Raw genomic sequence first — 105783 nt, 5'->3', positions numbered from 1 at the left:
TGATTATACCTGAAAAGAGTGTAATTCATGACCGTAAAATCTATCAGTTCTACCTGTCCCCGTGACTTTTGTAACGGGTACCAATATGTAAAAAATTAACAAAAAACGAAAGAAAAAACAACCAGGTTATCAACTTATGTAGGGTACTAAAGGACTATTCACAAACTCTCATTAACAACTGTCATGATTCTTCTTTCATTCAGTTTTACATGGTTCAGTGTGATCGAACATGAAAATGGAAAATTAAAAATGGACACTGAACCTCAACCCTGTAGCCGATAAGTAAAACACGCACATGACTAACATCAGTGACGATAAAACTCTATAATTTTTGATAACAATGCACCCAAGGACCATTGTATGGCAATTATTAATTTTATTTGTGGTGTTTTATATATCTTACACGAACAGACATTCATCACAGTCAGGTTTCTTCACAGCTGTGGTTACCGGGGTGAAATCACGTTATTGGGCCAAGAATAAAGAATGCTAATTTACTATGCACTGATGTACCTTCACATAGCTTGGTACAGTGCACTATGGATACAACGTTTCGAAAATTTCATAGTAGTCTTTACTAGTTAGTAATACCAAATTAGTATCAGTTCATATCTCACCGTTAAATTTATTAAATAGACCTAAGTTTATCACCAACATTCATAAATATGGTTAGAGTACGATAATTATCCGTGGTCATATTTGGAACACCTTGAAATAGACCATTCAACACGTACTATGATAGTTGTTTGCTTGTTCAGCAATGAAAATGTAAATATATTCAGTAGAGAGCAAAACAAATGACAAGCCTGAATCAAAAACATATCACCTCTACCATTTAAAAACAAGAGAATCGGCCCAGCAAGGCTGGTGGCGTTTCATACATCACCCTGCACCCCATTGGTTTCGCAGACCTAACACTTCTATGCCAGAGTAGAGTCATTACGACCCAAGCAGTATGATGGCCTTTTCTCCAGAATATGATTGTTTTCAAGTCTTAATATCAATGGCATATTTGATCAATCTGCTGGTTGCGACGGACTTTCAGTAGGTTTTTAAGTGTAACAGTTTTTATTTGACGGACGTCAAACAGTTTTTTTTAGAGAATGAACAATGGGTTTCAGGTGAGCTACAAGTCATACAGGTAAGACGTATTATTTGACTATATCAAAACGCAATAATACAGATAAATTCACACCAATGAGTTGCCTGTATTATAGAATAATACACGTGAATTCACATGAATCCACATGAATACAGGCTTGCTGAATACAAGCAATTGATTATTAACTGTATTCATCTGTATATGCACTCTTCAGCTAAAATACAGGCAATAATCCATGCAAATACAGTAAGTATTATCGGGTTTTCATGCAGTGTTTGTTCTATATCGTTCTATTGGTCAGAAAGACACAGAGAATGATTTAACAACCCGACTACTGTATAACATTGAACAACGATTATGATTGCAGCCATTGCTCCATTAAATCGATCACACGCAGAGATCAGACTGGCTGTACGGAAGGTTTTTTTTAAGTGAAAATATACCTCTTATAGCAAAATGATGTTTTAAGTCAAAGGGAAAGGTAAGACCTTGAAGGTTCAATTGTATTTGTAGATTGCGGCAAATTCTTTGATATTGTCGGTTAAAGTTTCATGGTAGAAACACTCAAACAATTTAACTTTGGTGCAAGCTTTAGACAATGGGTAAAAGTGTTTACAACAATAATTCAAGCTGTATTTCCTATAAATGATGGTGCTGCAACTTTTTGCATTACATATTGGGCTTTGAAAGCGTATAACATAGGGCAGTATCTTCACTAAATTAAATCTGAATATTCGTAGCATCACATCATGTAACATTCATAATAAAAGTAAAAATAGTGGTCGCATCAAATGTTTTAATATCATTTGAACATACATCCAAACAAGTTTTATGATGGTCATTTCTGTCGAAAATGTCAGACCGAAAGCGGCTAAATTTGTTGCAGTCGTCCATGGCGACCTGCATGATAGAATCAAGATACTTTTAGTGTTTAACTTTTACAACCCCTTTACCAGAATAAAAATATTTTTCCGTAATTTCCGAGGTATGCACCATTTAGAAAGACCACTATTTCTGATTAAGAAAGTATACACTGCAAGATCCGAGGTGCAAACTTTTTATAGACTACCCCCTCGCTACGTATTTAAGTGTTGCGAGTGTAGCGAAGGCTAGGAAAAGAAGTCTAATTACAGTGAAATATATCAATGCGCAGCCTGTTTAAGATGGGACTATTTTCACATAGAGTGTCTGGTATGGAACAGTTCGATCTTCCCATCGATTTACATATCGTGAATAATTATTCCTTTCATAAGAGAAAGAAAGTTTAGAGTAGTAAAAGAGAGAGGTCACCGGAACTTTGTTTAAAGGACCAGGGACCCCTACGAATAATATAAAAATATACTAGGGTATGTTGGCGATGGATGAAAGCTAAAACATGATAATTTTCAAGATATGTTTAGGTGATGCATGTAGATATTCAGTATGGAATACAGTTTAGATGTAAGAAAGATCCAACTCCTTTGCAGATAATTCATTAATAACCGAAGAAAGTGAAATAGAGACATGCAGGCTTATACCTAAGCTTATCATACATTGAAACATAATAGACTACTTGTATATACTATGCAAGCTGCGAGGTACATGAACATTCCGCATTAATAAGGAACCATTGCCATACAAATTCAATACTTAAACAATGCTAATAAATACAATTTGCATAAATAAATACCAACCCACCTCGCATTTGCACGAAGTGCACTTTTACACTTATCACACTATTCAACCTGTAAATACATGATCTAAAACTCTGAAAGTTCCCCGATGTATTCTATTTGAAATTACGTGTAATGTATGCTATAAATAGTCACTGATATTTAACTGTATCAAAAGTTATTGGAGAGTCTATGTTACATATAAACGTCCACTGTAATCTGAAAGATAACGCCTGTGGTAAAATGCACATTTATAAAACGATGAGAAGTAACAAAATTCCACAGAAGATTTCTCCACATGAAATAGATTGAGTTTAGCTTTATACGTAATAGAGAAATAATTCCCCTACACTTATTTTCCGATGATACCATCAGAACACAAAAATATTATTGCAAAATCGGCACAATTATCGCTACCTTAAGTAGCTTTTATCTTATGCAAAGTTTTAAGGCTTCACGATATTGTAAAGCATTCTCAAGAGTTTGAGGTGGTGATCAAATACATACTCTCAACGCATGTGTCTTAATTGAAAACATGCGACCATATTAGACTTTTATGACTCACTTGGGTGACCAATTGTATTTAAGATACCGAGCATTGCGATGCGATAATATCAGCAGATTATCTAAAGCAGTATGCACCTCTAAAGTGAAAGACTTAAACTGTTGCTAAAAGTTCCCTCGGTGGAACTTTCAATCACTCTCTTACCAAATCATGAATAAATATTAGAGGTGACCGTGCTAAGTTTCCTGAAGCGAGATTTCAGATTCAAAATGACCGTCATCCGTATGTTAAGTCTTTTAAGAAAAACTCTATTTTCGTTATAAAAAAGTGAGAAGGTGAATATTTTCACTCCAAGCGCTTCAAAAAGCAGCAGCTCACACAAGTGATTGACAAGAAACGTATCAGACAAATTTAAGTCTGAATATCTGTCCCCAAGGCGTATTCCGCATTAAACAATACAGTTAGAAATTTGTATTGATCACGAGCTTTATTGTAACGAATACTCTTGATTGCTTCCTGCAGCACAGATTTGTTTTGCAATTTACAATAATGGCCGATTTTCGTTATAGGAAACATAATCCAGATTATAGTGATTTAATTCTTCTTTCAAACTCCCGCATCCCCCTTCGAAGTATCTTGATTATATAAAACCTTACGCGTCGTTACAAACTCGCAAAATTTTTCGTATTTTACATGCTTGATACTAATTAAATCGTTTCCCCGAAAAGAATATTAAATTAATTTCCCATTCTCTGATAATTATCCATATCGCATCACTATTTGAATAACAAAATTTTTTTTTTTTAGTAAAGTAAATCAAATTCGCCATTTCTCATTATATTTACTCTGACTTCTATTTCCATCACTTTAAGTAACGACGATAATTTTCTTCCTACAACAACGTACCGATTCTTGAGAAAATTCCTTCGACATACGGAGTGCATCTTCATCCAGTTCCTGTAACTTTCTTAGAAAGAAGTTCAAATGCAAATCCCGTACTAATATATAGCCGGATAATACGATAATGTCGTCGACTATCACTGAGAGAAGTGTCATTAAACTCTTAATTATTGCTGCAATGAAGAAAATAGAAATAGCGACAGAACAAAGTATAAAAAAGCTGCAATGCAAACAAGGAATTTGTGATATTTGACTAGTGGAGTGATAGGCTGCCTCAAAACAGAAGCCAAGGTAACACTATCCATAGAAACCACGTCTCAAAAGCGTACGAATGTAAAGAAAAGACGATCAATGGGGCTTAAATTTTTAAACAAAGCTTTTACAATAACAAGCTCTTCATATATTTCTCAGACTAGAGGCGAATCTTTCAAAATTCTTATAATGTCGTGTCTAGTTTCTAGTCATATCCAGGTAGATCTGTGGGTATGAATATCCAAAGAGTATAAATTCCCTGTACTACATTTTCATGATTTTGTACAGTCCCAGTATCTGTTCCTTACTCAGAAGACTGTAAAAACTGCTAGTTCGATTGGTACTGCCTGTAGCATGTCCTGCGGTTTTAGCAAAGTCAAGGGTCATATTAAGTGTATCTGAAATATACCGAATGTCAGACTGTAGTGTGTCAAATTTCCCGATAAAATCATATTGTATTCGACAAGGATCGCACGAATCGGAATACATCATCCAGTGACGGTTCCGTTGTCTTGTCTTCAGCAGGAAAGAAACAAATTTATCGAAGGTTAAGCTGCCATCAAGTGAACCATTTGAATTTGCTGTCTTTCGTATGGCCTTTCCGTATTGCTTTAAGAAGGAATAGTCGGGATTTTCTATAAATTTGTCAAGATATGCCGACAACAGCCTTTCAAAGGGATGCCTTACGAACATAACTTTGGTGTAAGTTTTTAACATGCTCATTTGAGCTGCTGGTTTGAAGCCGGTGATCGACTTGATTGGCTGTTGATATATGCCCACGTTTTCTTTGTAGGTACCGGCAAGTTTCAAAAACGCTTGTCTCCAGTTGGTCGCTCCAACCTTAGCAATGACGCAGAAAAGTATTTTGTGCTTTTCGTTAACAGCGATAACTTTCCCTTTGAGGCTGGGAGTCTGATCTGTATCATTCTGACTGACATGAAACTCGTTCTCCCTCAATATTTCGCAGGTCAGGTTCACTCTTAGTATCCTTTCTCGGTGAACATCCTTCAAGGGCATATTTCTAATAGCCAAAGATTCTTCCCTCATAAGGTCTTCCTGTGAGAACAGATAATTTAGAAGGGTAATTGGTTATACTACCACTATATAATAGGACAACATTTGATAAGGAGGCGAACCATACTATAAAAAGTAATAGTAAAAACCTTCAAAAGTGTGAACCTGCAACATAACCTTAAGGTAGTATGCCCCTCGAAAGTGAAAGACTCAAACTTTTGCTCAAACTTTCCTTAAGAAATCTTTCAACCATTCTCTTTCAAAATCGAGAATAAAATCGGGGGTCACCGTGCAAATTTTGCTACAAGAGAAACAAATAACATAAGATTTACGGATAGTTAAAATTAAAAATGGCCGCCATCCCATGTGTCAACTCTCTATGGAGAAAAATAAATTTTCGAATTTCGAAAAACTATATAAGACGATGAAAAGTTTTCTAACACTGAGAGCGAACCCCCACAAGTGGTATATCAGAATACTTGTACAACAGTTTGAGAGTCCGAATATCTGTCCCCGAGGCGCATTCTTCCTTAACAGAGAAGATTTTTATTCATGGTGTGCCCTTGCAAAATAAAATGAAGATGGAGACTTTGCAGACTGTAAACTAGCAACAAGTTTTGAACTCTGCTTGTCTACGCTCTCTCAATCTTTGTGCACATGTCCACCAGCTCAACCAAACTCTCGTACCAGCCACACGTTTATTCAATGACGGTGAAAGTTGGTGGTAAGTGCGAATTTATTTGCTTTACGTACTGAAAACTACCTAGTAATTGGCCGATCTTGGTCGGTCTAGTCGATTTCGGTCAAGTTAGACTTTGGTCGAAGTGTCGCGCTCCACCCCATTCTATCCCGCCCTCTATGGATGAAATGTAATCTATAGGTTGAAAATACCCCACAACAATCATTCTTCTTAAAATTATCCGAGACGAGACGAAAAAGTCTTTTAAAAGTTGTGTTTATTTTTATCCAATAATTTGACAGCTTTACCAAAGAGCAATGAGATTTTCACCTCTAATAAACCATGTCTGATCAAACTTACTCTCCGAATGTTGATTTGGGATTTGCATATTTGTTTTGAAAATACGCATTTATACATTATAGATCTTATGTGTTTGACACACTTCTAGCTATTTAGATCGAGGGATCGCAGTCCAAATTTCCGGTAAAACCCTGCTTGTAATTTTGCGCATTACGTTGAATTACTTGTTAGAGTTGGTGACTGAATATATCGTTACTAGGGCAAAAACTGTAAAGTGACAGTTGTCATATGGTACAAAAACTTGTATTTTAAACAGAAGCTAATTTCAAGCATGTCTCTACACTTCCACGCATCAGTTCCAAATCAGACAACCGAATGCAGAATCGCGCGTCCACCATCGAAAGTATACTGTAAGAGCCGTTGTACGAGGGCGCTCTCACCATCGACTCTTCTTTTACGAAGCATGGTTCGGAGAGCCCTCGCTCTTTGGGACTATAACTTTCCAGTGCACTTCGACAGTTACCTACGCACTTCAAAAGGACTTCCAGGGCTACACTTTGAAAGAAATGTCGCTGTCAAAATCACAATGGCTTGCAAGTATGACCTACAACCATTTTGATATTTTGTGGTATCACTTTATAGCAAATGTTTTTATTATAGATTAATGACTCGGACTGCTCACGATGTTCAAGCAATCTTTTCAAGTTCGCGCCTTTTCGCGAACGCTCTGTTGCAACCTTTTTATTATCAGCTCATTAGAGCTAAGAAATGCTCTGTGTTTTTGGAACTGGCTGTTCAATCTGGTATCATATTGAATATACACATTAAGCACCATTTTTATACAATTGGAATAGATTATGGGTCTGAATCTGGGTCAAATGCTTGCTGCCTTTCATCGCATCATGTTTTGTTATTCTTTGCGAATCGGGTTCCCATTGAAAAAATCTGCCTTTTCAAATACTAAATATCTTTCACGTCGAAAGTTGTTTTAATTTTATCAAGCTCAGATCGAAAATCTTTTTGCAACACTTTTCTGCTCGTGAACCACAATGACGGTACTATTCGTTGACGATAATTTTACCTCATTCTAAGTATTCGTATTCCGCCATGAAGAAACCACCATGTCGTCATGTTTATGATTCAGGGCACGTGCCTTTAATTCGGATTTTAAAAAAGTCTGACTCTGACAAATACAGTTCCCAAAGCAAGATAAATGTCACCACGACTGAAATATAAAGTGTATCAATCGTATTTGATAGAATGTGAATTAATGTTAGTGGTACGTATACTTCGTTTATAGACTGCAAATGAATGCTTTTGCTTGGATTGCTGATTAGCTGCATGCATGGTATACCCTTTTCGAATGTTTTCATGCTTTTGAAACTACCGAGGTGCTTGCAGAACAAAAAGGGAGAGGTTTAAGGAAACCTATGTGCCAAATTAAAGAGAAACCGTCGTCGGAACTGCGCCTGTGCGAGTTTCTTGTTTACAAACAATGTATTTCGTGCACGATATCTAGATGCACCTCATCATTATAGCTGCAACATTTAAATTATACGATGTAGGTTATGGCAAACATGTTTTCACTTTCATCAACCGGCGTACCTTGAATACAGTGTTTACACCGGTAGTATGGATCCCATAGGATCTTTGAGCGAAGTTCCGACGACTGTATCCCTTTAATCTGTTGCAAATGATACTTGATTTGTGAAAATTAAAGGGGCCAGTAGCTGTAACTTTTGATGGCTTTTAATTTCCCCCACTATTTTCGTTTCTAATGTCAACTACAGTTTCTTGTTCTACTCCCAAAGGCAAGTTGTGATACACAGTATTGAGCTTGTCAACGCACCCTGTAAATAGGTCAGCTGCTTTGTTATTGTTGACAAGTGAATTTTGGTCCGGACTAGAACTCAAATGTAAACAACAATGCATTTGACACTTCTATACGTTAAATAGCTAGGGATTCTACTTCCTCTGGGGAGTGGAACAAGAACCTGCAATCGGCATAATGACAAAAATGATAAAAAGTAAATCACCATGAAGTTACTGGAACTGGATTTGTAAGGAAATAATTCGACAAGTTGAAGTCTTGTTATATCAGCTACTAAGGTTACTCGGTCATTGCGAATTCGATTAAATACATATTGAAGATAAGCGAGGCCTGTTGGCCATGTTTATTTAAGGTAGTAGGGGCCTCGAAAATGAAAGACTACAAAGTTTGTTTAAACTTGCCGCAAGGAAACTTCAAATCATTCCCTTTCAAATTAAGAATAAAAAAATCTGGGGTCACCGCGCATAATTTGGCACTACAGAAACAAATTATCCAATATTACCGACATCTGAAATTCAAAATGGCCGCCTATAAGGAAAAATATAAAAAATATAATCATTCACGAAAATAAGCGGGTCGGTTAAAACTTTATTTACTCCAAGAGCTGCAAAATGAGCCCTAACAATATAAATGGTAAACCAAACATCACGCATTATTAAAGTTTTATAGTCGGAATTGTGTCCCCGAGGCGCATCCAACCTCAAAGAACGTCAGTAGGGTTACATAGTTCCGCATCACGCTTTCACTTTGCACCAAGCAAAAGTCATGGATTGGTGACTATAATTAAAGTTGACTTCATTTCTTCAATGAATGTTCCGAGAGGGCAACCTGATTCAGATTTACAGATAAAGTGACTACGGGTTGACGAAATCAGAACAGAATGACCATGGAAAGGGTGCGTTGTAAAGCGGAGTGGGTTTAGAAACGAGGCAAATTCCAATTCGTGAGCAGCGCTGCCAGCGATAGAAATGGGACAGGGGACTTTACTAACACTGATGTCGTTGTGCCAACTCGAGGCGCAATTCATCCCCCAGCATTTCCGAGTGGTATCTCTAGATACAACGGCTCCTCTGCAGCCATCTTCGGTACATTGGAAGGCCACATTGCAACGCATCTCAAACATAAATATAAAATAAAACAAACAATTTTGTATATTGTGGGTCATTTTCCCGTCGATGATTATAAATATAGTCATCAAAAATGTTAAATATCTGATTCTTTCATCCGCTGTTTCAATATATAAGTTTAAGGATGGCGATTTGGAAGCAATGTGAGCCAAATTCCGTGAAATTTTGGTAAAGACAATGTGTCCATTGCCAGCTTACTTTCAATTTGGTCTATAACCTATAACGCAGAGGTAGATAATTTGTGATTTGACAATCTCAGCGGTTCCGGCATATTAATACTGTGAGTTTGGTACACTTTGAGATAACATGGTATCCTGTACAGGTTCTGAGTCGTTGTGTTTACATTGAAAGTCACTGAAATGATGGGGACAAGCCGACCACTTCCGATCACTTCCGATTACTTACTCGATACTGTTAGCCATCATGCATGGTTGTGTACAACACACTTTCCACGAATGTTAATATATAGTGTATACCTTCCCTTGGATCGGAGGTTCAGACGTCAACTGAGTGTGACAGTTGACAAGGATTAGTCTGCGACGATAAATATCGTATAACCCTTTCCAAAACGTGTGTACAGATGGCCCTCTAAACGAGTAAAAGATGATAATTTTCTAACCATTAACCCACACTTGATGTTCACAAGAGTTTTCACAAGAGCTGACCGTTTAAACGACCATCCGTCAGTCTAGGCAGATTTTAAAAATTTATCTTAATCAACATTTTGATATCCATCCATCTGGTTAAGTGTTCATACTCCCCTGAGTTATGTACAGAGCCAATCAGCTCTTTAACTTGGCAAGGACTAGACAAGTTAGTCCACCATAGTCTATTAGGGACGCGGCGCTGCGTCCACGGCTCCCTACGTCACATCCTGAATCGTCCACAGGGCTGTTGGAGTTGGGGACAACTCGGTACCTTTGCTACACTGCCGACTCGTGAAACTGGAAGTCAGACTCACAGTCGTTGCCGTCCGTCTCATACGAGTGCAAGAGTAAATTCCTCGCCAAGGAAGAATTGGAATTCGTTTCATCCCCATAGGATTTTCTGTGGCGATTTTTGATAACTCCGTTGTTTTTCCTGTGGAAAAAAAAACTAAGTGTAAGATTCTGAAGGAGATTGCGTTGCAATTATGAAACAATTTATGGACATGTCCACAGTTTTCCTCGTCAAAGTGTTTTTGCGTGGATGTCGTAAAAGAATCGGTTTGCTTGTAACAAGCACAGTACATGTACAAGGTTGTCTACTTTGCATCTTTGCGAACAAGTCACATATTTAAAGGAAACAGGCAATGTGTTGATAATTTAAAAAAAATAAAGAGAAATGCAAAACTATGGTGAAAAGAAACTCGCTTTATTTAAGAGTGTAACCGTTGAACACCTTAGGCCTCACTTCGATGTTCATCTTGCCCTTCAGCAGCACAGAAACAAAATTTTTGAAAAAATCTCGTGCACCAAGGGCTTGTGACGCCGCTTTTGACTTTAATGTGCATACGTGCGTGCGCGCACACACAGGTAAAGTATGTATGTATGTATGTATGTATGTATGTATGTATGTATGTATGTATGTATGTATGTATGTATGTATGTATGTATGTATGTATGTATGTATGTATGTATGTATGTATGTATGTATGTATGTATGTATGTATGTGCATGCATGCATGCATGCATGCATGCATGCATGTATGTATGTATGTACGTACGTACGTACGTATGTATGTATGCATGCACACATTGTTTTCTCCTGTCTAGAAAGGTATATCGATAACGAGCCATTGACTCGACACGGATGCGGATCCAGAAAAGTCTATATTGTCACCTTTGACCTTATGGCCCAGTATTCAGTCCATACTTTTCACAGCAGGATATAAGCTTAAACTTCAAAACCCCTGAACATTTCAACCAAGTTAACATCGAAGAATTCAGATATACTTGATTGTGGCAGCGAATGTTTTAAAGAATATCAAAATCTACCCGGCCGTTTACCTCTGTCGCAGATGATTTTCCATATCTCGAATCATCGTCTCTGTGTCGTGTAGTTTCTCTCTCAAGTCTGCGCAATTTTTGTTTTTGCACCTCCTTTGCTGGAGTTTTCGTCTCTCCTCTTCGTCGTGGACTCTGAGTAGACTTGTTGTTTGCTGTTGATAAGAAATAAAAGAATTTTTCTTTTTGAAGCGAGGAATCTTTCGCTTGTCCACGAGAAACAAAGAAACGAAATAAGTAATAATGCGAAAACATAACTGCGTTACAAAGAGAAGACACGTAGCACTTTAGACTGCCATGAAGTTGAGAAGTAGAAATCTTGGTACCAAAGTCGGCCATATTGAGTCTCTCCTAATATACTTATACTTGTTTGAATATGTAAATGGGTTCGGTGTCAAAGGTCGTTGCCCCAGAAGCATGTGTGTTGGTATTCAATGTTGTAAGGCTTTTGTCAGTATTTTTGTTTATTTCAGACAAGCGACTGTTACTGGAAATAAGACCAAATCATAAAGACGCGTTCGAAACTGCAAGGTTGATGGATATGCAAGACTATTGTGTTTCAACGGAAATTTTGTACAAATGTTGTTCGTTATGTGGACGGATTTACGCTAAATGCATCTCGGGGATATATGTTCGGACTCTCAAAGTTTTGCCAACACTCTTCTGGACTACCGCTTCGGTGCTCATTTTAAAGCTCTTGGATTAGGATCGTCTCAGTTTTTTGAAAATCTAAAATTGTATTTATCCCCATATACAGGGATGGCGGCCATTTTAATTTCAAATATCGGTAAATGTAAGGTAATTTATTTCACTAGTTCTAAACTTTGAACCATGATGACCCTTGAATTTTATTCTCGATTTGGTGAGATAGGTTGAAAGATTCATTTAGGAAAGTTTGTGCAAAAGTTTCAGTCTTTCACTTTCGAGGCGCATACTACCTTGAAATGAATGTCGTATTATAAGCTGGAGGACCAATAAAAATCAACGCAACCCTGCGGTGGCACTTTGTTAAAACCGCGAAAACTGTCAGAAGTGAAAACCACTTAAACGTCTTCACGATAAAAGCTTCCGGAAAGCGTCTTTCCCTGAACGCGCAAACTGTCTCTTTCGAACCAATCTGTCAAATTGTCAAATCAAACTGCCCGTGGACATGCGTTCTTACCTCGCTAATCAACGTCAGAAAACCCATTTTCCTGGTCCTTTTCGTGCAGCATCTCGGAAGGCGTCTGTTGCAGAGACACTCGCAGGTAAAGATGAGTACACTGATGACCACAGTGGCAATCAGGAGGTAAAATGCTCCCGCGAAGTTTTCTACGTTCAGACGACTGCTCTCTTTGCGGTTATTCTTTTTGTTACAGACGCCCTCTATCCACTTGTGACGCAGTTTGTCAAGGACTCCTGTTCGTGAAAATCGAAAAAGAAAAACCCGAATAATTCCCGAGGAAGGTGGAATCTTATCATTGCAATCGACTGATCATCAGTTTCTCGTCCTACTCTTATTTACATGTCGTCGATAGGGACCGGCTAACATTGTTTTCTCGGAAGGAAAATCTTTAGAATTGATCTAACTGTAAAGACACGTAACTTAAGTTATTGAAGTAGCAGAGTTCAACGTTTTTAACTTTTTCTCATATTTTCTCTAGAGAAAGTAGATAAAAACCTCTCGTATAGATTTCATAAATTACTTTCATAGGAATAACAGGAATTTCTAAGGAATAAGGTGTTGAGGTGCAAATTTTTAATCATTGAAGCACATTGTCTCGGTTTTACGAAAATGGCCACCATTTTCGATGTTACGTTAAGTGAAGAACAACATATTCCCGACTTTCATATTAAACGCAAATAGGAGAAGGTAATGTCCTCCACAGGTCTAAAAATCAGTTAAAACACTGTAGGCCAACAATGCTTGTTCGAAATAAAATGTTTCCAACGAGCATCGCAAAGGGGATTTTCCCTTTTCGGATTTATCTTCGTTCGCTTTGGTTTCAAGACCACACTAAACTGTTGACGCAAAGAAGATTAGACAGAGCATCTTCTTCATCATTGTCTGAGACGTTGAATTGCACGTCTAAATATCAAGAAACGCGGTTGCCAAAACACAACGTCTTCATTAACATGTATCAATGACAGAGAATAAAGGTTCAAACTATAATGGCAAGTCGTCTCAAGGAGACGGATTTTACATAATCATTTTCCTCACCTAAGTCGTCGTATAACAAAAGCTGTCTGTCGAATTCGGCTTTCCAGGGCGATCCCCTTGTGAATGCGATGGCGAAGCCAGTCGTCCCGTAGACTTTGCCGACCATGATCAGGTTGCATTTGGGGTCCTTGTCCTGCATATTTTCCAGTACTGCCGAATCATAGACAAATGCGTCTATTTCCCTGAAAGGAAATAATGACACAAAGACACGGGTGATTGTTATTGTTTACGCCATTGTTACTCAGTCAAAACCGATTATTAATAAAGGAATTAGGTAATTGGTAAGGTATTAAGTAAATCTTTATTGAAACTAACTCTTCCAAGTCTCAAAACAGAGTCAAAACAAAATTCGCGTACGATTAAGAGATACTTATATTTTAAAGGGTTATTACCACAAAAGGGCCTCATTTTTATTGATTCATGAAGATGAAACATTTTTCTCGAGTATGCAAAGAAGGATGTAAGCTTAGTAGTTCATTATCAATACACATTTTCCGAGTTTTCGATGGACGAATTGCAGCTGCATAGAAGAAGTATCGATTTAGATTAGAAGTCTAGGAAAGTTTAAGCAATACAAAAGAACAGTTCTATGGGTAAAGCCCCTGTCTGAACAGCTTTGTGCAACTCTTATTGAAACAATAGTGCTTTTGGCACATTGCCGTTGAGGTCGCTCTTGTCTGTCGAAGACATCGACTATAAGTTATGCACACCGCGTCGTTAGAATTTATTTAAATAGGTCAAATTTACCATCGTTTACACAGCGACTGTTTTACAAATTAAGTCTACATCGGCGTCTATCAGGGAAATGCATAATTTTGCGAGCTTTAGACTCATCTCTTGCATATCACATGGGATAAATAGCTCAGAGCAGTTCCAAAAAACAATTCTAAGCTTAACCCTAGTAAATGGGTGTTATCGTGACCACTCCTCTCTGAAATAATCTCATGTAATGATCTCATCACTTCGAATTCCTGCAGAATGAGAGAGAGACAGAGACAGACAGAGACAGACAGACAGACAGACAGACAGATAGACAGATGTGGTGGCGAAGAGAAATAAGACATGTATGACTTCAACGTCATTTTACGAAAACGAGAGACGCGATCTAATCCGATGTCGTCTTTCCAGCTATCGCCCTGCGGATGACCAGACCTGTTATACAAGTTTGGTGTTTGGTACAAAACGCTACAATGCTGTTAAGCCTCAATTTACAATCGATACTTCGTTCAATTGCCATGTGGTGTTAACAGCCTATTTCCCCGAGATTGCTCGTTTAAATGAGTTTGCCAACATGTTCAGATCACATTCTCATACTTAATGCACTTTCGTTGTACCGTACGCCGTTATCGACATCACCGCCAGTACCATGGCTATATCTTTCTTTCCCTATGTTGACAGCGTCCTCATGGGGATCGGCATCTCTGGGAAAAGTACAACTTACACGAAGATTACAGAGATTAGACCTAGCTTACACTTAGAAGAAGAATCAATAACCGGCCAGCTAATGGATCAAGCGTCTCTGAGATAGGGAAACCAATCTGTTTTGCATACCAATATCGCGCAGGATAAGCCAGACTCTGGTACAACAGGACAGTTCTGGCAATGGAAGTCTTTTCTGTATCTTCTCAAATCACGCTCGGAATTCAACACTGTACAGGACAACATAATCCATAGATATCTTAATGTTCTCTTGTGATAATTTAACTGTTTCTTTTTAGAAACTAAGTCTTCAGGCACGCCCTCACATTGTTTCGAAGTTTTCTTTGTCTTTTGCAACTGTTTCATATATATATATATATATATATATATATATATATATATATATATTATATATATATATATTGATGATGATGATAATGATGATGATTTTAATTTTTGTTGTGTTTTTGTTTCAGACTTAAATACGCCAATAACAAAGTAAGTAGTTATGGCAGCTCTAAAATGTTGTATACACTGTGTATAATGTATGTATACATATTATGCAAACTGTAATTAAATGATGGATCGCATACCCAGTTTTGAGAGCTTTTGCTGCATGCTCAGACGATGGTTGTACAAATGTCTTCATGTAGTCAAACATTTCTGGATTTGTCCTCATGATAAGCTGTTCAACACTTGTCTGAGCGACGGTCCCGAACTTGAACGGCGGTTCCACCGAGTGCGGATCTTGTATCTGTCGAATTTGGCAAATAAAAATACAATGACTTCACGAGGACAGTTCACCAAATTCAATGGTTTTCCTGGTAGTTGTCTCACAAAGGGAGGGGTATATGGTTTGGTAGGGTAGAGGATGCTAGCTTAATAGAGGTAGCGCTTTGTTGGGGTGCTTTGTTTAGAAGAAGTCACACAGAGAGTATGAAATGTTACAATCAGCCGGGGAGGGGGTTATGGTGCTCGCGAATGACTGGAATGATTGTCGCCGATTGAACTGGTCACTTGTGCACAAGAGACAAAAGAAAACTGAAATACAGTTCGACAGATAGACGACAGACCGAGCTAGCGACGGACAAGCCTGAACAACCTATTAAACCACTTTAGTGCGATAAAGTTTCCCTTTTAGTCAAATCTCATTCACTACAATATTGCTTTGACAGCTTTTTAGTGAAGTATAAGCCGGCGGTGTTAGACAACAGATACAGAACGATGAGGACAATCACAGCTCAGTAATTTCTGTTTCAAACTAGTAAATTAACATTACTTCTTCACAGATGGAGCGTATGCGAAGTACATTAGGGCGAGTTTGCTTCCGGGCTGAGAAGCTCAAGCTATATAGTATCGTATGAAAACTTTTTATCTTTGCAATTAGCGTGCGAAGCACGGGAAACAGAAGGCACTTTTCCGAAGGTATCTCTGACATTTTCTCGCTTCCTTTCAAAGTAAGCGGATACTGACTGCCGCCATGTTTCTGATCCTTGGTTAGAACACGAGATATTTCAATATCTGTACACAAACCTGTCATAACTCATTTCGTCAAAAAAACCTATACAAAGCAAAGTGAAAACCCCATTAATGTTGATGTATTTTTGTCCTGCCAGCAAAATACATTTTCTTGCTCTACCCCGAAATCATGTCAAAACCTATACATACAATGTATGTTTGTAATGTCAAACGTTAATGTCGACACCAGGCTTTTGGCTGCTACAAGAAATCATTACTCAACAATAACGTTGCAATATTGCAGAAATGGCAGTTCTTTGGTTTTGCTAGGCCAATAGAATATTTTGTATATTATCATTCCGAAGTTGAAAGAATTTGAAAATGGTACCTATCATATCGGACAAAAATGATAAAAATAATATTAAAAGTTACCACAATTATACTTGCAAAGTTTAAGGAGATTCGTGGCAACCAATCAGCGATTAGATACAAAGATATTTTTACCTTATCGTCTGTTATGCCCGATATCTTTTCGTGTGTTTCCTCGTGGATCATGTGAGCGGCTAAGTTACCGGTGTACATTGCCACGAAGACCAAGGCAAAGCAGGCCCACATGTTAGTCATAAATTTACCGGTGTAGCTCCGAGGGACTTTGGATGGAACGGAGTTGTTGAACAGAATCCCCCAAGTCATCCAGACAGCCCTGCCCAACGTGAATTTCGATCCTAGATAAACGAGAAAGCGAGGGCGTAAGATAAAGAGCGTTCTGATGGTACATTTGCCTCCTATGGTTCTGGCAATTGACAAAAAGTATTATATTTCAGGACTGCAGTGAAATTAAAAACTTTACTTCGATTGGTTTGCCTAAGTTTGTTTTGTACAGAAATTCTATCAGATCAGGTTGCTGACAGCTGCAGACAGATAAGATAGACAAGAAACATTTGAGGGCGTAAGTCATTACTTGAACAACAGTAAAATGTGAATCCAGTACAGGTACGGAGTCGTTGCTAGCAACCCTCTTATTTTTTTACAAAAGTTGATTGGTGAAATTTCTCGAAAGGTGTTTTCTTACACGCTATTTATGCAAATGAGTTTCTGTACCGTTCGATCCAATCATCCACTATAAAAAGCGCTACCTTGTATGACAATAACTGATACAGTAACAGGGAATAGCTGGAACGCGCCTCGAATTTGAAAGACAAGTTTGCTCAAACTTTCCACAAGGAAACTTATAATTGTTCCCTTCCGATATAAGGGACAAAACTCAATGGATTCTACAGAACGAAGTTCCAATATCTGCTGACACTTGAAATTCAAAATGGCCGCTATCCCTGTGTAAACTCTATGGAGAAAATTAATATTTTCAATCATCAGAAACATAGGTAGGTGTAAACCATAGTTACTCCATGAGCTTCAAAATGAGCACCAACAAATGGTAGATAAAATGTTTGAGAGTCTGCATATCTGTCCTTGAGTGGCATTCTATCTCAAGGTCAAAATGTTTCAACAATGTCACGAGTAGAAACCGTTAATGGCATTCGGATACAGTAATCTTTTGATGACAAATAAATATGGACATGTGCCCCATTGACGAACAGTTACTGCGCCCTTTAACGTCTTGTTTATTTTTTACAGTGGTATTGAGGGTTTTCAGCTTTATGCAGATAGTTGGATGGCTCGATTGTGTCATATCTTAGACCGTATTCACCGTGCATGTTTACTTGATCGTAATTAACGTTAGGGGCGATGTTCATCTCACCTACAATTCCAGCATATCCCTCAATTTTGCGGTTGTGGCCGTACGGGCTGCAAAACTCGAAGAAAAACACAGACACTGCAGCTAAGTTCAGTGTAACCACGAGGACAATAACCCAGATGGCTATGTCGAAGGGTGCTGAAAAAAATAAGACACAAAATTCCTGAAAAGCACGAAGTTTATGTGATTACACTCTAAATATTACAACACACAGGCAGCTACAGTTCCACATTGTAACATAATTTTGTAAAAGCTGACATGAACAAATTATGAAACTTGAATAACACATTAGGAAATGCACATGTAACATACAGATTTCAATATTTCTTATGATTCGGTCAAGTAACAATGGGCCTAGCAAAGAAACTGACATCATTTACGTTGAACAGATACTGTCGTATTGTCGACGTGTCCTATTTAAAAATGTGTTAATTCTTAATATTTAATGGATTAGAAAGACGTCTTCATAAAATATGCAACTGAAAAGTTGCTATGATTACTGCGTTTTGAAAATCAAGAATCTCAATGTCGATAAACCCGCTTTCGAGTGAAGAGTTTGTAGTATTCACATTACGCTCCTTCCGACACAATTAAAACAGATATCCAAGAAAAAAAGGTCATCTTCTGAATTTAGGACAAAAGGTTTTGCCTCAGGAAGTTGGAAAATTGACATAAAATGAGACTAGCAACATGAATAACATTCCACCATACATTCCGATTCCTCCGTAATTATATTAGTTTTGATGAATACCATTCATCTATTTTTCTAACATCGTGCTGTGAAAATTACCCGAAGCTGTATTTCTTTACTGGAAAAGCACCACACTTCTGGTTTCATTGCCATTTGTTCAAAATTTCCCTTATTCCCTCCGGATGCATTTTTACATACATTTCAAACATCAAAGGCGCAGGAATCCATTCTCAGCCCATCCATTTGATTAAACGATAAAATACTGTCCAAAAGCATAATATTTGCGACCATTATGAAATGAAAAGCCGGAATAGTAGAATCTAAAAATATAGTGCTGCTGAATTTACTTTTTCCCTTAAGCTATGTATGTTAGTAAGGGATAGGCCAATGTGATTTTTGGGTGGTCTTAATATGATCAATAAGTTCAATACGTTATTATTTTTCCTGCTCTCGTCTTCCGTTTATTTGTTCTATAAAAGACACAATTTTGTAAATGTCCGATTCTTTTTTTCTGCGGTCCACTGTGCTTAAATCTTCGCCAAGTATACTCTCGCCCTTTCAGGTCAGCCAACCCTAAAGCATCTAAGGGCCAATTACTAAAATACGGTCATATCTGCGCGAGTATGGATCTTAAGGGATGAGAACCATAGCATGCGAGTCGGCGATTCTTACCGAGAAAAGCGTGGGGCAAGACAACCCCTGACGACTTGGGCACCAGAACAGCTACTCCGACCTCCATGAAAGGGACTGAAAAATCCACCACCTTAAACCTGTCGCTGGACATCTTGACGGCGGCGACAGCGGCGTCGGCCTTGCCCTCCATGAGGTCCCTTATGATGCCGTTCCAAGTGCCGTTGTCGTGCTGCACGCCGTAGAGGTCGTCATCAACCAGGTAGATGTCGTAAGTGAAGCTCATATCACGGCTTAGCATCTGCAGGAGTTCTATACAGTATCCCGAACAACACATCGTGTATATATGTCTGTCAATAACAAATTTTGCAAGGAAAAGGAAAACAATATTGTTAAAGTGTAGACAAAATTGACAAAGTTTAAAAGAAAAAAAAGTCGCCAATGCGATTTTACCACATCATTCAAAACCGAACCTTTTAAAATGAACGGAGAAATACGGAAACGTACCGGAGTCATAATTGTTGAACGCAACTTTTATACCTTACGTATGTTATCGTTGCACAAATGGTCTTAAATAGCATCCGCTCCTTTTATACTTTTTCAATAATATGTGCATCAGTTCCTTTGCTTCCCAGTACAACTTTTTAAAAGAAATGTTGAATGCCCGAGAATGTAATTTGTTGACAGAACATACCCATCACAGAACATGCCCATCAGTGCAATATCGTGCTATGTAAATGTTCAAAGCCAGTGAGAAGTCGTGATTCTGTGTGTCAGTCTGGACGCACAGATATGCGTGCATTGTCAAACAGCAACATACGATACTAGGTCGTTACTCATAACGACAGAACCTGTCAAAACATCAAAATTGCGGCATACTACGGCCACAACTATCGATTATCTTATGTCGTTGATTTGGCAATGGAGTGCTCGAAGAAAAAAATGGTGATCCGCCACTTGACTTTCCGATCATTACACAATATTGTTTGAATACTATCAGATGGCGTAATACACCGACTTCTGCAGCGTGATGGGTGGCAGCGATGCAAGAAACGATGTGCATTACGTTCCTTAATGCACCAAGGGTTAGCTTTCATCTAATAGCCACCTCTGCAACATGACGGAAATGTGGCCCGAGGAAAATAAAACGATACCATCGGGACTAGATTCCCTCCCAAGATTACCGAGGATTCGTCAGAACGAAAACAGCAACTGAGTCCGCCTTTTTTCTCCTTTCTGTGTTCTTATCAAGATTTGGTCCCCAGAAACAAAATCCGATATCTATGGATAAACATCTATTTCAAATCTCATATTTCAAAAGAAGGTAAACCGTCGGGAACAGGGTCCCTCGATAGTAACAGTAAGTGCCCAGCAACAATGAGACAAAAAAGGGTATTTCGCTACTTCGTAAGGTTCTCAGTCATTTTATCCTGAGAAAAGAATTTTCTGACCAAGACTTGGACACAAAGTTGGCACCATCTCAGACTAAATAACTCCAAATTTATGAAGAATGAGGTGTGTAAATATGTATAGATTGTGGCGCAATTTAGGCGTGAAAACATTTTCATGATGATGGCAAAGAAAATGTTTTTATGAGTACACCAGAAGTTTTTAGTTTCTGACTTGGCTGCATCGACTCCATTTACCAAGCTGTATTCATTGGATGTCAGAAGCACAAACATTGGAAGCCAGTTCCCTTAATTGACGCGTTCCGCGATGATAAAAGTGTTTATTGGCTTCAAAAATCCACGTTAATCTGTCTAGCTTTTTCTATGTCTCAGTACGCGTTTTGCATAATTATTACTCCGCTGACCCCCGGCCGAAGCGCTTCATCAAAAGTTGATTCGCGAGCACAAAACAGCGATCACCAATACACCATTCAAAAATAAACACGTTCCCAAAGAAACTATAAGCATTGGATATTGTTACCGGTTAGGAATATCTTTCTCATTATCAGATCCGTTTGGGGACGGTCACAGCGCTAGACAGACTCGTCCACTTATGCCCAGACAAGATGATTGGTCATCGCGCTTTTGTTGCAGACTCGAGTGAAACAAAACAGTATTTCTGTCACGTGACTTCTTATGTAATTGGCGCGTACGGTGTCTTGAATTCTCATCTAAGTCATTCAATCAACAGTCTGAGAATAAATTTGCTAGGGGGAAATATGCGAGTTTGTTCAATACATGTTATTTGTATGATTAGTATTTTATTTGTGTGAATTCATTATATATATATATATATATATATATATATATATATATATATATATATATATATATATATATATATATATATATATATATATATATCTCGAAGTGTACAGATTTCCCCGTTTGAAATTACAGTGCCCGATGCTAAAGCAGAGCGTTATAAACAGATACCATTACTTTGCATTTGAAGTAATTTTGTGATATATATATATATATATATATATATATATATATATATATATATATATATATATATATATATATATATATAGATAGATAGATAGATAGATAGATAGATAGATAGATAGATAGATAGATAGATAGATAGTAAGTAGAAAACAGGACTTGGGCGTTACTGAGAGTCTGATGATCGCTGACACTCTGGTTATTTCGTCTAGACTTAGATGTATCCCTTGCGTACGACGTTGTACTCTATAGCTAGAGCTTCTTCAAGTACATCGTCAAAGTCTTCTACACAAACTATGTACTTTTAAAGGTTTCAGAAACATTCATCTAACTTCTGTGTACGCTGAATCGAACAAATTTCACTGTTATCTTGCAATTTATAAGCATACTGAGATATGTACATTTCATCACTCTCTTTAGATGTACCTGAAGAAGCTCTAGCTATAGAGCGAAACGTCGTACGCAAGAAATACATCTAAGTCTAGACGAAATGACTAGAGTTTCAGCGTGCTTCCTTTCAACTTTTTTTTCCATTTATTAATCGGTCTTCACAATCCACTGGGGATCTCCTGTACTAAAACTCCAACATAACCAACTGTGAATGAATGTGAATGTGAATGTAAGTGTGGAGCATCGGACAACAAGGCAGAATAATACATCATAATGGGAGGAACAATCATCACAATAGTATAAAGGATAAAAAGAACAGCACGACATTCTGCAAGAAGGATATACAACTTGAAAGACAAGCGGTTCATCAGTTGTTTACGAGAGGATGTCTATTTTGGGTATTTTAGGTTTAGATTTAAAATCAATATAGTCAGATTTTCCTGGCTTCCCAGCGGTGTTGATCGGATACTACCAACGCCTTACCTAGAGCAAGCACAGAATTTTTAGTGATATCAATAATTTCTTGAGATGAATTTGGCAAATCGTGAAAGGTGAAAGGATGTCTTGCGAGACTTTTACAAAACTGTCTAAAATCTTTTCTTAATCACTTCCCGCAATTCTAAGAGCATAGTACCACAGAAAATGTATTTTATATATGTGTATGTTTACACACACACACACACCACACACACACACACACACAACACACACATATATATATATTATATATATATATATATATATATATATATATTAATACACACACATACACACATATAAATATATACATGAAAAACGTTGAAAAGAAACACGCTGACACTCTGAACATATTACAAATTACTTCAAGTACATGTATAAAGTAAATATCTGTTAATGAAACTTTTGTGACAGATATTATTACTTTGTACTTGAAGTAATACGTTATATATTATATATATATATATATATATATATATATATATATATATATATATATATATATATATATATATATATATATATATATATATGTCGGATGAATAAAATTGCACACGTCTACTGATCTGCTTGTATATTTTCTGTTTATTCTGTGGGTAATTTTGATACAACGTTTCGTCCTAAAAGTAGGACTTCTTCAGGTTGAAGATGTCTACAAGGGAGAATACAGACAAATACAGAACAGTGTAAGGATAGTGTTGATCCTAATTAAATGCTAACGGACTTTATAGGCTGAGTAAATTAGAAAGTTACAAAGGATATAGAATATGACAATTCTTACCGTTTATGTGTGGCGCAGTTGGAAGTGGCAATTCAAAATTGGCGGTAATGGTTATTTATAGTGCCTGTCCGAGGACGCTGTGAGCAATTGTTATGTATTGTGTATTGTATTGTATATATTGTCTGTATTCTCCCTTGTAGACATCTTCAACCTGATGAAGTCCTACTTTTAGGACGAAACGTTGTATCAAAATTACCAACAGAATAAACAGAAAATATACAAGCAGATCAGTAGACGTGTGCAATTTTATTCATCCGCTATTACCAAACCACGCTACGAACAACACTGGGAGCTATCTGTACATCTCAAGTATATATATATATATATATATATATATATATATATATATATATATATATATATATATATATATATATATATATATATATATATATATATATATACAATCTGGTAAACCAATCCATAAATGTATGTGATCAGGTTTCAAATATGTACGCTATGTAGAGCTTGCAGCGGCTGTGCATAAGCTTAAACAATCTTACTCAGCTCTTATTTTCTGTTATCTCCTGACTGTCTCCGAAGCAAAGACGATGCCTGTGCGTAAAAATGTTATCTCTTGGAGAAGTGTTTCTTTATTAAGGTTATTTATAAGAGGGGTTTACTTTTGCCAATGAAGATTGATATTATCGCAAAAATTTAGGCGCTCGATATCGGGTATTTGGACAAATAGGCTGCAAATAATGTAAACTGTGTCATATAACTTGGTGCTTGGAGTTGTAACCTCCATAAAAGTAATAATCTCCATAAAGTAATATTAACCACAATTGTTAAAAATTCAACCAAAAACATAAAAAACCCAGTCAACCATTAATGTAACAACCCAGAATCACAAATGCCATAAACAAATTAATCATAAATGTAATAAAACTCAACTATTAATGTAATAAACTTGAACTTGTATGTTTGAGATTATTATTCATTTATCGATGCCCTGAATAGAAAATAAACTTTAATAACACTAGTGTAATGTTATGCCATGCTTTCCTGAAACTAGGTTTCTTTTCCGAAACACAGAATAGAATGCATTGAGAACACTATCAGGAAGGGCAAGATACCAATCAAACCGTTAGAGAAAGGGAACGGAAAAGCAGTCCAAGACACTAATGACATAAGAAGGAAGCATCAACCGGTGATACCACACAAAGTTTATAACAGAAACAAACAATAGAGAAATATACAACCTTATAACAGAAACTTATGACACAAACAAGTCGAAAACATTATCTATATTTCAATCTAGTAAACACAATACGAACACTACCTTGAACACAGTAGAACGAAATTAGCATCCCCAGTGAAGGAACAAACTTCAAGTGGGACACCATAGTTATAGATAGACAATCTATCAATTATTCCACGCAATTTATCCACTGAAGATGAATTTGAGGCGACTGATGAAGAAAGTATGGCAAATTTTCGAAAACACGCGTTAAGGATCGTTCTGTAATACAGTCACTTCAATCTAGAATAGAGACTGCACTGACACGTAGATTGCAGCTGTGTCTCGGCGTGCCAATCGGTTCTATACACAAAAAGCGAAACGTGAAAATATACTTTCAAAATACTTGTACACAAAACACACTAAACGCAAACAATTAATATATGAATAATAGATTTATTACATTTATGGTTGACAAGTATTACATTTATGGGTGACTTGTTTATTAAATTTATGATTACCATTTATTACAATTATGGTTGGTGTTTTTAACACTTTTATGGTTGATTTTTGTTACGTTTATAGGCGATATTACATTTATGGACCCATTTTATTACAATTATGGTTGATGTTGCATTTATGGAAATTATTACATTTATGGAGGTTACACGGGCAAACATATTACTTAGGATTGCTTTTTGCTGACGCTAGAAATGATTTTTTTGCAAAGCATCTGTATTATGTTTGTCCCGAGTTGATTCAGCTTGGAAATATAGCCCGTCGCTGCAAAGCGAATGTTCGAGTCAAGGGTCATTTCACCGTGTTTGGCTTGACTTTTGCCGCAGCTTATTTCTGAGTTACGGCGATAGTTTAAAATGACCACTGCACTTCTGGGTTTTTTTTTGTCAACGAATGAAAGCCTCCAGCCCATGAGTCAGGCCAAATCTCAGATGGAATGTGCACCTCAGCATATTGCGAATTTTAAAATTCTTTCCAAAAGTATTCAACAGTCGGCCTTCGCACATCACAGGGATGGGCGTATGGGAGACAAAACGATCTTCTACTGTCACATCCGAGCATGCCACTAACAATATCGCCTGACATTTTGAAACGCAGCGGTGGCGTAGTCGTATGAATACTTTGACAATGCCCCCCTCTGACTATTGCCGATTTTGTGACAATTACACACTGCAAATGCCACAATTAGTGGCTAGTGAATGTTTTTACAACGTTCGTGGCGTTTGTCCGTTGCGTCTAAAAACGGCCTGTAACCGTCATTTAAATGTCTGATTGACAGGCATAATTGGTCGATCGCAAAGTGGGGAAAAACAGCAAAGGTACTTTGCAGACTCAATAGACACTGTAAAAAAGGAATTACGCGGTGTTGTCCGCAGGGTATAATTTCTAGAAATCTTTTAAAAGTATTTTGGGTTCGAGCCGACATCATGAGGGCCTGGTTTGTTCACAGTATGATACGACCTACAGTGATGCGTCAACATACAATGTAGAAATGACTACGGCTCGAAAAGGTGTCGCAAGACACTGTCCCTCCACGTGCACCAGACATTGCGATATATTGACTGTTGAAAGTTAGGTATTATGAACTTAACTAACCTTACAGAAAGTGATATATAATGCCATAAATTTGACTTTCGTTGCGATAAAAATGCAAACATTCTCAAGACAATGAGTTGCGGTGGCAAAAGTGCAAAGTAAACGACTGTTCGTGGCTATCTGTAGTGTATTAATATCAAGAAAGCATCAGTATGTAAGGTACTGTCGATGTCATGAAAATGGCCAATAAAAATTAGTATCGTGGAAAACAGTGTCGTATCATATGATCACGTGACATCATGAAGTACAGGCGCACGTATCAGTTACTGTGTGTGCAGTTTTGTATCCTTCCTGGCCACAATGTATTGAAAATTACTTTCTAAAATATCTATTTAACCATTAGAACAAACGAAGTATTCCTAAAGTTTAATATTGAACTTTAATCACGAAAAATAAATAAATAAATAAATAAATAAGTAAATAAATAAATCACGAAAAATAAATAAATAAATAAATAAATAAGTAAATAAATAATTTAACGAACGAAAAACAAACAAACAAGCACACTGAACATCAAACAATCAATACATAAATAAATCAATAAAGAGATTAGTAAATAAGGAAATGAATAAACCGAAGGTTTTTCTTGTACTTAGAATTACGAATCTCTGTACTGTGATTAACATAACAAATTATGGTCTGAATCTAATGTCGTTTGATCAAGAATGTTTTTGATGAAATATGGCATCTAATAGTATGATATGAAACTGCTTGTACTAGCCATGTTTTTTTTCAGACAAGGTGCAATTAATATCAGTAATAGCATGGAGTAGCCATAAAAATACGACAAGGCGAGAGATAAGAGAAAAGAAACGTCTGGCGGTATCAATTGTTGCCTTGATTGAAAATACGGTGAGCAGATCGTTGCATTGCCCATCAACCAATCAGCTTTCGCGCTCTTCAACGCGATGCATGCCAATCTGTTCGTCAGAATTAAATTCACATTCTGCTGCGCGTGACTCGGCATGTGCGTGCAACACAAATGGATTATTTTTCGCGTTAAATGTATTTTTTTAGCTCACACAAATGTTTTATTCTTTCCTGGTTACGCTTTCAATAACGTGGCGTGTCTAGGAATATCTCGTATAACAGACGTTTTCGAAAACTGATTAATACTCAGCTCTCCGCATTTTGTCATTCTCTAAGCAAACATTCACCATGGGAACGACTCTCTATTGAGCAACTAGGGTTTGAACATCTTTCCTCGATTTATCGAATATATGAAGACAATATATTAAAAAGTGAAAACATACTACGCGCCATTGGGCAGGCATGTCTGATGAGACGTTTACCGAATACTTGTCTCCCGACACATGGAACAGTCACTATTTCGAATAAAAAGGCCCGGTTTTTGAATCACAAATGGAAGACAGTCTTTTCAATTTACGATCAATTAATTATTAATACATGTACACGTGATGAATGTAAAACAATTGTCCGGACATGACAGGAAATTAAACAACACGTAAAGATCAATAAAGAATCAACGAAACGAGATCACTGCAGAGATGCCCAAGGCTAATTAGGTCACGAACAACAATAGTGACGGCAAAAGCAAAACTTCACTACATTAGATGATATACAACTGAACAAAAAGGGCCTAGTCGCGTAACAGTTTCCGTTTGAAAGTGAAAAACTGTCCAAAAACTGTTTTCACACTGACAAAAAAAAATGATACGAAAATCAAATCACGTCCTTTAGAGAAACATAACAGACAATGACTGCCTAGGAATGATAAAAATAACTGACAAATGACTCCCAGGAGAATCTGTCGCTCGATTTATCTCGCGTTTTTATCTCTCGCGCGTGTGCCTTGTTTTCTTCGGCTCTGACACGCTCCAAGGCGAGGATCCCCTCGTTATCCGATAAATCACTAGCTGATTACGATAAGCTGCGCGTGTTTACCCGAGCGATGAGAGCTGGTCAGAAGGACGTTAGACTTACGCCGCCAAATAGATTCGCCATTACCACTGCCTGGCGAAGACCCGAAAGTTCCGTGTTTCGAATTTAAAAACACTATTGTATATGCCATGTATTTTCCAAATCATGATAGCCTACTAAAGCATTAAACTAAATCAAAGCGCCACATGATGTTTTTGACAGTATAGGATATGTAATATGTATGTATGTATGTATGTATGTATGTATGTATGTATATGTATGCATTATTTCCGTATGTCTCTCCTTATATCTACCAATCTATCTAGCGGTTCAGACATTTTCTGTATGACCGGCTGACCTATTTATTCAATCGCCAGTCTGTCTGTCTAATTCTAACTTCTTAATCCGTTCACCTATCAATAAATCAATAAACAGAGCAATCTCAGACTAGGGATTAAGGGACATGCTGACTGGATGAGACGAATGGTTTACTTCAGCTAACAAGCTCTACAAAGGCTTATTATAAATAGATATTCCTTCGCTAATAGAGCTGAGTCTTTGTAACGATGATCGTAACAAGGTTTGATGGCCATGTTCTGAAGCAGTGAGCTGGGAAGTTCATCATTTATTTGCATCTCAGGCTTTCAGTATTAGACGCCGCGACATCATGAAAGTTGTCGTCTGTTGTAAATGAATGATGGCCATGTTTATTGTGTCCTTGGGACAAACTCCTAAAAGTTTAAAAAGCCGTCGCAATCGATCATCCGGCCTTGTTCTGTCCTAGTTTTTGAATAGTAAATTTCAGAAAGTGAATTTTGGCAAAATTACATATGCATCACTCAAACCCTCTCCTTATACATCCACTCTGAAAATCAAATAAAACGTAACCTTTTGAAAATGAAGACCATCGTGTATTTTAAATGTTAGCTAAAAATAAACAATTTGCGACAATCTTATCACACACAGCATTGGTCAGCAAGAAACTTTTTATCGCCTCGTTTTGACGAACACAGCCAACCAAAAACGGGACTGATTAGATGCTAATTACGATAGAACGCGCCTCGGGGAGAGATATTCGAACTCTTAAGTTTTTTACAATATTTTTCTGCCACTTGTGTGTGCTTATTTTGAAGCTCTTGGAGCAAATTGAATTTTAGCCTTCTTATGTTGAAAATAGAAAACGTTTTCCTATAGAGTCAACACTGGTGGTCATTTTGAATGTCAAATATAGTTTAAGGTAGTTTGCTTCTCTGATAACAAGGTATGCACGGCATCTCTTTAATTTTATTCTCCATTTTGAAGGGAATGAATGTAAATTTCCGTAAGGAAAGTTTGAACATCAGTTTAAGGCTTTCAATTTCGAGGCTCATGCATAAATTTGCATTCTCGTCTCTAATTCGGGTCTTGTACTTGCAGTGGAGCAATAATTGGATGGAGAAAGAGGAAACGGGGCAAGGAGAGTGTTTTATAAGATGATTCTTTTGTTTAGACCAGGTAATCGCGGCTGTTTGTTTCCAAGTCACTGTCCAAAATAAGGGCAAATATTCCGTAAAATATTCGACAGCTGATCACATTTCGTCCAAATGTAAACGGCTTCATTTGATTAAAAATTCGGATAAAGGGAAACCTGCACGTTTCTGTCACCTTTTAAGGCGATGCAATTGTTTCAGTTCAGTTCAAAACACGTTCTTTCAAAATGTGTCAGTTGCACATGAGCATGCGCTAATTCTCCTTGGTTTTCTAATGTTTGCATGTCTGAAATTCAAATTATAATTTGATTTGTCTCATGGAAAACATGTTACTTTTTCATTCCATGCCAGGCATACACTGCAACGTTCAAATTGTCTTTGGTTTCATCATTGTCAAACAGCAAATGGCTTGACCTTACTGCTGTTAAGAAGTACACGTACAGTACACAATAACCACGGAAATCGCCATCGCATTCTCCCAAAGCCCGATTTTCTTTTCACAAGTACATTGACCATGTAAAGTTAAGGTAGCTACTGTACGTACCGTCTAGTCACTTTCAGTTTTTTATTTTTTCTCAGTTATAGAAGTCCCAAACCCAAATAAAGTATTGTTTTCTGAAAGTCCTGAAATTTGGGAAATCCGACAGTGCACAGTACACAGTCATTATTTGCATAATAGTCACGTGACAAGCTTTTTGCTGAACCTTCCAAAAATCGGGTTTTCCTCCCATAAGAGCCCACGCTGCAAGATTTCCGATTGAAATTTGTGCATTTACAATCCTTGGTAATATCTTTGTCTGGGATTTCCTTTATATGCCTTCGTTTTTTGCTATGCACTATTAAAGGTGTTAGACTAAGGTGCTTTTCAAAGAATTGTAATTGCCGCCCCATATAATTTATATGAAGACTCGGAGGAAAAATCGTAAACACAAATTCGAAGAATATTGCCAAGGCTTGTCAATGCATTAATTTCAACCGGAAATATTGCAGCGTGTTCGCTTAAGGGAGGAAAACCCGATTTTTGGAAGGTTCAGCAACACGCTTGACACGTGAATATTATGCAAATAATGACTGTGTACTGTGCATTGTTGGATTTTCCAATATCAGGGCTTCCAGAAAATATATACTTTATTGGGGTCTAGGACTTCTATAACTGAGAAAAGATAAAAATCTGAAAGTGTCTTTAAGGTACGTAGCTACCTTAAATTCTCAATTCGTTTACTTTCTATTTCATGTACTCTTTGGTACATCTACCACATATATTCTTCAACTTTGTATTGCAAGCTGCAAATCAGTACAATTTTTGAAATTACAGAGATACATGATGTCAATAACTGTAACTTTAATCATTATGCGCCTCGAAAGTGAAAGACTTAAACTTTGCTAAAACTTTCCTACTAAATTATGAAGAAGAATCAGAAGACTGTGCGCAAAGTTTAGTACTAAAGAAAAAAATTACCTAACATTTACGGATTTCTGAAAGTCAAAATGGCCGCCACTTCTGTGTAACTCAATGGAACAAAATAAAATTTGGAATTTTTCGAAAAACTTAAACGGTACAAATGTTTTTTACTACGAGAGCTTTAAAATGAGCCCCCATCAAGTAGTAGATAAGAAAAAAATTGTAAAATTTGAGAGTCCAAATATCTGTCCCCGAGGTGGATTATACCTTAATTCTACAAACAACGTAAACGATACATGGTGGAAAGTTAAGCGATGAACCACTAAAAGCCTGCATAGAGTTACACGATGAAAAAATGTTCGAAATATGGAATATTTACCAACCCCGTTGTTTTATTGCGTTTTCTACATTCCACACCGGCGTGGCAAGTCCTGTTCACGTTTTCGTAAGGCACTACAGCGACGAAAGGCACCTCTACGATCGCCACCACGCGTACATGACGCCGTTTGGAGTAACCGGTAGGTGTCAAATCTGGTTTCCCTATCCACGTGATCTTGTCCAACGTTATGCTGCCATTTCGCCATATTCCAACCTGGTAAGTTGAAGGTCAAAGGTCAGATTTTTAAAACGGTTGCTCCTGAAATCAATTTATTCCGAATAATTGGGGCCTGAAATTTTACTTTTGCCAAGGTGTTTTCAAAACTTCATTAGGCAGGTAGGACATTTTTTACGTTAATACATTCACCTTCTATCGTAACGACTTGCAAAAGATCAGTAATTTTGAACATTTTCTGGTCTGGAGGGATTTGCCTGCAAGTAGTAAAACGCGTAGGGTCTACAAATTGAAACCAGGGTAGGCTACACATTTTGGTCTTGTGAACTTTTCGGTCTAAATCATATTCGACCTTTGGTAGCGTCCATTGCAAAGTTAGTAATGAACCCGAATCTTAATATCAGATTCAGACGACATAATATGAATGTTCAGCATATCGTAAATGCAACGGAAATTTTGCCTCAAAGAATCAGCGTTATAAACAAAAAATATCAAAAACCGAAAAACTTACAGAAAATTAAGCAATGGCATTGCGGAAGGAGAAAATATTTCCATGATCATATTGTTCCTGTGTCATGCCTATAATTTATCGTGCACGCTCAGGCTAGAGGTAATTTAATCAACAAGGGACAATCTTTTATTAAAATTTGGCGTGTGCATCTGAGCAAGTCAAGATAGAGATACTTTACGTGCTAATGTGCAGGTTGATGAGGAAAGATGAGACTCTTTCATTTCCACTTCGCTATAGAGCCACGCGATACAATACACGAGCGCAATTAATTTATGGCAGCCATGCGCGATGCAATGGTTTAGTGCAATTTGTATGCATAGCAAATCACTCCGTAGATAGCAATGTCACAATGGTGGTTATGAGGGCAACATGTCTTGATATTTTATACTAAAGGTTAATAAAATCATTGAAAGCCAATTTAGGAGAATGAAAAAAATCGTTCCCATCTGTTGATAACGTTACAATTTCAGAATAGCCTACGACAGCATGAGATCTTGAGTATTTTAACAACTCTCTTGCGCATAGCAAAGGGATGTTGCCATGGTTACAGTGAATGCAGGCAGCCTTCTTACAATCTGCAACCTTGGAACAAGAACATGTAAAATTGAAGTTCTCGTTTGAAAAATAGAAATGCAGTTCCTTTATTTCTGAGCAACTGGTTTTAGAGCATTACAGTATAAGCTAATGTTTTATTCCCACAGACTTCAGGGCAGGGCAGGCGTACATTTAGTCTTTTAATTTTAGTTATACGGTATCAAAAAACGTTTATTTGTTCGCTGTTTCTTTTGGTCAGTATTGCAAGGGGATGTTAAATTTCGATAGAGGAAAAGGGCCACGACACGCGGTTTTTGAAGTGATTCGTGCGCTGGCCAGAGGGATATTTTTCCAAAATACAATAGAAAGAAAACAAAGAAGTGATGTCTACCTTCTTCCATATCGAGTTCTCGTTCAAAGAGGCAAATACAATCCGAGGATTTTCAACGAATCCTTGGTCTGAAAATGTAAAAGTGCTTCTTTCTGGTACCGAAGTATCCTTTAAAGTTTCAAACAGTTCCGTATTCTTCGACTGTCTCAAATGACAACTCCGAATTGAAATTTTGTGGTCAAGTTGGCTCTGTTGTGAATATGTTAAAAAGGATTTCCTGTACAACAACAATGCATCTGCTACACGCTCTTCAAAATTGTAAGCAAGTGAGTGAAATTTCACCGTCACTAATCCCTGTGGAAACTCAGGGGGCGCTCTCCTTACATCTTCCAGACTCCCCGTCGTCATCTCTGCTGCAATCCACACATACCCTTGCTGGAGGAATCCGAAAAGTTTTGCAAATCTGAATATAGTCCTGGCCTCTGTCCTCGTGGAGTACAGAACAGTCACTGAAATATTGCTGTAGGATAACGTCTGCATGGGAATTTGCATATTTTTAGACATGTCTATTATGATTTCTTTTTGAATAGCCCACTCCGGAAAGACTTTGTTCAGTTGTTCTACCTGATATTGCAGCTGTTGTGAAAATTCTACGTGTCCCGGAGCCATGCTGGTGACAACATTAAAACGATACCACTCATGATGTGCGAGAAAATCCAATATGGCGGCGGATTGATGAGTTACTGAAGCAGCAAACTGTAAGACAGTCGGCGATGTCGTCTGTGAGGATAAAAATCAAAACACATACAAGTCAGAACAGTAGCCGCCTAAAACAACATTCTGAACGTCTAAAAAAACTTTTAATGGTGGAGTAATGCTCACAAGAAGTAGTCAGGTCTTGAAATCGAAATTTGCCCCTTTTCTTTGCCGCTTACTTCAAGATAAGGATCTAGCATCTCTGTGCTGAGACCTAATCGATCAACAGTAACGATGGAAAAAAATGACAATCTGTCTCTTCGGCAAATGCACTACTGGTAGTATCAATCATTATGCCAATGGTATTTCTGCAAAACAATTCTTTTATATATATATATATATATATATATATATATATATATATATATATATATATATATATATATATATATATATATATATATATATATATATATTGCTTTTTATGCAACAATTATAGGCTTTACAGTGCAAAACCCATTAAGTGTAAGATAAAACACAAAAATATTGGTTTGAAAACCATAAATGTCACATTGTGATTTTTTCGTTGTGAATTTTTCTGTCATTGAGTACAGATATCAACATTTCTTTGAAATTTTTGAAATTTAATTTTAAACAAATTAGTGATCAGTTTTACATTTGTAATTTGTAAAAATGTTTACACCATTGATCAGTGTTGATTTTTTTCACCATACTTGAAAGTATGGGATTTCTTGCCAAATGCTTTAAATATCAGCAATGGAATATGCAAAGGCAACTAAAGCAAAAATTACCTCTCAAAATCTGAACATCTTCATAATTTAACTGATATTTTTACTTTTTAAAATGAAAATTCATGAAATTTTAGGTTTTCGGCTAAAGGGAAATCGTTTTCGTGCTGTTATATATATATATATATTATATATTATTATATATATAATTATACAGATGTCTTCATGGGAAATTACAGTGCTCGATAATAAAATCAGAGTGTTATAATACAGTTTTATTAAAGTACAAGTAAAAATATCTGTTACTTAAGTTTCATGTATCCTGCAATCTTCAGACAAAGTTACACTGTCAGTTACACTTGATATTCCACAAGTGTATATTGTAAAGATTAATGTGCTGTTCTTAATGTCTCATCTATTTTTCATTCCCTCCAGTCCGATAGTATTCGGATGTGAAACTTTTGCCTACTTCACCATCTTTGATGTTAGTCTTATCGAGTCAGAATTTTGGTAGAAAGCTCTTACAAAAGGTATCATCTTAACAAGACTGAATATTGTTCATAGCAACGACTACTTGCATTCGAAGAGTTTATTTTGATCTAATTTTGTTGCTTTACATGAAGGTCATCAGGTACTTTTTGCTGTTGTCCGTTTCATTTGCGCCATTTTGAGAAGAATTTCACTTTAAATTGATATACAAGTTTGAGAGTTAAGATTGTGCATGTCATCTGTGCATGAAGCATTTAGGACTCAAACGTTGTTTGGAAAGGCCACCGACCTATGGTTTACGTTCAGAATACACCTACAGTAGGTGGGCGATGCCTTTATTTGAGTCTCTGATGACATTCTAAACAAACCCCTTGGTTCCTAAAACCAAAGGAATATATATAAGTTTGAACCAGTATCAGTTCTACTTGTCTCCTTTGACAAAAACTATGTCAAGGACGAGCATCTAGAACTGATGTGCAGCTAATAGGCCCTGTGCTAGTTTTGAAACCGTAAAGCTAAAGCGGAGCTTGATGAATTAGGTAGAAGATATCAAATGTTGTACTTCAGTTTAGAACTGGAATTTCAAGATCGTTCCAGGGCATTACGGCAAATCGCGCCTGTTCCTTGTGAACGCGTGTTTTAATGTCGCCTTCGAATTAACTAAAAAATCGAGACTAACATGTAGTCTATTGTGTGAAAGTTTGCAGTCGTAGATTTTCAGCGTTTTCACCATCGCTTAAAACATGTACCGCAAATGAATTTGGTCCTAATGAAATGGCAGTTTTTCCTGAAGGGTTTCCATACATCGAACATACTGTTGCTGTGGCTTCATGATAATGGTTCTTCTTCTCAACTGTGATGGGCTATACTTAGTTCTGATCGCGCCGAGCTGATGAATAAATGACAGGGTACTGAAATGTGTATACATATAATTTGTCAGCCTTGTCGAAAAATCTGCAAAGTCCGCTTGCACGGTGCTAAATCCCTCCGCAACTTTTGAATTAAACAAGAGAACGTAATCCTTGCAACAAATGGCCTTCCCTCCTGAGAATAATTTCAAATGTCCTTGTTTGGGCATAAAGGTTTTAATAAATTGTGTATGCGATAACAGTGGCTTACAGAACATTTTCAACACCGACAAAAACGGCGGCATGACAGAGAATAGTAACGTAGTTAGCCCAAGTCAATATTATTTCAGGAGCGCGGCATATATATATATATATATATATATATATATATATATATATATATATATATATATATATATATATATATATATATATATATATATATATATATATATATATATATATTGTGATGGCACGGGCAGAAGACGCGCATGTCATGCACATTTTGTATCTTCATCCGATAAACGTCAGGAAGGAATAGATATCACCAGCGACTGCCCGATAGCATCTGGATATTTATCAGCAAACACAATCGGCAACCCTCACATGTACATGTATCAGTAAACACGCACACAGTTCGACAACCTGGTATAGGCTGTCCAAGAATAATGGCTGCAATCTCGAGATAACGTTGCTAAACGAGAACTTTTTCCTGTGTACTCCCTCGTTCCCTGACACGAGTATTACACTCAGCCACTGCAACCCCGGGAAAAGCATAAGAGCTATGGAATTCGTGAATGCATTCAAACATTTGGGTAAACTCCTCTTATTGCTCTGGATTAAAGCTGCCTAGCCGACTTGCATAGGTTTTAAGACAAAGTCTGAAAAAGACAGTTTGTCTACTAACACAATTTTCTGGCATAAACACAAGAAAAAATGTTATTTCCACCATTACATTGAAATAATATCACGGTGCATTTTTTTGATAAATTGCAAACTAAGCCAGTGTTGTGGTCATGTAGTCAAGGTTTGTCAACTATAACATGTAAGAACATACTGTATTGTGTATAAGCTTATCCCAAACTTTCCCATTTCAATCTAATTCCTTTTGTACAGAAGTCAGGCAACTTCATGAAAAAAGGTTAGAACATTTTGTAATGCTGAAAGACTACAGAACCTAAGCTGTTTTTTGCATCTTGAATCTTATTGCTGCAAATAATGTAGTCGCATGTGACAAATCGTTAGTTTCAATGATAAATCACACGATTAAAGACTGACAAAACGGTACTCAAAACACAGGAATCAATTAAAGCACTCTAATATGACTATGTATTGCCTCCAAAGGCATGTAAGAAAGGAGTGATGCAATATATTAAGAAAAGTGTGAGCCAAATGTGATATATCATTGCATCTATCCTTGTGATGATCATTTGATTTAGTTATGACTGAAAGTATATACTTCAACGTTTTATCATCTGACGTTTACACGTAATTAGACCCACGGTTAGTTTGGTTCACTTTTTGCGAACCATTTTCATTCTTGCGAATCTTATGTCTTTCAAGAAGCCACACGACTGGCTAGTTTACAGTACTTATGATTCTTATGCTTCCATACGGAAAGTAAAAAGCCTGTCCTTTCAATTTTTTTCGGTAGCTAATGGATAAAAATTAATATTTTTGATGGTGTTGACACACATATGGTGACACCTCTCGTTAAATGATAAATTGCAAATATTTAAATCTTGCTTTTACGTCAAACAGCAGTAGAATATCACCATATTGGCTCGAAAATTGTCATACGCAGTACGCAAACAACTTGAAAATAGGCAAACCGATTCCCTCGACTAGGGGATCTAAAAGGTATCTCAAATATCTGATTGATATAGCCGTATCAAATGATTTGTTCATTTTAATTTCCGGAAATCGCTCGATCATCGTTGTAAACATTTTGGAGTAATCGTCAGCTGCGGTACCCAGCCAAACGTAAGCTAATTTTCTTATCATAAAATTCAAACTTCGAGAAGTTTATGCTATACTGTCTGGCTAATTCACGGCTGTGGGATTTTAAAATAAAGCAGAATGTAATCCTTGGATTACAAAACACTAAATCGTCTAGGGTTAAAGAAGGCTATTAGTCTCTGGACGACGGCACCGGTAGTCATGATATACCGGATTTCGGCACGACACTTAACCGTAATGATTTCCACTTAGTTCGAAATGACTGTCAAACAGCATGCTAGCTCCAGGGAACCTATAATTGTTGGTTTGCTCTTTTGTAATGGCGAATTGGTACACTCTACGCCATGACAAAAAGCGATGATTCAGTCGAAGTTGTCACGGGTTTTAAACACCCTATGTCATTGCTTGAGAAATAACCCACTTTCCGATTGGAACTTTGCAAAAAAAAAACCCCCAAGAACGATAAGATCTTGTATGGAATGAAATCGTTCAATGTTATCGAAAATAAATGGTGCGTAGATCAATCATTCAACGCGTAATGTCCTTCGATAGCTTGACAGTCATGGAATAAAATAAGCTTTCTCGAACTGTGGGTGTAGCAGAAAAAAAAGATCTGTTGTCGCATAATTTCGCTAAGTCAGGTTGCTTATACCGTAGGGCACTGGGGAAGATAATACTGAATATTTTAGAGATCCTGCACACTTTCCTCATACAGGGCCTAACTTTTGGATTTAGGGTAACTTTCCAATAGATCTTGCCCTGAAACACACACGTCTAATTGAAATAAAAAATTAAAGAAACACGCCACTGACGGTTATCCCGTTTCTCTTTATCGTTTATCCATTTTTTGTAAAGAATTCTATGTTTCTATTCGTATTTTAGTGCATACTCTTTCCGTTTTGATCTCATTCGTCCAAAGTATTTTACATCCACTCCATGCAAATGACAAGTATTTGAACATGGCCATTCAACCAATCAATCATCGCTACAAACTTGACATGGCAAAAACTAAAACACACCAGCTAGGTGAATTGCATTCGATGCCTACTACAGTTTGCTTAAAATTCAAATCAGGCCATGCAATAAGTTATTGGAAGTGTAAACTCAGTAGCCATATCTCTTGGCATCAACGTGTTTTATTACATTCGGCACACTCATTGCTGTGGAAAGTAGTTGCTATGTGTAGATATCGTCAAGTTACTATGTAAATATATTGACTATCGATTGGCTTGTTGAGCGAAATTAAAAAAACACGCAATGTAAAAGCCTGCTTCCTGAATGTTAAATCAACCCGTATTTAGATAGACGTGGTACGGCGGATGTCATGTTACAGGAAATCGATCAGGGCGGCGGCGGAAGTTTTGTTGATAAGCATGGGGGGAAAAGATACGTGTAACTTGTTTGCATTTTGATAAGCAACAGCGGCTGATAGTCGCGATGTAATACAGGATGCTTTAGCAAGATCTGGCGGAGTTATCGAAATATGTGGAAAAGCATACGTGTTTCCTGAATGGTCAGTGATTTACGCGGCGCGGAGCAATGTAAAGCTATGGAACATCTTGAGAGGAACTATAAATTGGAAAGTCTCGAAAGTAAAAGACTAAAAACTTTTGCTCAAATTTTCCTCCAGGAATCTTTCAACCATTCTCTTTCAAAATCAAGAATAAAATTCAGGGGTGACCGTGCAAACTTTGGTACTAGAGAAACAACCCGTGATTTACCGATATTTAAAAGCTCAAAATGACCGCAATTTCTGTGTTAACTCTATAGAAAAAAATAAATTGTCAAATTTCGGAAAACTAAGTCGGTTAAAAGGTTTCTTACACCAAAAGCTTTAAAATGAACCCCCACAAGTGGTAGATCAGAATAGAATTGTAAAACTTTGAGAGTCCAAATATTTGTCTCCGAGACGCGATCTACCTTAAAGTGTGAGTTCCGCATAAATTTAAAGTTAATTTTCATTAAAATGAGCCATGGTGTATGATTTTGCCATCCCTATACTTTAACTCCTTTGTCTTACCATCCTTGCATCCTTGCATCCCTTTACCTGTTTGAACGGTGCTTTCCCCCATTGCTTATTTATTTGTCTACTGCGGTGTCGAAACTGTTTGTGAACATTTTTTTTTATTATTTTCAAATTACCATAAGGGCATCGTATTCGGTTATCCACGGTATCTACTTATTAATGATCTACCAAAAGAAGGTTTTGGAACGGTATGCGACATCCGGTATTGAGAAGTTGACATACAACAGAATATCGAATATATTGTACATTAAGGTAGACATGGAAAGATGCAGTAAAGTAAACCAGCTCATCCGCCCAGAAGACAGGATGTTCAAACCGCGGGGATGTTACCTCCTAACAGCATCAGTGTTTCAAAACACGTAACATATGGCGCTTGGAATATGAAACATGTAACGAGTGAACGGAGACAAACAGCGTGCTTTCTCAGGAGACAAACAGAATGAATCCGTCTCGCGAGAATCACATGTAATGGTGCTAGGGGTAACGTGTCCGAAGGGACGGAAGGTCGACAAGGAGCGCAAAACCATGCATGGCATAAATGCAAATTTGACGAAAGACTTATTTCTTTTAACAAAATGTACAAATAAATAACGGGGACAGCGATTTCGTTGTCGTGATCGCTAAAACTCTTATTGGCATGTTCGAAGTGGGATTACAAGCAACAGAATGTTAAAGACGTGAGTCTTGTGCGATATTAAAGCTCTTAACAAAATATGGTGTTATATTGACTGAGTCTGAATGTCAGAAGAGAGATGAGGCGGAGATGAAAGTCAACATATGTACCTTTAGGTACGCAAATATGCTGCGATTAATCATTACATTCACGTAAATATGTGAACATGTAGCAGACAGACACATATCAGGTTTTCATCATCTTGGTTTTTCTTGTGACAATCGGAAGTTTAACATTTCTCATTGAGTAAACAGAAGTTATTTGTGGCTAATTTGAATTCAAATATTAGTTTAAACTTTTAAAAGACGAAAATTAATCAGTATGAAAGTAATTATGAATGTCCACAAATGCATGCGACGTTCTTGTGGACAAGATGTGAAACCCGTTGAAACATTCTTTGAATTTGAAAACCATAATATATATATATATATATATATATATATATATATATATATATATATATATATATATATATATATATATATATATATATATATATATATATATCTCGACATATACAAATGTCCTCGTGGGATATTACAGTGCTCGATGCTAAAGCAGAGCGTTATAAATAATTTATAATTGATAGTTAAATTATATCTATATATCTACATATATATATCTATCTATCTATCTATCTATCTATCTATCTATCTATCTATCTATCTATCTATCTATATATTATATATATATATATATATATATATATATATATATCATTATTATTATTATTGTTCCATAAATTCTTTCGACCTTTTATTATTAGTGATTAATAAAGAATATTTGAACATGCTCCTAATGTTGGCAAAAGGACAAGCAAGACACAAGAAAGCGATGTGTATGCAAAAGGCGATTCAAGGACACTTGCCCTTTTTCGTATTAATTCGGTCGGCGGATCGAACCGAAGTTTGAAATCGTGTAAGTTTTGAATTAATTAATATGTCTAATCTAGTTTTTCATTCCTCAGTATCCTGGGATGAAGTCGTTCAGGCGGTCCCAGGCTACCTACCCTGGGCGCTGCGAGTCTCCATATCCAAGGCAGCAATCAATAGTACGGCATCCTGTATACGCTGAGGGCAAATCTGAAGAGTTGAAACTTGGACAGGAAAGTGGGTCCCCGAGAACATTATAGTTCTGAAGTTGAATTGTGCATGATTTATGACATTTTGGTGCTAGTTATAAAGTCTATCTCGACCTTGAATATAATGAAACGTTCACTTCTCATTGTTGAACTTCGATGCGTTATACCTGCCAGAGGGACTGTGAACTTTTAAAAATGATCAAGCGTAAAAGGGTTATACTAAATCATGAACTTATTGGCTCATGGGAAATCACTGCATTGATTGGAGATACAGGAGAGAATTTCACAAAAAAATTGTCAAAGAAGTGTTAATCAAGTTTTGTCGCATACCAGGTCAATTGGAAAATCACGTGCTTCTTTCAGGGTGATACAATGACTAAGAAGTAAAACTCGTTTTCTCTCCGATTGAACGGTTACGGTACAGAGACTATGCGCGACTGAGAGTGAGAAAGATGCCGAGCTGTCGGAGTGTTTTTTACATAGCCCTATTAAACCATTCAAACATAAATGTTTAATCTAGATAATTGGGTGACGCTCGAAATGCAGGACATTTGTAAAGGTAAGAAGTAGCTCAAGGCTGTGTTCCCTGCTTTGCAGCCGGAACCAACAAAGAAGACAAAACAGCGCAAGTGTCATGTCACGCAAATGGCAAAGATACGATCAAAACGTTATCGGAATTCAGACCTTTATTTAATGACTTTCAGAGAAGGCGGGTCGTTAAGGTATTTGTCCTTTGAGTAAAAGTGGTAGAGTCAACAGCGTTACATACTCAAGGACGGGAAGGCAAACTGAAATTACCGTTTGTGAATCACTCTGTTCGAGCTAAACAAATATGGAGACTTATGTGTCGGCTATAAAACACAGGCGTTTGCTCCGACAGTTCCGAAAAAATCTTTCAACGGCTTCTTTTCAAGGCCTGAGCATCGTACATATTCTTGATTATATGTTTTGCCGAAGGCCGTACACGTTCAATGAAGTGCACACCTAACTTAAACCTTGTCACCAGTGACGACCTTGTCCATACTTTGAAGGTCAATGAAACATTGAATATGCGACGGAGTCCGATCTGTTGGCGAAAGATTTGACAACTGCGACTTCTAGGATTAACCTTTGTATAAGACCTAGTTTTGTGCTAGGATCAGTACATCAATTAGTATAGACGGCTACTTTTATCCACGCCGTATACATATATGAATAAAGCGACTTTCTAGGACTCCGTGAAGAAAAGTTTTACACTTGAAAGCAAATTCATAGAAAGTTGTTCGCTTTTCGAGCATGTATACATTTGGTTACATGTACAACTAACGGCATTGGAGTTGCATTTTAATCAACGCGAGGGCAAATATGAATGTCTACGTAGGAATCGTTGAATACAAGAATCTGGGTCAAGTTTTGAATTTCTCAAAGTCTATTTTTTCGACTCTAGCTCATTCGATGCTTAGTATCCACCTGTGGTCTAACGACATCTGTCTGATTTACATCTTGGAGGCCTTAGAATGAATTTTCTGCGATTCAGATCACGTATCAGTACGGTGACGTCATTCAGAGTAGAACAGTGGTGCCAAAAATCACATAATAAGTCAGCGTTCAAGCGGCGACATTTACCACAAAGCCAAAACTTCCCTTGGAACTCCTGAGACCAAAACTTAATTCTGTGCTTCCTCTGCAGAGGGAGACTTTCATCAGCTGGGAAATCAATTATTTTCAGATTTAGCCGTCGAATCATTAAGTCAAGAGTAGCATGTTAACATAATGTGACAGTTGTATCCCCTCTGACTGTGAACGGTGGCATTCATGAGTTTATATTGTAAGTGTTGTACTGACTCTGTGTATGGTAATAGTCTGCATCTGCCAACTTAGGCCACGTACATGTATAGATAGGATATTTGATGGTCCATACCTTAACTCAAGGCGAGATAGCATGCGTCAGAATGACGTATCTCTTAGTCAAATTGCCAAATATCGTTTAAATTGATGTGATTTCAAGTAGTGCCATCAACATTCTAAAACAAAATATTTCAACTTTATTATTAATTGTAAATTCTCCCTAAAAGCTTGAAAAATCTCTGTAATGCGCGATACATATCAACATGTTATGAGGACTTAAACAACTAAGAGCGAAATAGGTGGTGTATAATCCTTGTGAATCTGTGTCCACTTTAGGTAGGAAAATATCACATATTTTATGAAACAAGCCGATCGAAGATGTGGGATGTAAAGGCTCCCAGACAAAGACGATATCGTGGAAAAGTAAGCTATATACAGTAGGGTACATGAACTTATTGCCACATTGATAAAGCAAAAATCCCTGGAATCGATGTTAGACATGATGGTGTATGGTCGTCTGCTTTTTTTTTGTACGAGCAGATTCAATTTAAAAGTAAATGGTTAATCTTCAAGCTATGCGGTAAGTTGAACATGCTTGCGGCATTGAAAGTCGAGTAAGTTTAAGGCATGGTAGTAGTACACAAAGGAAAATTGTCTGCATTCCACAGGAAATAATTTTGAACATCGGTGAAGTGTGTGGGCAGTACTAACGTTTAGGACCCTGGTCGTTGCACAATTGGATAAGTAAACCCAAGAATACCAACTAAATGGACGTATACTCTGTACTAGATTCCGATTTAGGTGCAAGAAGGTTTGAAATATGCCCGTCTGCGATTTCTCCACCAGAAAAAAGGGCGTCAAAATGTCCTACTTCTGACAGTTAATAGCATCTCATTATGCCGCCGTCTGTCATTTAAACTATCAGCGAAAAATTCGATTTATGGGAAGACTGACATTGATGTCTAAATTGCTAGACCTTCTAATTTGATTTTGGATGGAAACTTGATTAACCTGCCAAGCAGATAATCTAACGGTGGTTAATGGATATTAGAGCACGACTGGCGTTCCTTTGGACCCCTAGGAGTCACCGCAGTTCCAGTGCTACTCACACAAGTTATTGAAATCTGTCTTCTCAGTGTCACAGATAAAATATTTCCTCAAACAAATATCAGCATGTATCAGGATATGCGACGACTTTTCAGCATCTTTCCAGTGTGTTACTGATATTTTCCTTTAAAACAGAAATTCGTTTGAAGACCGAAGGCTTGATGAACCATCTCACTTTCATTTAAACTCTTTGAAGGCACAAACGACATTTAATCAAAGTTTCGTAGAGCATTTCACTTATTTTGTCTTCGTATGAGAAAAGCACCCCTGTATTCATAACTGAGTGTCTACAATTTTATATTTCCTTTCACAAGACATATGCATATTTAACTTTGCCGTTCACGTATTTATTTTAGAAAGGTCAGAGTACTTTATTTCATTATTATCTCAAATATCAGTACATCCACCACCACAACCATCACACCGCCAGGTTGATGGTCATGATGATGGAGATGATGATGATGATGATGATGATGATGATGATGATGATGGTGATTCATCATCATCATCATCATCATCATCATCATCATCATCATCATCATCGTCTTCATCGTCTTCGTCGTTGTCGTGGTCATCGACGTCAACAATGTCGTCACAACAATACTATTAACAATCATAATCGCAACAATAATAGTAATTTAATAATTTGCTACTAGTGCATCATGTGCTTAAGGTATAGATAAGTCTTTAGTAGCATTCTTGATGTCATGCTGATTAATGGGACGTTGAAGGTCAAGGATCTGTTAAGAGAACGTTAACTTATTCAATGATAGCATAAATGATATCTCGAAGGTACTCGAACTCTTGCTTCGTTGGTATCCGACTATATTGCCAATTAGTTTTTGTGCGCTGCTTCAATGTTTTGCTAAAAGGGTTGGCCTATAGAATCGTCAGTACAAAAAGCCTTATCCGATTGAGCCCGGAGGCAGTTATCGACAACCAGAGCATGTATTTCTCTTGAATTTTCACTGACTTCAAAATAATCGACTTACAATGTACGCGTCTCACAACTATGACCTCTGGCAACCTGTTGTTTGAGGACAAAACTCACTGATCTCTGTCTCTCGTGCACTGAACTTTTGAGATCAACCGAAATGCTTTCTGCTTAAAAAACAAATGTAGCGAAATGAGAAGCTAAAATATAGAATGCTTTGATAAGGTCACTTTGGTTACACTCATAATCTTCTGACAGATAAAAACACAATCTAAAATAACGGACTGACCTCTTCTTCTTAATACCTCTAGGAATCTTCTGCCGATTCCATGTTTCAGATGTGACTTTTAATTTATTTACTCCAGCTTATTAAGACACCATGAGGCACCATAATCTTTTGCAAGAGTATTGTCGACGAATCAACGTTTTGTGCTTAAAATTGAAGAGTACTAGAGACAAACCTCGTTTCGAGTTTGTCACTGGTAAGCTAGGGGGTCTCTGAGGTTAGGGGTAAGAATAGAGTACATAGCTAGAGGCCCCTAAGAAAACACGTTGAGTTCGTAAGATTATGTCGACTGATTGTCACTCGTGCCATTTAGTGTGTGCTCGGAAATGAAATTTCTTATTTATTTAACATGTAAATGCAAACATGTTCTCGAGGCAAATTCGATTTTGGATGTCGAATTTTGTTTACAAAATGAGAGGACATCACAAGCATAATATGTTGAAATACTGAAAGCTGAACGTATTAGTAATCATGCATTGGTAAAGTTGATATTCCGATAAAAAAGATCAAAGTTATGTTCTGATGAAGTTAGAGTTCAATGGTCTGATGAAAGTCAACGATAAAATATTTTTTTCGGTTTCCAATGATGCAATAAGACACCTGATATCCTGGATCTTTAATAGTGATGGACTTTTGATCATTTGCAATTCATTTTATTTTTATCAACTCTGGCAAACATGATGCATGGAATAAGTATGTAAGATACACTAGATGCATTATCACAATCTTGACTTCTGTGGGCTTAGGGGCGACTAAGGTGGCGGTAGTTGTCCTCTTAATGTCAACAGGAATCATCTTCTGTATCCTTGATCAAAATATTAAAATGCGGGTGATTGGATATTGGTATGTCGAATTTCATGGCGCCTGAACTCTCCAGCTTCTACCATGTAAAGAAGTTTACGACTTTTAATCTTTACTTTTTTATCTGGAAGTGAGCCTTTGCGCTAAGACGGACATTGATGTCTGCATGGTCGGTGTAAATTGAAACATGAAAATCGAGCAGGCTGCACTCTTGCCGAACTTAATCCCAACCTTGAGGCAGGCTTAAAACTTACGTCATACTGCTCAAGGAGCAAGTAATCCCATTGATACTGTCTGAGAAATCATGTTTTTTATTCCCACGTTATAGACTAACGATGGAGTCACTGGGCATAACCAGTGAAACATAAGTCGGAACTCTTTGAACATTACTTAAAGATGGGTCAGATTCAGGAAAGAGAAAAGTGCAAATGACGTAACCAAACGAGTTTCTAAATTTAGACAACTCGTGACCATTTACACCAGTATATCTACAAAGCAGCAGATTGTACACATGCTGTCACCTCGAGTCGACATCGTTGGTAATACCACGATCACGCCCAATCGGCGAGAACAATGATAGATTCAGCTGTTCATGGAGCAAGCACAAAATTTGAATATTAGAGACAGCGTTCGATTTTCAACCAATCAAAGGTCAGTGAAACAGCGTGAGTAAAAAGCGAAGTTAACCGAGTTAATCCTTCTGAAGTCATTTGTGTTGACTCCAAGCAAATATGCAATGCAAATGATCGAATCAATCTTAATTTGATATCAAACCGATGGGCAAGATGGGTTGGTGGGTTGAAGGATAGTCTGACAGATTACTGGGTAAAAGCAAAGATGGGTTGGTGGGTGCATAGGTTGGGACACATTGTTTGAGAGACGAGGGATGGGCAAACTGATTGGTTGTTGGGTTTATGGATGTGAGGTGGATGGTCTACGTAATGGATTAATGCCATAGGCGTACTCACGGGTTGTTTCCTGGATGGAGATAAATTCTTTGATATATTGACAACTATTGGATTTGCAGATGGATCGCTGAATGGATGAGTGAATGGATGTAAAGGTAGATGGAGGGACGGAGGCATGGTGGTTGGATGGTACATGATTTGTACATATGAACTTAAATAAAAAGATGCATTGACTGAATTTCAAGTTCTTCTGATCAATAATTATATAAAGGTATCAATAGCTGACTGCTGATTACTGTGTAGATTCGTAAACCAGTGGCTTTGGTTTTACAAGTGCAGTAGACTTTATGATAATTACTTGCACCTTTAAGGGACTTGTAAAGAAGATAATTCAGAATTACGGATCGAAGAAATGAATGGAAAAATAAATGAAGGAATGAAAGCGTCTTCATAAATGGGTGGATAGCAGCACGAGGACAACACTTACGGCAAGGAGCAGTTAAAAAAAATAAAACTCGTAACTAATTGATGAAACATTAAAGTGATCATGTGTAATTATGACCTGTAATGATAATTAAATTGTTATAGTAGAAGGGTGTTTAACTGTCACCCATGGACGCATTTGTAGCTTCCAAGAGATCTTTTAATGCTTGGTTGCTCGGTTGGTTTCTTCCAACAGCGCAAATTCGGTTCAAAACGTATTAAAATGACTGAAGCGTGGACATTGCAAAATAACGGTCACGCGCAATAAAACGCAATGGCACCCAAGTTTCTAAAGAATTGATGATCTCTTACGTTTTAGTAAGCGCCTTATGAAACGCTCAGAGAATTACAGGAGTCGTTCCACAACTCGCTTATGTGAAGGATAATCCCGCATCATTAGTATTCCAATGGAAATCATCCGCGCCGAGAATCCTTTATTGACAATGCGATGGATACCTGCCATAACAATTCTCAATATTTGAAGTCTTAGATGTGCAACTCTGGGGATATTAAACTTCTTGTACCTTGCTCGGGATTCAACATTTAATAAACTCTGAGATATTGCCTGGTTGGAATTTATGCTCTCTCATTCAGGCTAATCAAGCATGGATTCGAAACAGTCATTCCATGCATTTTTGATATAGAACTGATTTATCATTCTCGAATCGTCGATCAAGAGCTGAAATTGTCTACAACATAGCGACAATGAGAGGTTTTTAGTAAGCCTAAGGATTTCCATGGTATAAACCATTATACCTCGGCATGGGTGGTCAGAGTGAGACTATGACACTGTCTTAGCTTCCCGCGATTTAACATGCTGTAGATCTGAAAAATTCTACAATGCTATTTGCCCCTGGGATTCGAGAAGCACTCTGAAGACATCGTGCTGTGCAGTTCTAGTGATTCTTCACTTAATTCGTGAGGAAATTACACACAGCATGTAGTTGGCAGATACAAGAATATTACAGTGCCATACTAGTAAAATTATGATATAAGATAGGCCACTTACATATACGTATGTATGGTTCTTCATAAGTAAAGGACATAGAATTTCATAACAGGTACATTTGTAGATACACACTGAGTATGCATGACATAAATTTTCGTGTATGCTCCGCAAAAAGAATTTCGCCAATTTCATCGCAAACATCAAAGTTCGTAAAAGGAAAATTACATCTGATTCACGAAAATCCTATGTTGGTCCAAGATGTACGAGACTGCATTTATGTTTAAGGAGGCCGCCATATTACAAGTACGTAAATGCCATGTCATCGTAGAGGACTAGCAACAACATTGAAAAATACCAAATCAAACTGGACTCGCACTCACAGCGTTGTTAAGCTTGAAAGTATTAGACTAAGCATCGACAATTTTAGAATTTCATATCCCTTGCAAAAGCAGCAGAGCACATCTGATTTTTATGACAATATCTCACTGCACATTTTGCCGATTTTGACCTCTCGTCAAATCTAATTTTAACTTTAATATTCTATTTCATTCAAAATAAGACACTTTCAATTAGGAGACAGGTTGGCCTTGCACCTGTCAGTAAATTGTGTGAATATGCGATTCTTAAGTTATGACAAAATTTTAGTCGGATTGGCTGTCTCTGTTCGAAGCACATGGCATTGTTTTTGGCCGTATGATCTAAGACATATAAACACTTACTTGATAGGCATTCCCTATATTCTATATGTATGTTTATGATCCAAAAATTCCAATGTATTTGGTAATTGTAACATTTGATTCTATTCAAAACCTATGCTAACTTCCGTCTAGCAACAAAGCCTGTGCTCAAAGATAACTCAACTCTATCCCCACCTCGTAAAGAATGTGGTTCAATGACCGATTTACGTTGCCGCAGTTTTGACCTCGATCCTGCCCAACAGCTGGAGTTAATTGAAGCCCACGTGTGTAGATAATCCCGCGGCTACTCCAAGAACTATGATTTGGTTGTATGCTTATGCGTTTAGATACCAGTATTCTGTGCTCTTTTCCTCTTGAAGTAGTTCGAAAGACATGAATTTGGCTGTATGTGTGAATTGACGCCTAGAGCCATTTCTATTATTTGTCTGAATGGATTTTGTACAAACCTAACAAAAGGACAACATGCGATAGCGTTGACATGTACTTTACTGTTTTTCCAATAATATCCAATACGATTGCTCAGCTACCATTTGGTTACAAATGTTTATAACTAACACTCCGATATGACTGACCTAAATGCAAATTTGGCAGGAAGATTAAGTACTGATTCGTTTTGCGATTCGATCAGGTTCGGCCATCAGCCGAATGTTTTTGTTATCAACATTTTATGTTTGTGGAACAATTACTCAAGTTCACCTAAACGGTTATATGACATCAGTCTTTATGAAACGACACAGAACATTACAGTGTTGCTACATTGTGTGAATGTATTGTTACAAAATATCTTGCTTTAGACACTCAAAAATTTAGCACAAGGACGTACACGTGTTCCCACGTTTCAAGGTTGAACTTGACACATGCGTGTCCATGATCTTACATGTAAAATCGGAATTATTCGTAAATCCAGAACCAACATATTCAAAAAGTTAACTACAATTCAGTGTCTCTTCAACTGACTAAAGGGAGATTTTGCCAGATACACTGATATGTTTCTACGGGGACCATTACAGACGGAATAGAATGATAACTCCATACATATTTTACTCATCTTTACAGAAATGATGCAATTAGAAAAAAGCACTCCCCCTGTTGTCTTATCCCTAGAACGCACGCCATTTTCATTTAGCTCCTAAAAGGGACGATGTCATGATATATTCTTTTCACTCTATTTTATCTTAAAGGACATAATGATATAATAACAAAAAAGATGGAAGGGTTGCTGCTCGCACATTACAGGTCTATGCCCATGCAGAATGAAAGCATGTTTCGAACATACTTGGGGACGTTAATATTTCATTTCATGCCATCAATAGGCTCATCAGAAACCGCCGGGAGGTTGTCTTATCCTCGGAATGGCAAATCTGATTAAAAGAAGCAAAAGAAGGATGTCTGTTGTTACTGAGCCCTTTTCGAATGATTCATTGTGCATATCTACATCAACAGTGAACTTGCGCGCCATTAAAGGATTTTGATAGGGAAGGTGGGATTTCCGGTATATTACTACGTGGGTATTTTGTCCTTGTCAAACTCAGCGCATGGCAATAATGTGTTATCGATTTGTTTGGCATTCAACTGTTCATTCTGGACTATATTAGGAATGAGAAACAGTGTCAGGGTAGCTTGATACTACAAACGCAACAACTTTCGCTCCAAACTTCGTCAGAGTGCACGATGTAGACATTTGAACATTTAAATAATTTAGTCGGTCTTCTCCTTCCAAAATCTGAAATCAAAGTGTTCTATTAATGGTTTTCTAGACAGTGTACCGTCGACACAATAAAATGTGTAGACCGGAAACACTATCCTTTAGGCGTACGAATGATTCTAACAGTCGAGTTATTATTTTGACAAGACATCGATCAAAAAAGGAATCCATCATCCATTTGCCAATTTATATTCAGGGACAGCCTTTTAATTTGCGCAATGGAAATATGCTTGAATGACTTAAACAGCCATTATACTGTGAAGTGATATTTAGCTTGAGCGCGGGAAGAAGTTTACTTGCCCTCTTGTGCGCTTGATTGGTGTTTGTTCACGTACATGTACATGTCTGTTTGTCTGTCTGGCTATCTGACTGTCTCTCTATGAGTATACTTGAATATTTAAGCACTGCATGTCCAGGCTGAACCACGGTCGTTACCATGACCTTTGCACATGCCTGTCAATTGCATCCATTGGAAAAATACCGTTAAACATTTGAACTGCTTTCAAGCATAGCCCTCCTGTCTATTTTTCAAGCGTATGCTTAAACTACTTAAATTCGACTGTCATATTGAACTACACAATCGCTTTTGAAGATATGATACAATTATAAACATATGTTGTGAACATACACATTGAACTGAATATACAGGGCTTTGTTTTTGTCTGTTGGGCTTACGATCGTAAACCTTTTAGTCTACTAATGGCTATAATCTGGAGGACTGAAGATTGATTATTCACGCATGCTCAGCGCTGAAACTAGTAAATCCACCGAACGATGTGGTGAATAACGGTTTTCATCAGGACAGAGACTAAGGATCTAAACGACTGCAATAAGGAGTAAGCGCAGACATAACATGATCCCTTGATTTCAAAGCATGTAGCAGTGCCTAATGAACGCTGCAAAAGAATTAAACCTATCGAGCTATGAAATTCCCTCGACTGCGATATAAGACCGTGAAAGGTTGGATGCAGCCGAGGGAATCGATGATGCAACTGCATGGACATCTTCCTCCGTTTTTGGAATGTTGGACATTCCTTATGGTAGAATTTCAACGTTTCTTTCACAGCATTTGTTTAGCAAGCATTCGTGTCTTCGTGTGCGTGTGTCTGTACTAGCCGATAAATGTCATGGTTCTTCGTCCTGCAAGTTATCAATACATTTCTAGCATAGGAAACGTACGCTTACGTCATAAAAATGTCATTGCTATTGCAAAAATGTCAGACAGAATTTTGACAATACTGGTTTCCTAGATCCTATCTAAGGAGTGTCTTTCCAGAATCTCTGTTCAGAATAGCTGCATATGTGTCACCTTTCATCTGTATTTAACTGTGTCATCACCGACACGCTGCCTACAGGATCCCCTTTGGGACACCGTGCTGTACAGTCACGTGGCAGCTTTTATGTCATGGAAACTGTGTCGCAGCAGCAGAAGGTCAAATGTCACCGTAACAATTGTGACAGATGTATGCCCTTTGGCTGTCAATCTAACCGTATTTACCTTAAGCCATTGTTACGCGTTATCACTATACTGTCGGCCCCCTTGCGATTTTTATAATACCACACAAACCGTATTGCAATGCTCTCGGCTTGTTTGCAAAAAACGTGCGAAAACACATTTCATATCGGGAGTGTCCGGATGGTACAAATAATAAACCCATATTGTCACGAGATATTGTACCATATCAGAAGATTACACGGAAATTTAATAATTACAAGATAGCAAGAGGACCATTCATTCCGTCACGAGTCCATCACGATTAGTTTGCTTTGCACAAAAGAAAACTAAAATTACAATCCTAAAGTAATTTGTGTGAAACTTAAATATATGGGTAGGAGAATTGTATCTTTTCCTAATTCTCTGTTCGATTGTTGCCAGACGATCGAACATTAATTCTCACGATCCAGTGTATGATACCATCAATTTTGCCAAAAATTGGAAATATCTCATTTCATATTCCGGATACAAGCGCCCAATAAAACGTGTTTGAATGCACACTACATTTATGAACCGAGTGCCGATGCCAGGTTGCAGAAAAACGAACTTTCTTTGCAATATTTTTTCGTAGTGATTAAATCGTCTATCGAAAATTACACATGCGCAGAATGACAGAATGACATGCGTAGTTGGAAATTGCCGTTCAAAAGCAGGTCACTTGAGCTCTCGGCTCTACACAGAATTGATAAAAAAGACGGTAATGGGATGTGAACGTGTCTATCGGAGATACATCCCATAGATGTGCATCCTTGATCGAATTACTTGTTTTTTATCGACAACATCGCCGTCAGAAGCAGGTGATTAAACTTCAGGTATATCACCAACACATCGGACGGTCATGAATACAAAACAAGGAGCATACTTTGTAGCAATTGCCGTATTTCCAAACGCTGATTTCATCGATTTTGTACTCGTCGGATGAATTAAACAGCGCAGTGGCCCGATAGTTCTAACAGTCTTGATCTGGAAGTTTGACTCACGGACGTGACGGCGTCCTCTAGGATTCACTCTGATCTTCGATTGGAATTTACGCTTACAGGCACAGGGAAATTAAAACCCAGTGGGAAGAGCATGGTAGACTTTAATCTGAAACACAAGTCAAGATTCTCTGCGGCGGTAGTTTTCCATTGGCCAACAGGGAAGAAAAATAAAATGAGTTACATACGCGAAACCGTTTCGGAATTAAATTCTTTTAGTATCAAAGCTTGTAGTCCTGGAAACCTGTCAGTGCTTTACAGACGAAATTCCTCTCTGCAAAGTTAAAAACTTACTATGAAATAGTGTGAAACTATCTGAGGATAATTAGCAGTATAGTCCCTATAGAAAGTAAAGGTGTATGTTAGGAGCAGTCTGGCAAATCTTTTTTTTGAGAATTTGTTAAGAATACTTGTGTTTGAAGAAAAATTGACAATGGACATTTAATTATTACTTTCTTATCAACATTAAAACCTTTCAAAAAACACGAACACAGAAAAGTATTCATCTCTTTCACCCGTTATAACTATGCAATTATTTCACAGTAGCTCCAACCGCGGTAAGTACAATGTATCGGTACACTCCACTCCGCCGAACGCTTTTAATACCTGTCAGCATCAAGAGTGCATTCTCTTACGCTAACATCTCGCCGTCGCCATCTTTTGACTGCACTTTCACGTACTTTTATCGTCGTTCCGTACGAAAAATGTTTTTATTCTATTATTCCGTAACACGGCTCTAAGCCTGCGTGTAAAATTTATCACTCTAGTACTTCGATGACTTGTTTAGGTGGTGATATTGTATCGCCTAGAAATTAATTGTTATGCCCGTTAGCAGCCTGTGACAACGGATCGCTCACACTAGTCTGGTCAACAAAGTGACGTATGAATTAAAGTTTTAAGAGCTAATTTGACAAATTAAGTCCGTACCTAAAATTCATCCTGGCAGCCTATTCGTGAACAATTAAAAGGTGCAGTTCAATGGTTCAATGTTAAGCAAATATGGCACTTTTTCAGGTAAACAAACTAAAACATGAAGTAGCTGAAGACAATGGGAAGAACATGTTAACTTAAACCTGAAGCACTAACACTTTGAACGCCAACGTCAATTTTGTCGCCTATATAAAATATAAGCTTACTCTGGTCTATTTTTCTCAAAGTTTTGCCAAAATTTTAATAAGGAAGTGTAGTCGATGAAATATGATATCCATTTGGTCCAATATTATCAAAAGATTTCATAAAAATTCATAAAAAATTGGTAAAATGTGGCAGTAAAATTTTGGTCGGAAAAATTACAGCACTCAAAGGGTTAAATTTAAAAATGAAGCTTTTATATACTTTACGAGAGAGGAAACTACGAACTGTCGCCTTTAAAACATTGAAAAAGAGATCACTATAGGAAATTAACACCATAAAAACCCTATCTAGCCCGTAGTATAAAAATATGTGACATGCATATTACCGCATTTTCAAGGGTTTGTGAAAGCAAGATTCGTTTTTAAAAATATTTGACCAGTATAAGAAGTGTCTGCACACTCTAAAAGTCTTTAACCTGTTCAAAAGACCTCTTGGCTCATCAGTGGAAATATTGGAATATTTCTCAGTCTTTCTGGGTCTTTTTCCGGAATTTTTCTCCAGGGAGAGTTCAATCGTTGAACGACCAAATCTTGCATCATCCATTCTACAGCCCAGAATCTTACAAATTGGTTCAGCCGGACATGCATACATGTCAACTCACGTGATGCAAAGCAATTTTACATTCACAGAATAAAGGTTGTATGCGCCTCGAAAGTGAAAGATTTAAACTTTGCCTCCAGCTTCCCTTACCGTAATCTTTTTTAGAATAAAGAATAAAAATTAGGGGTGGCTGTGCAAGTTTTGGTACCACAGAGAAAAATTACCTTAAATGTACGGATATTTGAAATTCCAACACCCATGTGTTAACTCCACGGGAAATATTGAATTTTCGATTTTAACAAAACTAAGACTGTGAAAATTTTCATTGTGCCGAAGCGGTTCAAAATGAATCCACAGAAAAGTTTTATAAAAAATGTATTTGTCCACAAGGCATATTCTACGTAGAGGTAAAGCTAACAAAGGGTTGCACATATCTTGTTACAGGCACTCGCTGACTGCCACACTTTAGCCGCCTAGTCTAAATATTTTTCACATACTCATCGGATGAATCGAATATTTTTAAATTCCACGTCAGATACTGACATAGGGAGATTGTGTTGGCATTAAACCAGCGTATTTGAAAGCATTAAAGTCACCACTTTCAGCGCGTGTTTATCGTGTATACCCCGGAGGTTTGTTTCCAACGCGAACAGAAGCTTCAAGTAGTCGGAAATCGAGCAGGCGTGTTTGAATTTCTGTCGAGCCAGGATGTCAGGAAGAGGGGAAATTATGGGGCACATCAATTTCCATTGCGACGATTTGTAAATGAAAAGCCAACGAGGGAAAAAAGGGAATAAAACTGATAACGCCTGTAAGCGAATCCATCGAAACAACTAAAATTGCTTTCATTGCGATAGGCGATACAGGGCACTGTTATCCGACAACTCATGCTTGTCCATTACCGAACTGACTTAATCTCAATTACAACATCTAAATCATTGCTGATGGCCTATACCCATCTTCATTTGCTTTTTTTGCTAGGGTCTTGGGAGATATAACATACATAGTTAACACTTTGAACAGAAATTGTTTTTAATGGAATCGCAAAGTAGCACAACGACAATTTAAAACCTTCGAGATAAAAGTTAATCTTGTGTCGTGTTCGCGTGAAACATACGTCGACACTTTTGAGATGGCACGATCGGCACGATCAAAGCCTAGTAACAAGTTTTTACATTTGTAAAAATGCACTCGTCTGAGCTTTTCAGCATTACGGACTTCTATTGACATAATAGTTTCCTGTCTGGCGACCGAATGATTTTGATTTTTCAAATGAACGTTTATTACTAAAATTAAATTCCTGTACAGAAAAGTACATGTCAAATCATTTCAAATTTTGAGACGAAAAGCATAATTGAAATCAGACAAATGCGTGATAGCAAATGATGATCAATTACTGAAAAACTAAGCAAAGTTGGGCACTATAAAAAAACAGCAAAAAAGAAGGAGATTGAAGACAAGGCTTTAAAGATTTGTGCGCGCTGACAAGAACAGCTCTTTTTTGATCGACTGGCAGTAATGATAACTTAAACGAACCCGTTTCACCGAACGTCACAGTTTTCTAGGACGGGTACTTTCAACCGCAATGAATAAGTGTGAGAAACGACTCGAGCAAGAAGGAAGTTATGGGGACCAGCTTCAGCTGCACGGTCACTTCCAGGATACGCTTCATTGCACGCTGCGATTCTCGGGCATCAAAATTGGGGAGTAAAGTGTGAACATGATAAACCATCGCTCTGTGGTCTATGGTAATAAGTGACAGACAAATCTACCATTGGTACTCCTCTACGCGGATGAGTTTTGCCTTCACGCAATTTTACACGTTTAAAGACATAACCCTTCAGGCTGTTCAACCGGCACAACATATTGACAGCACGATGACTGGAGCATCGCCTCAAACAATGACCTCAATTGACCTTCCAATGCAAGGCAAGGGGAAAATTATCCAATATTTATTGGAGCCACAAATTAAAATCCTCACGGGAATATGGAAATGGGCAAAGTTGCCAACGTTCGGTTTGATAATAAATAAATAAGAATGAATTAATGTTATATATGCATCATTTATGTCATGAACATTTACTTCATTTATACTAAACTTGACAGTCATTTGCGATATATATATATATATATATATATATATATATATATATATATATATATATATATATATATATATATATATATATATATATATATATAATATATATATATATATATATATATATATATGGTAAAATGTGGTAAAACTTTGTCCCATACTTGAACCAATTCAGCCGGCCAGCCAGCCATACATACTGACAAACGGACTTAAATACACATGCCCGCCTGCACTACCGCATGTTTCCATAAATTTAATTGCAGATATTTTGAATAAAAAATGCTGCGTGACCTTATTGCCATATTTCACAGACTTCTATTAATCACCACTTTTCCAATTAGAATTTTCCCGGTAACCGTAATTGAAATAAATACACACGTTTTCATATTTTAACACGGGAGTAATATTTTCAGCTGAAGACCTAGAATTTAAATGATCGCAATGTGCAGGCAATAGGCCGAGACGAACACAGCCTACTTCGTGTTCTGTATGGCATTTGTTCTTGTCTGAATCTTTATTGGAAATACAGTGATTAAGGAAAACCTGAAAGGCAAAAGGCAAAAGAGAAAGTGCGAAACATATGGCGATAAAAGGCACTAGCAAACATTGAAACGGCCTTCCCGGACACTTCTTTCGCAGCAGTGTAAACAATAGGGACACCAATATAAGGCCTTATCCCCCTGCGTATGTAAACAGTATGAAATGAGACATTTGGCCGTTGAATACGACGTCAATGGTGCAACGTTTTAATAAAACAAATACAGACGTATTCAATGTCACGTTTGGATGAAAACAATGTGAGGAAGGAAAATAATGCATGCATTAATGAAATTGTTTTTCCAGATGGGGGTTTAAAACATTGCAAAGCAGTCCCGGCAGAAAAGATATGTTATACAACCTATCTGCTCCCTTTTGTTCGACAAAATGCGTCACTGTGATTTGTTATGTCGAGTAAAATAGATGGATGATTCACGGTCAACCACAGGTCAGCAGGAATAGGAACGCAATACTTTTGAGGAAATCGCGCTGACAGTCCCACCGATGTTTTGATGTCAGAGATACACGTTATCGATCCAGCAGAGATGTCGGGAAACGGTTTGGTCCCCGAGGTCATCAAACCCCCGCAGTACTTTACACCGGTATGATTTACAGAGAAGAAGTCTCTAAAGCGCAATAGTGATCTGCTGAGATGAGACTTGTACCTCTGCAGTTATACATGCCGTGTCACTGCCCTGGATATCCTCGTCCTACTGGGTTTCCAAGTGACACGTGCGGCAACGGTAGTTTAACTCTCTCCACGCACAGCAAGGGTATTAATACTCCGTTGGGCAGCCGGAATGAAATGCCCTCACCAACATATAAAGCAATTATCTCGAAAGAGCACATCTTTTCTGTACAGCGCGGAGCAATTTTCACATCATCATCAATGCGTTTTCTAAGCAGCCCGATGTAAATACATAATATACAACCTTGGCATCTCGACTCGCAATTTAGTGGCACGACATTTCGACTAAACAGCATTTTTGCATCGGGCAGGCAGCATTCGCGCCGACTCAACCATTTGAACTGTGTTCAGCGAAACATCTTCATAGAAGGCAAGCTATGATTCAGTGGCGAAATAAGCTATTCCACTATCGATTAATAGAAATCCGTTTTATCAAAGTAACAAGGCCTAATTTTATATCAAATGGGGTTATATTCAAGTCTTACACTGGTCAAAATCAAGAGAAAGTAATTTTACTCAAACGGTTACCATGGCTCAGGTTTTGATATTGACATTGATTGTCTCAACCAGTAAGAAATCACAAATAAAACGATTCGAACTGCAACAGTCATGGACAGGATCACTCGATACCATATCTACGATTTCAGATGATAATCGAAACTAAATATATACATTTTGAATGTTTTTAAGCTTAAGCTTCACAAGACATTCTGAACGACAAAACAGGTTTTAACAGAGTGCAGGAACTGCAGAAATGCAATACCTATGTATTCCTATATATTTCAATTTTTATGTCCATTAACCTAACACTGGTGTGAATGGGACGAGCTTATTACGCGAAAGTCATTCAACAGAACAATAAATTGTCATATTTAGGAAAAGTTAAATCGAAATATAGTTCGAATTTCAGCAAATTAGCTGTTAACACGGGCTAAAATTGAAGCAGCCACTCTTTTCGAGTTTTGAGGTCACTTAAGTATGAAATTACACTAATAACATAATTAAAAGTCAAGCAGTCTCATTTTACGCCACTTTTATTACTGCTTCGATTCACTTATCTGCAACAATACTAACTAATCTTTGGCGTGTGAGAGTGAATTTAGCACAGTAAAATAAACGACAGATGTCAAGAGGCATTCCAACTTTTCCTGCAAAACGAACTATCTAATGTCAGTTTCAGGCTAACACATATTGCAGGGTGTGCGCCTCGATACTGAGAGACTCAAACTTTTGCTCAAATTTTCCTCAAGGAATGTTTCAACCATTCTCTTTAAAATTCAAGAATAAAAATTGGGGCCACCGTGCATTAATTGGTACTAGAGAAACAAATTACCCACGATTTATCGATATTTGAAATTCAAAATGGCCGCCATCCCTGTGTTAACTCTATGCAGAAAAAGGAAATTTTCGATTTTCGAAAAATTAAACAAATGAAGACGGTGAAAGTTTTTATTACACCAAGAGCTTTAAAATTAACCCCCACAAGTGGTGGATCAGAAAAAAAACGTCAAAAGTCTGAGAGTCCGAATATCTGTCCCCGGGGCGCATTCTACCTTTACAAGCAAACGAGCCTAGCTTGAAATTTTACAATGTCCATGCTGTGAAGGAAAAAGCGTTGCTTTTATGTTGATTACACTGCAAAATACTAACAAACCTTTGGTGTGTCCGGCATTCGTGGTATTAAGAAGCATTGTGCAGTGGGTATCGGACACAGATTTATTGTAAGCAAAAAGGTTTCAAAGGAGCATACTCTCAAAAATTCAAAATTTTCAGAAGATTAGTCATCAGTCACTCTCACTCAGGGCTGATTTTCCAACGAATTATTATTCTTTTAAGACCGTCTATTCATCAAGTTATTTGTAAGTCTCTACAATAAGCTAATCATATTTATTTCCCGCTAAATCCTCTGGGAGCAAAACTCCTGGAACCCCTTGAGTTGCGCGTAATTAACTCACTCTCAATTTCGTATGGAACTATTTTAGACAGCGTCGCAGGCTACAGCATGAAAATGTTCTCTTTCACATGTCCATGTATCAAATTTATTCATTCACTTTTGGAGTTTCAATAACGTTCATTAAGAGTAACGCACATATATTTTTACTGGATCTGTAGCCTAATCTGGGTTACTCAATTCTTTTGGTAGTTTACTTTGACCACAGAGTAACATAAAATTAAATTTACGTCGCCATGTCTAAAAAGTGAATAACTTCAGATTTAATTTCCGAACGAGATTTTTAGTTCAGGTTGTAATTTTCCCGACTGTAATGAAATTAAATCTCGGAGGTCATATTCTACATGCATATGGCTTACAAAACACACATTCTATAGAAACGTTGACCTTTAAATCACTGATAACCACTGACAATAATATTTACGGTAAAAAATGACCTTGCCCTAATCCATTACATGTTTCAATGTACCATGTACATTTCCCGTTAATATTTGACCCAGCTCATTTGCTTTAGAACATCGAACATCCACATAAGCTTACTGCTTATAATAGTTTGGAAAATAAAATGCTTTGATTTAATGAAGTTGTATTCAGCAATTTTTTCTTGAACCTGTACATTTTCTGGTAATATTTGTGACCTAGCTCATGAGGTTTAGCACATCGAATATCCAAATAATGCAACTAATAGCTTGGTAATAAAATGCTGTGATTGAACGGAATAGTATGCAGCACCTTTTCCCTAAATCTGGGTCCGACCTCTAACAGATATGAGGTGAAAGGGAAAAAATTGGAGTCGCATTCGATTATTTCACAGTCATTTGGGACACAGAAGATCCGCTTAATACGCTACTCAAAAAGTTTTAGCTTGTTCACAGACAGCGGTAAGGATATCGGATGGATCGCCTTGTGGTTTGTTGGGCTTTTAATATCAGAGGATCAGTTGAGATCAGTATACTTTTATCTTGTGAGCGCATCTTTGTGTTGCTGTAGCATAAACCCGTACCGGTTCCCACGCAACTTAGTTGAACTGATATACATCGGGGATAGCATGTAGCTGCACCGATCCCGCGCATTCCGCAAGTCGCCGCGATTCTTCCGCATGAAGGCACCCATCTGTCGCTATAAAAGAACCAATTTCCTAACAAATGACAGGCGAATTGCCGTTGCATGTCTGCAACCACGTATATCTGTCCATTATGATCAAAGGCACAATGGTGGCGCTAAGGAATCTTATCAGCTTGCCGCTCATGCGCACGTCGTTCAGGCGTTGCTCAATCAAAGTAGCTCTTGCAATCGTGGTCTTGGTTGTTGTATCTACCTTGCACATAAGCTACGCGCATATATTTACAATGTATGGTAGCCTTTCACATATTTTAAGGGATGAGAGTGAAAAAGAGCAAAAATACATGAGACGCGTTTTTCGCAACTCATTTCCCTGAAAGTTTCAGCTCACGTCTTGTAGGATTCGCGGATATGTATAAAGGTAACCAATACACACATCGTTATGTCCATTGAAACGAGTGACTTTCCAGTCTCAAACTATATATCCAATTACTTTAAAGCACGCACCAGACATAGCAACACATCACTGCAAACACTGAGTACTGTCCGCTAAGGCGAAGTGCGTGATATGCACGCAAACAGTCGCGCCGCACAGTATACGCGTCAGACCTATACACGCTTGCGTAGTCGCCCTATACAATACGCGTCAGACACGCTAATCATTCTTAACCAGTTTATCATCTAGGTTATCACTACCGATCAGTCAATACCTCTCGAAGGAGAATAGAGATTAGTCAGGTAAAACCATACAGTTGTTGAGGGATTACAGTAACGGCATCGACATTGTTCTGGGAAGAATTGCAAAAGTATTGTATTTACACTTTAAAAAAAATAATGTATACGGACTTGCAAATCCTTAATAAATATTGCTGTACCATATACTATATTGTTCATATACAGTGCGTACCCATCGACGAGTCAATACTCTACAGAGAGATACTGAATGCACATCAAGCAATTTGCCCAATATATTTTTATAGTTTGTTTATTCAACAACTGACAATCTGTATGGCAGAGCACTTACCCTGAGCGATTATAATGGACTTAAAATGTTTTAGAATTTGCACATCATCTGGTTTATTGTTCAGAGCAAGCAAACATTGAAATACAAGAAGCAGAATACGGGGCCCTATGGGTAGAGTATTTACAGTTCTCTGAGGGAAATAGGTCACAGTGTGTTAAACTAAGTAGCATGATACACTCAATCGCTCTTCTTCTATGATGCCAGGTTTTATCAGATTAGTCTTTGGAATCATGGGAGGTTTGTATAGCCCTTTTCAGAGCAGCCAGGGTGCACGCTTGGAGTGACCCTGCCGAAACAAAAAAATTACACCATAGAAACGGCAACATCTGCCGTTGAGAACATGTTTCTGTCAGTTTGTACTTTGGTTTTTTTTTTTTTTTCACGTGTGAGCCATCAGCGGAATGTTTATCAACGTAGATAAGTCAAATGAAATGTCGGAAATGTCGTTTATATGTTTGAAAAGGGTCCTGGGTCATTTCAAACGTTCCGTTTATGCAGAGTCCATTCACAGTTTTATTATTTACGATAAACCCGTAAATTGTAAAAATGCTAATAACCCTTATGACCCCATAAATAATTTTTATACCATAAAATTATACGCAATGAATAAATCATTGAGTGAAGATATCGAATCGCCATACGCAAAACACGCGTACACAAAAATGTTCGATTCTTTAGCAGAAGTATCCATTTCGTCAAAATGCTGTAGGGATAACAACTACAACAAGAAGTATAAAAACTACATCATAAGCGTTCAGTAAGGCGTAGCAAAATCGGGACAGGTATTCCAAGAGATTAGAGATAAGCCAGGGAAACCCAAAAAGGAGTCTGTGTTGCAAACAACATACAACTGGAAGCAAAAAAAATCTTTGAACGGTGATCAAGAAGAGTAATTTTTCGACGAAATGGCTTTATTTGTAGCATACGTTAAATCCTACCTATCATATGTCGAAAGTGCTCGTCGATTTTACTGAAACGGTGGGCACAACAAGAACTGGCTGTCATTATAACTCTACCCTACAGCGATTCAAGTTGTAAGGCCACGCTACATGCTGGTCCCTTGGATCGCACAAGGCATGTTGGAATAAACGAGAACATGAATAATCATTTGTGTCGCTAAATTGAGCGTTATAAACAAATCACTGTCCTATTTATGGGTTAATATCCCATCCTTTAAAGAAGAATAGCTCATTACAATGAAACTGCCTCAGGTCAAGTGGTATGAAAGAAAAGTTTTGATAAGGTTAAATTAACGTGCCCTAGGCCATTATTCCTATATATAGTTTCGAAATTAAATTGGCATCTATATGTGGGTGACTCTTAATGAGGTTGTACGATCCACAAGTAGTGTAAAAAAGCACATAGCAGCAGCAAGCATTCAGAGAATTCGGACGATGTCTAAATTTACGAGCTCAATTGTTTCTTTTCCGGATTTCTTACGACTCTTTTGCATGTTTTCCCAAAATCTTAATACTTTCATTACCTGGCAAAGCTGCATGTATGGTGGCCATAGTTGGTCTTAAGTCAATGGAAGATAGAGCAACATAGATAAGGTTATCTTATAATATCGTTGAGACTTATTGTCACCAAAGTCCTTAATAGATAAATATTGGATCTACCATCCGTCCACTCATCTCAACATTCATTCGTCTGTTCATGAAATGAGGTATTAATAAAGCTACTTTACAACCCACAAATAGACATGTACCTAACGCCCTCTCATATGCATAGCATACACACGCATTATGCATGAATGCAAATCATGTTCACACATATAGACATGAACAAAATATATATATATATATATATATATATATATATATATATATAATATATATATATATATAATATATATTTGTTCATGTCTATATGTGTGATCTATATATATAGATCACACATATAGACATATATAGATCACACATATGGACATGAACAAATATATAATATAGATAAAGATATATACACACAAAATGGATGCAAAAACGTTTTGATAGATAGATATATAAAGATTGATAGATAGATAGATGGATAGATAGATAGATAGATAGATAGATAGATAGATAGATAGATAGATAGATAGATAGATAGATAGATAGATAGATGGATAGATAGATAGATGGATAAATGGATAGATAGATAGATAGATAGATAGATAGATAGATAGATAGATAGATAGATGGATAGATAGATAGATAGATAAATGGATAGATAGATAGATAGATAGATAGATAGATAGATAGATAGATAGATAGATAGATAGATAGATAGATAGATAGATAGATAGATAGATAGATAGATAGATAGAAAGATAGATGGATAAATGGACGGGTGGATGGACTGGTAAATGGATGGATTGATTCATGGGTTGGTAGGTAGCAATATAGATAGATCGATACATCGATAGATAGGTCTCAGCGAAGTTTACGTACATTCCTTTGCAAATGCGTATGTATGAGTGGACAAGCACTCAAAGACAATGACTTGCTTTTTGTTGAAAAATCTTGTTTTTAACTCTGTAAAACGTACAAATAACTTTTCGAACTTTGCATTTCATAGGGAAGAATGTCGACCCCTTGATATAATTTATATTTTACCCAGCTTAACGAGACTACAGTCCTTTGCACACGTTTTCATGCAAAATCACTTAATTGCATATGGACTCTTAAAATTCTGAGGCTGAGTCACTTTCAGAATGCTTTGCCACTGTCAGCGGCCTACACTTTGTCGGCGAGGGTGAGATCGCTTGAAGGGCACCTGAGTTACGCTGTAAACGAATGAGCGAAATGGTAATTGCATGTACTTGCCCTAGAGTGGCGTTTATGACCTAGCGACGACTTCCGACTAACGTTAACGATGAAGAGAAGATTCGCTATCTTACGAGCTAGGTGATACTTTTATACGAGAGTTAATTGTCGTTGGCTGGGAATAGAGTCAAGGTTGCCAATTTCCTAACACTATAACGTTAAACAACATTGATAATTGAATATATTTATGAACGGAATGTGTTTGTTTTGCCTAACCTTTGAGATGCCCACTGGTGAACATTTTTCTATGATTTTTCTTATCAAATCAGTATTCTTCTGAGTCATAGAAGTGACCGAAATACTTTTCAAGACGCATACTCCTTCCATTGAACATTCTGCAGTCTCCTATCTTGATTTCTTATATTAACGGAGGGTGAGAGTTTGATAAAACTTTAAGTCCGAGCTAATGTTGTTTCTTATACGCTCATATTCGTCTGCACTGTGCTGTAACGATGAATTTCATTTAACTACCTCTCCCTGATGGACAAAGGATAGCTCAAACACTCCCCTACGGTTGCAAGATCGCCAAGTAATATTTGATTGACTCAGCCACTGAAACATTAATATGTTTTTACCAGCCTGCCTGTTTATTACGTGAGCGTTTTCGTCTTCTCTAGCTCACTATATGTTTTCAAATATTTGTCGTGTAGCAAAGATTTGAATTCCTCTTCCAGCATTGTATGGTATTACGAAGAATCTCATTTGAGAGAGGCAATCACTATGTAATTGTCACTAGAGATATTCTTAAAGGTTATGTAGGCGATAAAGGGTGTAGCGTTATCACACACAGGCTTCTTGCGATGTAACAAGAACCGTCCGTGTACATAATGATTACGTGTTGTAGCTGTCAAACAGTTTTAGTGAGATATATTACATATCTATTTCCGTGATATCCAAAAGGATATCGGAAAGTTGCATTATTGGTGCATTCATATCATTTCACGATGCTGCTTTTTCAGTAGAATCAGTGAAATGAAGCACTGGAATTTAAGAAGAGACATTTGAACTTTACAAAATGTAATCATTGATCGATGGCATCGATCGATTTTGTAGAAAACAATCTACCACCACGTTGAGAAAAAATAAGTATTTCCAATCTTAGCCATGTGTGCTATTTCAGAACAAATGTTACTCAGCTGACACTTACTTACAGCTATGACGTCATTTGGCAATGACTATGCTCTGCCCTGATTGTCTTCATCGTTGACTCACGCTGAGTCTAAAGATTTTCTCCAACACGGCGACACATGTAAATGATCGCGGTGTCGAGAAGGTTCAACTCTCAGACCAATACAGTATTTGACAACTTCAACTTGATTTGGCAGCTTGTCAGTACGTTTCAAGGGTAGTGCAATCAGAAAAGCACGTCCGTCGACTTACATTGCACCCTCACTTGAGATTTACACGGTTCTATGCTTACTAAACTTAGTTCAAACACTCCAGCTTTCGGTGATCCTTTAATTTCCATTTGTAAATCAAGTTGAAGAAATCATGAAACTTCGCCTGTCTACCCACACGTTAATTTTGTTAAACTGATTGGCATCGCAAATTTTCCTAACATAAATAAATTGCTCGACATATCCCAGAAATGAAACAGAGATATAACTAGACTGCGCATACACACATACCTACCTGTCAACAATCAGAAAAGTAAGCCATCTATCGTTTTGAAGCTTGCCAGCCTTTACTAAATTTACTTTCTCACAAACTCGAACACCCACTTGGCGCACACGCCCACTCACCAAGTAAACAAGTAATGTGAAATAATGTCATCGACCGAATTCACCGGCCGCCGACCAAATCTACTGATCAATAAAATACGCCAATCCACATACCCATCTAATATCTTAGCGTTTGATTATGTCTATCAGTCTCCGTACCTAACGACCTGCCTAACCTTCTTTGTGCATACATAGAGCTTCAGTACCTCCCCCTCAAACAACCCACCTGTCTACCTACCTACATGCCTGCCTGCCTACATGCATGGAGCTACTTCTCACCATACAGCTGACCGAACGACATCCACCTTTTTGACAACTAGTCAAGCCATCAACAATACACATCTACCCAACTATACCTACTATACGTACCCACCCGCCAACATACCTAGCAATTAATCAGCCACCAACCAAACAACAAACCAACCTTTCTGCCTACCTATTTGCTCTACAAAGGGACAACACAGCCTGGAATCTCACGGTTAGATCATAGACCCTCGAGAAAAACTCGAGGAACTATGGTTAGACACGCATTCACATTCTAATGGTACAGAGACATCGGTGCATATTAAAATATACCGAGTTCTAGTCAATAAGTCTAAAGATTTTCAATGAAATAATGACAAACGAAAATCATTGGAGGTGGCATCATTACTGAATACTCTTGGACTCCTCAGTCAGCTTTTGAAAACGTCGATCACATCATTGCAATCGAAACTTAACACTGTAGCATATGCCTTCGTGTACCTGTTTGCTTTCCGCTGTGTTCACTTTTTGTGGAACCTTTAACGATATAAGTGTCAGGCTCTGGGTCGGTCAGGTCTTTTAGATTTTGTGCGGTATTTTCTGAGGAAAGAAAAAATTAAAAGCGACTACGGCAAACCTTGAAGTTTGCAGTTTTGGATAACCTAGATCGCTCAGTGACGTGAGGTTAAATATAGGAAGATATTTACTGTGCTAAATCGTGACGTTGCGTTCTTTGTGTATCCTGGGTCGCGCACACATGTCTAGTATCAGGAAGAGAGTTTCAGACAGTGGCGATAAAGCTGTTCGCCGTTGCTACCCAGTATTTCTATTTGTATACCATAAATTTCAGTAGATCACAAAAATACACGATGCTGCAGGAGCTGTGTCATTCTCCTATTATTTAAGTAAGAGCTCCAAGTCTCGATCTCATTTTCCATCTTAATCGTAATGCTTATCATTCATCCATACGACGTGCAAATTGAGAAACATTATAATTCACCAGAAAGGTTTTTTGAATTTAAGACGCCGACAGTATGCAGGCGATGTCACCCGAGGAAGTCCAATCAAGTTCAACTTATACAGAATCTCGCTGTTCCATCAGTGCAATGCTATTCAACGGAGAAGTTGCACCTGTCGTTCTTGATGTTCGAGAAATTGAATAGAATCCATATAGCCGAATTTGCATGACGCCCAATTCGCCTTAACATGTAGGTACTGAATGTTTAATCGTCAAGAGCTGTTGAATGAACTATTGTCCTCTATATTGACAATTCGTGTAAACGCTAGTATGTATGTATGTATGTATGTATGTATGTATGTATGTATGTATGTATGTATGTATGTATGTATGTATGTATGTATGTATTATGTATGTATGTATGTATGTATGTAACTGCATATTTTAAAAGTTTAAGAAGCACTATATCTAGCGGTGCTGATGTAAGTGATATATGAAGCTCAGCAATGAAAAATTGAAATATCATCGTAATATCTATGATTACTTTCAATTTTCCTGATTTTAATCTGGTGCAGATATATCATTTTACCTCAATTATACCCAACGACGTATTGAAGCTTGAGTGCATGTATCAATATGTATCCTTTCTGCCTGAGAAGGTCAAAACAAGTTCCACGAATACTAAAATCACATCAATGTTTTGCTATTACCCTCTGTAACAACAACGTAACTGCAGACAGACCCGGTTTTCCGAAGGTTTACAAACCGGCGTCAGTGTGCTTCACGTCCGTGAGCATGTAATCGTATTACAGCCAACAATACAAAACTCGTCTCCGTCGTTTTCAAGCCTGGATAATAAAACACGTTTAATGATGTGTTTTTAATCTTAGCTTTGAAATGACGTTTGTTAGCACAACCAAGTAATTCATAAAGAAGCAGCAATTGAATGAGAACTCAATTTGCAGCTGCAGGCTTTTTGTACAGCGAGGTTGGTTGTCTCTCTGCACATTCTAGACGAAACCTCTGATAACAGTTATTCTTCGAATTTTAAACGCACTTTCTGTCTAGTATTTAAACTTTCAGTCACGTGAGAAAAACTCGCCAGTCACATTTTACAGGAAGTATGATGGCAATTTACAGTCCTCTAACACTTAACAACACTAAATTATATTATCAATGTGAATTTCTATGCCTTGTGATTTTACAAGTGTCAAAGAAAAAAAAATGTCGGTCGGCTATTAACCGTAACGATGGACCACACAAATCACATGAGAAGACCCGGGCGATCGTCAAGGCAGATCTTTACTCCGTTACCGCTAATTCATGTGTGTAGTTTGCGATTTGCATAACAGCGACTATACGCAAGAGATATCGAAGGAAAAAAAGGCACGGCAAGGTTTGTTAAGGTAATTTGCGCCAGCGCAAAACTTGATATCGGCTTACAATAGTAACATGGTTCTCATTGAATCGTCAATTCAGAAAACCCGCAAAGGAAAAATATTAGCTTACTAGATGGCATTGTTACAAATTGTATCATAGCAGAAGATGATGGGAACAGAATTAGTTTATGAAGCTGTTCATATTTGTATTTTACAGAAATGCATTCAACCATCCGTACTCCCATGATTGCATCTCGGCCATCTCGTGAAATTCTTCTGGAAATATCAAATTCATGGTGACGTATGTCAAAGAGCATTGAATTGAAATCTTATCTTCTTCCCATTTTCCCTGACAGTCGGTCCCTAAAGCTATATTGGGTATTCTTATTATATTTTGCGACCTGTTTGGCAAGTTAAATGTAGCCAACCCCGAGTAACACTTATATTTGGACGACATGTATTACTTCAATCGGATGGGAATTCACTGATCAGAGTGGTATTACTCAGAAATTACGTCCGTCTCATTCATGCGGCACCCATGATCAGCACTGTCCGTGGACCTGGTATAAGGTCACAATTAAATCGAATGCAGCAGAACACTTTTCTTCGAATATTCATTGTAAAGAAACGCACACCGACGAAAACGTTGACGATAGCTCAAGAACCCATGTCATCAATGTCGTCATGGTAACAGTCGACCTGCAATTCTGATCGTCATATACCAGAATAGTGAACGCAACAAAAGCAGAATCCGGCTGCGACTTGATATATCGCACTCTGTCACCTACGTTTGCTACTTAAAAACTAAATTTATGCAAATCTAACTTCTACAGCTGTACATTGCACAGGAGTCGTAATGTACTTTAATTGGAATAATCACTCATTTGAACATTTCTTTTTATGATGCTTGCTATGTTTGGCGTAGCTTTGCAGTTGGAAGTTGCGCTGTCACGATTAATTGATCTCCTTTGGCTACAGAAATTATATCATGTATTTGGTGAGAATTATTTATATGTATACATACAAGCGTGAAATATGATCATTGTATCGCCTTCCTTTGAGCGTCTTTTTGTTTATATTTAATATGTAATCGTCACCAAGCGAAAAAGGCGTTGTGTGTCTTAAAATATTCATGCAGGTAATCTATTTGCCCATAGTGGTTTAATCAGGTTCAGTAAACTGTGGATGAGACATTGTCCGTGAGGATTCAACTTTGAAATATCGTTTTCATTCCTTCTATGAAGTCTAACCGCGGAAACCAGTGATTTTATCATTTTCTAGGCGTGTTGCATATATATATATATATATATATATATATATATATATATATATATATATATATATATAATATTTATATATATGCAACACGCCTAGAAAATGATTATATATATATATATATATATTATATTTATATATATATATATTATATATATATATATATATATATATATATATATATAGCAACACGCCTAGAAAATGATTATATATATATATATATATATATATATATATATATATATATATATATATATATATATATATATATATAATATTTATATCAAAGCTCCTGAAGCTATATCTTTTGGCTATATTTATAGAACTTTTGTTTTGTGGTTTCCCTACACTTTCTGCATTGAATATCTTAACTGTAATTTAATGCCAAGTATTTCGCATATCGACACAAACTATATGAGTATAATCTCCATTGTTATTGTTGAAAATTGTATTCAAGTCCGGACTAGGATTCATTTGTAAACACTAAACAATTATCACTACACACATACAAGCTGTGTTGACAAAACGAATACTAGAAATTTCAGCATAAAAAAAACGGATTAGTGTTAGACACAGTAGTTAATATACAGAAGCAGAATACTGAAAAACCTGCCACAAGTTACAGCCTATGTCCCTTTAAAACATCATTTAAACTGGCCGGTAGATGTGAGAGAAGGAAAAATCAACTAGCAAGTGTATGTACCATTCACTGATCTAAACACTGCATCCAATGAATGTTGCAGACTAATATAAGATAAAAATGTCATAATGTAAATTTAATGTAGCACCTAAGTTGCATATAGATGCATATAGATATCGTGCATGAGATACGGTACATTGTTTGTAACCAAGAAAGCCTTACATCAGACCTCACCCCGTGAAAGGTTGTAGCATTGTGTATTAAATCATACCCCTCAATGTTCGGTTAGGTTTCACAGCGATGCAAAAGTATACTCAAAGTATGGATGTTTTAAAAGGAAGAGAAAACTGCGTTGAATTGGCTTGAGAGGTTACAAAAATGTAAAATAATAGCAATCAACTGTACCTAAATATACTTCAAGAAAGACTAGACAATTTGCGTGTTATGTCAACACAAAAAAAGAATCTCGAAGGCCATAAAGTTGAAATGTCATTTCAAAGGGGAATATGCAGTTTGCCGTTTCTGATAAGAGGTAAGCCGACGAGATGCTCTATCAGATGGAATATGTCAATAAATTCATCTGAGATATCAGAAGACAGACACTCTCCATAGACAAGTGAATGACAGAAGTTCATGTATGACGTCACACCGTCCGCAAATGGAGCACAACATGCGCACTCGTTTACGGCATATATGTCAGTCTCACTGACAACCATAGTCCTGAACGCAATGTCGTATAGGAAAAAGAGGCTATAGATATGTGGCGAGATAGGCATCGGACAGTTCTGATAACCTGCGTCTTCTTAAAACCTAGACACACCGGATACAATTCCTATGTGTATACTACATTTTGCATCATTTCTTGCAAGTCACTCGACTTAAAACACTGTCTCCATTTACTGCAACCATTTACTTGCTAAGTAAACTCTGGCGAAAATAAGTACAGCTGGACCAATTTAGGTACCGAAAGAGTTTAATATCGAGTTCCAGTCAGATTGACCCTCCCTCCTTTGTAACGTATGAAAATTATGAGTGTTCTCTTTGGAAGGTGCATTCACTTGCTCAGATCCCAAAGGTCATGTCGATCTGCCAAGAGTTCAACTTATGAAGTCAGAATGTATGTTGCTGCCGACGACTAAATTTTCGCTCTGACTAAATATAAATATGATTTAATTTATTAAAAAATCAATTTTTTTTTCTAGAACAAAATTCAGGTAGTTAACGCCTCGAAGTTAAGAGGCTTAAAACTTTCTTCAAACTCCGCAAGGGAAATTTAAAGCATTCCCTTCCTAAATAAAGAGTAAAAAAATCAAGGGTCACCGTGCAGAACTTGATATTAGAAACACAGTCTTACCCAATATATCCCGACACATGAAAGTTTAAATGGCCTCCATCCCTATGTTAAGTTCATGGGGGAAGTGAAGGTTAGCTTTTCACCAAAAATAGTCGGTAATAAGTCTCAATCAGTCGTAGATTAAACAGTATTGGAAAAGTATGAGAATCCAATTATTTTCGTATCCGTTTAGAGTATAGCTTATCTCGTTATATAAACATTAACGACAATCTCCAAACGATAGCATGCAAGTAATGGGGCAAATCCACAATGGAACACGCCTCGTCGTGTATTCAATGTAAATATGCATTCTTTGCGCCAGGAGGTCCCAATTTAAAGCTTAAACTGAATTTTGTCTTGGAAACTAGTTATCTTAATATAAAAACGCCTAGTCCTTATTTCAGCTTAATATGGATATAATGATTTAGTCATGAGTACGGTACTCCTGAGAAAAAAATACCTATATCCATGCCGAAACGGTGTCGGGAACATGAATTAAACATTCAAAGACAAAATGCATTTATGTCAAACAAAGTAGGGAACGAGAGGGATTCAGAACCAAAAACCTTGTATCGTACTTCCTTCATCGGAAGATGAATGCTTAGTCCTTAAGGTGCGTGCCTCGCTGAAAGGTACTTAAGGATAAAGGTCTTAAGTGACGTAGCTATTTTCAGCGCATTTCCCCGTCCCTTGGCATGTGCAGCTACAAAGCTGACTGAAATTGATGCATATCACAATAAATGGATATTTCGATATGACATACTAACGTCATCATCGGCCTAGACTTTGTCGATTGAATTACCAGTTTTAACGCTCCTTATGTGAGGTTGCGACTTAATGTCTCGGAAAATCGAAGAAAGGCAAAAATGTTATCAAAACCAGACGGTTTCCGTATTTAGCCGTATCATTTTAAATGAGAATGGGATAAGCAAAAAGTGACTACATGTATTCTGATTTACAAATATATTGTCCATTACCAGCACAGAGTGACATATACGACCGAGCTCACTAATTTGCAACTATTCATTGTGACAAAACGATTTCATAAACTTGATTGGCATATTTTACATTTGACGATGAAACATAGGGTAGGCAGAGAGAGACTGAAAAAATACTCTCGTCAAACATAAGTGTTACCCAGTTCCTTTAATTTTCATGTCTTCCCAATTACACTTATAGACGCATGTTACTCAGGTTTGCATTCACCACCTTTCCCGGCCTATCAATTTTTAATGGCAGTTTCATGTCTCCTCGTCAAAATTAATACAACTTTAGATCACCATTAGCTTATTAGTTGTCATTCTGAAAAAGGTAATCACAATGTTTCAACACGTTTCCTTGGATACAAATAGTTTTATATAGTTTATGAACGGCAAACTATGTTATGTGATGTCATTCAATAAAATACTTGCGTCGCACATGCGTTAGAACTATTTCTACAGGATTGATATAAACACAGCAAATTATTCAACTCAATGGATTGAAATGGTAATGTATTTGCTTACAGCCATTTCTTTTCAGCTGTGCTGGCTGAGCCGTACAACAGAAACTGTTTATATTGTACGCTTATTTTAGTGGAACCACCCCTCCTCCGACATATACACTCCAAGTTGTTTGTTGAACCACTCGCAACCCAAGGGTCATGTTCATGCCCGTAAATGCGATTTTAGCTATTATTAAAACCAACTGCTAATGTTGCAGGTTTATAACTTTCCATCCAATTTTCGGATGTATGTTTCATTTTTAAAGCATCCATTATGATTATTGGCTATGGCAGCATTTTTATGGTCAAGAGACTCCGCGGTACGGTAAACATTTAAAGTTTAGCATCAAATGTAATAAATGTCAAATAAACAAGGCATTGACTTGAAAGGAAAGTAAAACGTAACTTTTGTCCGATTCAGTTTGTATTCGTATTACTTGGCTAATCTAAATGCCTCCCTGATTAGCTTTCATCGCACGGTGACGTCAGGCCGTACAGCAGGTGCTGCAGCTCTCTAATGCCCTCTAAAGGTAAGCGCGCCATGACTGTCAATATATAGTCAGAATGAGCGACGCTGTTGACATGGTGCAAAGGCGTTACATTTGACATTCGCAAACACGAAGTGGGTCTGCCGTCGTTCTCAGAGCCCGTGTAGAGCTGCCAAGACATGCTATTGATGTGCGACCGAGTTTACCCGAGTACGTATCGAGATTACGTCGCTGTCAAAGTATCTGCCAATTAGCCGTGACATTTTCAAGGTGCATGTCCGGAGACAGATAAGATCATTTAATTGGCATTTTCTCGTTGCCTTTTGTCGTCACGATAAAAACGAGATGAATAAAAAGTTAGGAGGCACCAGAAACTTGAGTTCACGTAACCATTGCTGTAACTTTAATAATATTTTCGTTATTTTTTGTTCGATAAAACAAGGACATTTTTCTTACATGCTGGAATATAAATATTTCCCTTTATAACACTTCACACTGTGTACACTATGCTATTGTTAACAAATTAATTCTCAGTCGGACTAAAATTCAGTTGTCAACAATAAGAATATCGAGTACCCCAGACAAATATACAATGTTGTCAGGTTGAATAAAATGCGTTTGGGCAATATTAGGACATGGAACAAGAACGGGACAAATCAAACTAAAACGAAGTTCAATGGAAAGGACAGAGAGAGGAGAGAGACTCGAGTCCTGGCTTCTTCTCGACGAGATTATCGACTTACATGTATTACCAACAGGCATTTCATCACCTGCTGTCGAGAGCAAAGATAGACAGACTTAATGTTGATATTCTGGCAGAATGAGAATTATTTATGAACAAAGCTGCACATGACCTAGGGAGAAGAGAAAATAAACGTCAACAAAGGATCAGGTAAAAACAAAGCTGCACATGACCTAGGGAGAAGAGAAAATAAACGTCAACAAAGGATCAGGTAAAATATGTCCCTTATATGTCTCTTGCGAACGGAATACAAATGGTGACATGATTTGGCTCGAACGAAAGATACAAAAGATATGAAGAAATAACATGTTATAATAGCTATGTTTGTTCTATTTTTAGCACGAGTTTACATATAATTTGAAAATCGCTCGAAGCTAGGGAAGTATCTTTGGGAGCTGAACTCTAGTTGCGGTTTCAATGTCATTTGTAAGATAACGCCCCCTGCCCTTCCCTCTCACTTGCGAAGGTGCTCACACTTAGCGGAGTGGCCGATTTTCCTTCGATAAGAAAATATCGCTACACAATTTCCGGGATCGATGTGCCCATGGTCGATCCACAGCAGCAGCGCAACGAAAAACATTACTCTCGTGTCGTGCAATGTTTCTTCAAAGTTCATCCAAGCCATCAATTTGCTGTGAGCTAGCATAGCATTAGACACTCATTACGGAGGCTTTTTGGTATGCCATGGTTTTCGAGTAAGAAGATTTGTGACTACCTTGGGATCATTATGTCTGACTAATCGCTGTAATTTTTTAAAAAGAGCGATAGTCGCCATGCGATTCTTGGGGTTGGCCTTGTAAACATATCAATAGCCTTAATAAGAGTTAATCAAGCGTGGATGCAAACATGAGTATTGCGCATTTTAAACTCGCTTCCATTTTCTTATGGATGATTTACTCAGAACTGTACAGTTTTAATCACTTAATAAGAATAAAGTCAGCATTAGAATAGAATGTGAGGAGATAAGTGCATCATTAAAATTGTGGTAAAATGAAACAAATTCCTTTCCGTCTATTTAGTAAAAATCTTATGTCATAATTTTGCGCCTTAATTTTGTTAGAAGCTGGATATTTCTAACCTAAAGTATATTTCCAAAATCCTGCAATTATAGGAAAAGGAACATATCCACTTAATATTTAAAAAAACATAATTTCCGTGTTCACGGTTTTGTCCGTCGCTCGAATCGATGTCTATCTGGCGTGTGTTTTATGAGGTCTTTGAAAGATGGGAGCAAAGGTGATAATTCAGCTGGGAAGAAGCTTAACATCTGAAAATTAAGTCGAAATTCTCAATGTTAAATTTGTTCCTTAAGAATACACGAGGTTTATGCAATTTCGTTACAAACGGACTCTTGTTTTAAGCTTTGGCAGTAAGAGTTTAGGGTAGCGCTCAACAAAACGGCAGTGTCCTGTATTATTACAAGTGTCAAGGCTAGACAGCAAGAATCATAATAGTCGTAGATATCGTAGTCGGCGGGATACTTTGCAGACCAACACAAGACCACAGGGAATTGTACAATTCTGGCCTCGACTTCTTGACAGCAATTCGAATAGATGAACGTACCGTGGCCATCGATCAAAGTAATGCGGCTCAGCATCACAGCGGGAATGTTGATGGGCGGCCGGCTTCAAACGCATTTTATGCCTATAGCATTTTGCGAAAAGTGAGTTCAACTAGGGAGTTGGGAACGGAACACTATTTCTAAATACCTCAAGCAACGAAGTTTAGGAAGACAACAGGACAGTACACGTGCAAACATACCCATTGCATATAACCACTGTTACGCTAACGTGTTAAAAAATACCCATGTCATTTAAAATCCTGTTTTGCGTTAACTTCATCACTAATATTCCATCATTTACGAAAGAATAAATCATTGGAATTCGCCAAGGAAACATAAGATATCTTTATATGAGTAGTAACTACTTAAATGAACGATGACTTTTTAATTTCCCTGCTGAAGAGGCCCCAGTCTGATGAGTTTAGAGACTTATATATTCCATGTAACAAACATGCACCGAGTCAGATAAATTAATGCAATTACACATTCTAAGAAAAAAACACATTTATCTTCCACGACGTCATTAAATTCTAATTTGACTTTTGAGGCATTGAGAGTAACACAGAAACTTTAATCATTTATCCATTTATTCCTTTGTACCTCTGATGGTAATGCATTAAAAATGCTGCTCCCTTGGCACATGGGGGTGTTGAGAAATATCATAAATGAAATCATAATATGATGATTTGGAATTATTATAGAAACACTACGCTTGAAAAGCGTGCTATTGGGCCAGCGTCCCATTCTATTATCTCAAGGGTGAAAATTCTCGCACAAGTCTTTAATTATTCAAGTAGTCTCTAGCATAACGTACTTCTATCGTCCGACCACATTTTCCTTCGAAGTGTAAAACACACTGTGTGAAAATTAGTATATACGCATTCTTTGAAGCGCACACCTATAAAAATAAACTAGAACAGATGGTAAATGGGAGTGGCCCGGAAAGCTGACAAACAAAATTACCTGTCCGGGCTGTTTACAATAACTGAATATTCATTCATCAATTTATGGTGGTATTTGGTGACAGAATAAGTGCAAACAGTCAACAAAACCCGCAGATATCTAATTGCAAACTGTATACATATATATCTATATCTATATCTATATATATAATATATATATATATATATATATATATATATATAATATCACATATATATGTATGTATACAGACGTATACAGATGTCCTCATTTATATATATATATATATATATATATATATATATATATATATATATATATATATATATATATATATATATATATATATATTTTTACCGTTTAGTCGTTCCTCAGTATTCTAATACCAAAGAAGAAATAGTGTGTTTTTCGGGTACCCGACGTACCCTACTTAAAACCTTCGACCCTTAAATACTTTTGACTAGATTTGGAGTTTCTTTGATGGGTAATATCATAAGAAAAAACAAATAAACAAGTTCCCAACAGAACAGACAATATATATATATATATATATATATATATATATATATATATATATATATATATATATATATATATATATATATATATATATATATATATATATATAATAAATAAGTTCCCAACAGAACAGACCATATATATATTCGATCAAGACATTCAATAAACGGAAATATTTGACTTAAACAGCGACAAAAAAGCAAGTGCAAACCATCAATACGCGGTCACACTGAGGAGATAAAGATATCGGAGAAGACTGAACAGTGCAAATCAAAGGTTATAATCTTATTATATCATGCATAATAAAGCGTTTCATCAAGAAAGCTGTCTCTATCGAATACTCAGGCACAGTAGGATAGGCAGTCTCAAGAATAATGACATATTAATTAAATATTAATTGATACAGTAAGAATTATCCAAGAAAGATGCCCCGGGTATCTGTAGCTGTTGATCATGATGAGGGTTAGCGACTGTTTTCTGAAATCGACATCAAAGCCTGGAAACGTCCACTTAAGAAAGCACGTGACATTTAAACCTTTCGATAAGGATCACAGTTATTCTTCAATAGCTATAAATAAACCATGAGTAAGAGCGATAAGTGCACCCCTGACAACATTGAAAAGCCGCTATCGTTTTCGTGGGGAGAATAAAACTTACAATATCGATCTTTCACCCGTGCCAAAACAAACATTTATAATAAAGGGATTCAGTATAGCCTTCCAGACACACATAAACGCTTATTTCAAGGAGGTGCGATGTTTAACTAGCAAATTACTATTATTTCGAAGCGATGGTTCCCTGCAAGTTCCATATTTTATAACAAGAGGATTTAGCAGCAGTTTTCTCTATAACAGACTTTGAAATACAGCTCTCATAATACAGCTCTCATTTAAAGACAAATTTTTTATTATGCGAATCATGCCGTCGGACTTTTAGAAATTCAAATTATTCTTGAAAGGAAATTTAAGTTCAAGATAGCTACGGTTGCTGTTCGTGTGTCAAGCATTGTGCTGTCCAACGATTGTTTTATGTTGGTTTTAATAGGTAGAATTTAATAACCTAAACTGTTACCCACAAAATATTTATAAAGAAAGCAAAGGCACGCAAAGTTAACGGTACTTCTACCTGCTTTAGAAAATGATCAAACTAAATTTTTGATGGTTAAATGCAAAACAAATTCTAGATACTTACACGGAATAATGATCGACACATTTCATATATGCTCAAAAGGGCCGAAATTTTTTAGGACACGTGATGCAAAGGTGACCTTCGTTGACGTCACTGAACTCTCAAGAATCGTTCGAAATGTCACCTACCAACCATTCTGGCGGAAAATATGATCAATACATTGCAGAGTAAGCCAATCGTTGTTAGATATATGACAAAAGATATCCCCAAAGTATTTGAGCATTATCGAGACTCGAAAGTTACTCAGTGTGCGTGCGTGATAGCAATTTGTTGGGCAAAGGAGACCCTATTCTGCCGCGCTGTAATCAAACATATGTAATGGATGGGAGTTATTGAAGTGGGGTAAAATATCATAGTGCCAGGATACGCTTAACGACAAAATAATCAAAATAAATGGCGATTCACCTTGCTAAATTCTGAATCTCAGACACTGACACACTTAGCACACCGTGGATGTCTACTGGAGATGATTAGCAATGCCGATTTGGAACACCAAATAACCTGTATCAAGCGATATATTTACATTATTCTGTTGCTCCTCTGTCTCTGTCATTACTCTCTAATATTTTTTTTCGAGGAAAAAAAAATGTTTCAATCAAAATGATGCAAAGATCGATGTAACAATTTTGTCCCATCGCTAACATCTCAAAGACACATCGTGATGACAAGGCATGATGATTTTGATTATGGTGAATGTTAGGATTAGAGAGGTGATGATGGTAACATCAGCTAAAAAGAAAACAACAACAACGGCAACAACAGTAATAAAATACTAGTAATAATAATATAAATGATAATATGAAAAATAACAATAATAATAATATTGATAATATGAACAGCAGAAAAAGTCTTTGTACTGCTATATGGATCATTCGTTTCTGACATTCTTCTTCAGTTGCTATTAGTAATTCTACTCTCGAAAATATTTTGATCATAAATTGCACTGCATACAAGTTGTACTGCGCATACATCTGGCGTTCTCAACTTTCATCCTTCTGGGAGGACAGTCTCGTTATCCACGTGATAAACATTACTGCGACAAAGACCGATTTACGACCAGGACGATGAGTTACGGATGGTGTATTTTTCAGCTTAACGAAGAATGCGTCTTCCGGGAGAGATTTTTTACGATATTATTAGTGGTCTTCAAGATCCCCTTTTCATAAATTGGTGGATTAATGGCTACTTCCTCGCCTAATCAAAATGAGGCTAGCCCAGGTCAAGAACACAAAAGAGCAATATATTCTTCTGCGGGGGTCTTCATGAACGATATCGGCCATGTTGAATTGTGATGAAATAGAGAAAGGCGATAATGGCTCTCTCTCTTTTTGAGGAATCAGACTAGTCGCCTTGTTCTTTCATTCATACGCATTTGTCCAGGTTAAGATAACGTTATATATTGGATCGTGATCATTGCACGATATCCAACGGGTTATCCTCTTAAGTACGGAGTTACAAATGTGAACAGTGTATGTCACACGTGACTCTGCCGGTATTATATTTGCTGCATTTTTATCAGAACCCACAAAATCAAATATAACGAATTTTAGGCAAAACAAGAGTCTATAATATAATGAGCTGTTAATCAAGCTAACGACATAATGCTATCTTATAGAAGTCAACATAAATCTAGGTGGTTCATCTGAATGATATGGAAAATCCCCAAATTGACCAGTCGATAAAATTTTTGTCACAGACGGTCCTAAAGGTAGTCAAAACTGCGCTCAAAGGTCGTATGGGACCCATACGACGAATGTAAACGCTGTACCCAAGGTACGATGGTGATTGATGAAAGTTAAAACATGTCTGTCATAATCTACATCGTATAATTTAAATGTTGCAGCTATGATGATGAGGTGCATCTAGGTATCGTACACGAAATACATTGTTTTTAAACAAGAATAACCGAATTTGGCTGTTCTGGTTGATTTTTTATTAGCCCAGATCGTTTTGCTGTTTAATGGCATCTCATGGCCTCATTTCCACATACAAATATTGTTACACCAGAAAAACGGTGACTGATTCTAAGGTTAGGAGACACTTCAGATTTGAAAATATAGGCCTATATGCTACATTTGTTGAAAACCCGAAATTCAACAAATTAATTAGAAGGAAAACCATTAATGAAACGCTGACAAAATACACATTTCTGCAGTTTTGCTATACATGATAACACCGAACGTTGATAAATAACCCAACATGTGTGTATCGTGTAAAGCAAAATGAATATTGACTAACCACAAGACTCTAAGAATATGCCTAATTCTTCATACGTCATGAAGAATGAAGAAGAATAGTATATAACAAACGCCATCTTTTCATGTGGTCGGACGCACCGTATTCTCAGACGAGAATCATGCAGCACCGTGGTGGTTTATGTGACGACACGCTGAGATATTTAATCGACCCAAATTGACAAGAGTATATGTGGCAGAGGTTAGGACAGTAAAAACTTTCGCGGGTTGAGGTAGGATGCGCCTCTGGGACAAACATTCAGATTCTCAAACTTTTACATTACGTTTTTGGTCTACCACTTTGGGGGACTACATTTTGAAGTTGATGGAGTACATGAAGTTTTCATCAGCTTATATTTTTGCTAGTTAACACATGGATGGCAACAAATTTTGCACAGTGACCCTAATATTTATTCTTGATTTCGAAAGGGAATGAAATAATTATTTTAAAGCATAATTACACCAGGAAAAGGAATACTGTTAAACGACGCTATTAGTGTTCCTACGCTACTGACGAGAACTTTGACGGCACTAAGGATGCAAACTTGATATAGTGGCAATTAGATGTCTTGAAATACGGAATGTTTGAGCAAAAGTGTAAGGCTTTCAATTTCGAGGTGCCTACTACCTTAATCAAAAACGTTTGCAATATCGATCGAAGGTTCAATTAATTAAAGATTCTCCTATTACCAATTTTACTAGTGCGATTCGTTATTATTCCAAAGTAGTAGCAACATTATCCTAACTACAGATCTACCCACGCATAACATTTGCCAGACAGATTGTGTTGTGCGGCTGCATTTTCCCATCGGTCACGTAAATCCTTGCTTTAAAGAAACAATCGACATTTCATTCTCTTCAAAAGTGACAAAGTGACGTTAATTTCGTCCGGCTGCCTGGTTGCAATGGTCCTTTAATAGCGCTCTGCTTTACACAAAATTTGATACGATGCAGACCATCCTTGATTGTTTTCCAATTACAAAACACTGAAATGCTCGCCATCTGTCATGCCATCAATATACAATGCAATCTGAAAAAATATATCAGGATTACGATGGAAATCGCATACTTAGCATACATATCGTACGTCGCCTGACATGGGCCATACGTACATATTCGACCTCAGTTGATATCGGTACTCCACGGGACGATAACAATTACTTCTCTGCAGAAATAAGAGGCAATCTTATGAAACAACTACATCACGTTGAATTCTCATAATTCTCATATATATTTGTGGTGATGGTAACGTCGATCGGTATTTTTTTGTACATTCGTATTTTCACTTTGACATGAACTGTAAGATTGTAATCCGTATTTGAATTATGGAGGCACCGTACGGCAGTGGTTAGGGTACCGGACTCACAACAGGAGGATGGTTAGTTCCAGACTCTATAACGATAATTTTGCGCCCTTGAGCAGGGCATTGCACTACTCATTGCTTAATTGGGTAAACCATGGAGAGTGCAACGGTTCCGCTCCAATATCTATGGGTAAAGGGCACTGGGTACCACATCCTGTAATTGGGCGTTTGCCTTTTGGATGATTGATTGAATTAAGAAAAACAAGCTGGTAGCGCACTGGACCTGTTTGAGCCTGTTCGAACAAGGCCAATAATAGTGATATTACAGCGTAAATCGTTACATTATTTGTTTAACAACAACAACAACAACAACAACAACAACAACAACAACATTAAAAAATAACAACAACAACAGCAACAAAAACTTCAACAGTTATGATGATGATGATGATGATGATGATGATGATGATGATGATGATGATGATGATGATAATGTTGTTGTTGGGGGGGACAGAAATAGTACGTTGCAACCTTGACGGCGTTAATCTAATATATACACAAGAAAGTAATTTACGATATGTACACGACTGTTAAAGCAAGTGTTAAATAAATATATAGTAGTAGATAATAAATCAATGAAGTATGAAATTGAGTGGATCAATAATTTTGAAAGCGAAAGATGGTTCTCCCGTGTTTTCAAAAGTGGTCGACGTGATTTTATGTGACGGCTCGCCTTTTGTTCCTATACCTTTCCCCCGCCATTGTGGATATTGAAATATTGCAAAACTTGAAGATCTTGATACTCGCCAGGTAACTTCAAATATCTAAGCAAAGCGGATTCGTGCCCCCCCCCCCCACTTCGCCTTTTGTTCCTACCTTTCCCCCGCCATTGTGGATATTGAAATATTGCAAAACTTGAAGATCTTGATACTCGCCAGGTAACTTCAAATATCTAAGCAAAGCGGATTCGTGCCCCCCCCCCACCGATTAAGCCAATTTGCAAGTGACATTTGCGTTTATTTTTGTCAGGGACAGAATTTCAACAAATGGGCCGAATAAACTTGCACTGAACGAATCGGAGAATGCTGTGCGCTCATTTTAAAGCATAATTATACCGGGAGAGAGGAGTACTGTTAGACTACGCTATTAGTATTTCTACGCTATTGACGAGAACTTTGATAGCATATAGGATCCAAACTTGATAGCGTGGCAATTAGGCAGCGTTCACAAATGACGGTTGGGGTGGTGCTTGAGGAATCGCGATTGAAATCTTTTTTTTCAGATCCCCCTCAGTACCCTCAAAAATTTTCAAGTCAAGTCTCCCCGTCTATATAATCAATATTTTTCAAGTCCCCCAAATTGTCATATAGCCGCATAAAATGCACGCAAAGAAAAAATAAACATCTATTTGGCAGTTCTACTCGCAGATGTTCGACACTACCTGTTATTAACAGTTTGTAGAGCCATATTCCTATACTTATTAAGGCAAGTTCATAAACTGATTAATTTTTAAACGCATCAGTCTAAGCTGACTTTAGTTGATCCAACTCTTTCAACTCTTACTTATGGCACCTGCTAAAGAGCACACAAAATGACAATCATGAAAGAGTATGCAAATTGTAAATTCCTGGCTGCATTTTTGCCAAATTGTGAATAAATAAGCAAAGTGACCTACCAAATGATATTCCTTCAAAAGTACGAGACACTTATGACTTAGATGCTGCTCAAACTGACAATACTGGAAGGTTAAAATATTCCATAAAATAAACTTTTTAATCACTTACATTTTTGGCGTAATATTGGCAAATTTGGTAGAAAATAAATAATTCCATTTAGTCACACTTTTTTTTCCTTTTAATCAAAGTCCTTACTGTTCAAAGTTTTACTTTTGTGTCACTTACGATGAGAATGTGAAAATTTTGAAAATCAAGCATGGTGAACCCATCGTTTTTTCCTTGATATTTGATTATATGCCCGAATTCAAAAACCCCTGATAACTTTCATGTTTCCTGGTCTTCCATATCATGTAATACTCTCTGGTCTGATCTTATATACAGGTATATTTCACTGTCATGATCGTCATTTGACCAAAATTCTTCTTCAACTGCATCAGAGTCAGAGCTATCTCTGTGACTGCTGATATGCAGTGACAGTGACACTGCAGAAGCAAGGCAGAAGCAGTATTAACTCAGATTATTTTGACAATAGTTTTTTTCAGTCCAACTGTGTTCTTGTTTTACTCCCTTCAGCATGTCGAACTGACCAGTATTCAGCTTGCCAACACAGCTGTACTGTGCATTTGTATTATTGACAAACGACTTTCAGTCTGGACTCTAATTCAATTATCACGCAATATATACAGGCTTTGTTGAAAAAACTGAATTGAGTGTGTCTCAGCATACTGTAGGGACACAGCAAGGAACTGTATTTGATATATTGCATAGAAATATTGTAAAAATTATCGACAGTTGCAGATTCTCCTCATTTTACTAGGACCACTTGTTTGGGTTTTTTACGAAAACGATACATGTTTAGAGTTTTTCGAGATGAAAATCATTACATGTGACGAAATGGGTCTACGTTTTCTTTAATTATTACTAACATTAGAACAATTTGGTGGCATTAAAATGTTATTCATGTTTCATTGAATTACCTGACAAATCTTGGAAATGGAAAATGTAAAGCTAGATTAAAGGGAAGCAAAAATTTTCAGGTGCTCCTATAGGCAGTACAAACTTTCAAGTACCCTCCACTACCCAAAAAATTTCGAATCCCCCTGAATTCCTCCACCCCTTACCACTCACCGTTTTTTATGAACTCAGCCTTAGACATCATCATGTCATCGTGGACTTCTCCCCAACAGCTTTTGATAAATTCTTGACGACAGATCCGAATTTTTGGAGTGTTGCAGCTGCAATTCAACGCCATCGCCCCCGGGAGCCACCTTGGGGGAACTCGATGAAGAGCCAGACGACGAAAGAAGCTCGATAATTTGACATTTAATCAATGGACGAACAGAGTAAATTAACGCGAGACACTAACTTAAACGACAAATAGACGAAACACTTTGTAAAAATTGATCATCGCACGACGGACCCACCTGGTCAAATTAATGCTTCATTTAATATTTGCCTATTCTACCGTCAGATCGATTTAATCACGGCATTTCGCGTGACAGATCATTCATATCGAAGTAACAAGATAATTTTTCCAAATCAACCAGTAAAGTTCAAAAGCCTGAGAAGATTTTGACATACAAGAAATGAGAAAAAGTAAAATATGCAAATGGAAACATAGGGATTTGAAATATTTGTCTGATTTCACTAATAGATGTAGAGATACTTATTTTCCTGAGGAGCGACCCACGGAGATGCTCTACGCGATGCCTTATTTCGGTTACACTTCAAAGGACCGCCTAGCCTGCAAATCATCGATGCAATGTCCTTCATCCGGTGGGGAAGAGATATGACAGTACCCTGTTCGCTCATGCTTTGTCGGGGAAGGGTCGGATGGGATTGTATGGGAATAAATAACAACAATCGCACAGAACCCTGACTCGTTAGAAAAAATGTCCCTTCACTGAAAGATATGAGACTTTGCATTTCCCGCTACCATTGTTTGCATTTAGCTTAAATTCGAAACCCGCCCATAATTAAAGACTGCATCGAGGTGAACTTGGAAGCTGATTCGTGTTCTGATTCTTGCTTGCCGACATCTCAACGAGAATCCTGGATCATATCAAGGAGAATTACCAACACCGGAGGAGTTATTCACGGCAGGCATTACGCGTGGAAATGAGAGGCTAAAGAAGCAATTGTTATTTGATTACCGGGAGAATGCGTTTTGAAGTGCACGTCCTCATAAATATATTCAAGCGTCAGGGACGCTCAGAGCCGGCGGATTATTGATATATATTAGGTGGCATTAAAACGTCGTGCATATTTCCAAAGAGATGAGAGCTAGTTTGTTCGTCGGATCTCCTGTATCGCGTGAGTTACGGTTCCTCAGCACGTTTACTTTGAGTTCAGTTCGTTTAGCTTTCACGGATAGAGAAAACAGATGCGATGCATGACAATCAGTGTTTTTTTTTCCGTGTTTGCAGGTGCGTTTATCATGTTCAATCTGCAGCGAGCACTCGCTCATAACCGAGACCCGGAGATTCGCTTCAGCAACTGATCGACTCGCTGGGACGTACTCGGAATGTATGAACGCTTCAGGTCTTTCTTTCTGGACGATGCGTAGCGGGGCCGATGAAACCAGGAGAGAATTATATCTACAACTTGAGATATTAAATGTAACTGGACACCATGTTAGCACTCGACCGAGTGTGTAAGGGACAGAATCAGTTTTGCACTAGTCAATAAGTTTCATTGTGTCAGGCGAAACGAAGGTCTAATTAAGCATGGTGCATTAACTACAGAGGGAAGGCTCACTGCTATACGTTACCGATGCAAGCACTTCATAAATAAAACAAAGCATTAGGTTGACTCGACTGAACTGCGGCGTCCGGATCAATTACTCTCAATGCTTGAACTTCACCTTTGATTATTAAATATTGATGAAAATGTTTACGAGTTGTGTTTGTAAGTCCGGTGACTTCTGAGCCAAAGTATGTGATGAGTTTATAATCAATGGAGCGAAATGAAGGTTGCGCTTTCTTAAAATTACGACATATAACGGCGGACTGATAGAGGAAAGTGGGGCGTTAAACATGCCGATTAGCCTAATATTTAATGCGGGTATAGGAAATGTTTATGCAAATTTAACGCTTTTAAAAATAAGCCAAAACTGCCCAGGGAATTTTAATAAACGTGTGTCCGTTTCAGAAGTGAACTTTGAAGATTTATACGACACTTCTTCCATGCAAATGCTCCCATCGAGGGTTAAGCAGTTTCAATTGTCGTTAACTGTTTCCTCCACTGTCAGGCTTCGGGCACTGAAGCACAGCTGTGACGCGCCGATTACGTGATCCTTTGCTATCTGCTGCAGGAATGAGCAAGCGCCGGGGAAATGATCCATGATTTCATCCATATATCAGCCATATATCAAATATTATTAATTTCTGACCACCGTCGGTTCTCATTAATTTTAGCGACACTTGCACACAACGGATTTAATCGAGAGGTATAAAGAGGTGATTATTTTGGTAGATTTCAAGGAGCTTAACATAAAACGTGATACGTAAATTAAGCGCCGTAACTTGAACTGTTTTGCACTGTCGATGCAAACACGAATGATTGAATTGTAATAAATTATGCAATTTATTTGTTATTTCAAAAGTCGCTTTCTATCTAATATTTTACGTTTGTACCATTTCGATACGGAAGGTGGATAACATCTTAGATTAAGATCTTAGATTAATTGCTGCAAAATTTCAAACGATTTTCTTTGCTGCGTACAAATGTATTCAAACGTAAAGCACTGCTCTGTCATTATTTCCACAATGTCTTGGAAAGAAAGATTATATAATTATTATTTACTTACAAGACATGGTATAAAAAGTGTTTGACATGTAATCAATTAATCAATTAATGAGCCGAGGAGGAGATAAGAACCTATTACAGAATTTTTCCGTAAGACGTTATTAGAGTTAAACGTTCAGTGAAGATGTTCAAGAGACAACTCTGTATCTCCTCGAAAACCCATTTTTGAAAAGAATCAAATATTCACAATAATTATTAATGGAAAGCATCAAAAGTTGACCTGAAATATCAGGAAAGCATAATTGTCCTCGGGTCAAGGCTATTTGTCAATGACCGGGTATCGTTTACAAAACCTAAATCAAAACAAGAGACGGCATAAACACGTCGCTCCATAAAGGTAACGCGTTTAAGAATAGCTTCATCTTTTCACTGTCGAACAATCTTCATTTCAGCCTGAAAACAATGTACGTCCTGACATGCATTCGCTCACACTCCGTTTGTGTACGGCCTTCGAGTCTTTGCGTAGGCGCAAAGCATGGTTTGTTAACGACCGTGTTTCAATTAATCCTCATATAGAAGATTGATCATTTCCAATACTGTGCGAGACTCTACGAGACAGTTGTTTGGTCATCGTGGCTGCACCACACTGCCTCCTGGGCACAGGACAAATATTACATCATTGTTACTGCTCTCCGAGTAACTATTGGTTCAATCTACAAATGCGTCCCTCAATGATGCAGCCGCAGTGCGAAGTACTGGGATGACGTCAAACCTGTTATTCGATCAAAGATTGACATATTTTTTCCGGAGGGAAACGAGGCAGTTTTTATAAGTTGCAGTGTGTGAGAGAGAGAGAGAGAGAGAGAGAGAGAGAGAGAGAGGGGTATGGCCCTGGCGCAAGGAGATATACTGAATTGAAACAAGGAGAGATTGAACATACATACATACATACATACATACATACATACATACATACATACATACATACATACATACATACATACATACATACATACATACATACATGCATACATGCATACACACATACATACATCAGCATTTTTAATGATACGATACACAATGTGCTAATTTCGACGTACTTTCTCTATTCAAACGTGTTCTTGAACGTAGGTCATCGTACTACATACAATAACATTCGCCGTTATGTGACGTCATGCATACTGCAATTGACAGGGGCACTTTACTGAACAACAATACGGTAAAGATGAGAAAGAGTGTCTTTGTTAGCCCTTATTAGCTGTGGATAGAGTTATAAGAATGCTGGCTGTTTCCTGAAAAGTGACCCTGTCAGTAATACAATTTACAAGTTCATTGTTGGCTTTAATATTCGAGTGTCCGAGTATGGTTGAGGGGTCAAACGAAGAGCGACCTCTCTGCTAACCCATGGACTGTGGATCTTAGCATTGTACAATAGTGGAAGGGAGTTTGAAGAGTGGTACCTGGCAAGTTTCTTTTCCATGGGGTGAATTGTTTATCTGTTACGAATCAGACCGATATTGTATAACAAGACCGATCTTATGAGAGATCTGTCATATTCGATCGATGTATACCGAGATCCATACATACCCCATATCTGCGTGTAAAACAATACTCAGTTTCCTTGTGGTGTCACAGGCGTAAAAGACACTTCGGACCCCCAGACTCCAAGGCATAAGGGGTTAAAAGAAAACGTGTACACCCGAACTTCAAACTAAAGAGGCATGTGACATTTTTCTGTTCAGAGGTCAAAGATTACAGTGATATCGCCATCACGGAGATATTTCCGCCGGTGGAAGAGGTACTCCCAATATTTGCATATGGTGTTGTACCGTCCTAAGGTACTGAAAGAAAAACACCAATTTCTATGTAGAATACAAAAATATTACCCATTTTGGAAGATTTTCTTCACAAATTAGGGAAATTTTCTTTGTCATCCTATAGCATGCAAAGGTTGTGCTAAAGCATGGGGACATGTCCTTTGTTATCGACCCATGTTCAGGGTTTCTTTCCAGGTGAACCTATATTTAGGCAAATAACCCATTCGGGCGGTACATATCTTAGCACATACCATTCTACGAGTGTAACCCCCATCCGGAATATATCCCCGAAAAGTTCATAATAGCCAGTTTAGAATGAAAATGTTTATAGTTTCCTTGAGGAAACTTTGGACAAAGTTTGGGTGTTTCGATTTCGAGGCGCATACTACCTTAATTATCTTATTTCAATATACTACATATATATGAGACGAAAAAGAAATTTCGTTATTTTTTAGACAACAAAAATATTAATGAAAATGCAATCAAATTTCAGACTATTGACCCTTTACAATAGCGAATAGTTGAATGAATTTCTTCGAGTAATATGTTACTCTAAAGCAAATTTTACATATTTCCCTGGTTGTTAATTACAACACGATTCATATTTTGTTGAAGAGATTACATTAATTCCATAGCCTGTCTGGACATTTGTAGAATGATTTATATCCGCGCAGCTGTCGCCCCCATATTGTGACGAGTTTTTTTTAAGGGCATTCTGCTTTGTGTGCACATCTTACTGAATTGTCCACCATTATTCGCTGGGATTCCGCTTTCATCTGGTATGATTTTCTATTGTGCAAAATAAATCATAGGGAATAGATTTGTGTTATTCTTACTAGTAAGTCTTCGGGTATGTGCTCGTTACTATTGGACCAGCCCAGCACAGTCATTTTGTTTCAGCTGACAAGATTGTTACAAAAAGATATATGTTTAATGAGCAGAAAATGCTCAAACAGCCTTTTATAGTCCCCAGTGCGCTGTTTCAGCGGGCAAGGGCTTTTACTGATCATGGCCCTCTAACTTCAGGATCGATGGGTGAGTGTGTGTATTTGGGCAGAAATCGAAAATGACCCAACCATGGGCAGTCCGGAACACGGACAGTTTATGAAGAGGTCATAAACAAAGTACGGTGTCTTATTTGTTGCGCAATTTGAGAGTACAGCTTTAGAGATCTGTCAAATATGTTATGTCAGTCTTGAAATCTTTACCATAAAATTTCACAGCGGCAAGTCCCGCCCGAATTGAAAATAAAGGGCTGTCAAAACTTGCATATGAAGAGATACACGCTGTGTTTACGGCTATATATAGCGCGGGTGACCAATGAGAAGACCGATTTCTCCTCAGTGCAATTACGACGCATTTAATTTTGCACGGTCATGCCTTGAGCGACATATAAGCCACTCTAATGAATGACGTCATGTGAACTCCAGTTTTCTAGCTATTTCGCGACTCATTGCATTATTACTGCATGAAATCAGAATGTGCCCCGGGGACAGATCGGCGGAACCTTAAGTTTTTACAATATTTCCTCATCTACCACCTGTATATGCTCATTTTGAAGCTTTTTGAGTGAATAAAAATTAACGATCTTATTTTTATGAAAATTGAAATTCCCCCCCCCCCATAGAGTTAACTTAGGGATAGCGGCCACTTCAAATATCGGCAATTTGTTTTCCTGGTGCTAAAATTACAAGCTGACCCTTGACTCTTATATATTCTCGATTTTCAAAGACAGCGATTGAAAGTTAACTTTAAGAAGGTATGAGTAAAAGTTGCAGTTTTCACCTTCGCGGCGCTAGATACCTTTAATTCTTGATTCTTGATGACGTACATAGATCATGCATACTTACTTTGAAGTCGAACTGAATTTGTTGATGAAGCTACTCGTACCATTTAACCATTAATTGTTTGACATTGCTTTTCACTAACTATATTTGACAAGATGAACTCGGAGACGCATTATTGCGCCGTCAGAAAACCCCGACAACACAGCGCTGTGGTTTCGTTTTATGTTCAGGTCACAGGGGAATGAATATGTGAAAACACAGAAATACACTTACCGCCGTGTCATAGAGGGAGTCGATGGATAAACCTGGATTTAGGCTGATAACAGGTAGGCCCAGATACGCAGCTGTGCTTGTCACGTATTTTGCAATGGTGTAGTTGTCAGCGTAGCTGTCTTCGTCGTTGGCGAGGAGCAGGCCGTGCGTGTTACGGGCGAGGAGCCTCCCACACAGCAGCTGCGTGATATCGAAGTAGCTGGGGTCGTCGTTCACGTGGATGTCCAGCTCGATTCGCAGCAGCGGCGACGGACTGTCGGTCGAGTTCACAGCCGCGCTGTCTGGGTGGACCTCAGCGCTGATGTTGTGGAGCGCTTGCTGCTGACGGGAATTGGCGACGAAAGCCCCTAGTCTGATGACGGCCGTACCTGTCCCGTTACCCGAGGGGAAAAAGCTCGGTGTCCCGGTCAGACCGCCGATTTTCGCCCGTATAAGGGGTATGTCGTTATTGTTCAAACCACCGCACTTGCAAAGCAGGAACACAGCAAAGAACGTCAAGACACCAACAAACCCAAACATGGCAATCCGTACTCCGGGACGTGTAGGCAAGTGAATGATGGTATATTAAAATGCTGTCCACCTTACCTTAGTACAGAAGAGAATAAAACAAAATAACAAAACAATACGTGGGCAGTCGGCGGAAATTCAATTGGGAGTTGAGGCCATCTCCGCTCTTGGCGAGCATTCCTTTTGAAGCTTCAGTGAACTCGCTGTGTTGAAGAGCAACCGTTCGCTCTTTGTGTCGACTAAAGGTTTTGCCGCGTTACAAGTTGCTACGGAACTGATAAAAGGAGCGAGCACATCCCAATACCCCTGCCTGCGGCGCGGGAAAGGCGGCCGTTTTAACCTTCATTCCAGCTTAATCCTCTCTGACTAGTACGCGCAACCTCCGTGAAAATACGTTGCCCGGTGATGGTAGAAGCTGGTCTACGACCACACAAATAGTTATCTCCCAAGAGCAGATCCAACACCGAAATGCTCTCCCTTAAAATGTCATATCATCGACGCACTTCAGCTTACACCACTTACTGCTGCGCTACGCGGCGCACGATCTGTGTAGCGGGGAGAGGTGGACCGGCTGACTTTTTGAAGAGGGGTAGGCAGCATAGAAACAACAACAGATCACGATGGTGCAATTAGCAGTTAAACTGTCGATAAATATAGCTATCCTGTAAGTTAATTAGGGCGGAATCAATGCCCTCCATGTAATGGCGTTGTCCTTCATGTTCTACTCGGTCAGACTGTATAAGAGACAAGGCACCTCTGAGGGCTGGTTGTTGATAATTTGGCCACGCCGACGGCACAATAAGGGGTAAACCCAATTAGCGAAGCAATAGTGCATTGTCAACTGACAGTTCACCAAAGGACATACTAATTTTCACAGACACGCTATAGGAATTTCAAAATGGCGCAAATTAGCGCTAAATAGATTATCAACAAGCGCAGAAAATAGCCTGTATGAACACAAATTACAACGGGATGTCTAGACTTTAAGACTTCGCTTGGCAACAGGTACTGCTTTTGTCAGAAATACAAAGTTCTGACAAGGCATGTGTCAAACTACATGATTATCTTATAAGGTCATTATCAATAGTTCATGTACTTCGAGTTGAGCATTATTGGCTGCTCGAATTTTGAATACAGTGCATTTCGGTTTGCTATCGAAAAATCATTTTTACACATATTAAAATGTTAAACAAAAGTCTGCTAGTCTTCGGTTTTTCAGCTGAAAGTTGAGTTTCATCAGCTACGAGCATATATTTTTTCTTATATACACATCATTAACTTGTTTTGTTTTCAAATTTATCACCCATCTATTTAGGGCTACCCACATAATTTTGCAAACCCGTTAACAATTGAACTTTTGATAGTGTACCCTTCCTGTTCTTTATGACCCCGCTGTCACCGTGACCCTGACCCACTGTTTCCATTAGCATAGAACCGTCATCCTGTGCATTTTAAGTCAAAAGACTCGGGGTTCACGACTTTCGAGATTATGCAAATGTTTCGAAGGGAATGTGATCGGGTTGTCGCATTTGCATACTTTATGAAATAACCTTAAAACCCCTTTATCTTCGCACAATTTGATTCCGATGGTGTCGAATGTTATCACGTGATGAGACTGAGTTAAGTTTGATTTTGTAGGTCGATTTGGGAAGATCTAGGTGATTACGATATCAATATGCCACTATTTAAGGGGACATAAACGATAATCTTGCCTTCCCATGAGAGCTGTCAGTGTCACGTGACAAGTGATTGAAGCTTGTCCCCGACTAAAGGGGAAACGTCGCCAATTTGACATTTCGGGTCAATTTTCGTTACAGATGAGCATTTTCCAAATGTCACGCGCCCACTCACTCTCAGAGAAATTTGACATCCGCTGGAGAGATCTTCTCCCGCTTAGACTGGTTGTCACAACAACTCATATGGCGCCTTGCATGAATTCCGCAGGCGACGCAAGCTTAGGGACTGGACATAAATTACAGGGGGGGGGGGTGGCCGGTGTTTTTCGAAAAACCGCTGCGTAAAAATAGTGACCCTTCAAAAGTTCATGCACAAAAATTAGTGACCCTCCCCCTTATCCGTGCATGAAAATAAGTGACCCTCCCCTGTTACTCAATACCCCCCAAAAAAACCCGCAATGTGTTACAGACCCCCTTCTGACTTGCTATACTGTTTAAGTCGCCCTCCCGAAAGGAAGGCAAAATGTGGCCGATATAACGCGTTGTCCAAAAAATATCAAATCATATGTGTGTGATAATTCATGTAAATGTACTTTGCTTGAAGTGGCAGGTAAAAGTGCATGCCTGTACAAAAAATGTAATTTTTAGATTTATCGATAATGTTGATTCACTATACATGTAGTCGACTATAAGAAAACTACGAACGTGTATTTTCCAGTATAAAACTAGCTATATCTGTTCATATACAGATGTTTAATAACTGATATAGATATACTTGATTAGCATGGGTTGTTTACAAGTGCACATGTGAACAAGATATTTGATTTTGGAATTTCTCTCAAAATGTTGATCCACTATACATGGGAGTCTATGACAAAACTATACATGGGAGTCTATGACAAAACTGTCAAAAAATTTTCAGAATTAAAAATTTGCACTATTTGTGCATATATGGACCCTGAATAATTGACATAATTGTGCTTGATTAGAAGAGGGTGGTAAAATGTGCATCTGTGTACAATAACTTTGTTTTTGGAATTTCGCATAAAATGTTGATCCACTATACATGGGAGTCTATGACAAAACTGTAAAAAAAATTTTTCAGAATTAAAAATATGCACTATTTGTGTATATATGACCCTGAATAATTGACATAATTGTGCTTGATTAGAAGAGGGTGGTAACACGTGCATCTGTGTACAATAACTTTGTTTTTGGAATTTCGCATGAAATGTGGATCCATTATACATTGTAGTCTATGAAGAAACTATGAATAATTTTTTTTAAATACAAAACTTGGCAAATCTGTATATTTATGTATGCTTGATTATTGATATTTATGTTCTTGATTAGACTAGAGTGGTTACAAGTCCATGTGTGTGCAAGAAATTTGATTTTGGAATTTCACCGAAATGTTGATTCACTATACATGGCAGTCTATGGTGAAACCCTATGAATAATTTTTTTCCAATACAAAAATAGGTAAATCTGTGCATTTATGTACACTCAATTATTGGTACTAATGTTCATGATTAGACTAGAGTGGTTTCAAGTCAATGGTTGTGCAAGAAATTTGATTTTGGCATATCACTTAAATGTCGATTCACTATACATGGCAGTCTATGATGAAACTATGAATAATTTTTTTCCAATACAAAAATAGGAAAATCTGTGCATTTATGTACACTTGATTATTGGTATTAATGTTCATGATTAGACTAGAGTAGTTTCAAGTCAATGGGTGTGCAAGAAATTTGATTTTGGAATTTCACTGAAATGTCCATTCACTATACATGGCAGTCTATGATGAAACTATGAATAATTTTTTTCCAATACAAAACTTGGTAAACCTGTGCATTTATGTACACCTAATCATTAGTATTAATATTCATGATTAGACTAGAGTGGTTTCAAGTCAATGGTTGTGCAAGAAATTTGATTTTGGAATTTCACCAAAATGTTGATTCACTATACATTGTAGGCTATGAGGAAACTACAAATAACTCATAGGTTATCTGATCCTAAATTGTTATTCAAAAGTTGTTCGACCTGAAGCTTCCAGTTGTTATTGATGACACTATGCACTATTCTGAACAGTTTGTATTCTGTCAATGTCCTCAAAAAATTAAAAAATGTACGTACAGCGACATGAACGTTTGACACCGACCTATACCCAATGTATTGTCAATGGGAGAATGATGTCAAATAAGTAATCTCCCAAATTGTTATTGAAAGAGTCATTATAGGGGACAGTTATGCACAATAGTGCTGAATAAGTAGAAATCATGACAACTTAAATCAATGTGGCTCTTGGATCATCAACACATTGTTTATTATACCTGAAATTTGCGCCCGAAGGGCGCGCCGAAAATGGTAATGGCAGAAAATGAAAGTGCCAGGAGGTATTTTTTCTTTTTTCAGTATTCCATAACGTGCACATGCAATTTCAGCTTTGATGCATGAAAAAAGGTGACCCTCCCCCATAGGCTTGCACAAAATTTTATGACCCTTCAAAAATGCTTGCGCGAAAAATGGCGACCCACCCCCAAAAAACACCGCCCCCCCCCCTGTAATTTGTGTCCAGTCCCTTAGCCATATCTTGTAGTCACGATTTGGGTGCAGAGACTGTGGCATCATCAGTGTTTTCACTTGTGATGTTTTTTTTAAAATATTTTAAGAGGCCTGGAACGTTGTTGCTGTTGGCGACTACCCCGGATTTACGATGTATTGAAGCGGGCTACTCTGATCTTTTAGCGCGAAGATCGGGACAGACTGAGACGTCAAACTCAGGATGGTTGTTTTTTACATTTCATTTTCAGTCTTCTGGTATCACTTCCCCCCTTACACCAGCAATTGAGCAAAGAACGGTCATGATAAGCTACCTGTAATTTATACATTGATGCAGCTTAAAGTAGTGCGATGTGCTCTATGCACAATTAAACGGGGGACAATCGAACAAAACGTGCCGGTCGCATCTGAAGTGTCCTTCAAAAAGGGACACAACTACCAGCATTTCTCCCAATGCACAGCAGTTACTCTACTGGTAGCAGGAAATCATCCGTGCCGCTCTTTCCTTATAAAATTGAAAATAAAATGAATGGGAGTAAACATTACTGCTTGAAAAAGTTACCATGCTCTAACTTAGGGCCCTCCAAACGAAAAAAAATTCTCCTTCGAGACCGATAGTGTAAGGCGTACAAGTTGAAAGCACGGTAGTCAACTAATTTCGAAATACTCTTCACCAGAAAGGTCACAGTCTGGGAGAGCTGTAGGCTACGTTTGTACATGAAGCTCAATATAGCAGCCTATACCAGTGATTACCAGCTAAACATGATGTTGTAATGAATACCGCGCGCAACATATTTTTGTAAAACAAACACGTCTCAATATATCATATTCTATCTGAGTCACTTACATAGTTCAAGAGTGCTTCACCGTACACGCTGATACGCTTAACCAATTCGACATGTATTTTATTAGGGACATTAAAATGTATTTTATTTCTATCAAAATCAGTCTTTCACCTAAGTATACCCGATCCAGCAGGTACGTATCTCTGTGGATTCGAGGCCTCCGTCGGAATTCATTATTTTGTATCGGTGACAGGTCTCCTTGTTTAACTGTTACATTCACGGCCGCGGGGCATTCTCCGATGAATCCCCGCGAATTGAAGATGGCGGCCCTCGCCCAATTATCTCGTTTAACCTTTGTAGGCTTATTCGGACGTCTGAAGAACGCTGTGTAAACACAGTGACATGAATCAGGAGAAATTCCTGGCATTTCCAAAGATAGCGTATCAATCATCACATCGCATAAACGACACGACGTCAATATTCAAAATAAAAAAAAACTTTTCATCGCGCATGTGTGATGCTGCTATCGCAACGACGCCCTCTATCATAGTATCAAGCTATCAGAAATAAGTTGAACGTTTCTCTTGCTTGTCTGCAGAATGATTTGTTTTGTCAACAGTCTGAGTATAATACCAATAATTGCAATAAATCAAACTGGACAATTTCGTACAAGCATGCATCAATAAAGTAAAGATATAAATGTATGTCAATCGAAATAGCGACAGAATCCTGTCAACGGCTAAGTATTAATTTTGTTAACATAATGATAGAAAAACGTAATGTGGAAAATCGCAATTGAATACAAGAAGAGCGCGTATTACAAACACGACATTGCCGAGGCCTTAGGCAGCTTTCTTCGGTGTATTCTCGGTACCAAGTACGAAAGTTTAGCCAAGAGTGATAAATCTGCTCGAAAAATGGCTGACAAAACAAAGGGATAGAGGTTAGAGAATCTTCTTTCGCCCTTAATAAGTGAAATCAATGTTTGCCTATTCTGGATTTCCTGAACATTGACCGATTAAAAATACAACCCTTTGTGAGATGTCTTTCCGCCCAAGGTTGTCGTCTGCACTACTTACATCATGAACTGACTTCCCGCTCATAATTGGAAGAAATCATTACTCTGTCGTGATTTTCTTTCTTTCCCAGCGGCAACCCAATGAGGGGACGCTTTTCAATTATTTCCTGACTGATACAGGACGCATGGAAATGTATGGCATATGCAATCAGCACTCCATGAGCTATCCAACAGAACAAATGCATATGTCTTTGTCGTTTTAAGACAGGTATGCCCTCAAGATATTAAAATACATCAAAACCTAATGAACTTATACGCATTTCTCTGTACGGGAGGATGTAGATGTAACTGGCCTGCGGTTTCAGATGAGAAATACTAGCACACATGAATCGCTGATAGAATGTGGAAGTCACTTAAAGCTAGAGTACACAATATCTGGGGTGACGACCCTGGCGATAGAACAACTAAGAAAAATCTACAATGTGACCAAAAAAACATCTTATTAACGGACTTTTGACGGCAAACAGGTCGATGTGATCGATAGAGAACCCTGTGGACATTCGCTTGCAGTCGGTGTATGAGGCGACTACAGAAAGCGTAATCGATGGTCAGTTCATTACAAGACACCTGGCAAGTCTTTCCCCCTGGTCACAGATCATCGCCCGTAACTGTTGGAGGGCGTCCAGAATTGTCTGCAATGGGAATAAGCGATCGATTTACCCGTAGCCATCGAAGTGGTCACATGTATAATGCAGAGATGCCAGGGCTACAGTCCGATTCAGCGAAATTCGTCATCCAGTTGGCATCACGGTTATGCTGGAACTAAGTATAACTGTAGAATTTATATAGTAAGTTAAAGGTTCCTGTCGACTGTTGAGACAAATGAGATGTGCTTGTATGGTGTATCCATCACGCGATGATCAAGTTTGTACACTTTATATAATAGCAAACCTATAATATCTATTTCTCAATCCATGATGGATTCTATTTTTCACATCGTCGATTCTTTGCCATGATCAATTTACTTAAACATGAAAATATTTCTGTTAAAGTTATAACATCCGGATCTCTTCAGGATGTAACTAAAATAAATTCGTCGGAGTCTGACATAGGTGAATGGCATAAACCTTGTCAATTTGCCGAATGCCTACCATTCAGGCAGTCAATGATGGGCATATAACTATTGATAACATATTTCTGAATGAAACTAAGAACATATAGCTGGAGGGAAAATTACCATGATACTAAGTTCCGTCCAAAAATTGACAAGTTTGATCCCGATCTCCTTCCGAAAATCGATCGATTCAACCATAGTGAAATTTCCTTGTCATGTGCAGCCTATTTTGCTATTTTTTATGAATAAATCAGCACACAAAGTTTTATGGTAATCTAATGACAGCTCAGCATTCGAGTAAAATTTTTCCAGCAATGCCAAGTGAGATAATCTTTCAATAACAAGTCAGTACACAAACATGAAACATGTGCTTCTTCTCTTCAGTCGTTTCTTTCAATATGTCTAAACTTTCCAATAATTATTGGGATTTCAGTTTGTATAATTGCGGTTAGAGTTCTAAAAATTACAAGTCGTTAAACTCTCTCCGGCGGTTGGAGTTCTAAAAATTACAAGTCGTTCAACTCTCTCCGAACAAACGGCTCGGACTTTATACAGCATGTGTGTTTATTTATCGAAGGTTGTGACGCGATGTGCTTTGTTTCTGATCAAAGACTTCTTCCAACCATCAGTATTTCAACGGCGGAAATTTTCGGAGATAGAGAGAGAGAGAGAGAGAGAGAGAGAGAGAGAGAGAGAGAGAGAGAGAGAGAGAGAGAGAGAGAGATAGAGAGTAGAGTTAAAGCAAATGGGGTTGGAAATTAAATGACAGCTTTGCTTCATTTACGTTCTATGTAAATAAAATCATTTTATATCAATCATTTGGGATCTATTGCTTGCCTTTCCCGGTTCATATATCTGGGCGAAAACTATCTTCCCTGCATTTTTCTTAGTATAGTGACATCGACGGGCAGAAAGTATGCAAAATCCCAAGGCGTTCATTGATAGACCGATTACTATCAGCGCAAGGAAATGTACCGAGGTCTCAAGAGAAATTTAGCCGCCAGATATGCGTTGTTGCCGCCTGGACGAGCAGTGAGATTGCCAGAAGGCCATTAGATAGGTTTTCAAGATGGCGCACTTCATAAAAAAAACGCCTGAGTTCTGATAAATGTGAATTAAAGGGATGGAAGGGATATCGGCAGCAGAAGAAGTAACGGTAAGTCTGATGGCATGGTGCAGTAATCTTACATACAGAAAAATGTTCAACTGATGCAATTTAGTGACTCCTGAAAAAAGTAGCTAGCAGTGTATACAGATGCAATTTTGGATTGCTTCTTCTTCTTCTTCTTCTTCTTCTTGAAGTGATAATAGGTCTAATATTTTATGGATATTATAAATTTAACCAGTCGGACTAACGGATATCTTTTTTTCTCCCGTTCCACTCTTTTAGATGAATGAAAGTGTCTCACAAATGAAAGTGTCTCTTCATTATTTACGAGGAGGGGCCGGGGCATGTGGAATTTATGGAACTTAAGAAATGTAAAAGTTGACCCTCCTCAATGTATTCCATTCTAAAATATGAACCCCGTCAAAATATCACTTGCAAAATGTGACCCTGGTTTACATTATTGATCTAATTAAAAAATAAAAAGTATAATGTAATTATAATGTTCTATCAAGATGTGATGCTGGAATTTAAAGCAAATCCACATTAACTTTATCACTACGGACACCATCTGTAGCTTTGGGCTATTTTCAGAATTTCGCTATGTGTAGTTAACTCCAGGTTCTTATCCTTACAGAATCCTAAAATATTCATTGTATCGATGGTAAACATAGCCTCCAAATGTGGCACTACCATTGTTATTATTGACAAAATCAATTCAAGGCATTCAAGTCAGGACAACTACTTACAATAAGTGCGGACAAGTACTTTACAATGCTACTTCCACACAAAGTGTCTTTGACGAGTAGTTCAACACTTGGCATTTTATCCTGCTTTCTTGAGTTGACAAGCCTGTACTCACTGTCCCTATTATGCTACAAGCCGAGATTCGAGCAGTTTAATGTTTGTTTAGCATTACAACCAGCATTGCTGCTGATAGAATCCTATTGATATTCTTCCAAGACGTCATACAGAATAAACTGCATGTACATTCTATTCCATTTTTTTACATTTTCTGTTCTATCTTGGTAATATCATATTTTCAAACAAATCTTTTGTGAGAACCACCCACTAAAACTGCCCGTGCTATAATTTACCCTTTCCATGACCATTTTGTAGAACTACCCGCCACCCCCGTAAATAATGAAGGCTCCCTGGTGTGAATGCCAGAAAAGTACAGACACAATACGTGTTCCATTTTTAAATTGAAAAATATATGACTAATAAGTGAAGAGGGGCCAAGGCTGAGACTATAAGCCTTGTCTGTAGGAGTGGCTGCCAAGCATTCAGTTTATTATTACTTTCACATCAGTGTCTAGACATTTTCATTGCTCGCTCCTTCATCTCACAACAAACTGTGACTGCGCACTAAATTCTGACATTTCCCTGTAATCATTTCGGAAAACATAAAAACGGAAAATATCATCGTGGCATTTCTAAAGGAAAGTAATAAAACAATTATGCACCACCATTGGACTTGTTCGAATGTAATGTAAAATTGTTTTAGAACTAATTTGAATGCCCCACACTTGGAGAAATTTGCATGCGTAAATATCAAGGAGAAATCTGTGCAGGAATAATTAAATTTGTAATTGTTTTTAATCGTAATCAATGTACTAATCTAGCTAACACATGCCCTGACATATCGGTACCTGTGAAATACCCCTGTTGGCAAGATATCTATGGTACGTTTGCACTTCTGATTAATTCCATGGCCATAAACAATTTGAGGTCTGCCAGACTCAATTTTGTTAAATTTCTTGACAAAGTCCACTCCATCAAGTGATACTGGTTTCGTCCTGAGAAATATAATCTATCTACCATATCACTTCTCTCAGCTTGTCCCTTCAAGAATTTTCCAGTTTATAATGTAATTCGACGAGCGTAAAAATGTTGACTCCTCGGGTAGCAAAGCTTAACTTTAGCTTTTTATGTTTTTCCTCCCTCTTGTACACAATAGTTTTGTCAAATGCGAAAAAAGACAATACAAAATAGAAATACAAGAAAGTTGCTTTCTCTTAAACCGATTTGTTAAAAACACTGTTTTGCTGTTCAGAAATGTATCTCGTGTAAGAGTTAATCGAGAAAGCAACACTCTCATGAGCTCTTTCACGTTTCGCGACTCAACCTGAAAGCCAATGTGCCCTTACGGATATTTATAAACCAACACACAACACGTTCTTTTTATGGGCTACCATTTCAATGTTAGTAAAGCCATTTGAAATTCGTCTCAGATTCTAACACTTCAGAAGCGATAACACATTCTATACTATGCAATGAGAAAATTACTTGCAAGGACGCGGGATCATTGTCCGAGCTTTAATAGATTCTGGGCAAACCGTATCAGCCGGCAAGGTTTACTGTTCGCTTCAAATTTCAAGAAGATAGCAGATGGCACCGTGTACTCAGCGATTCCATTTCAAGTGTTTGGGAAAGCAATTATGAAGTAGCTGGTGATCAGGCTTTGAAAGAGAGACGGCCCCGCAGGCTGTAGAGAAATGAACCATAGCTCGGTGATAGACAATCAGTCTGATCGCACCTCATCTACTATAGGAGTGCTTAATGACCATCTTGGTGTCATATTGACAAAAAAACACCAACTGGAAGTAAAGTTAAATTTACTGACAGCTAGTTTCAATTCTAATGACCTATTTGTTGTAATTTGCGAAATTCTGCAAAAAATATTTTGTTTTGTATTTCACACACGGTTTTTTGTTCTGTTCTCACATTTATGTCGAAATGCGGAGTGTTTGACTTGCAAACAGCCTGCATATGTCAAATGATCAATGCCATCTTTGACAGTTGAATTCTAGTCCTGAGGAGTCATTTGTCAACAATACCAAATTGTACATTTTGTCACAATGCATTGTATTTGTTGACACATTGTGTTCTTCTACACATTTCAGGGAGAGGAGCAAATGTACATTTCTCCTAGAACAACAGTGACGAAAGCATTATCAAAAGATAGAGCTGATGCCTCTACGATGATTTCGCATTTTGTACTGACCGAATGCTGCGTAAAGGCTAGCTGAACTCTTTCAGAATCATGTCGAACGGTCATTTTCAATTCAGTCATTTTCAATTCAGACATTTTCAAATAGCAGGGCAACAAATACGGGCTTCCCAAAGACACAGAACGACGGACGTTTCCACGTTCATACGTTTACGCCCGTCTTCATCACAGAGATCTCAGACTTGCAATATACTAGGGGGAAGTCCTGTGACATGTCAATGTGCTACAAAAAACACAAATAGCCTTTATAAGATGAATACTGACAATATTCACGTGTCGAGGAAATTACAACTTTCATTATTTTGATTGCTTCATAGGCATACACTTCAAGTCAATTGCCCTAATTTATAGGTAATAACATCGTAAACGAGGCAAAATCGTATAATAGGAGAGGTTGATGGGGTCTCCTCGTTCGCGGATAAGTTCTCTACGAGGAAAATTGCGAAACGTGCTTTCGTTTTGTTTTTCATTTTCATCAGAGATGGTTTCGACTTTCATTCAGAAGTTGTCGCCCCTAGCTTTTCATTAAGGAGCACACATCACGCGAGGTTCCATGATTGTCACCAGGGCGGATTCGTTAGTTTTAAAACGGCTGGCACTCCGGTTACGTATTTGATTAATGAATCATTCAAGTCAAATTACGACTGCAGAGGACGTTTTGTCCTCCATTTTTCTTCGATTTAAATACATTTGTTCCACAAAGCTCTGCGTTTGGTTGGTTTATCAAGAGTGAGGGTTTTAGTAAACCGTTCATTGATTTCTGAAGTTTTTCATAAAAAAGCAGACTGAAAGGTCGGATTCAGCCACTAGCATGCATGTGCGGCGTGGTGTGGAAACGGATGTCACGGCACGCTGGGGCGCCAGCACGCGGCTGAATCTTTCGGTCCGATAAAATTTGTACCCAAGGAAAAACAATAAAAATTCGTAAATTTTATCTAATGACCGAGATGAACTGAGATGCGTATTGCTGACATGATCCTTACCTTCAAGGACCATTTTGAACATTTAGTCAAATTAAGATATATCCGCGCTTCGACATTTAAAGACTTAAACTTTTGCACTAACTTTCCACACCATTCCCCTTCGAAATCAAGCATAACAATCAGTTCCAAACTTGTCACTAAAAACAAATTACTCAATAATATTTACTGACA

The 105783-nt window shown here is 37.7% G+C and overlaps 2 protein-coding genes across 2 annotated transcripts; both read right to left on the bottom strand.

Moving 5' to 3' along the window:
* Positions 1–4675: 4675 nt before the first annotated feature.
* LOC139152246 (carbohydrate sulfotransferase 11-like) lies at positions 4676–5428 on the bottom strand. The gene has a single exon (XM_070725388.1). It carries the CDS (start codon positions 5426–5428, stop codon positions 4676–4678), a length of 753 nt encoding a protein of 250 aa, XP_070581489.1.
* A 7039-nt stretch (positions 5429–12467) lies between these two features.
* Positions 12468–93891, bottom strand: LOC139152245 (glutamate receptor ionotropic, NMDA 2A-like). The gene is made up of 9 exons (XM_070725387.1): positions 92844–93891; positions 33084–33803; positions 31478–31686; positions 19544–19851; positions 18184–18318; positions 16929–17149; positions 15560–15720; positions 13548–13729; positions 12468–12745 (listed from the first exon to the last, which is right to left on the bottom strand). Exons 1-9 carry the CDS (start codon positions 93360–93362, stop codon positions 12468–12470), a joined length of 2733 nt encoding a protein of 910 aa, XP_070581488.1. The 5' UTR covers positions 93363–93891.
* Between the last annotated feature and the right edge of the window lie 11892 nt (positions 93892–105783).

This window comes from Ptychodera flava, chromosome 15 (assembly GCF_041260155.1).
Source record: "Ptychodera flava strain L36383 chromosome 15, AS_Pfla_20210202, whole genome shotgun sequence".
Lineage (NCBI taxonomy): Eukaryota > Metazoa > Hemichordata > Enteropneusta > Ptychoderidae > Ptychodera > Ptychodera flava.
The sequence above is the reverse complement of the archived record's forward strand: the minus strand, read 5'-3'. Positions and strand labels throughout refer to the sequence as shown.

What these genes read in the sequence shown, in the direction of transcription:
- LOC139152245 (XM_070725387.1), bottom strand. Translation starts at nt 93,362, where the DNA reads ATGTTTGGGTTTGTTGGTGTCTTGACGTTCTTTGCTGTGTTCCTGCTT. An exon ending in AGAACTCGATATGGAAGAAG is followed by an intron (nt 31,687 to 33,083) that starts GTAGACATCACT and finishes TCAACTTACCAG; the next exon opens with GTTGGAATATGGCGAAATGG. An exon ending in GCAAAAGCTCTCAAAACTGG is followed by an intron (nt 13,730 to 15,559) that starts GTATGCGATCCA and finishes ATTTCCTTTCAG; the next exon opens with GGAAATAGACGCATTTGTCT.
- LOC139152246 (XM_070725388.1), bottom strand. Translation starts at nt 5,428, where the DNA reads ATGCCCTTGAAGGATGTTCACCGAGAAAGGATACTAAGAGTGAACCTG.